Source organism: Sciurus vulgaris (assembly GCF_902686455.1).
Source record: "Sciurus vulgaris genome assembly, chromosome: 19".
Taxonomy (NCBI): domain Eukaryota; kingdom Metazoa; phylum Chordata; class Mammalia; order Rodentia; family Sciuridae; genus Sciurus; species Sciurus vulgaris.
In genome coordinates, this window is record NC_136480.1 from 5,209,814 (window position 1) to 5,344,843 (window position 135,030).

Here is a 135,030-nt window from a genome sequence, read left to right on the forward strand (position 1 = left end):
GGATTCAGCAAAGTAACAGGATACAAAGTTAATACCCCTAAATCAATTGGTTTCTATATTGATGAATCAACTGAAAGAGAAATTAGGAAAACTACTCCATTTACGATAGCCTCAAAAAAAAAAAAAGAATAAAATTTTGGGAATCAATCTATCAGCAAGAGGCAAAAGAAGCAAAAGAGGCAAGAGACAAATGAAAACTACAGAACACTAAAAAAAAATGAAGAACTTAGAAGATGGAAAGATCTGGATAGGCAGAATGACCTTGGCCAAAATGACCATACTACTAAAAGTGCTATGCAGATTTAAAGCAATTTCTAATAAAATCCCAAAGACATTCTTCATCAAAATAGAAAAAGCCATCATGAAATTCATTTGGAAAAATAAGAGACCCAGAATAGTCAAAGTAATACTTAGCAAGAAAAGTAAAGCGAGATCCAAGATGGCGGACTAGAGGGAGGCTGCGTTCCTTGTCGCTCCACAACGCCAGATTCAAGCAGAGGATATCTGTTTCTCGGTGAGGCAGTTTTTGCTGCTTATCGATCCCCTGCTCTTTACCCCATTTGTCTGCTGTGATCACCTGCAATTTGCCAGCATATCGAAGCCTTTTTTGAGAGCAGATTGCTCACTGTCAGGCATCTATCATCCGCCATTTGCCTGCCTCTCGCCTGTCCATCGCCTGCCTTACACCTATCCATCACCCAACACTCAAGGATCACCTCTCAATCGTCCGACAGCTGCCAGCAGACTGACGTCAGACCGCCAGTGGAGAACCAGCTGCTTGCTGCTGCCTCGAAGTTCATTGTTACAGTACCTGCAGGTTTGATTACATGTGGCTGCCACCATTTTGAGACAACAGCCAGGCCCTGTAGGACCCCTGGCCAGACTGACTGAGTCCCGTCTCCAGGATCCCTCAGCCCGACCGACCACTCCCTGCCTCTGGGACCCTCACATCAACTGACTGCTCCCTGCCACCAGGACCCCCAGACCAATTGATTGCGCCCTATCACAGGGCACCCAGACCGACTGATTGCACCCGGCCTCCTGGATCCCACAACCACACCAAACACACCCGACCTCCAGGACCCCTGCCAGACCAACTGCATCCCACCTCCAGGACCTCCAGCTGACCACATCCACCCCTGAGCTGCAGCTCCCCATTTGCCAAAACACTTGGAAGCCAGAGCAGACATCTTGGATAATCCTGGAAGCAGTAGCTCCAAATTCAGGTGGGGCAAATCCCATCCTGAGACACCTGCTGGAGGTTGAAGCTCATTGTCAGGTACCTCTCATGCATCAGGCTACTGAACACCGGGAGGTTTCATTAGTATATGACAGTAGATTTTCTTTTTTAGTATATACATTAGTATATTTAGGATATACATTAGTATATACAGTAGATTTTCTTTTTTCTCCTTTTTAAAAAAAATTCTGTTTTTATTTCTTTATGTTTCTTGCTTTCTTTTCCTTTTGTTTACCTGATCCCTCAGATTCGCTTTCTCCCTTATTTACATGCTAACATCCTATTTCTTTTGATTACACTCTCACACTTTCTATTTTCTAGAACTTCTGTATATTCTTTCATTTTCCCATTAACAGCCATATTCTTCATCCCTCTGCATCCTCTTTGTCCTCCATTAGAAACTGCAGACATTATTGCAAATCTGTTTGTTTTACCAAAGATAACATTTGAACTCATTTTGTTTATTATGACAATTTGTTATTGTCCCCATAGGGGCTATTTGGTCTAGGATTGCATAGTGGCTGATTTGGGCACTGCTAATATAGAACTCCCCTTAAAGAAAGGGTTTTGGAAACCTATAGGGCCACTATAAGCCTATAGGGGGAAATCTACAATACCCCAGATGTGCACTGCTAGAGGGGAAGATACATGAACAACATGAAAAAACAAGGGAAGAAAATGATCCAAACAAATCTGGATTCTATAGTAATAGAATCCAGTGACAGTATGTTAGAAGAAATGTCAGAAAGGACTTCAGATTATACATGATTAAGATGATTTGTGAAGCAAAGGATGAGATAAGAGAGCAAATGCAGGCAATGAATGATAATACCAATAAGCTGAAAGAGCACCTGCAGGAAGCAAAAGATCATTTCAACAAAGAGATAGAGATTCTCAAAAAAAAAAAAAAAAAAAAAAAAAAAAAAAACCAAACGGAAATCCTTGAAATGAAGGAGACAATAAACCAAATAAAAAACTCAATGGAAAGCATCACCAACAGACTAGACCACTTGGAAGACAGAACCTCAGACAATGAAGACAAAATATTTAATCTTGAAAATAAAGTCACCCAAACAGAGAAGATAGTAAGAAATCATGAACAGAATCTCCAAGAACTATGGGACATCATGAAAACATCAAATTTAAGAATTATTGGGATTGAGGAAGGCACAGAGATAGAAACCAAAGGAATGAACAACCTATTCAATAAAATAGCAGAAAATTTCCCAAACGTGAAGAACGAAATGGAAAATCAAATACAAGAGGCTTACAGAACACCAAATGCACAGAATCACAACAGACCCTCACCAAGGCACATTATAATGACAATGCCTAACATTCAAAATAAAGATAGGATTTTGAAGGCCATGAGAGAAAAGCATCAGATTACATATAGGGGGAGACCAATACAGATAGCAGCCAACTTCTCAACCCAGACTCTAAAAGCTAGAAGGGCCTGGAACAACATATTTCAAGCTCTGAAAGAACATGGTTGCCAACCAAGAATCCTATACCCAGCAAAACTAACCTTCAGATTTGAAGATGAAATAAAATCCTTCCTTGATAAACAAAAGTTAAAAGAATTTACAATTAGAAAGCCTGCACTACAGAATGTTCTCAACAAAATATTCCATGAGGAGGAAATGAAAAACAACAATGGAGGTCAGCAAAGGGAGGAACTACCTTAGAGAAAAACCACTCAAAGGAGAAACCAAGCCAACTTAAAAACCAAAAGTAAGCCAAATGACTGGGAATACAAATCATTTCTCAATAATAACCCTGAACGTTAATGGCCTAAACTCATCAATCAAAAGACATAGACTGGCAGAATGGATTTAAAAAAAGACCCAACAATATGCTGCCTGCAAGAGACTCATCTCATAGAAAAAGACATCCACAGACTAAAGGTGAAAGGATGGGAAAAAACCTACCACGCACATGGACTCAGTAAAAAAGCGGGGGTTTCCATCCTTATATCAGATAAAGTGGACTTCAAGCCAAAGTTAGTCAGAAGGGATAAAGAAGGGCATTTCATACTGCTTAAGGGAACCATAAATCAGGAAGACATAACGATAGTAAATATTTATGCCCCAAACAATGGTGCATCCCTGTGCATCAAATAAATCCTTCTCAATTTCAAGAATCACATAGACCACAACACAATAATTCTGGGCAACTTTAACGCACCACTGTCACCACTGGATAGATCTTCCAAACAAAATCCAACCAAGGAAACCATAGAACTCAATAACACAATCAATAACCTAGACTTAATAGACATATATAGAATATTCCATCCATCAATGAGTGGATACACTTTCTTCTCAGCAGCACATGGAATCTTCATGAAAATAGACCATATGTTATGCCACAAAGCAGCCCTTAGGAAATGCAAAAAAATACAGATACTGCCTTGTGTTCTATCAGATCATAATGGACTGAGAGTAGAAATCAATGACAAAGTAAAAAACAGAAATTACTCCAACACCTGGAAACTAAATAATATGCTATTGATTGATACATGAATAACAGAAAGTATCAGGGAGGAGATTAAAAAATTCTTAGAGATCAATGAGAACGACGATACAACATATCAAAATCTCTGGGACACTATGAAAGCGGTACTAAGAGGAAAATTCATTGCATGGAGCGCATTCCAGAAAAGAATGAAAAGTCAACAATTAAATGACCTAACATTACAGCTCAAAGCCCTAGAAAAAGAAGAACAGAATAACAGCAAAAGTAGTAGAAGACAGGAAATAATTAAAATCAGAGCTGAAATCAATGAAATTGAAACAAAAGAAACTATTCAAAAAATTGACATAACAAAAAGTTGGTTCTTTGAGAAAGTAAACAAAATAGATAAACCCTTAGCCACACTAACAAAGAGAAAGAGAGAGAAGACTCAAATTACTAAAATACATGATGCAAAAGGAAATATCATGACAGACACCACTGAGATACAGAACAGAATGAGAAGCTACTTTGAAAATCCGTATTCCAACAAAATAGAAAGTACCTAAGACATTGACAAATTTCTAGAGACATATGCTCCTTCCAAACTGAACCAGGAGGACATACACGATTTAAACAGATCAATATCAAGCAATGAAATAGAAGAAGCCATTAAAAAATCTACCATCCAAGAAAAGCCCAGGACCAGACGGATTCTCAGCTGAGTCTACAAGACCTTCAAAGAAGAACTCATTCCAATACTTCTCAAAGTATTCCAGGAAATAGAAAAGGAGGGTACCCTACCAAACTCATTCTATGAAGCTAATATCACCCTCATACCCAAACCAGGAAAAGACACATCAAGGAAAGAAAATTTTAGACCAATATCCTTGATGAATATAGATGCAAAGGTCCTTAACAAAATATTGGCAAACCATATCCAAAAACATATTAAGAAAATTGTGCACCACAATCAAATGGGGTTCATTCCTGGAATGCAAGGATGGTTCAACATTCGTAAATCAATAAACGTAATCCATCATGTCAATAGACTTAAGGATAAGAATCATATGGTTATTTCAATTGATGCAGAAAAAGCATTTGACAATATACAACACCTCTTCATGCTCAAAACACTAGAAAAAATAGGGATAGTAGGAACATACCTGAACATTGTAAAGGCTATTTATGCTAAGCCCATGGCCAACATCATTCTTAATGAAGAAAAACTGAAACCATTCCCTTTAAAAACGGGAACAAGACAGAGATGTCCTCTTTCATCACTTCTATTCAACATTGTACTCGAAACTCTAGCCAGAGCAATTAGGCAGACTAAAGAAATTAAATGGACACGAATAGGAAAAGAGGAACTTAACCTGTCACTATTTGTGGATGACATGATTCTATATTTAGAGGATCCAAAAACCTCCTCCAGAAAACTTCTAGACCTCATCAATGAATTCAGCAAAATAGCAGGCTATAAAATCAACACGCATAAATCTACAGCATTTTTACACGCAAGCGATGAAACAGCTGAAAGGGAAATGAGGAAAACAACTCCATTTGCAATAGCTTCAAAAAAAAAAATAAAATACTTGGGTATCAATCTAACCAAAGAGGTAAAAGATCTCTACAATCAAAACTACAAAACACTGAAGAAAGAAATTAAGGAAGACCTTAGAAGATGGAAAGATCTCCCATGTTCTTGGATAGGCAGAATTAATATTGTCAAAAAGGCCATACTACCAAAAGTGCTATACAGATTCAATGTAATTCCAATTAAAATTCCAATGACGTACCTCACATAAATAGAGCAAGCAATCATGAAATTCATCTCGAAGAATAAGAAACCCAGAATAGCTAAAGCAATCCTTAGCAGGAAGAATGAAACAGGGGGTATTGCAATACCAGAACTTCAACTATACTACGAAGCAATACTAACAAAAACAGCATGGTATTGGCACCAATAGATCAATGGTACAGAATATAGGGCAAGGACACAAACCCAAATAAATATAATTTTCTAATACTAGACAAAGGTGCCAAAAATATGCAATGGAGAAAAGATAGCCTCTTCAACAAATGGTGCTAGGAAAACTGGAAATCCATATGCAACAGAATGAAACTAAACCCCTATCTCTCACCCTGCACAAAACTCAACTCCCAATGGATCAAGGACCTTGAAATCAGACCAGAGACCCTGCATCTTATAGAAGAAAAAGTAGGTCCAGATCTTCACCTTGTTGGCTTAGGATCAGACTTCCTTAACAGGACTCCCATAGCACAAGAAATAAAAGCAAGAATCAACAACTGGGATAGATTCAAACTAAAAGGCTTTCTCTCAGCAAAGGAAACTATCAGTAATGTGATGAAAGAGCCTACAGAGTGGGAGAATATCTTTGCCACTCATACTTCAGATAGAGCACTAATTTCCAGAATCTATAAAGAACTCAAAAAACTCTACACCAAGAATACAAATAACCCAATTGACAAATGGGCTAAGGAAATGAACAAACACCTCACAGAAGGAGATCTACAAAAAGTCAACAGACATATGAAAAAATGTTCAACATCTCTAGTAATAAGAGAAATGCAAATCAAAACCACCCTAAGATTCCATCTCACCCCAATTAGAATGGCGATTATCAAGAATACAAGCAACAATAGGTGTTGGAGAGGATGTGGGGAAAAAGGTACATTCATACATTGCTGGTGGGGTTGCAAATTAGTGCAGCCACTCTGGAAAGCAGTGTGGAGATTCCTTAGAAAACTTGGAATGGAACCACCATTTGACCCAGCTATCCCACTCCTTGACCTATACCCAAAGGACTTAAAATCAGCACACTACAGAGATACAGCCACATCAATGTTCATAGTGGCTCAATTCACAATAGCCAGAGTATGGAACCAACATAGATGCCTTTCAATTGATGAATGGATAAAGAAACTGTGGTATATATGTACAATGGAATATTACTCAGCTATAAAGAATGATAAAATTATGGCATTTGCAGGCAAATGGATGAAATTGGAGAATATCATACTAAGTGAGATAAGCCAATCTCAAAAACCCAAAAGAGGAATGATCTCACTGATAAGCGGATGATGACACTTAATGGGGGGTGAGAGGGGGGCAAGAATGGAGGAAGCAGGGACTGTATAGAGGGAAAAGAGAGGTGGGAGGGGTGGGGGGGAAGGAAAAAGATAACAGAATGAATCAAACATCATTACTCTATGTAAATATATGAATATGCAAATGGTATGCTGTTACTCCATGTACAAACAGAAACAACATGTCATGTATCCCATTTATTTTAATTTACAATAAAATTAATTTTAATTTACAATAAAAATATTTTAATTTACAATAAAAATAAATTATGAAAAAGAAAAGTAAAGCAAGGGGCATCATAATACAGAGGTAAGTATATTATACTACAGAGCTAAAGTAACAAAAATGGCAAGGTATTGGCACCAAAATAGACACGTAGACCAGTGGTACAGAATAGAAGACAAAGACAAACCCACATAAATACAGTTCTCTCATACTAGACAAAGGCACCAAAAACATGCATTGGTAAAAAGATAGCCTATTCAATAAATGGTGCTGGGAAAACTGTAAATCCATATGTAGCAAAATGAAATTAAACCTCTATCTCTCACCGTGCACAAAACTCAACCTTGGCTAGGCCCAAATATTCACCATGTTGGCTTAGGAAATGACTTCCTTATCAAGACCTCTAAAGCACAAGAAGTAAAGTCTAGAATCGGTAAATGGGATGGAAACAAACTAAAATGCTTCTTCACATATATTCAATAATATAAAGAGAACCTCAAGAATGGGAGAAAATCTTTACCACATGCATCTCTAATAGAGCACTAATCTCCAGGATATATAAAGAACTCAGAAAATTTAACACCAAAAAAAGAAAGGACCCAGTCAATAAATGGGCTAAGGAACTGAATACTTAACAGAAAAAGAAACAAAATTGATCAGAAAATATACAAAATGTGTTTAATATCTCCAGCAATCACAGAAACGCAAATCACAACCTCACTGAGGGGCTGGGGCTGTAGCTCAGCGGCAGAGACTTGCCAAGCATGTGTGAGGCACTGGGTTTGATTCTTAGCATCACATAAAAATAAATACATAAAATAAGGGCATTCAGTCCATCTACAAGTACAAAACAATTATTTTAAATGTTATTTTAAAAAGTAAACTGAGATTTCATCTCACTCCGGTCAGATTGGTCATTATCAAGAATACAAGCAACCATAAATGTTGGTGGGCTGCGAACTGGTACAACCACTATGGAAAGCACTACAGCGATTCCCAAGAAAACTTGGAAGGGAACCAGCATTTGACCCAGCCATCCCACTCCTCAGTTTATACCCAAAGGACTTAAAATCAGCAAACTACAGTGACGCAGCCACATCCATGTTTACAGCAGCTCAATTCACAATAACTAAACTATGGAACCAACCAAGGTGCCCTTCAACAGATGAATGGATAAAGAAAATGTGGTATGTATACACAATGGATGTTACTCAGCCTTGAAGAAGAATGAAATAATGGCATTCGCCAGAACCTAGAACTCTGTAACAATAAATAACCTGAATAAAAATGAGTAAAGGAACCAGGCCCAGTGGCGCATGCCTGGAATCCCAGTGGCGCATGCCTAGAATCCCACTGGCGCATGCCTGGAATCCCACTGGTGCATGCCTGGAATCCCAGTGTTTGGGGAGGCTGAGGTAAGCGGGTCACAAGTTCAAGGCCAGCCTCAGAAAGTTATCAAGGCCCTAAGTAACTCAGCAAGATTCTGTCTCTAAATTTAAAAAAAAAAAAAAAAAAATAGCTGGGAATGTAACTCAGAGGTTAAGTACCCTGGGTACAATCACTAGCACCCAAAAAATAAAAACAAACAAACAAAGAAAACATGAAAACAGAGAGTAGCATGTTGCCTGCCAAGGAATGGGGTTAGAAGTGGGGTGCTGCTCTTAGATAGATATAAAATTTCAATTGTAAAAGGTAAATAACTTCTGGATATTTGCAGGATAATTCTTGGTTACAGTTTACAATACTGTCATGTGCCCTTATAAATGTTTTCACAGTATAGATATCCTACTTAGTGTTCCTACTATTATGAGAGGGAGGGAGGGAGGGAAGGAGGATGGAGAGAGAGAGACAGAGGAAGAAGGAGGAGGAGGAGGAGGAGGAACAACAGCAGCAGGAGGAGCAGGAGGAGGAGGAGGAGCAGGAAGGCAGGCAAAGGAGGACTAGCCCCACGGTGCTCCTCCTACACAGTCAGGATCCCTGATCAAGGTGGCCCTGTCCTTACAAGGTACTTGAGTACCTTGCTGTTGCTCTCATGAATTTTTATTGATTTTATGTCAGTAATTATGTTTCATAAGTGAATTCCAAGAAGACAGTGGACCACAGGTATCAACACGGCACACACATGACCTGCATGTACGCTGCATCTGGCCGCCTCGTGCACGTTGAGGACTTATGATTCCCATCAGCACAGATGTCCAGTGGGCCAAGGAAATACAGAGTCAAGAGAGTCAGGTGCAAAGTGACTGTGTCCCATCTACAGATAAACACACAGAGGGAGGGCGCTGAAGCCCAGGGAGGCCACACTCTGGGTTCCAATGACAACTCGATTCCAAGGCAGAAAGAAGGCAGTGAATTCTTCACCAAGACCAAGGACCCCTGTCTAGTCCTTTGTCACTCATGGTACTTCACTGTGTTATCCCACCTCCCCAGCTGAGGATGTGAAGGGAAAGGGAAACCAGGGCCATCTACGGCCTCTTTCCTTCCAGTTCTTTCTAAGTCACAAACAAACCAATGCAAGAATCAGTTAACAGTTATCAAGTTGCGGTTACAAACACTGCCTGGGGGATGTGTAAGATTTTCACTGCTCTGATATGAATGGACTCACCATGGGTGTGCAAGCTATAAAATGTGACTTGCTTGTAAGTTTGCATTTAGAATAGACATTGCATCATTAAAGATGAATATTAAAAGTGATCATTTAAATGCTGGTTTCCTGTAATAAATAGGATACTAGAGTACAAATAAAATGCACATGACAGGTGAAGAGAGCACAGAAGAAAGAAATCGATTTCTGTTGCAGGACGTGAATGGCACAGGGGACCGGCTTTTTGAACAAGGACTCTGTTCTCACTTCGTACTGGGCCTGACACATTACACAGCTGGCCCTCACAAATACAAGTAAATAGGAGTCTGTTTCCCTGGAGAAAAGGCTGATTCTAGGGTCTGGTCAGGTAAATACAAAATGAACCCGTACTTAGAAGGTAGAAGAGCAGGAACAGGAGGAGGAGGAGGAAGAGGACAGTGTATCAACGTGTCCCAAACGTGGATACCTGACAAGTGACATGGAAATTAAGGTATAAGATCTTCAAAGAGCCAAAGCTGAAAGAATATGGGGAGTCAAATAAATAGCTTTAAAAATGAAATACAAATGAAAGCAACAAATGCGTATATATTTACTGACATAAATAAATAAATGACTACACAGATAATACGTGATGGGACCAGACAAATCTTTCATACCGAAATCTTCAGAAAATGAAGAAGGTGGGGAACAGCCCCTCCTGCAGGGGGAATTTACTACCCTTCTCCTTTTCAGGTGGGCAGATTAAGTGACTTGATTGCGATGATTAGTGTAGCAAAATGGGTAAAGAAGGAACTTCCCGAAGGAAGAACCTGGCACAAACTACCTTGACCATGAACTCAAGGTAGCGCCTCAAGGATTTCAGTGAGCCTCAGGTATAACCCCGTCATGTGAGAAGAAGGCACTTCATCTCTGTTCTATTCCTCTCCAAAATCATTTAACCACCACAGTCTGAAAACACACACACACACCCCACAATACCCCAGGTAAGGTGCATGCTACAGAATGCACGGCCATACTTGCCACTCTTGTGAATATCAGAAGAAGAAAAGACTGGGATACAGTTCTCTTGATATGTGATTGAGAAGGACAATTTACACAAGCCGGAAGTAAAGCATAAGATGAGGATATAAACTTCCTCCCCAGGTATTGAGGGCCTACTTCTCAGTGTTAGAAGAGAATGGTTAGGTCCATGTGTTTTTTAAACTCACACCTATAACTGCTCATGGTGATAGGATTGAGTGTGCTATTGCCCAGTGCGTGGTGCCCAGTGATCACATCTAATTACCCATCTTCCACTTTCGCCCCATGTCCTGCCCCAACGCTCTTCTGAGTCCCCAGTAATCACTATTTTTTTTTTTTAAAAATGAACTCTAGTGTACATCTGGAAAATATAGTAACAGAAGAGAGATTTCTGCAGCCACAAACAAGAGCCAAGTGCACTTTCTGGAAAGACCTTCCCACATCTGGGAGATCACCAAGGGTCTCCCTTCAGCTCATCATTGGCAATCAGAAAAATGATCTCCAGCTGCTGCGTTCACCGTGCAGCTTCTGTTCCTCCATAAACCATCCAAGTGGCTTCAGTCTAAACCACCCCAGGGCAGGGGTTCCATTGAGAGCATCGGAAAGCTCTATGGCACCAAATCTAAGGGCCCCTCCTTGGTCACCCTCTCGTTCACTTCTGAGTGGTCTTCAGGACCAGAGGTCCTGCCTTTCTTTTGAAAATCATCTCTTCCCAGAAACCCATGTCATTACATCCCTGGTTTTCCATCTCCCTTACTGGATGTCCTCACTCTCTGTCTCCTTCAGAGACTCATCTTCTCCATCGCTAAATATAGGCATGTCCCCAGCTCAGAGCAAGGTTCCTGTGCTTCTCTGTCTTCACCTCACCCTAGGTCACCTGAGTCTCATGGCAGGAAGCATTCTCCACCTGCCCTGCCTCCCACGTGTCCGTCTCCTTCCCAGCCCTCTGCTCTCGCCTGCACACCTGTCCACATGGATACCTAGGAGGCATCGCAAACACCAACGCCAAGGCCTTCCTCAAAACCAGCGCTCTTTCCCTGCCTCATGTGGTCTTTCTGCCCATCCAGTACTGGGTGTCAGTCAAGTCCCTAGGTTGCTCAAAATAAAAATTCAAGAACTGTCACTAGTTTTGGGTCCTTACCCCTGCCCCAATCCATCACCAATCCCTGCTTATTCTAGAGACAAAATTATAAATATAAACATGTGTGTATATATTCACAAAATTACAAATATATAATCATATGTATGTAAAATATACATATAATTATAAATAAATAAATCAGGTTCAACCACTTTTGCTGCCTTGTTACCTAGTCACGCCGTCATGTTATTTAATATATATTCTCATGCCCAGGGCGGCAAGTTCTGTTCAACAGCCACGAATTCTCCTCCTATCACTTAAAGGCTGCTTTTGCTAAAAAGCACTGATTCTTCACTAAGTCCTACAGATGCCTAGTGGTTAGTTACAAGCAAAAACACGAACTTCCTCCAACATTAGCAAATATTCCCGGAAGCGTCCCAGAACAACAGCTGAAGGAAGAGATCAGTACTCTTTTTCATAGATGAATGATTAATTCCATACATAAAATTCATTAAGAGTTGTACAAGGTGGGGGAACAAGCTGCTTGTAAAACAAGTACTGAGGGGCTTTCGAAAACGTCCAGTAACCAGACAATAAGTAGGCAGATGCTCTGGTGGACTCTAGAAAGTCTTAAGTGCAGTTCTGGCGCCATCTAGTGTCTACTTAGGAGCCAGCACCTCTAACAAGGGAAAACCCCACAGCAAGCAGACAGGTATTTTCTGGTACGGAGGACACAGGTGTTCTTGAAATGACCGGGTAGGATGGAGAAGTGAGCCGGGAACAGATCCTTAAGGAGGCCTTTATCTCACAGGTAGGAAGGATTGGGGGCAGTTAAGTGGCACGATGAGGAGTGTGTTTTAAAGGAATTGAAGCATTGCTTGTGGATGGTAACACTAGACCAACGGAACAGCAGCCCCTGCCAGAAGGGAAGCAGGGATTCCTGGCTGATTTGTTTTGATCTATATCCTGACTATCTGGAACAGAACCTGCGACATAACAGTTTTTATTTTTTTTAAATAAAACAATATCTTGCACATGTAAGTCTTCATGATAACACTGTCAAAACCCTAGGTTCCCCACCCCATCCCTTGCTAAGCTGACTTTTAGAGAATCATGAAGCTGGGACTTGCCCTGAGACACCTGAGAGGCAGGTGTCGCTCTTCATCCTACTTCACAGATGCAGTGAGTCCCCCAAGGTGTCCCCTGGCAGGGTCAAGGCGACTTCCCTATGCTTCTTTCAGGGCCCGGGTGTCAGGAAGCCCCTGCCCTGGGTGAGTGAGGTGGACTAGGGGATGTGACCAGGCTCCAGGGAGTGAAGCCAGGCTGCAGGTTCACGCTCTCTGGTGACACTGTCTACACAGCTGGCACCAGGCGAAGTCTCTGTGACCACGCCCAGACAATGGTCGCTCCCAAAAAAACGAAGTCTCTAAGAAAATACTCCCCAGGACCCTCCCTGAAACCCCACGGACCTCAACCCACCTGCAAGCATGAAAAATTCACAGCATCTGAGAGGGAGGGACTAAGGCTCTGCCCAGACACCTTCAGCCTCCCTCCACCGCCTCGCTGTGTGAGTAGGAAAACCGAGCCCCGCCCCGCCCCCCCGGCAGACTCTGAGGTCACACTTTGGGCCGAGGGACCCCAAGGGCCTGCTTCCCCCGGAGTCCACACTGACCTCTGGCAGGATTTCCGGATCACACTTGACTCCCCGGGCTCCATTCGCCCCATGCACTGCCCACCACGTCCTGGGCGCACCTGCTGGGCTCCTGGCTCTGCGGCTGCGCTCACCTGAGGCGCCCTGGGCGCGGCAGCGCCTCCCCGTGCTTCCCTGGCCCCACCCCGCCCGCTGCTCCTACTGCTCCACCTGGCTTCTCCCTGCCAGTTCCGCCCATTCGCGGGCCTCACTGGGCTCCAGGGACTCGCTCCACCCCTCGCCTCCTCTCCACTGGGTCCCACCCAACAGCTGGCCTCCACTCTGCCTGCTCCACCCACTTGCTCCGCCATATTCGGCCCACTTGGCTGCTCCATCGTCTGCTGGACCATTTAACATGCTAGGTTGCACGTGCTCCCCTCTAACCCTTGGAAGTGTTTGTGGTCCGGCTTGGCCCAAATCCACCAGGGTCGAACAGCATCCCAGATGGCTCTGATCTTCTCCATCAGTCGTGCTCTTCAATCAAAGTCGCTCCTGCACCTGAAACCACTCACCCACCTGGCCCCTCCATCCGATCCTTGAGAACTGATGATTAAAAGGGGTTTCGCAGAGTTGGCCATGGTCGGGGCAGCTGCTCAGGCTGAGAGACGACTGGACTTGGGGTCTGGTTGTGTTGGTACCACGTGGCCAGTGGAGGACCTTGGGCCACTGTGCTCACCTCTGAGTCACTGTCTCTCTGTACACAGTGCAGCTGAAGATGACACCTTAGTAGCAAGTGAGTGAGCACATTTTGGACACCTCTGTGTGTCACTTAGCAAATGAATTCAGGGGGCCAGAAAGGGCAGTATCCGTGAGCCACAGAAGCAGTGAAGGATAAGCTCCCTCATCCCAAACTTTTCTACTCACTTGTCTCTTCTTCTTTCCTCTTAATAACTTTATCCTTAACACCTCTTGTTTTATATAATGCCAGTTCCCACCGTGAATGCTCTGGCAGTAATTAATATGGGGTAACTCAAAGAAAATACCTTTGTTTGATTTAATCCATGATTATTTACTGTTTTAATTGATGGAAATTGCGGATCTTACCATTTCCACTTATACTGCAGACATTACAATAGGAATTAGACACCAGCTGTTGCTATTGTTTGCACACATTGTTGAAGTTATTGGGCTTCCCTCTAATCTGTAAGGTACTAGGCCTAAAGGGAAACTATAAGCACATAGGGCAGAAACCCTGCTGCTTCAGATCCATGTGTACAGATAGGTAGACACACAAACAATATGAAAAAGCAAGGGGAACAGTCATCCCAAAGGACAGAGAATACCTCAACAATAGACTCCATTGACACCACAGTGGAGGAAATGTCAGACATGGAATTTCCCAAGATCATAGTTAAACTGATCCCTGAGGTCAAAATGACATAAGAAGTGACATCTCAGAGATAATACAAGAAGTTACAATCACTTCAATGAGGAGATAGGCATTCTGAAGAAGAATCAGTTGGAAATCCTCAAAGTGAGGAATCAATAGACCAAATTAAAAATTCAACGGAATGCATCACTAACAGACCACACCACATGGAAGAGAGAGTTTCCGGCAACAAGGACAAAATGTATAATCTTGAAAATAAAGTGGACCTTGGGGAAAAGATGTTAAGAGATCACAAACACAATTTTCAAGAAATATGGTCTAAAACAAACAGGCCAAATTTAAGATGCATCAAGATAGGTGAAGACTCTGAAATATAAACTAAAGGAATGCACGATATTTCAAAGGAAAAAATACCAGAAACTTTTCCAAATTTAAAAGAATAAAATGAAAAATCAAATACAAGAGGCACAGAAGACTCTGATCGTAAAAATTCACGACACACCCACCCCAGGACACATTATTATCTAAAGGCCCAACGTGCAGAGAAAGAATAGAATTTTTGAAGTGGCTAGAGAAAAATACCTGGTCACACCGAGACGTGAACTCATCCAGATCGCAGCTCATTTTTCAGCTGAAACCCTAAAAGCCAGGAGGTTGCTGGATAATATAGAGTAAGCTCTGAAAGAAAAGAGATGCCGACCAAGAAACTATATCCAAGAATATCAAGCATCAGATCTGAAGATGAAGTAGCAAACTCCCACCATAAACAAAGGTTCAAAGAATTCACAGTTAGAAATCCAGCACTACAAACATACATGATAAAATATTTCATGAAGAACAAATGGAGAATAAAGATAAAAATCAGGAGAACGTGAAGCTACACTATAAGAATAGTCAAAGGAGAGATAAATGGAATTAAAAACCAGAAATAAACCAAAATGACAGGGAATAAAAGCCATAACATTGCATGCAAATGGCTAACTTGTCAATCAAAGGACATAGATCAGCAGATTAGATTAAAAGACAAGAACTAAAAACATGCTGTCTCCAAGAAACTCACCCATAGACAGAGATTCATAGGCTGAAGGTGAAAGGATGGGAAAAAATGTATTATTCACATGGATCTCATAAACAAGCAGGTGTTTCTATTCTCATATCAGAGAAAGTGGAATCAAGCCAATGTTAATCAGCAGGGACCAAGAAGGTGATTTCATACTGCTTCAGGGAATTATGCATCAACAAGACATGATAATCATACTTAGACAGACGTCATTACCCTGTGTATGTGTATTATTACACGAATGGCATGAATCTACATCATGCACAACCATACAAATGAAAAGATGTACCCCATTTGTGTACAATGAATCAAAATGCAGTCTGAAATTAAAAATAAATAAATAAATAAATAAATAGAACAGTGGAGCATCTACATACATCAAACAAACCCTTCTAAATTTCAAGAATCGAACAAACCACAACATAATAATCCTGGGTAAATATAAAACATCTCTATCATCACTGGCTAGATCTTCCAAACAAAAACTAAATAAATAAGCTAGAGAACTAAAAAATACAACTAATAATTTAGACTTAAGAGACATATGTAGAATATTGCATCCAGCAATGACTGAATACACTTTCTTCTCAGCAGCACATGGATCCTCCTTCAAAACAGACCATACTGTAGGCCACAAAGCAACTTTTAGCAAATACAAAAAAAAAAAAAATAGAGATAATACCTTGCATTCTATCACATCATAATGGAATGAAATTAGAAATCAACAATAAAATAAAAAATATATACTACTCTTGCACCTCAAGGCTAAGTAATACACCATTGAATGACCACTGGATGGTAGAAGAAATCACAAATGAAATAAAAAAAATAGAAGTAAATGCGAATAGTGGTACAACATGTCAAAGTCTATGGGACACTAGGAAGGCAGTTCTTTTTTAAAAAAAACTTCTCTTATTTATTCACAACTAATTAGAATGCAAAACAAATCACAAAAATTTTACAAAGTCTTATATATAATGAAATCAATAATCAATAACCCAATGGGGAATTATCCTTCTGGCTTTCGGATTGTGAAATGTGGCACACTTCTAGAACTTGCTATACATTGATAGGAAGTCCTATGAGGAACTCTTTAAAAATAGCATACAATGGTGTCCATCATTTTGTCGTTCCATTAGGTGGAAGCTGTAGGTACCCCTGGGACTTCTGTAAGTTTGTGTCATGGGGAGTCAAAATTGGAGAGGGGAAAGAGCACAGAGATGATCCACAGAGCTAGGACTTTGTGGATCATCCCTAGAGAGGGGTAGGTGTGAGGACCCTCAGGTGGAAGAAGCCTAGTACTCCCCCAACTCAGCTGAAGTGTCCCCTCTGTCACGTGCCCCTCTCCAGTCACACGAGTGCACCTACTGTGCTGAGTCTGGGATGGCCAGGTCTGAGAGAAGCAGAGCTTTACTCCCTGACCTCACACTTGAATTAAGACCCAGCATGTCCTTGGTCCACATTGGCCTTCATAAGGCATCCAGGGCTTCCCAAGTTGGAAGAGATGTCCCATCAAGATCCCCGGGTGGAGTACAGGCAATAACAAATTCCCAGGGCCAAAAGAGTCCCTCTGGAGCCTCGAGATATCCAGAGACTATGACCCTGGTACAGGAGAGGCCATAATGCCTAATGCAATGCTATGAGCAAACACGCATCAGGCTTTAAAAGAAAAGTAGCCTCCAAAATGTTTGTTGGCTCTATCTGTGCTGCTGATAATGAGAACTAAGGACACTCAGGCCACCCAAGACAGCTGACCGTTAACCCACACCAACCAAAACACAAGTGGGAACTGTCTGTAATTAAACTCATCGCTTTAGCCTTTGGGTGAGGACTGAAATGAGTGGAAAATGACATTTTATAAAATCATAAAAATTATTCAGGACGGAAGTACGATCCTCCAGTGACTGGTGCAAGAACCCCAGAGATCACCAAACACAGCTCCTTGGGGACAGAAGGTTTTTTTATCACTTCATCTTCCCCCCCCCATGGCAATGTCTAGTATGTATAGTAAGTGCTCAATACTGGAAAGTAAAAGAATGAATCAACTGATTAGCTGAAGTACTGAGAAGGGATCTGGAACTTGAGAGACTGTGTCTCTCTCTCTCCATTGTCTGCCCACGGGTTTGGGTTTGAGGTATCTAAACGTGACTAATGAAGCTTCCAGGTGTTGAAGATTGCTTTGGCTGCTTGCAGGCAGACAGAGGTCAGGATCAAGAAGAGCCATCCTAGGAAGCATGAGATATAATATTGTGAAACCAGATTATCTGAGTGTTGGCTAGTTTCTTCGTTCATCTCTCTTTTGTTACCCATCAACCTTTATTGTGATATTCCAGTGTTTTTGTAACAGTGTCATAGGGAAGAAATGAAAGGAGATTATCTCCACATTTGGGCCAGTGCTTTGAAAAACAACTGATCTGCCCTAATCTGAGGAAAGTTCATTGCATTGAGCTCATTCATTAAAAGGATAGAAAGTCCACATAGAAATAACCTGACATTAAACCTCAAAGTTCTAGGAAAAGAAGAAATCAAGAACAACAACAACAACAACAACAAAAAAAAAAAAAAAACAGAAGACTGGAAATAATTAAAATCAGAGCAAAAAAAATCAATGAAATTGAAACAAAAAAATTCATAGAATCAACAAAAAAGTTGATTTTTGAAAAAATAAAATTGATAAACACTTAGCCAAGCTAACGTTGATAAAGAGAGAACTCAAATTACTAAAATTTGAGATGAAAAAACTATATCATGACATTCAATCTTGAAATACCAATAATTAGAAACTATTTTAAAAATTTATACTCCAATAAAATAGAAAATCCTGAAGACATCTGTAAATATCTAGAGAGATATGACCTACCCAAATTGAATCAGGAGGTTATAGAAATGTAAAGGAATAAATATGAAGCAATGACATTGAAGACACCATCAAAGTCTACCTACAGGAACAGGTGGACTTTCAACCAATTTCTATAAGACTTTCAAAGAAGAACAACAAGCCTCCTCAATTATTCCATGAAACAGGAAATGAGGGAACCCTCCAAACTCACTCTATGAAGCTAATATCAGCCTGATACTGAAACCGGATAAAGACCCATCAAGGAAAGAAAATTTCAGACCAATAACCCTGATGAATAAAGGCACAAATTTTTAATACTGGCCTATTGCATACAAAAGCATATTTTAAAGATAGTGAACCAAGTGGGATTCATTCCAGGGAGACCAGGTGGGTTTATCACATAGAAATCGATAAGCACAATTTATCACATCAATAGAATTAAAGTCAGGAATCACAAGATTATCTTAATTGATGCACAACAATAATTTGACAAAATTCATCAACCATTCATGCCCCCAAAACAAGAAAATTAGGCTAGTGGGAACATACCTCAACATTGTGAAAGCTACGCATGCTGAACTCAAGGTCAACATCATTCTAAATGGAGAAAAATTTAAAGCATTCCCTCTAAAAATAGGAGCAAGGCAGGGATGCCCTTTTTCACCACTTCTATACAGCACAGTCTGATTGCCAGAGTAATCAGACAAAAGAAATCAACTAAAGGCATATGAATAGGAAAAGAGCTCAAACTATCCCTATTTGCCTATAACATGATTCTGTATTTAAAAGACCCCCCCCAAAAAAAAAAAAAAAAAACTCCACTAGAAAGTTTCTAGATCTCATAAACAAATTCAGCAAAGTAGCAGGATATAAAATCAACACCCATAAATCAATTGCATTCCTATGCACCAATGATGAATTAGCTGAAATAGAACTTAAGAAAACTATCCCATTTACCATTACCCTAAAAAATAAAATAAAATACTTGGGAATCGAACTGACAAAACACCTCTTCAGTGAAAAGACAGAAAACTTAAGAAAGAAATTGAAGGAGACCTTAGAAGATGGAAAAATCTGCCATGATCTTGGATAGGCAAAACTAAAATCATCCCAATGGCCATATTACTACCATAAGTGCTATACAGATTTAATGCATTTCCCATTAAAATCCCTATGATGTGCTTCATAGAAATAGGAAAAGTTGTCATGAAATTCATTTGGAAAAATAAGAGGCCCAGAATAGCCAAAGCAATCCTTAGTGAGAACAGTGATACAGGAGGCAGACCTTAAATCATACTACAGAGCTACAGGATCAATAACGGCACAAAACAGACATGAAGACCAAAGAAATAGGAGGCAGAGACAAAAAAGCACATAAATACAGTTATCTCAGAGTAGGCAAGGATGCTAAAAACATACACTGGAAGAAAGATAGCCTCTTCAACAAATGGTGCTGGGAAAACTGGAAATCCATATGTAAGAGAAAGAAATTGAACCCCTATCTCTCACCCTGCACAAAAATCGACTCAAAGTGGATCAGAGACCTAGGAATTAGATCCAAAACACTGTCCATACAAGAAGAAAATCTAAGTCCAACACTTCAGCAGGAACTGGAGTCCTTAATAAGACTCCTGAAGTACAAGAATTAAATTAAATTAAATTAAATTAAATCAATAAATGGGATGGCAATAAACTTAAAGCTTCTTCACAGCAAGAGAAACAATCAAGAGCATGGAGAGAGCCAGCCAAATGGAAAATGGAGAAAATCTTTTCCACTGGCACCCCAGGGCATCAATTTTCAGGATATTCCAAGATCTCAAGAAACTTAACACTACAAAACCAAATAACCCAATTAAAAAACACAAAGGGTCAAAAATATATGAAAAAAATATTCAACATCTCTAGCAATTAGAAAAATGCAAATTAAAAGTACACTGAGATTTTTATCTCACTCCAGTCAGAATGGCAACTAGTTAGAATAAAAGTAAGAAGGGCTGGGGATACACCTCAGTTGGTAGACTGCTTGTCTTGCAAGCACAAGGCCCTGGGTTCAATCCCCAGCACTGCAAAAAAAAAAAAAAAAAAAAAAAGAATAAAAGTAAGAATAAATGTTGGCAAAGATGTGGGGAAAAGGGTACACACATACATGGTAGAAGGGCTGCAAATAGATGCAACCACTCTGGAGAGCAGTATGTTTTCTCCAAAAACTTGGAAGGGAACCACCATTTGACCCAGTTACCCCTCAGCATATATCAAAAGGACACAAAATGAGCATTCTGTGGTGATACGGCCACATGAGTGTTTATAGCAGCACAGTGAACAATACCCAAGCTATGAAGCCAACCTAGGTACCTGCCCTTCAAGAGATGAATGGATAAAGAAATTGTTGTATCTGTACACAATGGAATATTACTCAGCCATAAAGAAGAATGACTTTATGACATTTGCAGGTAAATGGATGGATCTGCAGACTGTCATGCTAAGTGAAATCAGTCAATCCCAAAAAAGCAAACGTCAAATGTTTTCACCAATGTATTGACACTAAACCACAACCAAGGGGGTGGAGGGAGAGAACAGAAGTTCTGTAGATTTGACAGAAAAAAAAAAAATGGAGGAAAGGGATTGGGGATAGGAATAGGAAACACAGTGAAAAGAATCTGACAATTTTCCTATATATCCCAACATCAAGTACTTCCACCAGACATTAATTGTAAAATAAACAACTATATATAAATTGCAGAGGAATCAATAAAGTACACACACAGCAAGGAAAGGCAGTTTTGCTGGGGACAGAATTAGAGAAAATTATAGTTCACGTTTTTGAGATTATGTCAAAAAGTACCTTAATGATAGAACTAAAAAGAATCAATAAAAATGGTTTAAAAAAAAGTAACAAGAGGTGTAATTTAACAGCTTGTGTTACCAATTAAAATATTTCACAATTTAAAAAAATATCCTAGGGCTGCATGGAGCTAGAGAAATAATAGAATAAACTTGAATAGAAAATGTTTTTATGACTGACATTATGCTAGTGATATGAGTATAGACAGCTCAGGGACATTTGCCTGGTGACAGTTCATCTCTTCTCATGTTGGGAAACACTGTTCCTTGACACCTGTCACATTTCCGGAATCATCTGCTTCACCTATTCATCTCTTAGCTTTGAGTTCTTCTTTATGAATGCATATCATTGAGAAAGAACATAGAATTTTTTTCTTTAGACTCAGAGGTTTCCAACACATTTTATTTTGCAGGACACAGGCGTGCAGTTTTTAAGGACCGACATCTGTATAAATTCCTATAAGATGTCCAGTGCCAGTCTGTGGCAGCCTCCTCTGCACTGCCCGCACTGAGGACCTCAGTCCCAGGTGCTCTCGTGAGGGTGGCCTGGGCCCTGGCTCCCAGGGAGCTTCCTGTCGGGCGGAGGTTCCTTTGGCGAGGATCGATGGCTTCTAGTGCGGTTGCTTTTGAAGACACGGGAAGATGCTGCGCCTTTATGCTTAACGACCAGAATCCTCCTCACTACTTAGTAGGTTAAAATATTGTACAGCCAGAGAAACAACAGTTTTCCCCCATTTGTGTACAATGAATCAAAATAAATAAAGAAAATATATATAAGGCAGCCTCTGCTTTCAAGTGACCCAGGTAACGCCTCTTGAGATTGCCTATTTGTTCTAGAACTACCACATTTAATTCAAGAAAACATAGGTCCCGCGAAAGACTTAAAAGCCTTATAAAACTAAAATCTAGTTTCCCCTGATAAATTGTACTTTAGGCCAAACCTTCCCAATGCTTCTAAAATAATACTAAAAGGGGCATCTGATTCTACAAGAGCAATTTAAAACATTAAATATTTATTTGAAGAACAAGTTTTAAGTTCGAGCTGCAATGTTGGCAATGCAGGATTTTAACAGATCACAAAAAGCGTGCACAAAAAGTATTAGGTGCAAAGGACCAAATAATGCTAGGAATTAGGCTAAAGAGCTGCTGATTTTGAGAAATAATAATAATAAAAAAAAATTCTCCAATAGTGCATTCAGTTCCACAAGGCAAGTGCTTCAGTCTGCATGGAAAGCACTTTGAAGACAAAAAAGAAATGTTATTTCTTTTTTTTTTTTTTCTAGTCTTCCTGATATTTACAGTAATATCATTAACTGAGAACAAAAAAGAAGACTTTTTGCAATGTAATTAGATGTTCTATAGTGCAACCAGGAATTGTCTTCCAATAGGGGGTTCATGTATCATATTCATTTACAATTCAATATATATTTAACCACACAAATAATTGTTAAATACAATCAATAATAAAGACTGTTGTGTGGATGATAGTGTTTAATGCATTTTATATTTTGTATAGTGATACCAGAACATAGAATTTAACACCAAAATTTTTCCAAATTAGTCATTCTTTGATGTAGATTAACTGAATTCTCTGTTTTAAAAAAAATCCCAGAGATGCAAGGAGATAGGAAACAGAAGAATTTTAAATTTGTAAATTTAAAAATTCATGGCTTGGCAGAGTAATGTTATTGTAGACAACCACAGGCCTGTTGACCTGGCCCTAGTTTATATCCCCTCTGTTAAGAGACATTGCTACTTGAGTCCTGAAAATTTCTAGAATTGTCACTTTCTCTCAGCGGATCTGTTAGCTTTATTCTTTACTAATGCACAATCACTGAGAAAGCACATAAATTTTAAAACAAAAATTTTTGCAGAAGTAGTGACTGTTGAGAGTAAGCTATATTTTGGTTATATTAACTTTACTGATGCCCCAGAAATAAAAACAAAGTCCTTTGTTGTATTTTCACTGAAATTTCTGTAGCAAAGAAGGGCAGTTTACAATAACTCAGAGGAAAAAATGTCTTCTTACCATGAAAAATATTTTATTTTCTAAAGCTTTTTTTTTTTTGCTGCTCCTGTCACCCAAATTTTAAGAATGTTCAGAATTGGAAATTATCTTCATAAACATATTTTCCAGTTACACTTTCTATCCAGTGACAATCGCAGAATCTATGTTGGCATGTTCATTAAGGTAAATTAAGTATATAACCTTCAGGAATTTGTATGATTTTAAAGGAAAACAAATGGTAACTAGAGCATAATAGTGGAGATGTTTCTCATCGATGGTTCCCAAATTTCTGAATCCAGACATTGGAAGCAGGATGACAGAAACTTGGAAAACGTGAGCGGATTTCCTGAAGGAGACTCGACGGCTTGAGCATCTCTTTCTCAGCTCTCAGGTGTCTTTCAGGGTCTGAGTGAACATTCCAGAATCTTCCAAACAGTATCAGTTCAAACTGAAGACTGCCAGTTGTACGGAAACGAGCTCATGGCAGACATTCCTTTCCCCTCCTGGGTGACAGGTGGAATCTGATTGGTCCTATTACCAGTGCCTGGACTTCAGGTTTGAAATACTTGATTTCCCATGAAATTGGAAGTTTATTTGCATTTACAAAGTGTGTGTGTGTGTGTGTGTGTGTGTGTGTGTGTGCGTGTGTGTGACCTCTTCCTTTCTTTTATCTGCTGAGAGGCAAGAAAACAGATTGGATGAGTGAAGTCCCACCTTGGCTGGGCAACTGTTCCAGGGACTTGGGAGTCTGAGGTAGGAGGATGCCAAGTTCCAGACCAGTCTCGACAACACAGCGATGTCCTAAGACACACAGTGAGGAACTGTCCCAAAATTTAAAACAACAAGGGCTGGGGACTGAGGATATAGCAGTAAAACACCCCTGGGTTCAAGCACCAATCCCCACACCAAAAAAAAAAAAAAAAAAAAAAAAAAAAAAAAAAAGTCCACCTTGTTGCTTTCTACAAATCATCCCTAGGCTGGATTTCCAGCTAATTCCAGCAAGTAGCTTATGGCAACACCCCTCCTGGTTTGTTTCATCTCCTGAAGCTGTAATGCTGCCTTCTGATCTCCTACTTCACAAAACACACACACACAGATTGGGGTACGTATTATCCCAACACCAAAACAGGCATGCAAGCGCTACCTGCCATGGAATTCAGCTTTTCACTCCAAAAATACTTCTTGTGATTCACCCTGATCACCTGGCATCTGTGTTCTCTGGGGTTTCCCTGGGCTGAGCCTCTGTGCTTCTCTGTATTTATTTCTATGCTCACCTTCATTTCATGAGCATTATGTCAAGGTTATGGACTCTCAATAAATCTGCCTTTTAGGTATTTTTGATAAAACTGGAGCATATAAAACATGTATAAATCGAACAATAAAAAAAAACATGTATTCCATGAGTCCTTCTCTTCATTTGAACATCCAGAATTATGTTACTACCACTTTCTCAGTGTTTGATAGATCAAGAACTTTAAGACCTGGGTTAAAGAGATTGAGGGAAATTCCTGCATTAGAGTCTTGGTCCTGCTGTCCAGTGGGATGCTGACCACGTACCCACAGGACTCTGCACCATCTGAGAGACGAACTGAAGGAGACTTGACACCTGTTCCTGCTGCTGAGCATCTAAACATCTTTCAGGACTTAACTGAAAAACTTCTGTGGGACATTTTATGTAAAGGGTGACCCAGCACCACCGACGTGGTAAGAGTCTTTTCTCTAACACACAGGTCTGAGGAAATGAAGACATCCCCTGGCATTTCTGACTACACACATTCATGAGACCTGACCAGCTCTCTCCCTGCTTCCCTGAAGGGTTTATCAATATGGAAACCTTTAAATTTGTTGCATAGAGAACTTAGAAAATGAGAAGAGGGGAAAAAAAAAAGCTATAATACCACCAATATGCAAGGATCAAAGTTTGAAGACAGGGGCCAGTTTTATAGTAGAATTTGTACTCCCAAGTTATGGAATTTTTTATACACTACATTAACTCTCCCAAGCCAAGGTTAGATGGTGATAAACAATACACCAACAATTAAAATGTATATGGGGCTTCAAATATCTCAACCATTATTTAGTTACTCACAACAACAATGCTAGTAGGAAAGTGCCATCTTGGTCCCTGTTTTACTCAGGATGTAAACTGAGATGAAATTACTTATATGAGGTGACATTGTTCACCCTGATGGTAAGCGGTGGGGCCCGGATTAAATGAAGCCATGTGGATGCAGATGACACTCTACAATCCGGCCCATTTCAGGACTTCTATAAAGAAACTATGAGAACGAGCATGTTGAGATTAATTCCCTGCAAAATTCCAGTTTTCACTAGTCCAACCTTCACACCAACAATCTTTTGTGGGGCAATGTCTACGTAGAGACTGTGGTTCCAAATAAGACAACATCTCCACTTTCCAGAAGTCTGGAGGAAATAATTAAAGTAAATGATTAGAGCAGGATGGAATTCATAACCTAAAGGAAAATATAGTATGTCCTCCAGGCTGAGAGGGTAAAACATTAGCATCTCCATGTGGTGAGTGGGAGATCTGCAAAATCATTGATCTGGAGAACCAGTGGTGCATAAGATCAAATTAATTACTTTATATTTTATTATTTTTCTTTTTTGAGGCTTGGGGTGGGACCAAGGTTTCCTGAGGGCTAAGCCAGCACTCTGCCCACTGAGCCACACACCAATTTAAATTGACAATGGAAAAAAGGACTCTATCTTATTTATAAGGAACTTTTTTTTAGTAACTAATGCTTCTAGATAAAATAAAAGGTGATCAAATGACGGAAATATACCAATGAAAATTTGCTGCTGTCAAACGCTGGTGATTTTCTTTCTAGAAACACGTCACTCGCTTCAATTTCCTCACGTAGATGAACAGACATTCCAGACTCAGTGCCTGGAGAGGCCTTCTACCAGGCTGGCCTCGGGTCCTGGCAACACCTCTCTGCTTTGCCTCCACATTGCCACCATCCCCGAGGCCGTGAGCCCAGGCTCAGCGACCTCGCCTTCACCCGCTTGGCTCCGACACGCACCCTCAAGCTGCTCAGCACAGGACTTCTGGTGTCTACAGGCATTTGGGACACAGGACATTCCAGGTAACTTCAGACGCAAAGTGCTGGTCTTCCCGCATGAGGTCCTGAGGGGACCCTCCCTCTGCACCACCTGGGTCCTGAGTGGGCCTCAGTGGCTCCTGGCTGGCCAACTTCACATTCGAATCCGCAGATCCCACCCTGGGTTTTTTCTTTTCTTATGGGTACTTGTCACGTCCACCTGCTTTTCTACCCTGTGGCCACGCCCAATAGATCCACCTGATCTTCTGTTTGTCACTGACCATGGTTCCTTTCTGTGGCCATGCCCAATAGGTCCACCTGGTCTTCTGTTTGTCACCAACCGCGGTTCCTTTCTGTCCACAGGGAAATCCTCCTCACCCCGGTGGCCTGCAGGGCTGTCTTCTTCATGGGGCCTGTGGCTCTGTCCAGTGGATACACGGTCGTCCTCCTGTGTGGACACACGCAGGGGTCCCAACATCCTCACAGTTCCAAGGTCTCTCCAAAAACCTCCCCAGAACAAAGGGCCCTCACACCGTCCTGCGGCTGATCTGCTGCTTTGACGCCCTGTACTGCGTGGACTCCATCATTTCATTGGCCAAGGGCTTGACAAGGACCAGTGACCCCATCCTGCTGTGTCCAGACGCTTGTAGCCAGTGGCTATGGCATGGTCAGCCCTTTGGTGCTGATCAGTGCTGACTCACAAATAATAAAAGTGACTCAACTTACCTGGGGGAAGAAAGGTCAGCGTTTCCACTCTCGTGAGAACAATTTTATCTATTTTACAAACTTTTATCTCTGAAAAATAGTGACCAAGTTAGGATTCCAAACTTTCTGGTCATACCAAAATAACATATCTGGCTAGCAAGAACCCTGTGAATAATTGTGCTCTATATTTGTATCGCTGTCTTCATCTGCATGTTTATGAATTTCTACCATTGATTCCGTTTATTTTTTTGTCTCAGACCTTCGTTCTGGGAATATTTTCTTTCCTCCTGCATTATATTTCTGAAAAATTCATTAAATGATGGTCTATTAGAGGTACATTCTTCCTCTCTTTGTTTAAAAATATCTTACGTTGCACTCATTCTTAAGAATTATATTGAGGATGCATGGTGGTGTACACCTGTCATCCCACAAACGTGGGAAACAGAGGCAGGAGGATCACAGGTTAGAGGCCAGCCTCAGCAACTTAGTGAAACCTGTTTCAAATTAAAAAATAAAAAGGTCTGTGGATGCAGCTCAGTGGTAGAACACCCTCCGTTTTAATCCCCAGTACTGAAATAAATAAATAAATAAATAAACAAACAAATAAATGATTTGACTCATTTTACCAGACTATAATAATAATCTTAGATCAAAACTGTTAAATTAGAGTTCAATAAGAGAAAATTAGACAGCAATTGTATTGTGGACACTGATGGATATTTCCTAAATAAATGTCAGAAAATAAAATTCAGCAAATACTACATGACAAAGCAAATATTGCCCCCAAAAATGCAAGACAAGTTCACCATCACAAAATCCACATAAATGGCCACATTACAAAATCTGATCCTAGCAACACATGCAGAACGATGTAATCTAGAACATTTAGTATTCATTTACAACAGAATAATAATCCAGATGAGGAGACAACTTCTATAAGCTACAAACATGAGCCACTGAGCCACATCCCCAGCCCTTTTTTTATATTTTATTTAGAGACAGGGTCTCTCTAAGTTGCTTAGGGCCTCACTAAGTTGCTGAGGATGGCTTTGAACTTTTGATCCTCCTGCCTTAGCAGCCTCCTGAACTGCTGAAATTTCAGGTATGTACTACCATGCCTGACCAAATACATCACTTTTAAGGATAAAGTAGGAGGGTCATTCTTTTTAAAGTCATCAGTACCAGGTGTGGTAGCACAGGCCCATAATTCCAATTATTCACAGGCTAAGGCAGGAGGATCGCAAGTTTAAGGTCAGCCTCAACAATTTAGTGAGACCCTCAGCAGCTAAGCAAGACCCTGTTTCAAAATAAAGAACAGAAAGGACTGGGGATGTAGTTCAGTGGTAGAGCATCCCTGGTTTCAATCCCCAATACTGCAAAAATAAATAAAGTCATTAGCAAGATTAGGGTGCTAATATGAAATTCTTTTATTCAGTATTGTAAGGGAGTTCATAAACAGACTAGAACAAAGAAAAACTAAATCTATTAGAATGGAAAATTTTTCATTTTTTTCACATCCTAAGATTCTTTTAACAGTACAGATAGAAAACTTGTAGAAATAACAAATTAATTCATCAAGACAGCTATATATAGGAAAAATAATCAGCAATGATTTTTTTTTATTTTCACAGACTGCATTTTCAGTCATTGTACACAAATGGGGTACATCATTTTGTTTCTATGGTTGTGCACGATGTAGATTCACACCATCCATGTGATCATACATGTGTACATAGGATAATGATGTCTGTCTCATTCCACCATTTTTCATACCCCATCCTTCTCATTTCCCTCTGTATAATCTAAAGTTCCTCCGTTCTTCTCTCACCCCCCACCTACCACCCCCATTAAATATCATCATCCACTTATCAGGGAAAACATTTGGCCTTTGGTTTTGGGGGATTGGCTTCAGTCATATCAATGTTTATAGCAATAATCTTATCTTCCATCACATATGTGATGGTAAATGTAATTTTTAAAAAATAATACCATTCATACTGGTAGAAAAATTTACAAGGAACCTAACACAGATATTTACAAAACTAAGTAGAAAACTTAATAAAAGCATAAATGAAGGCCCAAATAAACTGAGGTATACTATCTTCATGGATAGGAAGGGAAAAAAATTCTCTCCTAAATTAATAAACAACCAAAATTCAACGTGTCGCTAGAAATTTACAGTATGATCCAAAACAAATATCAAATAACAATGAGTCAAAGTACCAAGGGAAATTGGAGAGAGAAGAAAAATGAGAAAGAAGTAGGGAAAGGAGAAGATAAAAAGAAGAAAAGTAAGATGAGAGAGCTTAAGTATCAAGTATAATTTCAAGTTATAGTAAATAAAACCACGTGACATTTGTATAGGTTTCTACAATTAAACCAATGACCAATGAGAGCCCAGAAACAGGTTCACCCATACATGTAACTGGTGTGTTATAGAGAGCACTTAAAACTGTAGCCGACATGGTGGGAAACTGGCTATCCACATGGAAAAACAGAAGCTGTACCCATATCTTACAAATGTTCCCAAATAAATTCCAAGGGATCTCTGAGTTTTTTTTATTTTCTGAAAACCTTTTTATTTGAGAAATGGATATAAAGAATAATAATTATTTTGATATTAAATAGTATTAATCCTACTAAAATTACCACTCAGCTTATAAAAGGTGGGAACTTCATATATTTGAAGCCCCTGAAGGCATTGAACCAAAAAAAAAAAAAAAAAACTGCAAAAATGGTCACATCTTACAGCGATTATTTTCCTTGTTTTCATCTTAATGTTGTTGATATACATTACAAATATATTATATATTGTTGATTTCACAGTTTATGTATAATCGCTCTAGATTCACTCCCAGTACCCTTCTTTGTAAGCTGTTTTCCCTTTTGATAAAAATCCTGGGGACGTGGAAAGTTGAAGTTCACTGACATTTCTAGGGACTGACGCTGCGTAGACACAGTGACGCGCTTCCATCCAGTCCTCTGACCACCTACGTGGAAGCGAGGCTCCTCTGAACACCGGACGTCCAGCTCCTGTGCGGTCTTTTCTCTAGAGGGCCTGGCACTGAGAGAATGTGCTTGTTCCTTAATTATACCTGTGTTTATTTACATTAGTTTCTGCTAAACTTCTTTTTCCAAATGATTCCAAAAATCCACCTCCTAAACTGGCAGCGTGTGTTTTCATTTCCATCAATATTGTGATGGAAAAGGTTCCCCACTCTTGTGAGTTTGAAGTTGTATCTCACATTTGTATTTCCTTCATTCGTCATGAACATAAATATTATACAGTACATAAAAAGCGCTCGTTTTCTCTGAAAAGCCTTTTGTCTTTTCTCATTTTCCAATTCGTTTCTTTGTAGTTTTGTTACTAGGGGTCCATTAGATATTCTGCATATTAATCGTTTGCAAACTATATGTGCTATAAATGTCTTCTCCCAGTTTGAAATTAGCTTTTTTTATTTTTTACTCATTTATGGATCTCTTACCAAATGCATAAACTTTTTATTATAGAGAATTTTGAAATACAAACAAAAACAGAAAGGATAGTGTAGTACCAGATACATGCTCATTACCCTACTTCAGATATCATCGATTTGCTCCCCCTCTAGCCACTGCTCCTCCACCTTATGTTGAAACAGATCCCACTAATATCATTCATCAGTAAAATATCACTCTGTTCCCATCACCTGTAGGGACCTCCCTGGTAGTGCAGTTTGCGATCCTGGCTACTCGACTCGGGCAGGATGATCACAAGTTCAAGCCAATTTCAAAATTAACAAAAAAAATTAAGGCCTGGGGATATAGCTCCATGGTAAAGCAGTGACCTAGCATGGGTTCAATGCCTAGTAGTGAAAAAAGACACACACACACACACACACACACACACACGCACAATTTCATCACATCTAAAAATCTAACAGTATTAGTATCAAATGTTCCTATTCACATTTCCCATTGACTACATATATATACATATATATATATATGTATATATAAATACACACACACACTATACATATTGGAATTTATTGGAACACATCAAATATGTTTAAACTGAGGAATTAAAAATGATACAAAAAAGCTCAGAGGTCAGTCTGAAAACAGAGATATGTGATATATGATATATACATATTTATATATGAATTTATGTTATATCTATAATATAAATATATTTATATAAATATAGATTTATTATATATAAATATGTATGCATCATATTTACATATATTAATATATTATATATCTGTATGTATATATATATATATTTGTCTGAATCTGGTTCAAATAAAAAACACTCATATAACCAAAGTCAGGGGTAGTTCTGGTTTTCACATATCACTTTGTTTCCAAACTAACCTCTGAGCTACTTTTTGGATCATTATGAACTCACAGGTTTAAACATATTTTGTGGTTTCTAATAAATTCCAATATATTGTAGTTATTCACACTAAAGATCAAACTGTCCAGTCTTTGGCAAATGGGAGTCTCTTCATCCTGAATCCTGTCTTTGGACACAACCCTCCTAGTGCTTAACAGCACAGTAGGTACACTTCCTAGTTTAAGGGGTTCCAAGTCCCAGATTTGAAGTCAGCCATGTCTCCAAGAAGTCTTGGGACCATTTTACAAAACAATCTGTAGAGATCACAGACAGTGCTTGTGAAATTCATTACTGCTGTAGTAGAGATCTCCAATGTCCCACAAAGGCCCATATGCTGAGGGCTTGGTCCCCAGTGTGGCCCCATCTCTGATAAGGCCTTGCAGGAAGCCTCTGGGTCACTTGAGGGCATGCCCTCAAAGGGGTTAGCAGGACCCCAGTCTTTCTCTCTTTTGCTTCCAGGCTGTGAGATGAGCAGTTGTCCTCTGACACACTCTTGTCATGATACACTGCCCTGTCACAGGCCCAAAAGCAATATGGGCAACTGATCCTGGATGGAAATCTCCATAGCTGAGCCAAAATAAACCTTTTCTCTTGATAAATCAATTACCTCAGCTATCTGTTATGGTGACAGAGAACGGACAAACACAATTACCATTAGGTTTAGACTTATTTCTAGGCTTTTTCTATAGGAAAGTTTATAAAAGAGAAGTACACTGAGTTGACAAGATAATTGGAATTCAGGCTTAGACATAGGGGTTTTAATGCACTTGGTCAATTTTTCATCTTTCTTTATCCCACAAAATTCTGTTTCAAAGACACTAACATTCTCATTTGAATTATCCCACATAAGTTTTTTTTTTTTTTTTTTCTGGTACCAGAGCTTGAACCCAGAGGTACCCTACCACTGAGTCCCAGCCCCAGCCCTTTTTATTTCTTGAGACAGGGTCTTACTAAGTTGCTTAGGGTCTTTCTCAGTTGCTGAAGCTGACCTTAAGCTTGTGATCCTCCTGCCTCAGCCTCCAAAGTCGCTGGGATCACAGGCGTGTGCAACAATTTGATAACAACGTGACCTTGTACTAGTTACTTCATGAAGTCACAAAGCAAGGAAGAACTCCCTGCTTTTCCAACTCCACTATGAGAATCTACGCCCAAATCTGAGCTGTAGCCTGCCCATTTGTGCTCAAGAAGCTCTAAGTCACATCACCCTGCTCTGGATTCTCTCTGGGTCACATGTTTTGATCTGTGTTTCTGTAGTTTACAAAACTTGATGACTCATCTATCTATTCCCAGTATATCTTCCTTACATGAAGCCAACATGTTGTTCTTTCATATTTTTATTTATGTACGTACTTATCCAAAGAAACATTCTTGAGCCCTGAATATGCACCAACTCCTGAGTAGGGAGTTCAAGAATAAATCTGGAGCACGCAGACTCAAGTCACTGCCCTGGTAAAGCCTGGAGATTAAAAGGGGGCTCAGACACTAGTAAAGCATTCACAGAAATAAATATAAAAGATGAATATGGTGGTTAGGGAGGTAGCTCGTTGGCACAGGACTTAAGGGACACTCTAGGTCATAGGTCGCAGGAGGCCATCTATGAGTCAGGTGTGAAGTGAGCGATGCTCCAGTCATTAGACAGGGAAGCCCTGTTTTGGGAGAACCCCTGGTGGAAGAAGGCCCAACTCACGTTGGCACCCTGATCTAGCTCACAGCTCAAGTTCAAACAGCCGCGGAGATGGGAGTAACCCACCAAGAACCAAAAAGCCAAATAACCTGTTTACTGCACGACCCTTTCCACACCGAGAAGCAAGCACAGAAGAGACTCCCCCACACTGAAACCTTACACCTACCGATCCCGACTGATCTGTACCAAGCGTGGGCTTGTTCTTTGTGAGAGCCAAAACCCTCTGGTCAGCTCGACTGGTCACACACTGCTTTGGAGATTTGGAGTGCTGGCCTGTGAAGATTTGCAGATGCACATGGAAGTACAGAGCTCATCTTTGCACATCCAGATGGTGTGGACCTCACACAGACAAAGGGACCAGAAAGAGATGGTTTTCAAAAGGAACCACAGGCAATGCCATTTTCTGGAAATTAAAAGTGACTGAGGGAGTAGCTACCTGTAGGTAAAAGATACCTGAGTTTCCCACTGAAAAGCCTTCCTTCCCCAATTCTCATTCCCACCCCCAAGTGGCAGCCCTAAAGAAGACCTAGTAGGCCAGGTGTGGTGGAACCCACAGTCATAATGCCAGCAGCTCAGGAGGTTGAGGAAAGAGGATCATGAGTTCAAAGCCAGCCTCAGCAATTTAGCAAGACTCTAGCAACTCAGTGGAACCCTCTCTCTAAGTTAAAAAAATACAAAAGTGGGCTGGGGATGCAGTTTACTGGTTAAGCACCCCTGAGTTTGATCCCAGGAGCCCCCCCCCCAAAAAAAACAAAACTTGTAACTGAGAGGATATCTGTTTCTCAGTGAGGCAATTTTTGCTGCTTATCAATCCCCTAATCTTTACCCCATTTGTGTACTGGGATCAACTGCAGTCTGCCAGCAATTTGACTACTTTTCGAGTGCAGATTGCTTACTGACTGGCACCTATCATCCACCATTTGCCTGCCACTTGCCTGTCCATCACCTGCCTTTCACCTACCCATCACCCACCACCCGAGGTTCACCTGCCAATCATCCAACAGCAGGCAGCAGACTGACCGCAGACCGCCAGTACAGTGCCAGCTGCCTGTTGTTTCCTGGAAGTCCACTGTCACAGTACCTGCATCTTTGGTTACACATGGCTGCTGCGATTTTGAGACAATAGCCAGGACCTGCAGGATTCCTGGCCAGACTGAGCCAGCCCTGTCTCCAAAACCCCTCAGCCCAACTGACCACTCCCTGGTTCTGGGACTCCCAGACTGACTGACTGCACCCCACCTCCACTACCTCCAGTCAAACATGCCCACACCCCGAGCTGCAGCTCCCCATTTGCCAACATATTTGGAAGCCAGAGTGGCCATCTTTGATTATCCTAGAAGCAGAAGCTGCCATCTTTAGGTAGGGCAAATCCCATACTGAGACGCCCGCTGGAGACTGGAAGCTCATTATCAGGTACCTCTCATGCATCAGGCAACTGAATACTGTGAGGTTTGAATACTATATGACTGTTATAGGGTAGATTTTTTTTCTTTTTCTTTTTGAAAATTTTTAAGTTTTTATTTCATTTCTTTTCTCACTCTCTTTCCCTTTTATTTACCTGTTTCCTCAGAGTTTCTTTCTCCTTTTTCTCATGCCAGCAACCAACTTCTTTTGATTACACTTTCATTCTTTCTACCATCTAGAATTTCTACATACTCTTTTCTTATCCCATTAACAGTGACATCCTACACCCCTCCCCATCCTTTTTCTCCTCCATTAGAAATTGCAGACCTTACTGCACATCTATTTGTTATACTGTAGATAATCACTGAACTCCTTCTGTCTATTATGACAATATTGTAACATCCTCTTAGGGGATATTTGGTTTAGGGTTGCATATTGTCTGTACTGGGCACTGCTAGTATTGATCTCCCCCTTAAAGAAATGGTTTTGAAAACCTATAGGGTCACTATAAGCCTATAGGGGGAAACTGCAATACCCCAGATCTGCACTGCTAGAGGGGAAGGGAAGATACCTGAACAACATGAAAAAACAAGGGAAGAAAATGAACCAAACAAACCTAGATTCTATATAAATAGAATCCAGTGACAGCATGGTAGGAGAAATGTCAGAAAAGGAGTTCAGAATATACATAATTATAATGATTAGTGAAACAAAGGATGAGATAAGACAGCAAACGCAGGCAATGAATGATCACTCCAATAAGCAGCTGAAAGAGCAAATGCAGGAAGCAAAAGATCATTTCAACAAAGAGATAGAGATTCATACTACAGAGATACAGCCACATCAATGTTCATAGCTGCTCAATTCACAATAGCCAGACTGTGGAACCAACCTAGATGCCCTTCAATTGATGAGTGGATAAAGAAACTGTGGTATATATTTACAATGGAATATTACTCAGCCATAAAGAATGATAAAATTATGACATTTGCAGGAAAATGAAAATTCTTGAACTGAAGAAAACAATAAACCAAATTAAAAAAAATCTCAATGGAAATCATCACCAACAAAATAGATCACTTAAAAGACAGAACCTCAGACAACAAAGACAAAATATTTAATCTTGAAAATAAAGTTGAACAAACAGAGAAGATGGTAAGAAATCATGAACAGAATCTCCAAGAACTATGGGATATCATGAAAAGACCAAATTTAAGAATTATTGGGATTGAGGAAGGCACAGAGATACAAACCAAAGGAATGAATAACCTATTCAATGAAATAATATCAGAAAATTTCCCAAACCTGAAGAATAAAGTGGAAAATCAAATACAAGAGGCTTACAGAACACCAAATGCACAGAATCACAACAGATCCAAGGCACATTATAATGAAAATGCCTAACATACAAAATAAAGGTAGGATTTTAAAGACTGTGAGAGAAAAGCATCAGATTACATATAGGGGGAAACCAAAATGGATATCAGCAGATTTCTCAGCCCAGACTCTAAAAACTAAGCCTGGAACAGGATTTTTCAAGCTCTGAAAGAAAATGGATTTCAATCAAGAATAATATACCCAGCAAAACTAACCTTCAGATTTGAAGATGAAATGAAATCCTTCCATGATAAACAAATGTTAAAAGAATTTACAAATAGAAAGCCTACACTACAGAAGGTTCTCAACAAAATATTCCATGAGGAGGAAATGAAAAACAACAATGCAGGTCAGCAAAGGGAGGAACTACCTTAGAGAAAAACCACTCAAAGGAGAAACCAAGTCAAGTTAAAAACCAACAATAAGCTCAAATGACTGGGAATACAAATCATATCTCAATAATAACCCTGAACATTAATGGCCTAAACTCATCAATCAAAAGACATAGACTGGAAGATTGGATTAAAAAGAAAGATCCAACAATATGCTGCCTGCAAGAGACTCATCAGAGATACCCACAGACTAAAGGTGAAAGGATGGGAAAAAACCTACCACACACATGGACTCAGCAAAAAAGCAGGGGTTTCCATCCTTATTTTAGATTCAGTGGACTTCAAACCAAAGTTAGTCAGAAGGGATAAAGAAGGACATTTCATACGGCTTAAGGGAACCATAAATCAGGAAGACATAACAATCATAAATATTTATACCCCAAACAATGGTGCATCCCTGTACATCAAACAAATCCTTCTCAATTCCAGGAATCACATAGACCACAACACAATAATTCTGGGTGACTTTAACGCACCACTGTCACCACTGAATAGATCTTTCAGATAAAAACTAAGCAAAGAAAACATAGAACTCAATAACACAAACAATAACTTAGACTTAACAAACATATATATAATATTCCATCCATCAACAAGCGAATACAATTTCTTCCCAGCAGCACATGGAACCTTCTCAAAAATAGACCATATGTTATGCCACAAAGCAGCCCTGAGGAAATGCAAAAAAAAATAGAGATACTGCCTTGTGTTCTATCAGATCATAATGGACTGAGAGTAGAAATCAATGACAAAATAAAAAACAGAAATTACTCCAACACCTGGAGACTAAATAATATGCTATTGAATGAAACATGGATAACAGAAAACATCAGGGAGAAGATGAAAAAAAAACTCTTACAGGTAAGTGAGAACAACGATACAACATCTCAAAATCTCTGGGACACCATGGAAGTGGTACTAAGAGGAAAATTCATTGCATGGAGCAATGAATTCTTCAAGAAAAGAATAAAAAGTCAACAACTAAAGAAGAACTCATTCCAATACTTCTCAAAGTATTCAAGGAAATAGAAAAGGAGGGTACCCTACCAAACTCATTCTATGAAGCTAATATCACCCGCATACCCAAACCAGATAAAGACATGTCATGGAAAGAAAATTTGATACCCATATCTCTGATGAATATAGATGCAAAAATCCTTAACAAAATCCTGGCAAACTGTATCCAAAAACATATTAAGAAGATAGTGCACCATGATCAAGTGAGGTTCATCCTTGGAATGCAAGGTTGGTTCAACATCCGGAAATCAATAAATGTAATTCATCGCATCAATAGACTTAAGATTAAGAATCATATGGTTATTTCAATTGATGCAGAGAAAGTGTTCAACAAAATACAACACCTGTTCATGCTCAAAACACTAGAAAAAATAGGGGAGAGATCCAAGATGGTGGACTAGAGGGAGGTTGCGTTCCTTGTCCCTCTGTAACTCCGGTTTCAAGCAGAGGATATCTGTTTCTCGGTGAGGCAGTTTTTGCTGCTTATCGATCCCCTGCTCTTTACCCCATTTGTCTGCTGTGACCACCTGCAGTCTGCCAGCATATCGACACCTTTTTTGAGTGCAGATTGCTTACTGTCAGCTGCCTATCATCCGCCATTTGCCTGCCTCTCCCTTGTCCATCACCTGCCTTACACCTATCCATCACCCAACGCACAAGGTTAACCTCCCGATCGTCTGACAACAGTCAGCAAACTGATCACCGACCGCCAGTGGAGCACCAGCTGCCTGCTGTTGCCTGGAAGTTCACTGTTACAGTATCTGCAGGTCTGATTACACGTGGCTGCTGCCATTTTGAGACAACAGCCAGGCCCTGTAGGACCCCTGGCCAGACTGATTGAGCCCTGATCCCTCAGCTCAACCGATCACTCCCTGCCTCTGGGGCCCTCACATCAACTGACTGCTCCCTGCTGCCAGGACCCCCGACCAACTGACTGCGCCCTATCACCGGGACTCCAGACCGATTGCACCTCGCTTCCAGGATCCCGCAACCACACCAAACACACCCGACCTCCAGGACCCCTGCCTGACCAACCGCATCCCACCTCCAGGACCTCCAGCTGACCACGTCCACCCCTGAGCTGCAGCTCCCCATTTGCCAACACATTTGGAAGCCAGAGCAGCCATCTTGGATAATCCTGGAAGCCGGAGCTCCGATCTTTAGGTGGGGCAAATCCCATCCTGAGATGCCTGTTGGAGGCTTGAAGCTCATTGTCAGGTACCTCTCATGCATCTGGCTACTGAAGACTGGGAGGTTTCATTACTATATGACTGTTATAATGTAGATTTTCTTTTTTCTCCTTAGAAAAAACAGGGATAGTTAGGAACATACCTCAACATTGTAAAGCCTATTTATGCTAAGCCCACGGCCAACATCATTCTTAATGGACAAAAACTGAAAGAATTCCCTTTAAAAACTGGAACAAGACAGGGATGCCCTCTTTCATCACTTCTATTCAACATCATCCTTAAAATACTAGCCAGAGCAATTAGATAGACTGAGAAATTAAAAGGATACAAATAGGAAAAGAAGAACTCAAGCTGTCACTATTTGCTGATGACATGATTCTATATTTAGAGGATACAAAAAACTCCACCAGAAAACTTCTAGACCTCATCAGTGAATTCAGCAAAATAGCAGGCTATAAAATCAACACACATAAATCTAAAGCATTTTTATACATAAGCAATGAAACATCTGAAAGGGAAATGAGGAAAGCAACTCCATTCACAATAGCCTCAAAAATAAAATAAAATAAAATACTTGGGACTCAATCTAACCAAAGAGATGAAAGATCTCTACAACGAAAACTAAAGAACATTAGAAAAACAAATTGAAGAAGACCTTAGAAGATGGAAAGATCTCCCATGTTCTTGGATAGAACAAGAACAAATATTATCAAGAATAAATATTATCAAAATGGTCATATTTCCAAAGGTGCTATACAAATTTAATGCATCCAATTAAAATCCCTATGACATTTCTCATAGAAACAGAAAAAGCAATCATGAAATTCATCTGGAAGAACAAAAGACCCAGAATAGCCAAAGCAATCCTGGGCAGGAAGAGTGATGCAGGAGGTATCACAATACCAGACCTTCAACTCTACTATAGAGCAATAGTAACAAAAACAGCATGGTACTGGCACCAAAATAGACAGGTAAATCAATGGTACAGGATAGAAGACACAGAGACATACCCACATAAGTACATATGTGGGTACATAGTAGACAAGGATGCCAAAAAATTACAATGGAGAAAAGATAGCCTCTTCAACAAATGGTGCTGGGAAAACTGGAAATCCATATGCAGTAAAATGAAATTAAACCCCTATTTCTCACCCTGCACAAAACTCAACTCAAAATAGATCAAGGATCTAGGAATTAGGCCCGAGACCCTTCACCAAATAGAAGAAAAAGAAGGCCTGAATCTCCATCCACGCTGGCTTAGGACCAGACTTCCTTAACAAAACCCCCATAGTGCAAGAAATAAAAGAAAGAATCAATAAATGGGATAGATTCAAACTAAAAAGTTTTTTCTCAGCACAGGAAACAATCAATAATGTGAAAAGAGAGTCTACAGAGTGGGAGAAAATCTTTTCCAAACACACTTCAGACAGAGCACTCACCTCCAAAGTTTATAAAGAACTTAAAAAATTTTATAACCAAAATACAAAGAACCCAATCAATAAATGGGCTAAGGAACTGGGCAGATACTTCATAGAAGAAAATATACAGGTGATCAACAAATACATAAAAAAGTGCTCATCATCCCTAGTAATTAGAGAAATGCAAATTAAAACCACTCTAAGATTTCATCTAGCTCCAATTAGAATGGCTATTATCAAGAACACAAGCAATAATAAGTGTTGGTGAGGATGTGGGAAAAAAGGCACACTCATGCATTGCTGGTGGGATTGCAAATTGGTGCAGCCACTCTGGAAAGCAGTGTGGAGATTCCTCGGAAAACTTGGAATGGACCCACCATTTGACCCAGCTATCCCACTCCTCAGTTTATACCCGGAGGACTTAAAATCAGCGTACCACAGTGATGCAGCCACATCAGTGTTCATAGCAGCTCAATTCACAATAGCTAGATTGTGGACCCAACCTAGATGCCCTTCAATTGATGAATGGATAAAGAAACTGTAGTATGTATACACAATGGAATATTACTCAGCCATAAAGAAGAATAAAATTATGGCATTTGCTGTTAAATGGATGAAGTTGGAAAATATCATGCTAAGTGAAATAGGCCAAGCCCAAAAAAACTAAAGGCCGAATGCTTCCTCTGATAAGTGCATGACAATAACGGGGGGGGGGGGGGGGGGGGGGGGGCGGGGTGGCAGGAGGAAGATAAGAATGAAGGAACTTTGGATGGTGTAGAGGAAAATGGGGTGGGAGCGGGTGAGGGAAAGATAGTAGAATGAAACAGACAGCACTACCCTCTGTATATGTATGATTACATGAATGGTGTGAATCTGCATTGTGAACAACCAGAGAAATGAAAGTTGTACCCCATTTGTGTAGAATGAATCAAAATGCAGTCTGTAAAAATTAAAAATTTTTAATAAATGTCACCCTACTAACCAATCAGCACTGCATGTCCTAAAATGGAGTATACTGCCCCACAAATCTCGAAAGGCCCGCCAAGACTGACAATACCCCTAAACTTTTACATGATGTGTATCAAGATATTGGACACGCTATCTCACTGAAGCATCTACGGCACTTCTGACACGCTGTGCTCACCAAAACCCATTAGCACGGTGTCATCCAGGGTCATATATTAATTCCAGGGAATGTCAGTGTTTATGAGACTTTATCATTACAGAGAGGAAGAGAGTGGACCGAGCACTCTGGCAAGATGGTCAAAGCGATGACAGCCCCTGTCACATAACGCAGACTGGTTCTGTCTGATCACCGAGGGGAACGGAAAAGTGTTGGAGAGATCACCAAGTCACACGCCAGGGGCACGAAGCTGTTGCTAGGAACCCCAGCACCCCACGATTACACTCACAGTTACCTGCCATTGTCCATTAGCTGCTGCCAAGCAGTCCCCATGCTGCCATGCGGTGGCTGCTAGGACCACCAAGATCACAGCTGCAGCTGCCCCACCACCGTGGAGGACACGACCCGCCCGAATGGACGGAAGCAGTTTCTTACCAACACAAGCAGCAAGGGAGGCACGACGTCCCCCCGCCACATAGCCAGTCCCACAGGGTGGCATCACCTCGTGGCCAGGGGAGGTGGCTTGCTCTGCCACCGAGAGGCCAACTCTACAGTACGGCCAAGTCGTTTCACTGACGAGACAGTGAAAATATGTTTGTGATTGAACTTTTCTCTTTGTTGCAAAAAGAGATTGCTTTAGAATTTATTTCTTAGTGTTCAGTGTGGCGCTGTAGGTGGCAGGGTGTCATCTTTGTGTGTTTGCCAAGTCTCCACTCCACTCTCCCACGGTGCTGCTGCATAGCACTCCAGTGGGACCATAAAACACTCTACTACGGCGGACGGGTGTCACTGGGCTTATCTCCTGGAAAGCCTTGACCTGCGGCAGAGCCCTCTGTGGCCGCCCTGCAGACCCTCTATGGCCAGCCTGCAGAGCCCTCTATGGCCACCCTGCAGACCCTCTATGGCCAGCCTGCAGACCCTCTATAGCCACCCTGCAGAGCCCTCTATGGCCACCCTGCACAGCCCTCTATGGCCGCCCTGCAGAGCCCTCTGTGGCCACCCTGCAGAGCCCTCTATGGCCGCCCTGCAGACCCTCTATGGCCACCCTGCAGAGCCCTCTATGGCCACCCTGCACAGCCCTCTATGGCCGCCCTGCAGAGCCCTCTATGGCCACCCTGCACAGCCCTCTATGGCCGCCCTGCAGAGCCCTCTGTGGCCACCCTGCAGAGCCCTCTATGGCCGCCCTGCAGAGCGCTCTATGGCCGCCCTGCACAGCCCTCTATGGCCGCCCTGCAGAGCCCTCTATGGCCGCCCTGCAGAGCCCTCTACGGCCACCCTGCACAGCCCTCTATGGCCGCCCTGCAGAGCCCTCTATGGCCGCCCTGCAGAGCCCTCTGTGGCCACCCTGCAGAGCCCTCTGTGGCCACTCTGCAGACCCTCTATGGCCACCCTGCAGACCCTCTACGGCCACCCTGCAGAGCCCTCCGTGGTCACCCTGCAGAGCCCTCTATGGCCACCCTGCAGAGCCCTCCGTGGCCACCCTGCAGAGCCCTCTATGGCCACCCTGCAGAGCCCTCCGTGGCCACTCTGCAGACCCTCTATGGCCACCCTCAGACCCTCTACGGCCACCCTGCAGAGCCCTCCGTGGTCACCCTGCAGAGCCCTCTATGGCCATCCTGCAGAGCCCTCCGTGGCCACCCTGCAGAGCCCTCTGTGGCCACCCTGCAGAGCCCTCCGTGGCCACCCTGCAGAACCCTCTATGGCCGCCCTGCAGAGCCCTCCGTGGCCACCCTGCAGAGCCCTCTATGGCCACCCTGCAGAGCCCTCTGTGGCCGCCCTGCAGAGCCCTCTATGGCCACCCTGCAGAGCCCTCTGTGGCCGCCCTGCAGAGCCCTCCGCGGCCACCCTGCAGAGCCCTCTATGGCCGCCCTGCAGAGCACTCTATGGCCACCCTGCAGAGCCCTCTATGGCCGCCCTGCAGAGCCCTCTGTGGCCACCCTGCAGAGCCCTCTGTGGCCGCCATGCAGAGCCCTCCATGGCCGCCCTGCAGAGCCCTCCGTGGCAACTCTGCAGACCCTCTATGGCCACCCTGCAGACCCTCTACGGCCACCCTGCAGAGCCCTCCGTGGTCACCCTGCAGAGCCCTCTATGGCCATCCTGCAGAGCCCTCTGTGGCCACCCTGCAGAGCCCTCTGTGGCCACCCTGCAGAGCCCTCCGTGGCCACCCTGCAGAGCCCTCCGTGGCCGCCCTGCAGAGCCCTCCGTGGCCACCCTGCAGAGCCCTCCATGGCCGCCCTGCAGAGCCCTCCGTGGCCACCCTGCAGAGCCCTCCATGGCCGCCCTGCAGAGCCCTCTATGGCCACCCTGCAGAGCCCTCTATGGCCACCCTGCAGACCCTCTATGGCCACCCTGCAGAGCCCTCCGTGGCCACCCTGCAGAGCCCTTCATGGCCACCCTGCAGAGCCCTCCGTGGCTGCCCTGCAGAGCCCTCCGTGGATGCCCTGCTGAGCCCTCCGTGACTGCCCTGCAGAGCCCTCTATGGCCACCCTGCAGACCCTCTATGGCCACCCTGCAGAGCCCTCTATGGCCACCCTGCAGAGCCCTCTATGGCCACCCAGCAGAGCCCTCTATGGCCACCCAGCAGAGCCCTCTATGGCCAGCCTGCAGACCCTCTATAGCCACCCTGCAGAGCCCTCTATGGCCACCCTGCACAGCCCTCTATGGCCACCCTGCACAGCCCTCTATGGCCGCCCTGCAGAGCCCTCTGTGGCCACCCTGCAGAGCCCTCTGTGGCCGCCATGCAGAGCCCTCCATGGCCGCCCTGCAGAGCCCTCTGTGGCCGCCTTGCAGAGCCCTCCATGGCCGCCCTGCAGAGCCCTCTGTGGCCACCCTGCAGAGCCCTCCATGGCCACCCTGCAGAGCCCTCCATGGCCACCCTGCAGAGCCCTCCGTGGCCGCCCTGCAGAGCCCTCCATGGCCGCCCTGCAGAGCCCTCCGTGGCCGCCCTGCAGAGCCCTCCATGGCCGCCCTGCAGAGCCCTCCGTGGCCACCCTGCAGAGCCCTCCGTGGCCGCCCTGCAGAGCCCTCCGTGGCCACCCTGCAGAGCCCTCCGTGGCCGCCCTGCAGAGCCCTCCGTGGCCACCCTGCAGAGCCCTCTATGGCCACCCTGCAGAGCCCTCCATGGCCACCCTGCAGAGCCCTCCGTGGCCACCCTGCAGAGCCCTCCATGGCCACCCAGCAGAGCCCTCTATGGCCAGCCTGCAGACCCTCTATGGCCGCCCTGCAGAGCACTCTATGGCCACCCTGCAGAGCCCTCCATGGCCACCCTGCAGAGCCCTCCATGGCCACCCAGCAGAGCCCTCTATGGCCAGCCTGCAGACCCTCTATGGCCGCCCTGCAGAGCACTCTATGGCCACCCTGCAGAGCCCTCTATGGCCGCCCTGCAGAGCCCTCTGTGGCCACCCCGCAGAGCCCTCTGTGGCCGCCATGCAGAGCCCTCCGTGGCCGCCCTGCAGAGCCCTCTGTGGCCACCCTGCAGAGCCCTCCGTGGCCGCCCTGCAGAGCCCTCTGGGGCCACCCTGCAGAGCCCTCCATGGCCGCCCTGCAGAGCCCTCCGTGGCCACCCTGCAGAGCCCTCCATGGCCACCCTGCAGAGCCCTCCGTGGCCGCCCTGCAGAGCCCTCCGTGGCCACCCTGCAGAGCCCTCCGTGGCCGCCCTGCAGAGCCCTCCATGGCCACCCTGCAGAGCCCTCCATGGCCGCCCTGCAGAGCCCTCTGTGGCCACCCTGCAGAGCCCTCCGTGGCCACCCTGCAGAGCCCTCCGTGGCCACCCTGCTGAGCCCTCCGTGGCCACCCTGCAGAGCCCTCCGTGGCCACCCTGCAGAGCCCTCCGTGGCCGCCCTGCAGAGCCCTCTATGGCCGCCCTGCAGAGCCCTCTATGGCCACCCTGCAGACCCTCTATGGCCACCCTGCAGACCCTCTATGGCCACCCTGCAGAGCCCTCCGTGGCCACCCTGCAGAGCCCTCCGTGGCTGCCCTGCAGAGCCCTCCGTGGATGCCCTGCTGAGCCCTCCGTGACTGCCCTGCAGAGCCCTCTATGGCCACCCTGCAGACCCTCTATGGCCACCCTGCAGAGCCCTCTATGGCCACCCTGCAGAGCCCTCTATGGCCACCCAGCAGAGCCCTCTATGGCCACCCAGCAGAGCCCTCTATGGCCAGCCTGCAGACCCTCTATAGCCACCCTGCAGAGCCCTCTATGGCCACCCTGCACAGCCCTCTATGGCCAGCCTGCAGACCCTCTATGGCCACCCTGCAGAGCCCTCTGTGGCTGCCCTGCAGAGCCCTCTCTGGCCGCCCTGCAGAGCCTCCATGGCCTCCCTTTAGAGCCCTCTGTGGCTGCCCTGCAGAGCCCTCTCTGGCCGCCCTGCAGAGCCTCCATGGCCTCCCTGCAGAGCCCTCTGTGGCCGCCCTGCAGAGCCCTCGTGGCCGCCCTGCAGAGCCCTCCCTGGCTGCCCTGCAGAGCCCTCCGTGGCCGCCCTGCAGAGCCCTCCGTGGCCGCCCTGCAGAGCCCTCCATGGCCACCCTGCAGACCCCTCAGTGCCTACCCTGTAGGTGTGGCCTGGATCTTGGGTGTTTATGTGCCCTCTTTGTTGTCCTGGGTTGAGGCCATAAAGAAGCACTTGATAGTTTGGATCCTCACCAGTCCCCAAGGTCCATGTGTGGTCAAGGCTTGGTCTCCAGGACGGAGCTATTGGGAGGCGGGGAACCTCTACGAGGTGAGACCCAGGAGCCGAGGATGTGGCCAGTGGTAGAGGCTGGCCTAGAATGTGCGAGGACCTGGGTTCCATCCCGAGTGCCACAGGGGGAGACGCAGAGAGGGGGAGAGGGAGAAAAGAGAAGAACCCAGGTCACTGGGACCACACCCTAGGGGGATCAGGGACCCCAGCCCCTGTCATTCTCTGAAACTTGTCCCACTACACACTCCCCCACGATGTGCTGCCTTTCCACAACCCCCAAAACCACACAATCCACTGTGGGACACGGTCCTTAGGCAGCAGAATCAGACTCGGCTGAGCCAAGGGACGCAGAGGCCTGGCTTCCAGGAACTGCCGGGAAGCAGTGGCGCTGCATGGGAGTGGTTTTCTGTCTCCTTCTGGAACTTTCCCCCAAGAGTGTGGCTCCCCTAACTCCACCCTGTCCTGCCCATCACAGAAGCAGCTCCTCCCGGTCCTGGCCCCCTTTACCTGCATGTTATAAATAAAAAGTTGGGCGGGTTGTCGTAAGAGGCCTGAGCTGGTACAGCCAGACCCGTCACACCCTGTCATAAAAAGAGTATTGGCTCTCTGTGTTTATTGAGTAGCTAAGCATTTTGGGGTAATAGATAGAAAGACCACCAACATCCTCCTCCAGCAGTTAACCCTCTCCTCCTCCACACAGGACATGGCAGAGAGGACCCCCACAATCAACCAGTCATGAACTGAAACCTCCAAGCTTGTGAACCCAAAGAATCCTTGCATCTCCATATTTGCATTATCTCATTATTTGTTACAATGACCCAAAATTGACTAAGAGGACTTATTTAATCTGGCCTCACTTGTTAGATCTACCTTTGGTTAGGCAGGCATGAAGCACATGCCTATAGCCCCGGTTTCTCAGAAGACAGCTGGGGGAATCACTCGAGCCAAAAAAAAATTTACCAAAACCCTATCTGAAACACACACACACACACACACACACACACCCTACTTTGATTTAAAATCTTGGTTTATATTTAATAAAAAAATTTTTTCATTCAAGTTAAGCTAAAATGACCCCTGATCCCCGTCTGCTTCCTTTCTTGGTGACATCACTTGCTAAGGATAATGTAAAATTCTCAAGCTCTTGAGGTCAATGAAGGAAAAATAACTCAGAGCTGGGGTTCCATCCTGAGTCCCACATGGGGAGAGGGGAGAGGGGGACTTCTGGCTGCCACAGGAAGAGACCGAAAGGAAACTTCTAGCAACCCTGGACACCCTGGAGGGACACAGGAAGGCACCACTCCCCCACTTTGGGGGATCCTCGGTGGGTTCCCCTCAGGTCTGAAGCACTACTCTTTTGCTCTGAGCTCCCTGATCGCGTTGGCTTTTGAGGTACCACGGGTTACTTTGTGCTATGAGGAGACGCTTCACCTCTGGACTTGTTGAGGGTGTCCAGTCACTAGCCAAACCAGCAATTTTTAAAGTAACTAAAGGGAATCAGACAGAAGCCCACTGGATCAGACAAAGGGAAATGAAGGGAAGCAGGGGGATGGGAATAGGAAAGACAGTGGAACGAATGGGACGTCACTTTCCTATGTTCATTATCAAATACATGACCAGGGAAACTCCGCAAGACTGGGAAGTCAGACTCCATGCATATGCATATGTCAAAATACACTCTACCGTCATGTACATCTCAAAAGAACTAAAAAATGAAAGAGAAATGTATCTCACAGTAGTTATAATAAATGGGCATTACCGTAGGAGGCAAACTCTTGACTTCCTATCCCGTTTCTTTGCGTGCGTAGTTGTTAAGAAAAATCTCAAATATCTGCTCAGATCAAACGGGAAAGAAATAGCAATTTGTGGGCAAAAAAAAAAAAAAAGTTGGCTAGGTTGCTCAGGAGGATCCAGGATGCGGGCCACGTCTGGTGGTCTGGGGACTAGGAAGCTATTGGAGCTCTAGTCACTCAGGATGGAGATCATATGGTGGGTAGGTGGGTACCAGAGCGGGCTGGTTGGTGAAGAGATGCCCACCCATGTCGGGTGGCCATTAGATACCCTCACAGTGAGGTGCTCCATGGGAATATGGGGCAGCCCATTACCATGGCATCCCCCTTTGGGGCTTCTGCCTCGGTTCTGGGGCAAGAGGGGCAGGATTCAGCACAGGAATAGGATGCTTGATTGACGTATGGGGCTCAAGTGCTCCAAGCCGAACCTGCCTTTTACATTCATAAGCACAAGTCCCCAGAAGCTGCAGATACTTCGTTAGCCCTCTTCATTAATGGACTCCACCCTGAACTTAGTGACCCATGCGAGAAACAGAAGCTATGCTGAAGAGATCTCTGAATGTCCTCCTGGGCTCGTCCGCAGACTTCCTTACCAAATCCCATAATGGATTCCTAAGATGTGGTGCTACCTCGGCTTCCATCCCAGGTCTTCCTCTGCATTCCACCTGCCTAACATGCCCCAAACCACCTCTTGGAAGACCCCGCGCTTTCTCTGTGCCTCTGAAACATAAAATTTCCTACCTGGTCTTCTTTAGCCATGGAAAAGATTAACTGGTTCCATTTTCAGAAACACTATTTGGACCCCACTGTGCTTTAACTGGTGAGTTTTTGTAGCTGTCTTAGGGCTAAACATTTAATGAAAGCAGTAAGTTTTTATTTTTTCTTTTGGTACTGAGGATTGAACCTGACGTTCCTGTATTTTTATGTACACGAGTACACGTGGGTGGAGTTAAGTATACAATTTTACGTCTTTTACATGTATGTGGCACCAAACTGATTTGGAAATAAACGAACCCTCATGAATTAAATAACTAACCCAAACACTTTTCAAGTTCATGTGACTTGGGTGAACCTTTAACAAGTAAGACTAACATTACTGCTTTAGTGAAAACCAAAGTTATCAGCAAAATATCTGTCTATTTAACTTCAGGGTGATTTTTGGTGGTTATTGCCTAATACGCACTTGCAATAAGAATAATGGAAAACTGAGAAGATAGCTGAGCTGTGTCTATTGCCTGGTGAATATTTTCCAAGCATAATAGCTAAAAACAAGTAAACTAAATAGAGGTAAAGTGGGCTAAAAGTTTATAAATAATCTTCTTAACAGTAATTTCCTTCCTGTAATATGGATTGAGTATCCCTAAGAAAATCCAAAGATCAAAATGTTCCAAAATCAGACACTTTAAGCAGTGAAATTGTAGTGTCACCCCCCTCCTCCATCAAAGAGTCACAATTAAGCTTCTCCAGAGACCTTCACCATAATTGTTCTTATCAACAGCAGATCAGCAAAAATTTCTGCAAAATGCTCAATGTGATTTGAGCGTCCTAATTTCTGTAAGGGCTAAGTTGCTCTTTCTTGCACAAGTTAAAATTTGCCCGCAAACTTGATGATGTACAAAAATTACTACTTGTGCTTTCTGTGGTTAAAAACCTGTGAAACCTCTGTCTAGTCTAAAAAATGGAACAAAAAGCACTTGATACCCTCTCCCACTGGGTATCAAGGTCAAAGAATTTCTAGACTCAAGGTCCAGAGATTTGTAGGCGCTAATCACTCTGGACTGAAGACTGCAGCTAAATAAACCTGCTTCCTGCTAATTCCTCTGGTGTCCAGCCTCCCAGGACACGATGTCAACATGCAACCGTAAGTGGAAAATTCCACAACCAACCTCTTGAACCCAAATTTTGTTTCATGCACAAAATTATTTCAAATGTTATATAATGCGGAATGGGGAATATTGGCCAAATTATATTGCTATATACAAATATGTAGCAAGAAATTCCACCATTACGTACAACTAGGATACACCAATAAACGAAATATAGAAAAAAATGTTGTATAAAATTACCATTGGCCTATGTCTGTCTATAAGGTGCAAGTAAGACAAACGCATTTCAGGTTCAGACTTCAGTCCATACAGAAGACATCTCATCATGGCTATGCACACATTCTAAATTCCGGAAAAAAATCCAAAATCAAAAACATGTCTGGTCCTAAGCATTTCAGACAAGGGACACCCCACCTGCTTGTTTAAAAAGGTTTACAAAATCTTTTTAGTAATTCTACCCTTGTGAAGTTTTCTAAGTAAAATTAGATACTCACTCATTGGATATCTAGGTCATTTCTAAATACAGCAACATTATTACTCCTAAACATAGGTTTATTTACTTTTGGTTTCTTAAATTTTATGTAAAGACAAAATATATTTGGATCATTAGTAAGTATGTGCTAAGCATCACTGAAAAACTCTTGTGTGAGTAAATATTCAGTTTTAGAAATTATGAAATGTGTCTTCATAAATTGTATTGGTATGTGACAGTTCAAAGTTGCTGACTTCCTAGGTTTTAACTAGAAATTTCAGCCCTAAAGCTAGAAATCCTACTTAATACATATAATTAAAACTGCTAGAAATAAGAGGAATAATTCTGTATGCAAAGTGTACAAAGAAAGCAACAAGAATTTTTGATGAGAAAAGGCATAAAGAAAAACTTCAGAATGAAAAAAGAATGAGACAAGGCTAATGGGTCTTTAAAAGGCTTCTAAAAGGTTTGTAAATATCTTTTCTGTGTGGTTAAAGCTAAGATTGATGGATTCATTTATAAAGTTTTATTAAAATTAGCTTGTGTGCTTGGGACCATGGCCCATGCCTTTAATCCCAGTGGCTTGGGAAGCTAAGGCAGGAGGATCCCAAGTTCAAGGCCAGCCTCGGCAACTTCCCATGGCCCTGAACAACTCAGCAGGACCCTGTCTCAAAATTAATAAAAGGACTGGGGATGTGGCTCAGTGGTTAAGCACCTCCTGGGTTCAATCCCCAATTTAAAAAAAAAAAAAAATTAGCTTTTGTATCAACTATACACTGATACCTGTGATTCTATTTGAATAAAGCATTTTAAGTCTTTTTTGACCCAAACTAACTTTTGAACACTTCAGAAAGGCTTACTCGATATGCTAAAATTATGTGGGAAACATCATCCAATAAGAAATAATATTCAAATTTGAGTTACATTTGTAATTAATATCTATTCTAAAACTGTATGAGATACCTAGAAATCTGACGTGTTGAGATGTTATCCGTTGATTCTTATATCAAATTGTTGTTGTGACAGGAATAACCAAATTTTCTTGTCATCATTATCATACAAACTCTCAGACCTTTGGATCGCAGCTCTTTGCAGCTTTTTTCTTGTTTTGCTGAGACAGTCTCACTGCTGCCCAAGCTGGCCTCAAGGGGTCCTCTGCCTCAGCCTCCTGAGCAGCAAGGACCACCATGCCCAGCACTGAAGTCCTGCTGCTTTTACTAAAAGCTCTTTGCAAACATAACCCTCAGGGGTGACATTTCTAAGGTTCGTGGAAAAGCTGGAAACGACTCTCACCCAACAGGCTTCTGATAACGGGAGACCACACAAATGGAATGGACAGAAATTTCCAGAACTTCAATGGAAGGAAAAACGGGACTCATCAAACTGCTAAATTGGCATCAGGCGAAACAAGAATCAGTGACGTAGGACTCGGTCGATGAAGAATCATGGTTTTTTGACTTTGTCTTTGAAGCACTGCTGATTCTTGTTTTATTTCGCAGGTGGAAGAACTCTCCTTGTCTGAGGCAAAATGAGCAGGGACATTTGACTGCCAGCTGTTCCAGCCGCACATTAGCGCTCGAATACACGCTAATGAGCAGAGCCAACGAAGGGACACGTCAAGCCTGCAGTCCTGGACGCGTTCCCAGACACCGACACCTTCCTGTTATCTGCTGATCAGATAATGGAAAAGACATCGACCTAAGGACCCAAGAATTGCCATCTGCCGTGAACGGTCCTGTGATGCCAGACTGATGTCATCCCCACGTGCCTTCCCATGCGAGCACCCAAGACCCCAAAAGCTTCTCTCTCCAGACGGCCCACTGTCTCCCTTCAGTGCGAGCCCCTTCCGTTCCTGTGCCTCAATATCTGACGCGTCTGTCTCTTCTACACCTTTTGTCAAGTATCCTGTCATCCCGAGTGAGGTGGCCCTCTTGGAGACCTCCTCAGACCACCTATGACCACAAGGTCAGCTAAGAGGCCCGTGTGACAAGGGACGGAGGTCTCCGCCAACAGCAGTGAGGAGCTAAGCCCTCGATCCAACGGCCCACCAGATCCTCCCCCGAGGCACCTGGAGGGTTCTCAAAGGCCTGCGGGGCCAGGAGAAGCCTGAGAGGACGACTTCTCGAGCCCAAGCCAGAGACGCCAGGGAAGCCATGCTCAGACCCCGAGCAACGAAAGTCGTGAAGTGATGTTTACTGTTTCAAGATGCGACATTTTAAGGTGATTTTTTACATCACAACTAACACTCTTGGGACACAGATCTTCCTATACCACGGAGCCTGAGGACTACCCAGCAGTGACCTTCAGCAAATCCATCTGCAGGGAAACTGGGAATGGAACCCAGGAGGTGCTTAACCACTGAGCCACATCCCCAGTCCTTTTATTAATTTTGAGACAGGGTCCTGCTGAGTTGTTCAGGGCCATGGGAAGTTGCCAAGGCTGGCCTTGAACTTGGGATCCTCTTTCCTTTTTTCCCAATGAGAGGGAGCATTCCCGCCTCACAGGTTAGCTGCAATGTCTGCGTGAAGGCATCTGTTCACGAAGAAAAACCAGCTGGCTTTGAACGCAATATAGAAAATTTTAAGACTCAAAATCGGTTTATTGGTATCTTTAAAAGAAGAATTTTAATAGCATATTTCAGAATTTGTATTTTCTTACCTCAAAAGTAACTTGTGAAAATAAAAAAACACGCTCAAAATCAGGTAGAAATCACACTTCCTTTTAATTGAGTACTTCATTCACACTGTTTCCTCTCTTGGCAACAATTAGGTCCCAAGCTCTCAAGAAGACTGCACCGGACCAGAGTGAGGGCCAACGTGACCACAGGCCCCAAACCAGGGCTGTGGGAACAGCAAAAGCCAACCTCTCCTTTCACCTGGGAAAAAGCTGGAACCAAACCATCCAAATCCCCACCTTCTAAGTGGAGAAAACCTGAGCTCAATGCAAAGACCAGACTTTCTCAGGAATGAAGTACAGCACTTGTTCACATCTTCAAAGGCAAGATGGTCTGTGAGCAACCTGGCCTGACCATCTGGCCTCTTCTCTTAGGAAGGGCCCCACGCCAGCATGTTTAAAGAAAGGTTTGTTTGTTTCTACTTCATTTCCCAAACAGGAATCAAACCTACTAAAAGGGCTAGAACGGATCAGATGAAATCAGCTCGCTCACAAGAACCATTCCCGGATAGTGATTTTTGGCTGCTGAGAACGTTCAGCAAGTTAGGTGGCAGAACTCGGGGCAAACTGAGAAGAGACGACAAAGGTGGCGGCTACACTCACTGACGGGTGGGCAGGACACAAACGACACCCCCTTTGTTTTTTTCAGTGTATGTGTCAAGGGGCCAGGACACCCTGGTCATCAAAATAAGTTATTGTGTACATTACAGTGCACAGAACAACAGAGAGAAAGACACTTTCTCGGAAGGTGGGGGACTCAAAGGCTTTTTGCAAAACGTCCATATCACGCAGCAGGACAGGAACACAGTGCCTCGTGGCCTTCATTAGCTGGACCCCTCCGCAACTTTGGCTGCAGTGGCCTCGGTGGGCGTGGCTTCCTCCGCACGCTCTGCCGCCTTCTTCTCCTCCTCCTCCTCCTCATCCTCCTGGGGATAGAGGTCCGGGTATTTCTGCATGCACTCCTGCATGGCCCGGAACTGGTCCACACAGTCTGACCCCTTGATGTCCTCTGTGCTATAGTGGAAGCAGGAAAAGGCCGATTTGAACTGTTCCCCACAGGGGCCGCTGGCCATTCCCCCAAGGCACGGGCAGTTCCAGTTAATGTCTCCATTTGGCAGTATCAATCCTGGAACAGGAAGACAGGCAGGGAAAGTGTGAGATGTTCTCTACAGTCTCGGAAAATGCAAAATCAGCCCAGTTGCCGTAGTCCTGACAGGCACTCCCCTGCGCACCTATGCAAGCCTAGCACAACTCCAGCATTCCTCGGCTCAGCTGGACAGAAGTGGCCACTGGATCCTTCTCCGTGGCAACACTCATCTCTGTCCTAAGACACCCCCCAGTGCTGCGAGGCTATGATCCAAGAACTAAATACTGGGAACCATTTAACCCAAAGTGGCAGTCACTCAGATGGTTAATGAGGTCACTGGAAGGGTGTGGTGGTACACACCTGTCATCCCAGCAACTTCAGAGGCTGAGGCAGGAGGATCCCAGGTTTGAGGCCAGCCTCAGCAATTTAGTGAGGCCCTAAACAATTTAGCAAATTGTCTCAAGATAAAAAGAGCTGGAGATGTGGCTCAGTGGTAGAGCGTCCTCAGTGAAGACTCTTTTTTTGTTTTGGTACTGGGGACTGAACTCAGGGACGCTCTACCACTGAGCTACATCCCCAGCCCTTTTCAAATTTTGAGACACTAAGTTGCCGAGGCCAGCTTCACACTTGGGATCTCCTTGCCTCAGGCTCCTGAGTGGCTGGGATGACAGGCATGCGCCACCGTGCCCCACTCAGGCCTCTTCCTTGTGACATCTTATCTTTGAACTTTGTTCACATCTACATAGTACTCCCTGGTTTAACGAAACACTTAAAGATGATGGCTTCATTATGAGCTTTGTGATGGACAGAGAAGTGTCATTCACACAGAAGTCTCTTCAAGAGAGTCTCTAAAATGCCACTGAAATGACGTGATCCTTTACTCCAGGACATATCCAGGTGCCGCACTCTGCCCTGGTGCCCAGAGTCCTGGGCTGAACCCCACCCCTTAATTCCAACGTGGGAAGCCTCACTGATGAACAGATCTGTTGTCACTGTTCCTCGTTTGTGACATGGGGTAACGATGGGGAGTCAAGTGGATCAAGGCGCTCACCACCAACACCATCAACCAAAGCAAAGCAAGCTCCTGTGCGCTGAGCGACGCCTAGTCTTCAAGGAACCCTGACATCCTTCTGCGGCAGGCACTACGCCCAGTGTGCACGATTTCCGGTTTTCATGGGATCAAAGTCGGGCTGCAGCCAGGGCCTCCAGGATTCCCAGAGCCCAAGTGTGTCCCCCAAATCTCACCACTTCCCCCCACTTCTCAGGGATCTAGGTGCTCAAAATTTGTGCAGATGCTGCCCCCGGAGGCTCAAGTCCCCTAAAAAACCTGCAACCCGTTCCCGAAAGGAAGAACACCGACGTTTAAAAATCACACCCCAGGTCTGCCAGAGCTTTGTTTCACTGCTTCTCAGAGGAGCGTGACTTGGAATAAGACAGTTCCGACAGTGGCCGCAGGGATGTACACTTCAGTGACACAACAGAAATCCACACAGCAGGGAGCTTCGGCAGTTAATTAAACCCAGCGGTACACTTTTCAAACCCCAAGAGGCAAGCAAAGCAAAGCCTGGCTTGTAGGCCCCCAGAGTCTTCCTCAATCACAAAATATGCTGAACTAATTTGGAACTAAAGCTAGACAGAGTCCTGGAACTGATGAATGATTTGTTTTCTTTATAAAAGAGCTCTAACTAGCCGGGCACAGTGGCACACATCTGTCATCCTAGCAGCTCGGGAGGCTGAGGCAGGAGGATCACAAGTTCAAAGCCAGCCTCAGCAACAGCGAGGCACTAAGCAACTCAGCAAGACCCTGTGTCTAAATAAAACACAAAATAGGGCTGGGGATGTGACTCAGTGGTCAAGTGCCCATGAGTTCAATCCTGGCACCCCCTCCAAAGAAAAACAAAACAAAGAAAAAGAGCTCTAACTCAAGGTTATTGCTATGGCTGTCCTTCACAGGATACTGACACTTCGTGTCATGGCTGTACCTTCCACTGTCCCCAACAGGGTGCCACATAATGCATCCTTAGCTTTACCGAGGAGCAGTTTCCCACCTAGGAACATCTACACTTTAGAGAGCTGTTTTTAGAAGTGGGTTTTGACTGGTGGGTGAACTGTGAACTACTGACTGGTGAACTGGCTAAGTCCTGGTGAGTCCAGTAGCCCGAAGCCTTACGAGTGACGTCCTAGGCCATAGTCACCGCTGTACTTGGCCGTGGACTGAGGGGCACTCAACAGTTCTGACCAGGCGGGCTGCATCCTGCTGCTGGAAAGCGGCCCCTCTACGTTGAGTGACCTTTCCACGCCAAGTGCTTGCTGGAGCACTTTGAAGGGGGACAGCAGGGACTAAGCAGTCTCACAGACGATCGTGTAACCACTTGCTAGCAAGGCTGGCAGACGTGGCAGAACTCAACCTGGTGGCCTGACAAAGCAGACAGGTCCCTGTCACCCATCCCTCCCTGCAACTGCTGGAATCCAGGACACCCTCCCCTAAAACTTCACCCCTGCGAGGCACTCACTCAGCCTCGGGGCCCAGCCAGAGCTCCCGGGGAGGAGGCACAGGTACTTCAGGAAGTTGGCACGGCCGCAGCCCGGAGGGGGACAAGACGCTGCCTGCAAAGCCGACCCGGGGCTGAGATGGCACCCCAGACCCAGCGTGGCTTGGACCCAACGGGGAAGGAATTCTCAGCATCGAGCCTTCACCCCAGGAGGCCCCGCATCGCTCACCGTGCTCCTCGTACGGATCATTGGGGTCATCAGCCACCAGCTCTGCACTGCTGGGAGTTTCGTGGTCTTCTTTGGTCACAAATATGATGCGATCTTTCCCTAGTGTTTGGAGACAAGAGGAGGGAAACATTTCACTCGAGAGCAGTGAATCCACTGTGTCCCCCTCACACCCGGTCTGCAGACTGTCACCTTCATCCTGGACTGCAAGACTCACCCTGGGGGTGACCTGGCAGCCACTTAACACCAAGGACCTGGAGCTGCAGCGACAATCCCATGGAGATGGGCATGAGGAGGAAGCTCAGACCCGCTTCCAAGGTCCCTCCCAGCGCACCCTCCAGACTGCAGGCCTCAGCCAGGCACATGTGACTGCGCTTAGTCCCCAGGTGTGCGAGCAGTCAATCAAGAAAGCAACGTGCCCCATACCACCAAACTCCCAGGGCACGAGCGCAACGCCCCAACCCTGCACACCCCCACCTGCCCAGCCCCCTCCTCCCACCCCGCGGACCCGCCAGCAGACCCCTTCAGACAACCCCCCCGCGCAGTGAAGCGCCAGGGATGCTCAGCTGTCCCCATGGTCCCCAGTCCCCGCCTGCGCCCAGGTTCTGCGAGTTGCTCCTGCCAGCTGGGGCGAGGGCGGGAGGCAGGCCCCGAAGGAGGAGGATGCTCTCCAGCGTCCTCCTGGTCCCCCTCGGTTCAGAAGTGGGAAGACGAGGCGGCCTGAGAGGCGGGGCACAGCCAGGGCTGCTGTGCACACCCAGCCTGCAGCCAGAGTCTGATGGGAAAGGCCCTGCGGCTGGCTCCGCAGGCTGACACCCAGGTGGCCCGAGGACACCCAGTGCCAGGACTCCTCCAAGGCGCCTGGCCTCTCATTACGGCCAGGAGATGGAAGGGTCATGGCGGTCGGTGGGGAATCACACAGCCACTCCCCACAGCCCGGGGTCCAGGGATTATTTCCCAAACGCTAGGTGCTGGGCCGGGGGAGCGCTTCACGGACAGGTGGGTGTGTTCCACGTCCTGGCTCTGACGGCCAGGACCACTGCATACCGGGGGCTTGTCCCAACGGGGCTGGGGAGCACAGGGACGGGAGTAAGGCCCACCAGACAGGGACGGAGCTATCTAGCCTCACGGTGGCCCTCAGAGCACAGGGTTATTAGCACCCACCCGGGAGGACAGCAGAAACCACGGCCCAAGTGACTGCTCAAGGCGACCAGGGGAATGGCGAGGCCAGGCCCTCACCTCCCCAGCTCCTTGCTGCTCCTCCTGGACACCGGCCTGCTGCAGACAGCCACTGACCAGCCCCAGCAGGAATGCCACCCTGTCCTCAGCCCTGCCAGTGGGCCATCCGTTTCCCGGGCAGTTCCTGGAGGGCAGACCAGGCTGGTCCATTTCTGGGTCCTGTGTGGCATCCCCACCCTGAGAGGGGGACAGCAGGACCCTGCCCTGGTCGTGCACCGTCTGGCTGGCCTAGCCGAGTCTGCCCTGCCCTTGCTTGTCGTGGAGGACAGCAGGCCCCAGGCCAGGGCTCCCTCTGCAGGCGGGCTGGCTGAACCCGGCCAGGTCTAGGACGGCCGCCAGAGCGAGGCAGTCAACCTCCAGCCTCAGCAGAATCGAAGACAAGCAGCCCCTGGTGAACAGGGCCGCCCCCTCATTCTTCTGCCCTGTCTGCCCTCCTCCTAAGGGGTGCCCAGGACACTGGGGATCCACTTCCCGCTTCTACTTCACCAAGGAGGAAATCTCTGCGCCTCAGCTGCAGTTCAGTCGTCCTCAGTTCTGGAAGGGAGAAAGGACCCAGCCTTCAGGGTCAAAGGCTGAGGCCGTGGGAGGACTTGCCCAGGCTCCCACAGCCTAGAAGCTCCAAAGTCCACACCCGTCCTCGCCAGGTGCCCACAGTCCCCTCCCCCAGTGCCAGAACAGCCCTGACTGGGCGCCACCCAGGCCCGACCCCTGCCCACTGAGAATCCAGCGAAAAATCTGCTGAGTGAATAAAGAGGATCTTTCTAGAAACTTCCAGAAAAAGTATAAGGACACATTTTGCTGCCCTCCTGACTGGCCACTCAGATCACAGGAGAGCTGGGACCCTCCGCTGCGGGGACAGGAGATACCCAGCATCTCAAAACCCTTCTTCAGAGCTGGGCACGGTGGTGCCCACCCGTCAACCCAGCTCCTCAGTAGGCTGGCTTGAGGCTGCCTGAGCAACCCAGACCCCGCCCCGAAACAAATCTGAACAAAACAGGGTCAGCAGCCTTCTTCGGCCAGGCGTGGTGACAGGCCTGCAAGCCCAGGGACTCAGGAGCCTAAGGAACGACAATCACAATTTGAGGCCAGTTTGGGCCATTTAGCAAGACCCTGTCTCAGAATAAAAAGGGCTGAGGACGTAGCTCAGTGGCAGAGCAGCCCTGAGCTCAATCCCCAGCACAAGAAAAAAAAAAAGACTCTTGTCTTCAGGTTATGTCCCAAAGGGCCCTGGGCCTGGGCTGGGTAAGCCAGCTGGTGTGGGAACCCAGGCCTACACGGCCTGCAGAACATGGCTCACCGGAGGGTAACAAAGTCTGAGTGACACCTCTATGAGGACACTTCGGGGACACAAGGACAGTCGCTGGTGCTCTACTGGCCACTCACACCTGCACAGGGTCTCCCGGATCAGGTGAGCAATGATGGTTAGCCCTCCCTGCGCCCTGGCTGGGACCTCCGCCCACCTAAGGCTCTGCTCGCAGACCACCTCTCCCACGGGCCCGGGAAGCTTCGGAATCAGGCAGCCAGGACGCTCACAATACCTAGTGACCCTGACAATGGCAATCACAGAAAGGCTGCCTGCCAAGCAGAACGGCTGATGCAAATTTCTCGGCTGGGCCCTGACAACTCTGTTGACTGAGATCTGAGCGTGGCACAGCCCCGCGCTGAGGCCCAACATCCAAACTTGGTCAAGCTCTGGGGGCATCTGTGGAGTCTGTGATGCACAGAGGCCAGGCCTCACCCGACAAAAGCGGAGCCCAGCTCTCTGGCAGGTCCCTACAGCCAGGTGAGGGCTCGCCAGCCCAGCAGCATCCATGGAGGGCGCCCCAGCCCCCAGAGGGCCAAGTCCTCCTACACTCCTGGCACCTCCCTCAGCTCTAGTCACGCGGGTCAGGTAGAACAGTAACAGCTGACTCCTCCACAGGCCTGCGCCTCGAGGTGCGCTTCACACCCTGAGTTCCTTTGTCCTCACAGTGATGATGGGGAGATGGTAGCTTAGCCCAGGGAGCTGAGAAGCAGGCCCAAAGGCGCACAGCGTGTGAGGGCAGAGCAGGAACAGGAACTCTGGTCTCAAGGATCCCGAGTGTCACCTTGCACTGTGCACCACACTCCTGTCTCACCAGGCCTTTGCTTTGGGGATGTTTAAAGCAGGTGGAAGGGGCTGCGTGTGTACCCAGTGGGACAGCACCTGCCTAGCATGTGCTAACCCAGCGGACCAGCCAAAAAAAATAAGTATATATAATGCTGATGCAAAGTCAGTGCTTGTTTACTCTTTAATAAACCTGACTGGGAAAGAAAGAACTAGTCACAAGACGGTCAACTAGGCAGGCCATCGGCTAGACTAGCAGTTCTCAGGAAATCGCTCAGGCATTTCCCCAGAGAGATAAAATAAGAAAAAGCTTGTTTTCATTTTCAACATGAACCAAACCAAACCAAAGGAGGACTACGTGTCTTCGGAAGGATGTGGATAAGCCCCTTCTACCCTCCGGCTCACGGGGGCTCCAGTGCCCCAGAGCGCCCGGGCACTGCAGCTCCAGCCCACTCGGGCCCTTCCCAGCTTGTCTCAGAGAACAGGTGCCACCAGCGATTTTGCCTCCCTCCCTCCGAAGCTCAGGGGGAATCAGCCAAAGGGATAAGCCAAGGAGTGAAGTGCAACTCCGCGCTCACCTGAAACGCCACTCAGAGGACAGTGGCGCCAACGGACAAGGACATAGGGACGGGAAGCGTCCCGTGCAAGCTAGAGGCATCAGTGAAGGTCCGGAAGCGGGACAGGTGGTGAGGAGCACTTTCCGACCTCACCTGTCTGGACAAGGAGGAAGCCAGCTGGAAGCTGGGCGGGCCTCAGCCCAGAAACCTGGGAAGGGTCGGGAAGTGGAGGGAGCCACCAAAAGGAAGCCCACAGGAGGTGACCACAGGAGGCCTGGGCCTCCTGCCTCCTCAGGAAATCCAGGGGGTCTACCTACCAAGACTTCCAGAAGGACCCACCACCTGCCAGCTCCTGCCTGGCTCGGCGCCTGAGTTCTGCCTCCCTCAGGCCGATGCACTCAGTGCTGCGAGCCCCACTACTTCCTGTGGCCAATCACCCTGAGAACAAGACCGCTAAAGCCACAAGGAAAGCGGGGTCAGCTGGCCTCATCCTGCACCTGCGATGTGCTCAGACTGCCCAGGACCTTCCATGTCAAGACTGCAACTCCCTCGAGAGACCAGGCTCCCACTGTTTAGAGAAGAAGGTGACCTCGAACACTGACTGAGCTCCAAGCCTGTGCCAGGGACTTTCGAGGGTTTTCCGTTCGCCCTTTAGGACCCTAAACCTGAAGAGGATGGTGTGCACAGGGACGCGGACTATACGCACACCTAAGTGGCTTTCAGGGAGCATGTGTGAAGAACCTCAGTGTCAATCCACCTTCACTGGCACTGCTGTGGGGTCAGAGCGGAAGACGACATGGGCAAAGAAGGCTGCCATCTCGAACGGAGGCCCAGGGGTGGCTTCTCACCAGGCCACGGTCCCTGAGGAAGAGCTTGGGGGCAGGGGGAGGGAGGGTGTGGTCAGCCGTTCCAGAAGGCAGCCCAGCCTTCCACTACACCGTCACAGCACTGTCCTCCTATCACCTGTCCGGGTTTGGAATCACCCATCACCTGGTAAAGTCCATGCCCACCTTTGCCACAGAGCCACGAAGGCACAGTGAGAGTGACCATCCTCACAACTTATGCCCAGGGGCTGGCACTCCGCACATGCTCAGTAAGTATCTGTCAACTAGACAGAAGGCAGGTTCTGCCTGGAAGGAGTGAGGCCATGACAGAGAAGGGTGGGCAGCCCAAGGCCGGGGAGTGCGGCTGAGCCCGCGCCAGACCACCTTCAGTGCCAATCTAGGCCTTCACCCTGCAGGCGGGGGACAGGGGGACCGTGAAGGGCACAAGCAAGGATCCACTCCCAACAGAGGGCGGGCACGTGCTGCGGCTCATTCCATCCAGATCTGAGCACCTACTATAAACCCACCCTGAGCCGGCTCCCAGGCTGGTGGGAGAAAACACGCATGGAATCGGAGGACAAAAAATACACCAGGTCATTTCAGAGACAAAGGGCCAGGGAAGGCGGGAGAGGAAGGGACATTTGAGCTGCTCTTACAGGATAAGGGGTCAGCAATGGGAAGACCTGGAGGAAGGATGCAGTTGGCTAAGGCAATAAGCCCAGAGGCCAGAGAGGCTGGGCAGGGGGTGGATGGGAATGATGAGGCCGGACAGACACAGGGGGGGCTAAGTCCTTAGACAGGAAAGAGCTTGAGATCATTTTCCGAAAACCCACGGAAAACATGGAATGTATGCACAGAAAACTAAAAAGTTGGGATTTTTTAAGGGACAGGGCTGTGGCAAAGACAAAAACGAAGGAAGATCTAAAAGGAGTGTTTTCAATGGTCCTCCCTGAACTAGGAAAGGGCACCATCCTTGAACCAGGAAAGAATCCATGCTATAGTGACAGCTCTGCCTACCCCGCTTCCCAGAGAACCTGGGACTCCTGTAAACCGCACAGGAGCAGTGACCTCATTATGCCAAAGGTAATTTCTAGCTGCGCCGTGATTCTTTCCATACTGTTGCGTTCTCAGGTGCCCGCCATCCCCCTTCTCCAGCCCTGAGAACGTGCTTCATTATATTGCAGAATGCTCCAAGCCAGCCTCCCCACCTCCCAGGCTGGAGTCTGAGGACTGCAGGGTTAGGTGGCAGCTCAAGAAGCACGATGGTGAGGAGAGGCCTTCCCACTTCTGAGCCCCTGAGGACAGGTGAAAACAGAGAGGAAGTGGGAGGGCCACATCCCACCCTGAGGAGGGAAACGGGATAGACAGTCCCTCCCAGCAGAGATGTCCCAACGGGGGCCGATGGAAGACTGCAGTTCTGGAATCAGACTGACAGGTCTCCAACTCTGGCTGGGTGGTTTTGGTCAAGCCACCTGTTTTAGTTTACTGCTCCATAGAATATGGACAGTAAGAGAGCCTGAATACTAAAGGTCGCTGCGAGGTCAATGAGATCAGCCATATAAAGTTTAACTGGTGCCTGGCACACAGCTAGAGCTCAATAAGTGCTCCCACTGGTGGTACTTCCTCTACAGCACACTCTGGCCCGCGCGGCGACTTTCCCAGACAGTTAAAAGAGCGCGTGTGGCCCGGCGCGGTGGCGCACGCCTATCATCCCAGCGGCTGGGGAGGCTGAGGCAGGAGGACCGAGAGTTCAAGGCCAGCCTCAATAATTTAGGAAGGCCCTAAGAAACCTAGGGAGACCCTGACCTGTCTCAAAATAAAATATAGAAGGGGCTGGGGATGTGGCTCAGGGATGAAGAGCCCCTGGGTTCAAGCCCTGGTACAAAAAAAAAAAAAAAACCCGCGTACAAATGGGAGCACGTGGGTGCCAGGCGGGGACGACGGTGATAATTCCCAACAAATTCCCAAACACCGGCCTGATGCAACGTGCCGCGCAGCTCCGCGGTCCCCGCCGGGCCGGTTTAGGAATCTCCCACGTGCAGGCCCCTCTGCGGTCCGGGTTCGAGCCTCACCGTGACCTTGGACCCGCCCCACTTCCTCCTAGAGGCTCGATTCCGTCCACTTTCAAACGGGGTTTGGCGACCCCACCGCCCAGTCCGCCCCCGGGGGTCCCAAGAAGGGCACACGGGCGGCGCCTCGGTGCCCGCGCCGCCTGCGGGGTCGCGGGGCGGCGGGGCCTACGGGGACCGAGTGGCCCGCGCGTCTCCCACAGGCCCTCACGGGCCGGTCTCCATGGCAGCCCGCCCTCCCTACCTTCCTGCCGGCAGTAGGCCATGGCTGCGGGCCTGGCGCTTCGGCCCCTCAGAAGCGGCGGCCGTAGCGGCTACACCTTCGCGCTGTGACCTCCCTCTCCTCAGGCTGGGCGGGCGGCTCTCAGGCCCGCGCGGACCCGCCCCCTCCAGGCCTGCCCGCCGCGCGCCGGCCTCCGCGCCTTCCCAGCCGCAGCCCGGCCCCTCCGCCCGACACTACACTTCCCAGCAGGCCGCGCGCCCTCGGCAGCAAAAACTACATTTCCCAGAAGTCCTGCAGCGCGCAGGCGCACCGATGGGCTACCAGGCGGGTGGAAATTTTGCGGCGAAAGCGCCTGACCCTGGACTACAGTTTCCAGAAGGCTTTGCGGCGCGCAAGCGCAGCAAAGTTAGGTCCCCACGGGGCGGTAACTCTGTAGCAAGTCCAGCCTGCTCTTGGACTCCACGCGGATTTTTGCAGCTCTGGGACGCGCAAGAGGCCACTTGATTCCGCGCTCCGGTTGTCCGCGCAGCTGAGCAGAGCGAGGCGGCGGCGGAGAGCCGGGTCCCACCATGGCCGCGAATGTGAGTGTCCCCTGGTCTGCCGGCCACACCCTAGCTTCCCCATCGCCCGGGGCCTCCTCTCGCCCGGGGACCGCCGTAGGTCCACACTGCTGTCTGACCTCGTGCGTGCGGCGGGTGCTGTGCCTTCCCGCAGCTCCTCCGTCCCTCTGCCCAGGCTCCCTTTGTCCGTGTTCTTTGGCCGACCTCGTCCTCGCTGCGGGCGCGCGTTTCGGGAAGGGACACTCGGAGGCCTGGCTCCTCCCGGGGGATGCGCTCGCGCGCGGCGCCCCTCGGCAGCCGCCCCTTGCACTCGCTCTTCCCGCCCGGGCCCTGGGGTTCCGACTCTCGTGGAATCTCCAGAGAAGGAGCCAGTTGGTCGGGAGGGTGCGGAGGCCGATCCCGCCCAGCTGGAGCTGTCCAGCGCGGACCCACGGGGCTGTCCGGGCCGGCAGTCAAGTCCCGCCCCGAGGGGGTCTGCGGACCGAGGCTGTGAGGCTGCAGACGGGCTCGTCCCGGGCGGGGAGCGGAGGCGTTAGCATCGCCGAGAGAGGGAGCTCTTCCCGCTGCCCGGCCTCGTCCTGGCGCGGCGTTGGTTAGGAGCCTGGGTGGACGCGGCTCCTTCCAGGCTGCTGTCCTCTTCTCACGCTAACCGGCCTTCCCTGGGAAATGTTCTGTTTGAGCCCAACATCCATTCAACCACCGGAGCAGCAGCACCTACCAGGGTACTGGGTGTGGGAGAAGCCGGTGACTCACCCCTCGGCCTCCTCTGTGAAAGTGCTTCTGGAGCCAGATCGGGAGCACCGCCAGCCCCAGACACGCCCTCTCCAGGCCCCTCCTCTGTCCCCGAGCCTCCCTGCCGCCTCCCACGCCTCCTAAAAGGCCAGAGTTTGTCACCCACTGCCCTAGCAAGCTCTGCCGGACCTGTGGGGAGAGGGGTCTAGAAGCCTTGAAAGTCCTCAAAGGTGGTCCCCGAGATTCGGGGTCTGCCAGGGGAGAAGGTCGGCAGTAGAGTAGCCTGTCCCCAGCAGGGGGGCTCCAGGCCACCCCCATCATCACAATCTTACAGATGGGCAATTTCCCTGGCAGAAGGGTCTCTCAGCCAGCGGGGTGTGCTACATACAGCACGGGAAGGTGTCCAAAGGGACAGGCTTTGGAGTCTACAGACCTGCGGGGAAATCCAGACCTTCCACTCAGCTGTGTGGCCTTAATGTCTCTGGGTTTGTTTTCTCCTGGGGTCAGTTACTGCAAAGTGCACAGAACCTGGTACTTAATGTACAAAAAAGACCCCTCCTCACAGTCTGGCACAGATGGCCCTGGTGGGCAGAGACCGCTTGGGTATGTTGGGATCTGACCCCTCACTAAAGACCATGAGCACAACTGAGCACCCTCTGCTGCCAAGATTAGTCAGTTCATCCAGTAGCTGGGGACACTTTTATGGGAGCCACCGGGCCTCACCAGGTGAGGAAGAAAGACCTGAAGGTGGAGCAGGCAAGCAACTGAATTCAGTATAACAACTGTCCTGTGATGAGTGTATTTTTGCCATCGATCAACAGGATCAGAGAGGCAGAGCAACTTACCCAGGGTTATACAGCAATTGATTGGCGAAGCTGGGATTCTAACCGAGTTCCTAAGAGTGGGTTCCTGGATCATAGGGAAGATATGTGTTTAACTTCCAAGCTATTTTACAAAGAGATGTTTAGAAATGTATTTCTTTTGGTACCAGAGATCAACCCAGAGGTGCCTAACCACTGAGCCCTTTTGATTTTTTAATTTTGGGGCAGGGTCTTGCTAAGTTGCTGAGGCTGGCCTCCAACTTGCAATCCCCCTGTGTCAGCCTCCTGAGTCGCTGGGATGACAGGTGTGTGCTACCATGTGAGGTTAGAAATGTATTTTTAATTCAATTCAGTAAGGACTAGCTGAGCTTCCGGAGGGGCATGCTGGTTCCTCTGAGGTCCAGAGAGAGGTTGATGACCTGTTGGTGGCAGTCAGGTTATAACCAGTGACAATACCAGGAGGTCAAGCTGAGTGTCCAGTGAGAGCGGTGAGCCTGGGGCTGGGCTGCACCCTCCAGCTGGGGTATCGAGGCAGGCCCTGGGGATCTGGGGGAGCTGCAGCAATATGTGGGAGTTGGGAGTGACTCTGGGGCGCAGCTCCCTCTGCTCGACCAGGTTGTGGAGCCGGCGGGGAGAGGAGGCGACGGGCATGCCTGGGCAGGACCCGGGTAGGCCTCAAACTCCAGGGTCCATGGATCAGGCGCTGCCCAGCCAAGAGCCAGGCACGGTCCAGAGCCACTGCCAATCCAGAGCAGCGTCACTGAGGCAGAGGGGCTGGGCTGGGGTCCCACTGGTCACACTGAGTCATGGATCCTGGCAAACTGTTCAGATCCTCCACGTCCTCCATTCCTTCTTTGGTTAAACGGGGGTGAGAATCCAAGGCGCAGGGTGGGACGCAATGACCAGGCGGGCGTCACTGGCAGGAGTGTCAGCAGGCTCCCCCACAATGAGACAGGGCCAGTCCTGGGGCTGTAGGGGAGCTGACCGAAGTCACAGACGCGTCCTCCGGGCGAGCCGGGCCCCTTGCTGGCACTGGGGGCTCAGAGCAGAGACGGGAGTCCGTGTCCCTGAACGGAGGCCATCCTGTGTTCTGACGGTCCCCACACTCCAGGCCTGCGGGGGACCCCGTGCTCACTGCGCCCAGAAATGGCCTGAATCTGTGCTGCCCCTTGGAACATTGTGGAGTGAGGACAGCAGGCGGGTTGGCGGCCGTGACCCATCCCATGGTGACAGCAGCATGCTGGCCCCTCACAGGGGAGCCCCAGGAGGCCAGCAACAGCCCATTTCACAGATGAGAAAACCGAGGCTCGGTGATTAAGGACCCACCCAGTCACACAGCCTTTACCAAGGGGTAGGGCCAGCGTTCAGACGTGGGCGGACCAGCGGCCCCCCGTCCACCCCTCTGCCCGAGGCTGTCTTCCTCGTGTCCTGGGCTCTGCTGGGATCCGGATGCAGCAGGTAAAGGGGACATGCCTCCTCCTGGTGCCCCCAGCCCACATCAGGATGGAGACGTGAAGGACGGCCTCAAACGGAAGGAGGGAGGCCCAGGAGGAAGGCCACCCCTTACGCCAGGCGAGGGTGTCCTCCAGGACCTGCAGGGAGGTGGATCTGGGACCCCCTCAGGTACCAACACCTCTTGCCAAAACCCATCTGGTTGCATGTTTAACCGCTGTACTTACTATATAAACTATAGGTCCACGATTAAGTTTATGCTCAATAAAAACATCATAAATAGCAAAATCCAATATATTTTTAAAAGCTGATTTTCATTCCGATTTTTTTCTCCATTTTTTTTTCTCCAGTATTCAAATACAGGCAGCAGAAGAGAACATGTCAAAATTACATCTGACCCCCAGCCAGGCTTCCTGGAGCGGCTGAGCGAGACTTCCGGCGGAATGTTTGTGGGGCTCATGACCTTCCTCATCTCCTTCTACTTAATTTTCACCAACGAGGTAAAAGGTCTGGGGTCACCACTTGCAGAGCCTATTAGGGAGCCAAGGCTATGAATCCAGAGGCTGGATTTGGCAATAAAGGACCCAGATTTCTATAAAAGAGAAAGAATAATACTAAATGAATCAGATTCATTCTGTTGTGATCCACCGCAGCCTGATATAAACACAGCACACCTGAAAATGCTGCTTCAGGCATGGCTGGATCCAGGTGTTCGTTGGGTCACCAGGACTCTCCATTCCTTCAGCCCTTCCCTGTTTTTCTCTGTTGTGGCATCTCCCTTGGGCAGGGCCTCCTTTGGCTGGCAGAGGTGGATTTGGCAATTCCAGTTTCACATCCAAATAGCTTACAGATCCTAGAGGAAAAAACAGGAACCATCTCTTTCTAAACCAATTTAGCAGAAGCTGCAGAATGATGTCTAGGAGTCCTGGTGGGGTCTCAGGCCTTTGAACCAATCCCTGGGGCCAGGAGACACACCCTGTGATTGGCAAGGCCTGTGTCAACCACAGGGACTCCAGGGCAGAGGAGAGGAGAAGGCGGAGAAAAGGGGAGGGAGGAATGGAGGGCAGAGAGACTCCGCGGTTCCCACCAGGAGGGCTGGGCGTCGCGGGGGCTCATGGGAGCCAGGGGGGTCGTGGGAAGAGGTGTGTGGAGGAAGCTGGGCCCCTGGCGCCCCATCCTGAGTCTGGCTCCACCTCAGCGTTCCCTCGGGGAGATGCGGGGAGGGGTCTGAAGGCAGCAGCGTCGGGTGGAGCCGAGCTGAAGCCCCTCCCCTCACTCCCAGGGCCGGGCCTTGAAGACCGCCACCTCGCTGGCCGAGGGGCTCTCCCTCGTGGTGTCCCCCGACAGCATCCACGTGGTGGCTCCTGAGAACGAAGGGAAGCTGGTGCACATCGTCGGGGCCCTGCGGACATCCAAGGTAGGCTTGACCGGCCCGGGTGGCCGCCCTGCCTCGGGCTGGGGACCAGCCCTGGAGACCATCGCCCGGGTGATTCCAGACGCCTCTGCTGGGCTGCAGCCTGGGCTCGTCACTTTTCAGTCTTAGCATCTTCATCTGTAGCATGAGGACAGGGGATGCCAACTGCATACAGCTGGCTGAAGATTGGGTGGGATCAGGCTGCTAACTCGTTGCACAGTGCCTGGCACGTGGTATGAACTTCAGGAGCAGGTGCTGTCCTGATTATGACCAGCATGGAACTAATGACTGACAGTAGCTACTCTAGCTGTCAGAGCTGTGCTGTCACATATATATATATATATTTAACTTACGTATTATACACTTGAATTTTTTTGAAATTATATATATATATATATATATACATAATTTTTTTTTTATCCTGGGGCTGGAACCCAGGGGCACTTAACCACTGAGCCACATCCCCAGCCCTTTCTTTTTATTTTGAGACAGGGTCTCACTAAGTTTCTAGGCTAAGTTGCTGAGGCTGGCCTCAACCTTGTGATCCTCCTCCCTCAGCCTCCGAAGTCACTGGGATTATAGATGTGCACCACCCACACCCCGCTACACTGTTACTTGAATGTCCGCGTGCTGCTATGGGCCATGCAGCCTAATCTTAAACACTCTGAGAGTCAGGATCATGGGTTTTAAGGGTTAAGAACTTGGGATGCCAAGGTGTGGTGGCACATGCCTGTTATCCCAGCAGCTTGGGAGGCTGAGGCAGGAGGAACACAAGTTCAAGGCTGGCCTCAGCAACGTAGTGGTGCCCCAAGCAACTCAGTAAGAAATTAAAAAATACAGAATAGGCTGGGACTGTGGCTCCGTGGCTGAGCGCCCCTGAGTTCAATCCCTGGTACCCTCCCCCACCCCCCCCCAAAAAAAAAGAGTTAAGAGCTTGGGACAGGCAGCTTTACTTGATTCTCCCTTGATTCTCCCACCTGTCCCTGTTTTCCACATCCTCTTCCAGTCCAGCTTCCCCCCTGAGCCAGGGATTCCTGGCGGAAGCAAAGCTTATCTTTATTTTTTGGTTCCTTTGATTCTTTTTGGAAGCTCTTGTCCGATCCAAACTACGGAGTCCATCTTCCGGCCGTGAAGCTGCGCAGGCACGTGGAGATGTACCAGTGGGTGGAAAGTGAGGAGTCGAGGTGAGCTGGCGGGAGGTGACACTTCAGCTGCAGGTAGAGGCCGCGCTTGCGTCGGGAGAAAACCCAGCTGCTCTCATTTTGAAGCCTCTGAAATTCAGAGTACAGACTCTTCCTATCAGAACAATATCAAATCATCCCAAAGTCAACAGCCAGTGATCTTTCATTTGGAGGAGGCAAAGATCCAGTGCAGAGAGGGTCCAGAAAGACAGGGGGACCATCAGGGGCGTTCCAGGGATGCACACCTTGGGGACGTATGGGGATCCAGGCCTCAGGTGACACCGGCACCATGCGGCCCTCGGTGGCCAGCCTCTGTGCCCACCTTTCCCTCCCTTTGGTCCCATCTTCGCTCCCATGGTGGGCAGAGGTGGCCTCCCTGCTGACGGCCTGGCAGGCGTCCAGGCGGGATCTCACCAGCCAGTGGGGTGGGAATGGCCAGGGTCCCTCTGCAGGGCAGTCCTAGAGCAGAAGGCACAGCCAGATCTCTGAGGCCAGAGGGCAGGGAGGGCCTGTGGTGTGGGCCCGGTAGCGGCAGAGGTCAGCCCGGCAGTCGGGCCTCCAAGGGAGGGAGCTGGCTCTGGGCCCACCACGGCCCTGGCTCTGGGCTGGGCAGACCAGCCTCCTCTTTCCTGGGGACTGTGGTAGGGTGGCACTGCGGGTGATCAGGCTGGGCTGACGCCCTGCGCCTGTGCTTCCCCTGCAGGGAGTACACGGAGGATGGGCAGACCAGGACCGAGACGCGGTACTCCTACAGTGAGTACCGCCCGGCAGATGCTGCGGCCTCCTCTGTGGACAGCTGTGGGCGGGGTGTGGGCTGTGGACGGAGCTGTGGGCGGGGCGAGGGCTGTGGGCGGAGCCGTGGGCGAGGTGCGGGCTGTGGGCTGTGAGCGGAGCTGTGGGCAGGGCGAGGGCTGTGAGCGGAGCCGTGGGCGAGGTGCGGGCTGTGGGCTGTGAGCGGAGCTGTGGGCAGGGCGAGGGCTGTGGGCGGAGCCATGGGCGGGGTGTGGGCTGTGAGCGGAGCTGTGGGCGGGGCGAGGGCTGTGGGCGGAGCCATGGGCGGAGCACCCAGCCCCGGAGTCCTCCCATCTGGGGCTCCAGCAGCTGCCCCTGGCCCTCTAGGGCACCAGACTCGGGGTCAGGGGGCCTCGGCCATGAGTCTCTCCCCACGGTTTCTGAGTCGTCCCCTCCCCGAGCAGACACCGAATGGAGGTCAGAAATCGTCAGCAGCAAGAACTTCGACCGGGAGCTCGGCCACAAGAACCCCAGGTGGGCACCCTTCCTGAGCTGAGCAGGCCTGGGCCTCTCCAGCGGAGCCAGGGGCTCGCGTTTTCTGCCTCATGGGTCCCTGGAAATGGGGGACATGGTTCGAGGCCGGGTCCCACGTGAGGGACCAGGAACACATAAGACCCGAGTCCTCCGCCCCCAGACGAGTCTCCGCAGGAGGCCAGAAGGAAGCGTGGACAGAGCCGGGGAGGGTCCCACTGACGGGCTTCCAGGGGCGGTGGCCTTTGACCTGGGCCTTCTTGGGGTGTCAGTGGGGGGATTAAGCTCAGCAGCACCAGGTGGAGGAGGGGGCGTGTCCCCCCATCACCACTGGGACCTGAGCCACAGGTCACCATGGTCAGGCCTGGACCAGGACGGTGGCCAGGTCTGGATGCTGCGTGGGGGGGAAGGGGCCAGTGAGGGGTCCGAGTCCAGGGAAGGGCGTCTGTGGCTGACTGGGCTAGATGAGCTCTGGGCACTGGAGCCCCTGTGGGTGGTCAAGACAAGACATTCGCTCTGCTGGCCTTCTCGGGACTCACAGGCCCCCTGGACCCTGCCAACCCAATCGACCTGCAGGGCCCACACAGCTCCTGGGCTGGTGCTGGGCTGGTGCTGCCCCTGACGGCCCCTCTCTGCCCACAGTGCGATGGCAGTGGAGTCCTTCACGGCCACAGCCCCTTTTGTGCAGATCGGCAGGTTCTTCCTCTCAGCAGGTAAGTCTCGGGTGGCTGCTGAGGAGCCAGTGCCAACCCAGAGGCCCTGTCCCTCCCGCCTGGCCCCTCCCAGGGACAGGGGTCCTAGCACCCAGCCCTCAGGCTGCGGAGGGCAGGGCTCAGCCCGAGTCATACTTCAGGCTGGGGGCCGGGGCGGAGGTGAATCCCAGGAGGTGAGGACTCCGTGTGGCCCCCACCGCCACCAGGCTCCCGTGAAACCCAGTTGAGGTGGAGAGCAGCCCAAGCCCCTGCCCCTGCCCCTCGGCCGCTGTGCCGTCTGCTGTGGCCAGCTGCCCTCCCTCCCCAAGACTCCCTGGGGCTTCACCTGTGGGCCAAGAAGAGGCACAGGCTCCCCCAGTGACTCCAAGAGAAGCTGTCCAGGCTGAGGCAGCATCATGAGCCACAGTGACCTGGGACTCCTGCCATGGGCCTAACCCCGGAGGGCCAGAGAGAAGACATTTGGGGTCCAGATCCAAGCGAGAGAGGAGAAGCCCAGTGACCAGGGCTTGGCCTGGCCGCCCAGGCCGCCTTGTTGCTCAGCCGCTGCTCTCTGGCCCACAGTAGCTCTCAGTGCAGGAGGATAGCCAGCTAGGACATGGGGACCACGATGGGAGATGGACTGGGCTAAGGGCTGAGGCCACTCTCAGAGCAGGGGGCACTGGCCTGGCAGGGAGAGGGCCAGAGTGGCTCCCCTGGAGGAGGTAGTGACCAAGAAGCAGCTGACACAGGACGTGGGAGAGTCACCCATGAGGCCGTGAGCCTGTGGGTGGCGGGGGGCAGCCTGGCAGGAAGGATGTGGGGCTGCAGTGGGCAGCGCAGGTCCCTGTGGATACCAGGGCTCCTGAGCCCTCTGCTTCTGCCAGGCCTGATCGACAAAATCGACAACTTCAAGCCACTGAGCCTGTCCAAGCTGGAGGACCCCCACGTGGACATTATTCGCCGGGGAGACTTTTTCTACCATAGCGAAAACCCCAAGTACCCGGAGGTAGGAGAAGCAGGGGATGCTCAGGTGGCAGAGCCCGGGTCTCAGATAGTGTCCCCTCGGGCTATAAAATTGGAGACGGGGGAGGTGACCGGAGAGCCTGGGCAAAGCCGCAGAGGTGGAAGAAGGACCTTGGGGTCAATGGTGTCGGGGACCCAGCCCAGGCGGCCACGCGCGACTCTCCCTGTCCCCTTCCGCCCCAGGTTGGAGACCTGCGCGTCTACTTTTCCTACGCGGGACTGAGCAGCGATGACCCAGACCTGGGCCCAGCTCACGTGGTAACCTGGCAATGACCCCGGGAGGATATGGTGACGGCTGGGGCCCCTCCCGCTGGAACTCAGGGAAGGCGGCAGGGAAGACATGGGGGCCCCCCCCCCCCCGCCAGCCAAGGAGAGGTCACGTGACCGGAGACTCGGCCTGCCCGCCATCTGCACTGTGGCTCCGCTGGCGCCACGTGGCAGCCAGGTCCTGCCTTCCAGAAGCTGTCAATCCAGCAGCGCCCAGCCCTGGCCTCGCGCCCTAGGTCCTCCTTGGACCTTTGACTGACGCCCCAGGGTCTCCTCGCTCACTTTCCCGGTTGGCGTGGCGTCCCAGAGAGAAGCGCAGCAGGGCGGAGGAGGTCCTCGCCTTGAGCCAGGGGCCGCTGATGGCCCCCCTCGGTACCGACCATGATTTCTCCGATTAGGTCACTGTGATCGCGCGGCAGCGGGGTGACCAGCTGGTCCCCTACTCTACCAAGTCTGGGGACACCTTGCTGCTCCTGCATCATGGGGACTTCTCCGCAGAGGTGAGTCGCCGCGGCCCGTGTGGTGGGGAAGGGGTGCGTCGGCCCCTCTTTCCTGCCCGGGGCTGATTAAGAAGCTCGCGCTGCTAGAGATCCTAGCCACTGCGATGCAGCAAGAAAAAGGAGGCGGCGGCCTCAGTGAGGCAGGTCGCGAGGATCGCAGAGGGCCGCAGGGGCCCAGCCCCCTGACCTGGTGGGCTTCCCGTCTGGCCGGCAGGGCTCTCTGGGGAGGCCCACACACAGGGAGGGGATCAGCCCTGGGAGAACCGGGTCAGCCCAGGATGAGAGAGGAGGGCCGCCTCCCGGACACAGCAGGAGCGCAGGGCAGGCAGGCCATGAGGGCAGAGGCCACCAGGCGGGAGGCACAGGGGTCTGAGCTGGAATGTCCCGGCCGGTGGGGCCTGGGCCTGGCCCGCTCCTCGCACCTGGCCAGGACAGGGCACAATCAGGCCAGAGCACAAGAGCCGCTGACCAGCTTCAGGGTGGGGCTGCCCCCTCCCAGCCTGGTGTGCATGAGTCACCCTGGGGAGTTTCTAAAATTAAGAGGCCCTGCCTCGCCTTGTTCCCGCTCCCGGGCTCTGGCCCAGCCCCAGGCTCCGTGGGCACAGTCCCAGGTCTCTGCGCTGCCCGTGGAGAGGAGTAGGTGGGGCTGGTGGTTTGCCATAACTCCCAGAAGGGAAGCTCTGACCCCGCAGAGGGCCTGCAGTGGCCTCCTCACCCTGGGCCTCCTGCTGCATCAACATCCCCGCCACTCAAGGTCCCGGCCAAGTGGGAGAAAAGACCCCGAGCCAAAGGCACACCCCAGGCACTACGAGAGCCACGGCCCAAAGTCAAGATGCCAGGCCCACAACCCCCCGGGGACAGCACAGGGGGACCAGCCATCAGTGGCCCGAGAGGCCCCGCCCCCACTCTGCTTCTCGGCTGGGCTTTCTCCTCGAGCCTGTTGCCTCCTCTGCGAGATGAAGATCTTTAAAGAGAACCACCTTCCCCATCATCTCTGACCCTCACTTGTTTGCTGTCAGCCTCGCTCATTCAGCAAGGTTCTGAGGAGCATGGGGGTCACGGACACGGTCCTGCTCTCAGAGGCAGCCTGTCTTCAGCTGCCCGCAGTCAGAGCCTAGGCCTGTCCACGGCAGACCCTCCTACAGTCCGTTTCCTCTGTAAAACGGGGACAAGCGTTCCTGCCTCCCTGGGTTATCCTGAGGACCGGATAAGTGTACTTGTAAGACATTTGAGACAGCGACAGATTATCATTATGGGGGGGATACCTGGGATTGAACCCAGGGGCGCTCGACCACTGAGCCACATCCCCAGCCCTTTTTATATTTTATTTAGAGACTGGGTCTCGCTGAGTTGCTGAGGGCCACGCTAAGTGGCTGAGGCTGGCCTCCACCTTGTGATCCTCCTGCCTTGGCCTCCGGAACACTGGGATGACAGGCATGTGCCACTGTGCCCAGTGCGACTGATAATTATCATGCAAGGAATACTGTCTATTGTGCTAGATGAAGACAGGGGCCTGGTTTAGAGCAGGGACCCTGAGAAGGCCCTAAGAACAGCACTTCAGCCAGCACTAGCGGGATGTGGAGCTGGCTGGGCAGCTGTAGCAGAGCCACCCACACATGCAAAGGCTGGAGGTGAGGGCACCTGACCTGGTCCTGGTGGGACCTTGGCAGGTGAAGGACAAGGCCCCATGTGGTGGTCCTAGGTGGAGCTGAGGGACATGCCAGTGGACCCGACGGGGTGGCCAGGGCAGGAGCAGGCCGCGTGTGCCCACCAGCTTTCAGCTTAATGGGGGTGGTCCCATCTGCTGAGATGCAGAAGACAGAGCCGGGGTGGGGGCCCCAAGGTCTGAGCCGGATGTGCCAGCTGGTCAGGTGGCAATGTCCCGGAGGCGGTGGCAGCCGCAGGCCCAGCAGAGGTGCTGGGGTCACGATGGGAGGTCCCGGGCAGAGCACGCCGTGGAGGCGGCCCTGGGAGGCCCGGCGGAGGGGCGGAGGCCAAGGAGGTGCAGCCTGAGCAGCAGGGAGGCAACAGGAAGGCCACGGGGCATGCAGCCCAGCACCCAGTGCCCAGCACACGCCATCCGACATCACGACGCGTGCCCAGGGTGGAAAGGGGCTCCAGAAAGATCGGCGGCCGTGGGAACGAGGGTGGCGTCCCTGCAGGGGAGACGGTGCCCAAGGCCCTGCCCCCAGGAGGCCTTGCCCCTTCCTAAGTCCTCTTAGGCCGTGCCGGGTAGACAGAGGGACTCGGACGCGGAGCAGAGGTCTGCGCCAACGCTCCCGAGTCCTCAGGCCCAGCGGGCAGGCCGCTGACCCCTCGGCCCCAACGTCCACCCTGCCTTGTCCCACAGGAGGCGTTTCGTCGGGAGCAGAAGAGCAACTCCATGAAGACGTGGGGCCTGCGGGCGGCGGGCTGGATGGCCATGTTCATGGGCCTCAACCTCATGACGCGCATCCTCTACACGCTGGGTAGGTGTGCAGGGCGCCGGGCTGGGGGACAGCCGCCTCCCGCAGCCCCTCAGGTCACTGCTTGTGGCTCCCTGGGGCAGAGGCCGGGCATGTGGCCCATGTCTGTGCCCCACCGCGTAGCTCTGGAATTCGTGCGCGAGAGGGCACTTCCAGAGGGTGGGGACAGTGGGACCCCCCCCCCCAGGAGGCTGGCCTGGACTTTGTGATCCGAAGGTTGGCCGCACAGTGTTCATCTGTCCACCATTCCTGCACCTCACCCCAGGGCAGCCCTAGAGAGGAGGCTGGCCAGCCCCTGGAGCGAGCTGGCCCTGCGTCTGAACCCGTTCGGCCAGGGCTCTGGAGACCCGGGTTGCCCGTCTCCCACCTCAGTGTCCCCTGTGCCCTGCCCGCCCCGCACTCGCGTGCAGCAACTGGGCATGCAGACGCTGGAAGCCTGCGCATCCTTCCCGTCCCAAACCTGGCCAGGCGGGGGTCTGCTCACGGGGCTGGGTGGGCGCACGTGACCCGGCTGTCTGGGGACCAGGGTGCTGGGGTGTGACTGTGTTCTGGGCGTGGACTGTCAGTTTGGGAAACAGGGTTCCTTGGGGGACCTGCCATCCAAGCCTTGACCCTGGCGCGGCCCTGTCCAGACTGTCTGGCACCTGCAGAAGCCCTTTCCCCACTGGCTGCAGGGCATCCCAGACCGTGGGGGCTGGGGACACCTTCCCACACGACAGCCGAAGCCCCTGCTTTGGACCGCGGGGTCATGTGCAGGAATCCTGGCTGTACCTTGGGCACGTTCAGGCACATCCAGACTCTAAGCCAGAGCTGCCCTCTTGGCCGCTGTGGACAGGCCACGTCCTCCTGGACCCCCAGTGCCCCTTGGTCTGTCTGATGCCATCCTCCGGATCTAGCTGTGATGCCGACTCACCCTCCGTGGAGTGCTGACACTCAGGACAGCCGCAGGGAGTGCAGGGACCCTGGGAGCAGGCAGTGCACTCGCCTCCCTGTGTTGGTATGCTCACCAGAGGCTGCTGCAGGCCTGGGCACTGGGCAGCAGGCAGCCCAGGCAAGGTCGCGCCCTCTCCAGGGTTCAGGCCGAGGGCCGGCAGCCTGCAGTGCACACCCCGGTTTTGAGTCTGCCGGCGGCAGGGTGTGTGTCCCTTGGCCTCAGACGGTCACCTTAGTCACTTCCTGGTACTGGCAGAGCAGGTGGCTCCGGGGGCTCCTCCTGCCCCCAGGTCTCCCGGGTCTCAGGGCGGCTGCTGCCCTTGCCCCGCGGACTGTCGCGGCTCCCATGGCGGCCAGGTCCCTCCTCGGAGCCTCACTCTCCTTCCTGCCCCGCAGTGGACTGGTTTCCTGTCTTCCGGGACCTGGTCAACATCGGCCTGAAAGCCTTCGCCTTCTGCATGGCCACCTCGCTGACCCTGCTGACCGTGGCCGCCGGCTGGCTCTTCTACCGGCCCCTCTGGGCCCTTCTCATCAGCGGCCTGGCCCTGGTGCCCATCCTCATTGCCCGGACCCGTGTGCCCGCCAAAAAGCTGGAGTGACCCCACGTGAGCCTCAGTATCCGCTGGCCCCTCGCCTCTTCCAACTCCGTGCCAGGAGCAGGTCTGGGGGCGGCTGTGGGTGCTGCACCCCCCACTCCGCAAAAGGGTCCCCGTGTGGCTGCCTGTGCGTCGGACCTGGTGCCCATCTGTTCACACTTCCCCCTCTTCGCTTGCCAGCATGTGGCTTTGCTGGGCAGGAGCAGCTCAAGGACAGCGACCAGCAGGCACCACCGCTTCTTGTCCCTCCCTTCTCCTGGGCCGAAGCGTGTGTCCAGGGGCGAGCTGCACTTCACCCGGCAGATCTGTCACCACGTGCAGCTCCGGGGGCAGCGGCGAAGGGCTGGGCCCTGTCGCTTCCCAGTCCTCGCCACCCAGCGCAAGCGCCACACCCGCACCCCAGAGGGTCCCCTTCCTACTCGGCTGCCCTGGGCCACCCAGACAGGAAGCAGGTGTGCCCTAGCGAGCCTGCAGGCGGAACTCAATCCGGAACTTAAAAAAACAAACCGAAAACGTCATGAGAAAAATGGACACTTGCTGAGTTTTGCACTTCTCTCGTGGTTTGGGAGAATCTTCTTAGTGCCTAAGACCCGCGAAGGTCCCACTTCAGTTTTCTTCCCTCCGTCGTGTGTACTTTCCTATCCCGAGGAGTTGGCTAAGATTTAAAAAAAAAAAAAAAACTGAACAGTTAACATTTCAGACTGTTACAAAAAAATACCCTGTACTCTGTCCATGGAGATTAATTCAGAGTAGGGAAAGGTGTTAAATTGGTGAGGGGAGGAAGATTTCAGGTGTTTTTGAAATCAGTGTTTTTAAGCCAGCTCCCGAGCTCCCCGGGATTCAGGAGTCTGAGGTAGGAGGATCGCAAGTTGGAGGCCAGCCTCAGCAAAAGCGAGGCTCTTAAGCAACTCAGCGAGACCGTCTCTAAATAAAATACAAAATAGGGCTGGGGATGTGGCTCAGTGGTTAAATGCCCCTGGGTTCATTCCCCAGTACCAAAAAAAAAAAAAAAGAAAGAAAAAGAAATGAGTGTTTTCAGCAAAAGAATTTGTTCTCACTCTGCGAGGACAAGGGAAGCTCAGCGGGTGGGTGGTGGGTTAGGGTGCTTCTTTTCCCCAATCTTCTGGCCTCACAAACTACCTGATCACTTGAACGTGGTTTTTAAAATTTCAGTCAATCTTGAAAACGTTGGAAGCTTTATACTAACAGGGCTCCTTCATGGGGACCCCCAGTCAACCAATACCAAGCATCAGACAGGACTAGCTGGCCAGAGGCTGCCCACACGTGGCCTCGGTTCCTTTCACTGTGGGGACACTTCTGAGCAGTCCTGTGTCTGGTGTCCCTAGCTTGACTTGCCCGACTCACCCACACTTACTTCACGTGATTTCTTTCCGACTTACTCTTTCGCCCCTTTAAAACGTGGTGTGTGTTGTAACCTTCGCGTCTTAACAGGTTCTTCGCACATCCTCTATCTTGTTTTTACTTACAAATGTTTTTCCTTGCTGGGAGTGGTTGTCGGGCAACAGAGTATCTGGTGGCTGAAGAAACCAGAACTACTGAAACCAGTGACATAATCTCTGGTTGCTCCGAGATATCTGGGCTGCAAATGGGGATTCATGTTAGAACAAAGTCGGCACCAGAGGTGACTCACCTAGATTTAGAATTGAAACCGTACTCACTACTGCTTACTAAGTGGGCAAAGTCGCAGTCTAAACTTGAGGATACTTTTTGAAAACGAGACCTGGTATAATTAGATGACAGCTAATATAAAACCCTTGGGATTTGGTTTGTCTTTTTTTTTCTTATAAGGGTTTTAAACTGCCCACTTTTAAAATTGTTCAATAACAAAAATGTTAAAGATCATTTGAAGGCTTTGAAAAAACACCATGGAGTTTGTATTATCTTTGTATTTTTTTTTTTTTTTGATGAAAATTGGAAATAAACTGCTAAATCTTTTAGAGGAGGACCTTGCTGTCCCCGTTCTGGGTTTTGAAGTTGGTGCGTCTTTTTAGAGGTTGTTGTTTTTGCATTCCTTCAAACAATTCAACCAGCAAATTCACTGAGAACTGTGAATTTTATAAATCAGTTCTACGTTGCTTTGAGTGGTTAGAATAGGTTGCAGTTCTTTTTAAAAGGGCAACTCGATATTCCTAGCCCTATAATAAAGCCTACTTTGTTTTGACTGTAAAGTGAATGACTCATGCTTCGCCTGTCTGCAGAATGTGCTAGAAGAGGTGGCAGTACCAAACGGTGCAAAAGGTGCTGGTTTTGAGTCCAGCGCACGGACCTGGGTTTGGACTCACAAATCTGCCACTGATGGGCTCATGACGTTAGGTGACTCAAAAGATCGCTGGGTCTGTTTTCTCATCTGCAAAACAGGAACAATGCCTTTTTTTTTTTTTTTTTTTGGTGCCGGGTATTGAACCCAGGGGTGCTTTACCGTGAGCCACATCCCCAGCCTTTTTTTTTTTTTTTTTTTTTTTTGAGACAGGTTCTCACTGAGTTGCTGAGGCTGGCCTCCAACTTGTGATCCTCCTGCCTCACCCTCCCAAGTCACTGGGATTATAGGCATGTGCCCAGCAGGACAAGAGTTTTCTGCCTCACAGAATTGTGAGGACTAAGAGCCCATGAAATGCCTGGCACATGGGGCACCTCATTTTTCATTCTGCTTCCTGTTCTGAAGTGACAGACTGCTGCCAATCCATGCAGGAGCTAGCAGCTTAAGTACCTTGAGTGATAACTTTCCCAAACCTATTCCTATATATATATTTTTTTTTGTTATTATTTTTGGTCCCAGGGATTGAACCCGGGACACTTAACCACTGAGCCACATCCCCAGGCCTCTTTTCTATTTTATTTAGAGACAAGGTCTCACTGAGTTGCTTACCACCTCAGTAAGTTGCTGGGGCTGGCCTCCAACTTGCGATCCTCCTGCCTCAGCCTCCCGAGCCACTGGGATGACAGGCATGTGCCACCATGCCTAGCATATTCTGAAATTTCTCAAAACCGATTGTTCCTTGTATTCCCATGCCTCCTAGTGGCTGACATCTGCCTGACTAGGTTATTTCTCCAGAAGATGCAAAGAGCTTGTCATAAAACCTCAGAAAACAAGTGGCTTAACTCCCAGAGGCTCAGCAGACTCTTGCAGGGTGAGAATGCGGTTTCCATAGCAACTCTGGTCTGTTTCTCTAGGAGAGTCAAGCCAGGCTCCAGGCTCCTGCTGCCTGAGTCACCCCAGATATTTAGTTTGTTTTTCTTGGATAAAAGTGACTCAACATTTCAGTGACTCCTCTGAGATGAAGTAATATCTCCTCTCTTAAACACAACAAAGAAAACAAACAGAACCTGACCTTCCGGAGAGTCAACGTACATACCAATCACTGTTTTCTGGGTGTTCTTTTTTTTTGTGTGTTTTTAAATATTTTTTTAGTTGTCGATAGGCCTTCATTTTGTTCATTTATTTCTACGTGGTGCTGAGGATGGAACCCAGGGCCTCACACATGCCAGGCAAGCGCTCTGCCCCTGAGCCACCACCCAGCCATCTGGGTGTTCTTAGCTGCTGGGAAATTTGACAGAAAACGCCGAGCCAGGTCTTTTTAGATAAATGCTTTATTTTTTTCTCACGATTTTATAAAAGTTATTGCTGCTGAATATCTATCGCGCATGGAGCTTTATCCAGCCACGAGAAACAGTCGAGTTCAGCGCTGGTCCCTTGACCGACGTTTCCTTAATCGTCACCTGTTTTCCTTTCCTGATCTGAGCTCTGTCCTAGTCTTCTCTCACCACAAAACGCGACTTCTAACGCAGACCCCAAGGCCCCGATCCAGGGCCCCCGGCCCCGCTGCTCTAGGGCAGAGGCTGCGTAGAGTATTAGTGGACCTGAGGGGGAGGAAGCGCCGCGGAGAAAAGCCCCTAGGCCTGCGAAGGGAAGCGGGCATCTGAGCCACGAAGACGAACCGGGAGGAAGGAGGGACGAGCGCACTCCTGAGCGCACATCGTCCAAAATCTCCAGTCGTTTCTGTACTTTAAAAAAAAAAAAAAAAGGCCACATTGGCAAAGATGGAAAGACCCAGGTCTGGGTTCAGGAGAGGGTCTCCCGGGAAAGCGCTCCACGCCCGAGGCTCGGGCAGCACGAAGCTCCGAAGCCCACCGGGCTGTGACTGCACGTGGCCAGGCCCAGTCTGCGGGCACACTGCTTCTGTCCCCTTGTCCGCACAAAGGACGCCCCACTGGGCCCAGCGCTGGGCTGGCAGCAGCTCGCCGCAGAGCAGGTGGCCGTCACATCTTCTCAAACGGGAACAGGTGGGAGGCGGCCCCCCTCTTGGCCCTTGCGGTCCTCCCGGGGCACCTGGGCTTCTGTTCCTCCGCAGCCTCTCGGTTCTGGGGCCAGGAGGCAGCCAGGATCCTGGCGGCTTCTGCTTGGGAACTGGTCCCCTCCTCCTCGTCAGAAGAGAGCCCGCCGCCTGCGTCTGCCTGGGGAGCTACTGCCTCGTTCTGCAGGGGGACAGTGGAGGGCAGCCCAGGCCAGTCAGCGACACCCCGAGGACGTGCCCTCGGGCGGCACTGCGCCAGCCACTGTCCCAGCGCCACCTGCCTGGAGGACGCGACAGAGCAGGCAGGGCCTTGAGAACGTGCTGTGACACAGTTCTGGGGACACAAGGATGTCCGCCACAGCAGAGCCAGGCCACCTGCTGCTGTCACCTCGCTTCTGGACAAACGTGCACCGTGTCTTGAACTGCACAGGCGCACGGTGGCCTGAGGTGGCACCCCAGGAAGGCTGGGAGGCTCTGGATAGAGAGGGTGACCGATATGGGCAGAACAAAAAGCCAGATGCAGGAGGCCCTGACAGGATGTGGGTGCCGGACGTGACAAAAGTGTTTTCTAAGGACAAACAGGGTGGGCGTGGGGTGGGCAGTGGAGCCACGGAACACCCGGGATTCCAGGGCGCCTTCCTGCCGGGTCTCACAGGACCCGTCACGCCCCAGGGCCACCCCAGGGCCTGCTGTCAAAGTCCCACCTGCTCCCAAGCCTGGCCCGGCACACGGCAGGCGCTGTGGTGTTTGTACTGAGAGGTGTGGAGGAAGACCAGTAACAGCCCAGGCAGTATCAGCCCGCAGCAGCTGGTCACCAAGACAGGGACACCCAGCAGGGCTGAGCACCAGCGGGGGCCTCCCTCCAAGAACACCCTCCCCACAGGTAAGGACACGAGGCCCCAGAGACACGGGACTGGGGTCCTAAGAGTCCAGGCCTTGATGCGAGCAGAACCTGGCCAGTTCTAGAAACCCACCCCAGGCTTGCTTGGCAGTCAAGGCCCCACACTGACCTTGGCCCCGTATCTGAGCTTCAGCCTCTCCCGGATGAGCAGGCCTTTGACCAGCAGCTTCCAGTTCCCGAGAGCCCGCTTCTCCCTCCTCTGCAGGTGGGAACACAGTGCAAGGGCACGTTAGCCCTGACAGCATCAGACACGTTCTGTCTGCGACAGACGTGCGAAGACACACCTGTGCAACTGCAGGTCAGAGGACAGTCCTCGATCATACCAAGCCTCGTCCAAACACTGGACTGGCCACACACGGTGGCGACACCTGTCATCCCAACAGCTCAGGAGGCTGAGGCAGGAGGATCGCGAGTTCAAAGCCAGCCTCGGCAATTTACTGAGGCCCTAAGCAGCTCGGCGAAACCTTGTCGCTAAGTAAAATACAGAACAGGGTGGGATGTGGCTCAGGGGTCCAGAGCCGTGGGTTCAATCCCCGGGACCCCCCCAAAAAAAAACTGGTCTGATCCTAGAAAGTGAGACTGCAAAGCCACCAAGAACCCCTTTTTAATTGTCACTGTCACGGACATTCTCCATGAATGAGGTCACCAGAACCTGGACCTAGGGCCACTCCTTTCACTGCAGGGAGTGGTGGACAGCAGGCCTGCAGTCCCTGGAGCCTGGGCAGCTGGCAGGGGACAGTGACGTGGCTGTGGGGGGTGGCAGGAGCCTGTTCTCCCAGAGCTCACTTCCTAGGCTTCCAGGGAGCCAAAGGGACAGCAGCGCCTCGGAGCCCCCGTCCCCACGCCGCCGCCCTGCCCGCCCACTCACCTCCTTCTCCCGCTTCTCCGCCAGCGCCTGCTCGCTCTCCCAGGCCGTCAGGAGCACATCTCTGAACTCCTCGCACACGATGTACCCCTCAGTTCTGTGGGGACACGACACGGGTGAACGTCCCCGCGTCTGCTGCCCGTCCCCCACCACCAGCTCCCCTCTGCAGAGGACAGAGGGGCCTTCTGAACACTCAGGGCACCGACGTGCTGGGCAAGGCAGTGACAGACACCACCACACAGCACGCAGCTCGGGACCCCAAGGTCACTGACCCTGCTTTGACCACCAGCTGTGACAACCCCTGGGAACGGTGCTGTGACCGGCGCTATCAGGACGCTAATTTCGGTGGCTCTGCTGCCTCGGGACGATGCCAGGACTGGTCAGGAACCAAGACCCACCATGAGTCCAGGTCGGTCCCAGCAACGGGCTACCGGGCCTCTGCCTCCCGCCAGCCTCCCAGCCTCCTCAGGAGCCCCTGCCCACCCCCGGGGCCCCTCACGCACACGGGATGCGAGTAGCCACCGTGGAAGTCGAAGCCCGTGACAGCCTGGACGCAGTCGATGTCCAGCTTGCGGGCCACGCGGTGCAGGTTGGGCAGATTCAGCTGGACGCAGCCGATGGGCATCATGCTGGGCAGGAAGAGGTACACGTTCCCAAATTCATTCCGGGGCACCTGCAGAGGGCGGGCACGCCAGCTGTGGCCAGCTGCAGGACGAGGCAGCTGGTCCTGACCCCGGGGCCGCACTCACCTTCCCGTCCACCGCCACCGGGGGCTGGTACTCCTCCGTCTGCCAGTGGCCAAACAGGCCCAGGTCATTCTGGTCCTGCAGCTGGGGCTCCGCGAGCCGGGCTTTCCGGGCCCGGTTGGAATAGCCTTTCACCATCTGCCCCAGGAGACAGCGCAGGTCACAACCAAGGCCGCACCCCAGCCTCGCAACGCCTGTGACCACGTGTGCCAGCCGCTGCCTGGGCGCTGCTCGCGTGCTTCAGAGGTTAGTACACTATTCATCAAACCCACCAGGCAAGTCCCATTACTGTCCCCATGTCACAGCCGAGCGGCCCAGGAGGGGTACATGGTGTGCCCGAAGCCACACAGCAGGCAGAGGCCAGGCCTGTGCTTTCAGCCACAAGCCCCTGCTCAGCTGTCATCAGACAGAGAAATCTGGACTCGGGTAAAAAGTCGCCTGTTTAAGGTACTGTGACCATGACAAGAGCCAGAATCTACAGCCAGACAGCAACCGTCTCTCTGTAAAGCACGTCAGCCACTGTGTGACCTTGTGTCCCCTCTAGGAAGTACTGACAGTGCAGGACCGCCATCCACTCCTTCCAATGCCTGGTGGCCAATGCCCCGATGGGCCCTGGGTGCCCCGATGGGCCCTGGGGCTTAAAGGGGTGAAAGGCCCTGGGGGCCGGCAAGGAGGGACGGGGCCTAACTCAGCAGGAGGCTGGCGCAGGGCTAAGGGCTGGCTCCCGGGCCTGGGCATAAGAGCTGCCCGCAGTGCGGGGGCCAGTAGGCTCCCTCAGAAAGGGTCCCCTGTGGCCTCTTGTCTTATTCCCTATCCTTTTCCTTTTTATGACCCTTCACAATCCTGAAAAGCGTTCTGAGGTCAAGAGCCCTACCAAAAGGGCCAGGCGGTGAGACCCTGAGCTGTGTCCGTCCTGCCCTCCTCCCAGGCACCCGGTGGGGCCCAGGGACCTCCAGAAGCCATTCACCCAGCAGTGCTGGGGGGACCCACGGAGCATCTCACACACCATGCTGAGCCACCAGTCACGAGGGACGGACAGGGAAGGGACGTCACTGCCCTGATGGAACTCAGGATGCTACAGGGAAAGAGGCGTGAAACTCGCAGGGAGAACAGTTCAGGGGTGGACCACTCCCCAGCCCTGAGAACGGAGGAGGGAGACAAAAGCTGCTTAGAACAAGTCACATATAAACTGAGGCTTAAAGGGCGCGTGGCAGGGTTGCTCAGGAGAACAGGGCATAAGGGGAGAAGGGCATCTGACACCACCCAAAGGGCACAGAGGTGTATCTGGAATTCTGGACACAGGCAGGTGCCACAGCAGCCCTCATGCACCATGGGGAAGGCATGGGCCTCTATTCCAAAGGCAAGGGGTGGCCAGGTGGGCTAAGGGCACTGTGCCGGGTGGAGGGGAGCACAGCGTTGTGTTTCAGGAAGTGCCGCACAACTGCAACACAGTAACCGGATTCAGGCTGGGAATGGGAAGGATTATGGCCGCCACGCCTGAGGGAGCTCCAAGGCAGGATCTGGACGGTAGGGATCAGAACAAAGCACGGACCTGAGAGCTGCGTCTTTCTAGAGCTGTGCCCGCACAGCGGAATGCAGCACCTGTGACTGAACCAGGGGTGAGATACTGGACGAACCAGGACACACGTGAACATGTCAAGTACCGCCTGTTTCGTGGGTTTCAGCACATTTCTAAAACTGCTAAGAAGAGGCAGCTTGGGGGCTGCATCTTGTGCCTACTGGGCAGCACGATTCTAGAAAGAAGACACCGAGCGTCCGACACGGAACACGCAAGAAAGGTGGCCCAGGAAGCAGCCCAGCAGCGCCAACCTGCTGCTGGCGGAGCCCCGCCCCAGCCCGAGCCCCGCCCCCACAGGCCCCGCCCTCTCCCCAGCTCCCCAGCCCACACACCGGGGGGGTCTGGCCAAGAGAGGGGAGCTCCTCTGCGGCCCGCTGCCCAGCGCCGTCCTGAGCAGTCTGCCTGGCACCTCGCTGAGCTCGTTTCTCAGGGCAGCTGACCTAAGGGAGGAGGCTGGGCAGGCAGGGCCTGGGTTCTCGCTGGGCTCGGCCAGCTTACGAAGCTGAGGCCTTGGGCCAGTCATTTCCCCCGCGTGAGCTGCGGTCTGCTCATCTGTAAAACGGGCACCGTGGTGCCAACTGCCATGGCTGAGCCTGGACAGAGGGCATGTGGGCTGCAAGACAGGCAACCGGATGGCGCGCGGGTCTGTGCAGCAGGGCTTTGGGCCCTCGGCGCCCAACTGCCCCGATGTGCAGGGCCTCTGGGTTCCTCTCTGGCGACATGACGCCCGGGTTTTGGAAGATGCGCTCCTTACCGATTCCTCCCTGGTGAGAGATGACTCAGACACCTGCCTGCTCGAATCCCGCTCAGGCCCAAGCAGGGAGACGCTCCTGGCGCGATGGATCACAGGCCGGGCAGCTGCTCCCCTCCCTCCACAAGCTCCCGCCAGCCCTGGCCTAACTCCCGCCCCGACCCGTTCAGTCCAGTCCCGTCGCGGGCTGCGCGCCGCTCACCTTGTAGGGCACTTCTCCGAGCCGCACCACCCTGGCCTGCTTCAGCCACGTGTCCCTGGAGTGCAGCGTGTGCACGCAGTCCCTAGAGGGCGAAGGGAGTGACAGACAGTCGTCCACACCCACCCCAGCAGCCCAGAACCTCAGCGCCTCCTGGGCCTCGCAGCAGAGGCAGCCTCGCTCCCGACCGCAGCGCCCACGGTGAGGGCGCCTTCTGCGGCCCCCGGGGCCAGGTAAGGGTCACTACATGCAGGTAGGACCACCCCCGCCAGGCGGCCCCTGCAGAGGGTCTGATCTGCACCTGCACCCCACTGGGCGGGTGCGTAGTGCCCAGAAAAGCAGGCGGTGAACCCCAAAGATGGCGTGGAAACTATCATAAAGGAAGAAACCGTGGTGGAGCTGGATGGCAGGCGGGGAGCAGTCGAATGAAGGACAGAGTCCTGGGGCCTGGGCCTGACCCTCCTCCCTGAGCCAAGATCCACGCCAGGGCCTCGCGCTCCCCAAGAGGGCCGGAGCCTTCCCTTGCCAAGCCTCCTTAAAGGACATGGCAACCTCTTCCTGAGACTGCACCCTAGACTCCACCTGAGGAGATAGCCCCAAAAGCAAGGACGCCAAGTGCCTCCTGGCGCAGACCTCGGGCAGCGTCTGTGCCACCTCCTGGCTGGGGACCGGACTGCCCCTTGAGTGTCGCAGGCCTCAGTCGCCTCGTGATCAAGGGGGTAACGCACTCTGTCCGTCCCTACCTCGGTGGTCACTAAGGACATGGGGGCTGGGCTGGGGCTCAGTGGGGCAGCGCCTGCCTCGCATGTGTGAGGCCCTGGGTTCCACCCTCAGCACCGCATGGAAATAAACACACACAATCAAGGTCCACCAACAGCTAAAAACGTATGTAAAAAAAGAAGGAAAAGCTTTCCAAGCTGCTGTCAGTAAGGGCCCCGTGCTGGCGCCACCCAGCTCGGCCCTACACCCCCACCACAGGACGGGCATCTGACTGCCCGCGGTCACGGTCTTCAGAGAGGAACAGGAGGCAGGGTCAGAGGGCTGGCAGGTGGGTCCTACCTGCACGTTCCCAAGGAGAAGAGCAGGGAAGTGGACACGGGCCCTCAGGACTGTCCACTTCTAACCTCTTCACACCCACCAGCATGGCCCCAGGTGAAGCCCAGAGGAGGGGCCCGGCGGGACCCGCTGACCCAGGCTGACAGGCAGGAAGTCATGTCAGCCAGAAACCTCAAAGCACTACTCCCTGCAGGTTTCCAGCAGTTTCTTCTTTCTTTCTGTACCTTCTTCTGTTTTCCCACTTATTAAAGGCAAGCCTGGCTGGGCGCACTAGTGCACGCCTGTCATCCCAGCAGCTCAGGAGGCTGAGGCAGGAGGACCTCAAGTTGGAGGCCAGCCTCAGCAACTCAGCGAGACCCTAAGCAAGACCCTGTCTTTAAATAAAATATAAAAAGGACTGGGGACGTAGCTCAGATGTAGAGCACCCCTGGGGTTTAATCCCTGGTACCAAAAGAATAAAAATTGTAAATATATATATAAAGGCAACTCTATTTTCTTGGTCTTTCATTTGCTATTACTATTGCTCAAAATTCTTGCTTCCATTTTTATTTTTTGTCACTTCCAAGTTAAATTAACATTTATTCACTTTTAATTTTGTACATACATCTTACTATTTTTTTACTTTTAATGTACCCTTTGTTTTCTTTTTACTGCAATATACAACATATCACAAAATATACCATTTTAACTGAGTTTTTGTTTTATTTCATTTTGTAGTTTTGTTTTTGGCAGTTCTGGGGAATGAATCCAAGTGTGCGCTACCGCTAAACTACATCCCCAGCTCTTTTTACTTTGTATTTTGAGACGGGGTCCTTCTAGGTTGCTGAGGCTGGCCTCGAACTTATGATCCTCGTGCCTCAGACTCCCAAGTAGCTGGGATTACGGACATGCACCATCATGCCTGGCTCTCACTACGTTTTATTGTCCAACTTTTTTGTCCCTGGCCTTTCAAGGCTTCTGGGCTTTTTACCAAGCTCTAATCTTTCCTTCACAGCAGAAGGACGCACTATAGCTCACTGCCTGGAGTGCTGTAAGAGAATGAGATGAGCGAACAGGAAGAAGCCCCGCCCCAGAAGACAGTGGCTGACCCCAGACCATCAGGGAACCCAGGAAGCCGAGCAGGCTGCCCCACGCACCTGGAGTAGACAGCCTCCCCGCGACAGTACCCGAGGATGGCCGCTGTCTCGGGATAGATGGCCTCGTACTTCAGGAGGTGTCGCTTGAGGGCGTACAGAGGGTGGTTCTTGTACGTGCCAATGGCCGTAGGCAAGGGCTGGTCCAGGTGCTTTGCCTGAAACTGCAGAGGCCAGACAGACAACTGTGAGGCCACTATGAGGGGTAAGCGAGGTCTGCGGGGGACAGTCCTTACACCACCGCCCTGACGGCAGAGGGCAGAGTTCCAAGAACAGGGCAGGGGACGGGAAGGACAGAGCTTCCTCGTGTTCACACGTGGACACACAACCAGGGAAGCTCCAGGTCCTGTCCCACCACAGGGAAGGGGACTCACACCCACGTGTGTGACGGGTCAGAGTGCACTCTGCTGTCAGGGGCAGCCGAGGAGAAACAGAACACGAGTGGCCTTCTACTGCCTCACGTAGCTCTGGGCGGGAAGGAGGTTGTGGGTTCATCAAAAGCTAGGAAGAATCAAATCCCTCCGTGGTTTGGGGCGCTTCAGAAAGTCACCCGACCTTTTCCCAACCCTCAGGCACCTTGACCACCCTGGGCAGAACGGTGCCTGCTTCACTGAACAGCTTCAAGGAAGAAAAGGACTTTCTTCAGTAAGAAGGCCAGATCTCTAGGTGACGCTGCTGTCCGAGGAACGCGGGCCCACTTGATGCTGCTCTCACAGGAAACTGGATGACTGTCTGCATCTTGCACCTTTTTTTTTGGGTACCAGGACTGAACCCAGGGGTGCTAACCACTGAGCCACATCCCAACCCTTTTTATATTTTATTTAGAGACAGGGTCTTGCAGAGTTGCTCAGGGCCTCACTAAGTGGCTGAGGCTGGCCTCCAACTTGCGATCCTCCTGCCTCAGCCTCCCGAGCCACTGGGATGACAGGCGTGCGGCACTGTGTCTGGCTCCTGCAGCTTTTCTCTTCCCACCACAATTAACCCGGGTTTCCCACACTTCTCTGAGGGCTCTGTGCTCTCAGGGGGCAACCTCACTGCTGTGAGCTGCGTCCTGTTCACCAAGTTCTCAAGCTTTCCCACGGCGTCCCTTCACAAACGCCAACAGATCAGGACACTTGGCCACATGTACTAAATAAGAGGAACCAGAGCAGCCCAGCGTGGACGCTCAGCACGGAGAGACGTGCCCCCTGCAGACGACGCTGCCCACCCCAGGCCCCGCTACCCTCAGTCCACTCCACCCAGCACGGCCTCACTCTGCCTGGGCGCCAGGGCCTCTTCCTGGGGTCAGAGTCATTTCCAGAACCAGTGACACAGCTGTGCTCTGCCCGGGACGTCCCTGCCTCCCAACAGGCCTCCTCAAGAAACAAGGGACTTCCTCCTTCCGTCCCTCCCTCTCCAGGAGGTATGTGTTTGGCTGCCTGTGAGCAGAGCTTGTATCTGTGTCTGTGCGTGCGCCGTGGAAAAGGAGCCACCGCGCCAGGTGCCGCCACGCACACCGTACTCTCAGGGACTCGGGAGGATCGCAATTGCGTTCAAGGCCAGCCTGGGCAACTTAGGAGACCCTGTCTCAAGATGGAAAAAAAAAGGGGCAGGGGGCGAGCACTGGGAATGGAGGTCAATGGTAAAGTGCCCCAAGATCAATACTGAGCACCCCAAAAAAAGAAGAAAGAAGAAAGAGATAACCATGTATGGATGAGTTGTTCCTTCTTTCACTTGGCCCTGTTTCGTGACTTGCCTGCATTACTTTAAAGCTTCATATACATAATGGGGCAATAACTTCAAAGTATGCAGGCTCCAGAGAGAAAATGTGGCATATATACACAGTGGAATATTACTCAGCCACGAAGAAGAATGAAATCATGGCACTTGCTGGTAAATGCACAGAACTTGAGATTATCAGGCTAAGCGAAATGAGCCAATCTTCAAAAACCAAAGTCCAAATGTGCTCTCTGATATGTGGATGCTGACTCACAATAAGGGAGGAAGGAAAGAATAGAAGTTCACTGGATTAGACAAAGGGAAATGAAGGGAAGGGAGCGGGATGGGCATGGGAAAGACAGTGGAATGAACCAGATGTCCCTCTCCTCTGCTCACATATGAATACACGGCCAGTGTAAATGCATGTCATGTCCAACCACAAGGATGGGATCCTGATTACAATGAGCCATACTTAACTTACTGTATAATCTGTCAGAATACACTCTATCGTCATGCATACCTGAAAAGAATGAGTGAATAAACAAAGAAAGAAAGAAGTAAAAAAATAAAAGTATCTAGACTCCAAAGCCACACAAACCTGAGCTCAAAGACCTATTAAGTTAATCACTCAGTTCATAACATTTTACCAGTAAAATTTAAGGCAGTAATAAAACCCCAGCTTTCCAGTATTATGATCAAGTGAAATGTGCTACCACACTAAAAATACCCAACCTAGTGCTGGGCATATCAATCTTTAAAATGGAATTAGCTGGGCACAGTGGTGCATGCCTTCAGGAGGCTGAGGCAGGAGGACTGCAAGTTCAAGGCCAGCCTCAGCAACTCAGTGAGACCCTTTCTCCAAATAAAAACTAAAACGGCTGGGGGATGGGGCTCAGGGGTTCAGCACCAGAAAGGAGGAGGAAGGAGTTCCTGCGAGCCATGGGGTCTGCAGGCTGGGCCAGCCTTACCTCCTGATCCTCTTTCTTCTCCCTTTCCACACACGGGCTCCGGTAGGGCCTCAGGGTCTCGGCCCACCACTCAGGATCCACCCGGCACTTGCGCGTCGCGGTCATCCAGGCCGGGTCGTACCTCTGAGTGACGTCGCGCACCCAGCCGTCGCCGTCGATGCCCACGACGTAGGTCAGGGGCCTGGAGGCGAACCTGTAGCAGGCCGGGGGCTGGCCCACCACGCCGTGCACGCAGTCCACGCTCACCCAGGCGGCCCGGCGCTCGCAGAACACCTCCAGCCACTGGTCCACCCCGGCCGCCTCCGTAGCGCCCCCGGGCGCCTTGTGGCCCCTCCTGCTGCCCGGGGACCTCGAGGCCGCCACAGGGCCCTGCGAGTGGCCTTCACGTGGGGCGCTGGCGTCGCTCTTGGACCCGGGCTTTGTCCTGGGGGGCGCCGGGGCCCGCCTCCGCTTTGGAGGGCCCGGTTCGGAGTCCTCCGCGGAGGATCGCTGGGCCTCCCCGCTGGAAAGTTCAAAGTCGGAGCCGCTGCCGGCCTGCTCACTCCCGCTGTCCTCCTTGTACGAGACCCTGGAGGCCACCCGTCGCCCGTGGCCCCGAGGCCGCGTCCCCCGGCTGCCTGCCTCCTCCTCCCCACTGGAGGACGCTCCCCGCGGCCCGCCGTCCACTGCCCTCCGGCTCCTCCGCCCTCGGGCGCGGGGCCGGTTGCGGCCCTGGGCAGGCGCCTCCCCTCCGGCTGCTGGGCTGGACTTTGGGGTGCCTGCGGTTCCGGGGACCTGGCTGGAGGCTTCTGAGGCGCCCCCAGTGCGCTCCGCGGGTCTCTCCTTGGAGAGCTTCCTTCCCTGGAATCAAAGAAGACATTGGGATTCCTCGTTTCCCGTTTTGCCAGCGATCGATAGAAACCCCGTCACTGAACAGGGTCCAGGTGCGGGCTGGCGAGTCCCCAGCTCTGACGGGCCGAGCCCTGCGGGCGGCAGGTGAGCCCCGGCTCGCCGACCTGCAGCCCTAAGAGCGTGGGAGGCGGAAGCAGACCCGGCTCTGAACTCCAGGTCCCGGCTCCACGACGTGACCGAGGCCGAGCGCTTCGCCTGAGTCTGTTCCCTCAGCGCTGAGGACAGCCGCCTCGCACACAGCAGCCTGCGAGCATCGCGGTAGGCACCAGAACGACGGCCCTTTTAAGAATTCACAAACTGGGCTCAGTCGGCAGAGTGCCTGCCTTGCAAGCACAAGGCCCTGGGTTCAATCCCCAGCACAGAACTCACAAATCACTTCATTTATTTCCTTATTTTAGTGCTGAAGATGGAACTCAGGGGCGTTTCACCCCTGAGCCACATCCATTTTTTTCTTTTCTTTTTTTTTTTTCAGACTGGGCCTTGCTCAAGGCTGGTCTTGAACTTGTGATCCTCCTGCCTCAGCCTCCTGAGCCGCAGGGATCACTAGCATGTGCCCCCACGCCCAGGAAGAATTCAGAGATTATTAAAACCAACTCCTGGACTGTCAGGCTCCAGACCACACCCAGTGAAATGCTCCCAGCCTCCTCCCGGAGGTACTGGGCCGCAGAGTCCCTGGGCTGCGGTGGGCTCAGTGGAGGACCCACCCACAGGGGCGAGGCCCTGGGTTGGAGCCCTACCACCACCACCCTGCCAAGAAGAAAAAGATCAGTCCTTCACCTACAGCACCACGCTGCTCATGAGGGCGGAGGCCGCTCTACCCCGTTCACAGAGCAGAAGCTATGGCACCACGGGGACCAGACCTCTTACCGGGTACTCTAAGCGAACCAAGCACACAGTCCTAGATACCCACTCACTATCCAGTCTCCCTCTGAACACAGGCTTTTTTTGGGGGGGAATGAGGGGTTACCTGGGATTAAACCCAGGGGTGCTCAACAACTGAACCACATCCCCAGCCCTTTTTATATTTTATTTAGAGACAGGGACTCGCTGAGTGGCTTAGGGCCTCGCTAAGTTGCTGAGGCTGGCCTTCAACTTGCGATCCTCCTGTCTCAGCCTCCTGAGCCGCTGGGATGACAGGCATGCGCCATGCCTCTTAAAGACATACTATTCATGCTGGGTGTAGAGTGCACACCTGTCCTCTCAGTAGCTCAGGAGGCTGAGCAGGAGGATGGCAAGTTCAAAGCCAGCCTTGGTCACTTAGTGAGGCCCTGTCACAAAATGAAAGATGAAAAAAGACTGGGGCTGTGACTTAGGTGTCAATGGCTTTAACCCCTAGTACCCAAAATATACAAAAATGAATGAATAACTATCACACACACACACACACACACACACACACACACACAGAGAACTGAACGTTTAACAATTTCTCACCCCTCCCTAACTGACTGCCCCCTTTCCCTGGACGCCGAGACCCTTACCTTCGCCACAGGTGACTTCAGAGGGATTGGCTGTAGAGAGAGCACCAGCCGGGTCAGAAGCTGCAGAGCCCGGAGAATCAACAGAAAAATCTACGATGCAGAGAGACAACACACTCATCCTCAGACAGTGATTAAGGACTTAATTCTCTGTTCTCTGAGGCCTGTTTACAACAGGGAAAGCTGTTCTTGTCAGACATTTTAGTCACACTGACAGAAAAGCTGACACACTGAGGCTCCTAAACTGAAGTACGTGGACTAATAGGCACCTGCCAAGGACAAAAACCACCTTTTATTTTTTTGAGGCTGAGGACTGAACTCAGGGGTGGCTGACCACTGAGCCACATCCCAAGCCCTTTATATACTTTATTTACAGACAGGGTCTTGCTGAGTTACTGAGGGCCTCACTAAGTTGCTGAGGTTGGCCTCCAACTTGCCATCCTCCGGCCTCAGCCTCCCAGTCGCCAGGTGACAAGTGTGCCCCACGGCGCCTGCAGCACTTTCAGGAACACTGTTGGCAGCAGCGACAGAACAGTGCGGCCGGAGAAGGGACTCACATGGACCAGCTCCTCGTTGTCGCGCGCGGAGTAGATGGCGAACCTCCGTTCCAGGGTCGTCTGCAGTCCCTCTTGCTCGTTGGTGGAGAGGTCTGGGTTAACTGTGAACGTTCCGATGAACCTGGAGAGAAACCAGCGCCCATTTGCGGCCAAGGTGAAGGGGAGACCCCTTTCTTCTCCAGACAAGAAGACTAGAAGGGGCAGTGCACTGGGAGAGCCCCTGCACGGCTCCGCTCTTCCCGGCCTGGCCAGCCAATGCCACAGGGCCGAGGACCCAACTCTGACAGCGCTTCCTGGGGTAGACGCCCTGTTCCCCGTCCCAGCCCTTCTCTCCCAGAGCATCCTCACATGCTACCCTAACGACCTGGCGAGTGTTCCTCTGCCCCAGCCTGCGCGCCCCTCCAGAACGGGGATCGCGCAGGGCGCCTCCCCGTCCAGCGCCCAGGATGGGCGGAAGGCCTCACCACTTCACCAGGTTTGAGAGGAAGCAGAGGTCCACGTCTTGGGGCGGCACTTTGGTAAAGCGAGTGGGGATGATGGAGAGGCCGATGGCAAGCAGGTCTGGCTGCCTGCAGACACTATTTCGATAGAAGCCATTTGCCAGCAGACACAGCAGGTGAACCTGCAAAGGGGGAGAAAGCAGGAGGGGTGGGCGTGAAAGAAAGGCCGGAAACTAGTAGAGATCACCTCTACCCAGTTCAGATTTTTTTTTTTTTTTTTTTTTGGTACCAGGGATCAAACCCAGGGGTGCTTAACCACTGAGCCACATCCCCAGCCTTTTTTATGTTTTATTTAGAGACAGGGTCTCACTGAATTGCTGAGGGCCTTACTAAGTTGCTGAGGCTGGCCTCCAACTCTGAATCCTCCTGCCTCAGCCTCCCAACCTGCTGGGATGATGGGCAAGTTCAGACATATTGAGGGCAGGATATATTTGCAGCCAAAAGTGCTTGAAAGAAGTAGAAATAGCAGCAGTAACCATTTCCCAACACTCAGTCTTCTGCACCCTCTTCTCCTCTGCAGGTATTCATTCTCTCAATATATATTTCTCCCTTAAGTGTTTTGGAGACTTTTTGTTGTTGTTATTTTTTGTTTTAATTATCAAATCTTTTTTTTGTTTGTTTGTTTGTTTAGTACCAGGGATTGAACTCAGGGGCACTCCACTGAGCCACATCCCAGCCCTATGTTGTATTTTACTTAGAGACAGGGTCTCGCTGAGTTGCTCAGGGCCTTGCTACGTTTCTGACGCTGGCTTTGAACTCGCCATCCTCCTGCCGCTGGGTGACAGGCGTGCGCCACCGCACCTAGCTTTAATCATCAAATCTTAAAGCTCATACTACATACGTTTTGTCCCAAGAGGTTGTGCCTTTTAAAGATAGATACACTGAAGGATTTCTAAATGAAATGTGGTCACATCTGAGATTTGCTCCTCCAATGTTAGGAGGAACTCGAGCCGGGAAGGAATGAGAACCGGCAGGAGAGACTGGATGGAGAAGCTGGGCGGTGGGCAGGGGCTCTTGGCTGCTTTCCCAGCTCCGTGTGGCTGCACCCACCTCCCTGGGCTGCTGCCCACACTCCACCCCTCCCTGAGCCCCAACCCGCCCTCACCCCCAACTGAAGCAGGCTGGCTTCCCCTTCCCTCACAGATGGCTGGACACCTTCTTTCCCCAATGGCCACCAACCATGATTAACAGCATCGCCTTTCCCCTCACGTAACACCAACGAGCCACAGTCCCAGCCCCCAAGATGAGTTTTAAAGAGGCTGAGTATTCTTTATCTAACATGCTTAGGACCAGGAGTGTTTCAGATTTGTGATTTTTTATTTTTTTGTACTTGGGAATACTGGCATAGACCTTTACTCATAAGGCTTCTATTATCTAAAAATAAGAACTCTGGAATACTCTGAAATCCCAATCTAAAAAGTGCTGACATGATGCTCAGTCAAAAAGTTTCCGATTCCAAAGCACTTCAGATACAACATTTTTTGGATTAGGAATGGCTTAACCTATACAAGTCTCTGTCCATAATGCCATATAATGACTTGGTCAGGTCTAAATACATGTTCCAGTAACCACCAGCTAAAGTCCAAAGCTGCTGTATTATAACCAAGACCAGAATTAAGGTTAAGAAATGGTTGAAGCCAGGCATAGTGGTGCACATCTGTAATTCCAGCAGCTCAGGAGGCTGAGGCAGGAGGATCACAAGTTGGAGGCCAGCCTCAGTAACTTAGCAAGACCCTAAGCAACTCAGCGAGACCCTGTGTCTAAATAAAATACAGAAAGGGCTGGGGATGTAGCTCAGTGGTTAAGAGTCCCTGAGTTCAATCCCTGGTACCAAAAAGGAAAAAAAAAGAAAGGTTTAAAGAAGAGATGGGAAGCAAGAACCTGGTACTCAGCCCCTGCTACACGTCCCAAATACTTTTACATATAATATTTGCCTAATCCCCATAACCACCCCTGAAATTAGACACTACTCCCCAGCCTCTGACACACACACACACACACACACACACACACACACACACTCTCTCTCTCTCTCTCTCTCTTCACAGATGAGGACATAGAAGCTCAGCTAGAATAAGAACCTCGCCAGGGCCGCCTGTGCGTACAGCGCAGCGAGCTCTCTCCAGGTGGGAGAGATGCCCAGTCCCCTCCGTTCCCAGGAACACCGTACCTTGTGCGTGTTCTCGTGAACTTCTTTATTAAAGCGCTTCATCATCCTCCGAAGATATGTCTCGAACTCCAGTTTTATCTTTTCACTGCAATGCAGAGTGGGAAGTCTGAGAAGGAAGCTGCCAGCGGCCCCCACGCCATCACTCACGGGATGTGCGCTCGCTCGCCCTGCGGGCCAGCTGTGCTAGGCAAGCGCAGGCCAGCTGTTCTCCGCTGCTTCCCGCACGTTCTCGCCTACACACTGAGCTCAGGACGATCTCTCTACCCCAGAGCCACCCGCCGGCCTGCCTGCCAGCACAGGCCTCCAGACAGCTCCCCAACCTCCAACCCCCAAGTCAGTGCGTGCTCGTCTGTGGGGCCGAGAGTGACCTCTGGGCCTGTCTGAGCCAAGGGCGGGGGTGAGGCTCTTCCCAGACCTCTCAGGGAAACCCCGGGGACTGGGGGCAGCTCGTGTGTGAGGACACCCTGCCCACTGCCTCTGATCGCCCCAGGTTCCTACACGGCAGCCTGGAAGTAGAGGAGGTGGCGTCACCTGCTCAGCCCCAACCCCGCGGTCTCTGCCACCTTCCCCCTGGGGTCCTCAGTAAGTCCCTTCCTCTGAATCCCACGGTCTTCCTGCCCACTTAAATGAAGCTTCCTTAGTGGTCAGGTCCAGGCCCCAGCCAGCTGGACTGGCCACCATGCCCCGCTCTTCTCCGGGCTGCATGTCGCTTCATTTCTTGAATGTCTCCTACTTGGATACTTGGCTCTGACTTGCCGCCCGCTCAGGGAAACTGAGCAAACGTCACACGGTCGTGACAGTCGTTCAGACGACACTGGTCAGGCCAGATCTCTCTCAGGGACCCTCAAGAACCTTCCTGACTCTTTGCTCCTCGACAGGGGGACAGCCAACCAAGGAACCAGTTCTGTCTTCCCAAGTCATCAGAGGCTGCGGGATCCCGGGGATCCTGGGGCACAGGATGAGTCCTGCCGCAGGGCGTGGTGGAAACGGGGGCAGGGGTTTAGATCCTGGCCCCCTGCTTACTGGCCGAGTGGCTCCTGACATGTCACTCAGCCTCCTGGAGCCTCTGGCCCCACAGTAACGGGAGATGCACCTGCTCGGCCTGTGGCACTCAGGAGTCTCGCATCAGCTGCCCCCACGGTCACCACGGGTCCTCATTCCAGTCCTGCAGGTGAACCCAGGGTTCGCTCGCCTAGGTCCCTGACCTCCTCCAGACTCAGCCCTGCTCCCGAGGAACCTGTCAGAAGGCCTCCCTCACGGCACGTGTCCCCCACCTCGCTCTCACCTTCTCTGTCTGGTTTTGGCCTGCTCCGGCGTTTCGATCTCTATCTCCACTGGCTTCGCAGGCAGAACCGACGCAGAGAAGGCCGAACTCTCTCCCATGTCACCCGGCACAGGCTCACCAAGTTCTGGCGACAATGATTTTTTAAATCAATAATAATCACAGCTACTGTACCAAACAACATCAAGGTTCTGGGAGGGAGAAGTGGAGAGTGGACGTGGAGCCCCATACCTGTCACGCCTGGAGTTCCTAAAACACACCTGTCACTGGGCTGGGTCTTTGACATCTATTAATCTCATCTATTAATTTCTCTATTAATTTAACCCACGCAACAACGCGTCTCTCACCTTCAGATGAGAAAACTAAACACACACAGCACAGAGACAGCGAGCTGAATTAAGAACACACCCTGGGCACAGTGTCACATGCCTGGAATCCCAGCGGCTCTGAAGGATGAGGCAGGAGGATCGTGAGTTGGAGGCCACTCTCAACAACTGAGTGAGGCCTTAAGCAACTCGGGGAGACCCTGTCTCTAAATAAAATATAAAAAAGGGCCGGGGATATGGCTCAGTGGTTAAGCACCCCTGGGTTCAGTCCCTAATAACAAAAAAACAAAACAAAACAAAACAAAAACCTCCTTTTAAGAGCTCATGTATGTCTTAGTAAATACTTATTCTTTGAGAAAGGGGGTTGTGTTTTAGTTGTTTTTCTGGTTTGCTTTTTGGTTTGTTTATTGTACCCCCTTTTGATGCTAAGGATGGAACCCAGGGCCTACCACAGGCTGGGCAAGTACTCTACCACTGAGACACATCCCGGCCTAGTACTTATTCTTTAAAAGAAGGAAAAAGACCTCATTTTATGAGTACTATGAGATGGATCACAATTTGCTCTGTATCCAGTCATTACTTAGGTATCCATCTTCCACTCTCACTTGGAAACTGCTAAGCGACAGCTCCTAACCCACCACGTAGCTTATACACCCTGACTGACATGAACCGGATCTGCTGGGCTGGATCTCACTGCGACCTTCATAAGGAAAAGCACCTTTAAAGAAGCTCTGAACCTAGAAGCCAGGACATCCAACTGGCAATGAATACACTGAATTACAAGACCTGCGTTTCTCTGTACCCGACTCTACGCAGGGTCACTGGGACTACTTGGAGGGAAAAGCTGGTTTTAGGTCTGGAGCAAGAAAGGAAAGGTGAGGCTGGAACAGAACCTTGTGCCACATACAAAAACGGTCCCACAAACCACTGAGCCTCATCAAGAGGACATGACAGTGTAGCTAGCTTGAATTCAGCAGCACAAGCAGAGGGAGGACCTGACAGGTGCCTCTTAAAGGACGCAATTTGAGGTATGCAGCTTAACCTGTAAGTACTCTTTTTTTTTTTAGTTGTAGATGGACACAATACCCTTGTTTCATTTATTTATTTACTTCTACGTGGGGCCAAGGATCAATCCCAGTGCCTCACACAGGCTGCACCACGGAGTCCCAGCCCTGTGTAAGTATTCTTGCAAAAAACTAAAAATGGTAATTTAAACTCAATCAATCAAGTCTTGGGACTTAATGACATTTACATAGTGACACGGTTTAACAATACCCCAAGATACTGTGCATCAGACAAAACCACAACTCTCTAAAACAAGAGACTGGGACCCTTCAAAAAAGGCAGTGGGAGGCCCTGAGCAACTCAGTGAGACCCTCTCTCTAAATAAATACAAAGTAGGGCTGGGATGTGGCTCAGTGGTTAAGCACCCCTGGGTGGTTTAACCCCTAGTTAAAAAAAAAAAAAAGGCAGCAACTTACTAACTGCAACCTTGTCTTTGGTTTGATTGGATTTAAAAGAAAACAACAGGATTGCAAAGTGACGAGTGTCCAAGAGAACCAGGCGGCTCTGAAGACAAGGAAAGACGTTACCTTCCACCTCTTCCCAGTCCTCCTCGCTCTCCTCCTCATCTTCTCCTTCACTGCTGCTTCCCTTCACGGTAGCCTCTTTCTTTGGATGGGCCTTCTTGAAGTCCCTTGAAAAGTCCCTGTGTAAGGACCACAAGAAGGAAGGCGGCGGCTCAGACACTAGAGGGTTACGTTCAGGCTAAATAGATTTTAAAAGACAACTCCTGCCAGGCACGGTGGAGCACGCCTGTCATCCAGCATCTTGGGAGACTACGGCAGGAGGATCACAGGTTGGAGGCCAGCCTCAGCAAAAGCAAGGCCCTGAGCAACTCTCTAAATAAAATACAAAAAAGAGCTAGGGATGTGGCTCGGTGCTTAAGCACCCTGGGTTCAATTCCCAGTACAAAAACAAAACAAAACAAAAGACAGCTCCTTCCATTGTTGCAGCTGTGCATGTAAAGATGACTACTGAGTGCTGAGTCTCATGTCCTCCGTCAGCGTGGGTCTCAAACTCTCAAGATGCACTCTGGTGGGCTCATTAACCCTGATGTGCTGTCAACGCAGAAAGAACCTATTCACCTACAACCTGTGTGCAGGAAAACCCAGAGCTCTGAAGGAAAGTGCAGCTGTGCCTTGGAATGGTGGGGGAGGCTGAAAGAAGTCAGCACAGTAACACGAGTTCCAGGAGGAAAACTTGCAATATCTGTGTGTATACACGGGGCAGAGGAAAGAGGGAATTCCCACTTGTTCATGCTCCTGGAAAGCAACTCAGAAGTGGTTTCCCTCCACTTTTAAGAAATAAGATGTAAGGGGCCAGGCGCAGTGGTGCACGCCTGTCATTCCAGCAATCCAAAGGCTGAGGCAGGAGGATGGCAAGTTGGAGGCCAGCCTCAGCAACTTAGTGAGGCCCTAAGCAACTCAGCAAGACCTTCTCTCTAAATAAAATATAAGAAACGCTGAGGACATGGTTCAGTGGTTAAGCACCCCTAAGTTCAATCCTTGGTACAAAAAAAAAAGATGTAAGTAAATTAAAGTTGGCAGAACTCTAATTTCACCATAAATGAGAACATGAGTACATACTTTTGCTAATTCTGGATTGTTACAACATTCCTGTATGTAATTAGCAAAACAATCATTCAAGACTAAATGCTTGCAAACATGTAATTATATATGCAAATTCATATAGAAATGTGCTCATTCATATAGAAATGTGCTCAGATACTGAGTTACTTTTAGTTTGTGCAAACTATGAAACTTGGTATCAAGTGAGAATAAGATTTTGGCACAGACATTTAAGATCACCATTTCTCAGTCTTCAGTTCTAATAAGACACACACACCATTCTGCCTATGGTCTTTTCAAACACCACACTGACATAAATTTCCTTACAATAAACATGGTGGAAATGTCTGTCTACCGTGGGTTTGAACACGGTCGACTCTCAGGTGAGACCCAGAGCTTTTCTTGGCAGCCTCCTGGCCTCCTGGTCCATGCAGGTATCTCTGGAAATGGGATCCACCTAGCAAAGGGAGCCACCTAGGAAGCAGTAGCTCAAGTTTTTTTTTGTTTGTTTTGTTTTGTTTTTGTTTTTGTTTTGATACTGGTGCTTAATCCCTGAGCCATTCTCAGCCATTTTTTATATTTTATTTAGAGACAGAGCCTCACTGAGTTGCTTAGGGCCTCACTTAGTTGCTGAGGCTGGCCTCCAACTTGAGATCCTCTTGCCTCAGCCTCCTGAGCTGCAGGGATTACAGCATGTGCCACCATAGCTGGCTCAGAGGCATTCTTCACAAAGGGAACAGAAAAAATAAACTATGGTGCCAGTCTGCAAGCTTTCCCCTGTCCCTGAAACTGCTGCCCTTTGCTGGACTACCCTCCATGCCCAGATTAGACTCTGGAAAAGTCAACACCACAACTAAAGTCTTGAAGCAAAGATGAAACTCTACCCTGGGTTCAATCCCCAGCACCCAAAAAAAACAGATGAAACTCTTACACCTCTGTTCTTCCTCTAACCATCCACCAACTTCCTCAGGAGGCAGACAGTCAACCAGGCTCACGTCCCCTGTTTACCACGTGTTCAGAGGAGCGCTCACCATGCAAAAACCTCGATGTCTGCCAGACCAGAGCCAGTCCTGGATTCCAGAGCCGGTGAAAATGACTCACAGATGATCCCAGCCCTCTAAGAGCTCGGGGGCGGTAAGCCTGAGCATGTGGCCCGGTCACAAGTAACGGTAACACCAGGCAGATATGCACTGCTCTTCAGAAGCATGACAGGAGACAGGCGGAGGAAAGGGGCAGGAATCACTGGGAACCCTGGAGCAGGTGGCCGCAGACCTGACCTCCAGAGAGTATTCCACGTGGAAGGAAAAGGCAGGCCCGTCGCCCGCAGCAGCACAAGACTGTGCTGCACAGACGCGGACAAGTCCAGCTGGGCAGGGGCAGCACGGACCCCAACAGATGGCTCCAGAGAACGCCCCGGGGCAGGCCCCTCACAGCTCCATGCAGCCCAAAGAGCGCCGGACAGGAGTCAGGAGACCCGGCCCTGTGGCTGGGCCGCCACTGCGTGGCTGCCTCGCTGGGATCTCAGTCTCAAGCTGCCGCCTGCTCCAAGATGCCCCCAGCTATTCCTGGTCCACCAGACTCTAAAGAGTCCTTTTCCCTGGATCCTGGCGACAAGAGCAGAGTGGTTTTCATCGTCCCCGCTTCTCTGAGGGGAACCTTGGACACTGGGTCTGGCTTCCCGTCACCTCACCTGGAATCTTCCCCGTCGCTGACGGCCTCCTCCTTCACCATGAGGTCTGCAGATCCGACAGGCGCCTTGGCCACTTTCTTCCTTGCGGGACCATCTGCCACGGCCCCCCGGGGACTGCGGCCTCTCTTCTTCCTTCCTTGTGAAACTTTTGAGACAAGGCTCTTCTTGGGGGCTTCCGGTTTCTCATCTTCAGAGACACCTAGGTGACCAGGCAGAACGAGAGGTGAGGGACAACGGGACAGGCGGACACAGTGCGGCTTATGGACAGGGTCTGAAGCTCTCCCCCGACCGCAGCTCCACCAGGGTTCACCCACCCGGGCCTGGGCGACAGGCAGCTCCCAGCCCATGTCCACCTGGGCCCAGTCCCTGTTTCTGTCCCGTGTTGCAGCAGCAGACATGGAAGCCAAGGGTCGGTCTGACCTGAGCTGCCTCCTTTGGATTTTTTGAGACAGGGCCTGGCTAAGTTGACCTGAGAGCTGCCCTCCAGACTTGCTGGGGTGACAGGTGAACCACTGCCCTGGCTAAGCCCCACCCCTCACCCAGACGTTTACTCTGTTTCTCAGGAGACGGCAGAAACCATCGAAGGGCTCGAATGACGTCTAAACGCCCGAGCTTACAGTTGGGCTGACCTCCAGCAAGGAAAACACCCAAGTCCACTCATGGACACCTTGCTTATTCATGCCCTGCCAAGACTCATGGTCTGTGTGGAGGGGAATCCACAGGAGTGGCGCGGTTCAGGTTCACACGCACGGTTCAGGTTCACACGCACGGTTCAGGTTCACACGCACGGTTCAGGTTCACACGCACGGTTCAAGTTCACACACACAGTTCAGGTTCACACACACGTCCAAGTCTTTCCACCGCCTGGTCTGTCAGCCTGTGTTCCTGCTGCATAACTAGCCCAAACTCTGCTCAAAACACATCCTGCAATAAAACCTTTCCAACCAAATGTAGACGGCACTCTCGAACCAACCACCTCGCCAAACTTAGGGCTGGACTGAGACAGTGCAGCGCGTGTCTCCCTCCCGCTGGAAGTGGTCAGACACCACGTTTTTTTCGGATTCTGAAATACTTCCATAGACTTCACTGGTTAGGCATTCCTAACCCAAAAAGAAGGCTTTTCAGAATTGGGAATACCATTATCTTCTTAAAATAATTATTGTTGATATTCTGTTAAAGGGAAATATTAAAAATTCATAAGTTGTCGATTTCAGTTGGACAGGTTATCTAAACATATTACCTGTTTACATGTGATATTATTAATTTTAATACTCTGATAAATAAAGTGGCCCAGGAAAACTATTTTTCTACTTTGCAAGTATATTCACATAAATAAATCTTCCTCCACCTAGGACTCTGCTTCATTTAATTTTGTAAAATTAAAAAAGGACAAAAAAAAACTGTAGCTTTTACTAAGGTCCTAAAAGGGAATGCAATATTAACCTCAAATATAAAATGAATGCACCCCTTTCACTCATAGTTTGTCCGACTCTTCAGACAGGTATTTATATTCTCCAAGAATGTATTTTTGCATGGGGTTTAAGGGACTCTCCCTTTTGATGTAAATAAAACATAATTCAAATAAAGTCCACATTAGAGAGAGAGATGTTTGAATGCTACATGAATCATTGATTCGATTGTCTTTCTTTCCTTTTTTTTTTTTTTCTTTCTTTTTCTTTTTCCTTTTTGTTCTTTTCAGTGTGGATGGGACCCAGGGCCTCACGCACGCACGGTAAGTGCTCATCCACTGAACTACACCCCAGTTCTCAGTTCTGTCTTTACACTGTTTTATGAAAGGGATCTGCACATTCCCCGAGTTTTAAACATTGGAATAGAGTCATGATCAAAAACACTTAGCAAACGCTTTAAAAAAGAAATATTTCAAAATCAATGACTCAAATCTGAGAATAGATGTCTTATTCTAAGACCAGAGGATACATAAAGGTTTATTTTTTATTTTTAGCTGTAGGTGGACACAATACCTTTATTTTTATTTATTTATTTCTATGTGGTGCTGAGGATCAAACCCAGGGCCCCACACGTGCCAGGCAAACGCTCCACCACTGAGCCCCAACCCCAGCCCATAAAGGTTTATGGTCTGACGGTTTGAGTAGCCTGCCCTCAAAATCTAGATTTCTGCATCTTATGTTATGTGGTCTTTAGCCCTCTATGAATAAAAATATACAAAATATTTCATATCAACTAACCTAAAAACACAGAGGTGTCACCAAACTTATTTGGTAGCTAAGAAGGCACAGCTGCTATTTCTGTATTTGGGGAAGGCAGAAAGAATTAAGAGAAAAAGAAACATAAAACCCAATTAAAAAGATGTTCACTGTATCATGACTCATAGTATCCATAAACATTTTTCAAAATCTGAGTATCCAATCATAGGAGAATCATTAAGTAAATTCAGTCACACAAAGAAATATTATTTGGTCATCTATTAAGATAAAAAAAATGACATGAAATGACATAATATTAAGCATTCAAAGTTGTTTTTACAGTATGCTTTCTCGTATGTGTGAAAAAAGAACAGACTAGAAGGAAATGGTCCATTATTTAGTGGTAGTTTCTGAATGACAGAAATATAAATGAGGTTTTCTTTTTTTTTCCTTTATTCTTTGCTGTGATTATTTGGTTGGTTGGTTAGTTAGTTTTTTGGTCCCCACACATCAGGAGGCTATTTTTCATCACTTTCCATGCTCAAGAGCTGTCTGCCAGGCATGGCAGTGCACACCTGTAATCCCAGCAGCTCAGGAGGCTAAGGCAGGAGGATCATGAGTTCGAAGCCAGCCTCAGCAACTCAGCAAGGCCCTAAGCAACTCAGCAACACCCTATTATTTTTTTATATAATCAAAATAAAAACTGCCAACACTTACTGAAAAAAAATCTGTCTGTAAATAAAATATAAAAAGGGCCAGGGATGTGGCTCAGTGGCTGAGCACCCTTGGGTCAATCCTGGGTACAAAAACCTGCCTAACCAGCCTCCGTGAGCTCAGTGCTGTTCTTTCAGTAGTACAGAAATCACCACGGTCGTTTGCCTGGTCAACTGCTGAGATTTGCTACGAACACCCTGAGTCTAATGCAGGAAAAGGAAGCATCTGCCGTGGAGGGTTCAAAGAAAATTCATGTTGAAGAGAGATTTACAAAATTTTTTTTAAAAAAAGAACTCTGTGCATAAACCTCCTAGCTTACGAATCACAGCTCATATACACGCTCAGAACAGAATTCAAACTCCTCGGCTTGATTTCCAAGCTGAGGACGCTGTCACTTCTCCCACCTCGATATGCCCCACTCGCCCCTTCAATGCTGTGTCTAGCCAACTGGCCAGGCGCCCTCCCTCCTCGATTATCAGCTTACCCTTCCTTCCACCTAGAACACTCTCCCCAGTGGCTCATAATCAGGTTCAGTAATTGGCTCAAAACGTCACCTCCTCAGAAGCCTTCCCTGACCACGGATTCTGATGTAGCTGCCTCCTACACACACACGTGTGCGCATACACACACACACACACACACACCCAGGACAGGTTATTAACGTAATGACTTGCCTCGATTTCGTCATAGCTCCACCACCATGTGAACTGGAGAATGGGTGATTCCAATCTTGTTCCTGTCCACCTCACCCTCCCCACATTTTCAGCACCATAACAACACAGATTTTGTCTGCCTTGTTCACTGCTATAATCCCAGCACGGAAAACAGGGTCTGCAGGTAGTAGGTGCTCAATAAAGAGTTGTCAGAGGAATGAATGAGTTAGATCAATAAAGGCATCAAAATAGAGCACTATGAAGGAAGCACAGGGGGCTTCAGAGCGACAAGAAAGCAATGTGGAAGACCACCTTGTTCCTAACTGTCCAAAGCAACTGAGCATCACCTGCATCTGCGTGCACAGAAGCGCCAAAAAACTTTGGTATCTCAGCAGAACATATTTCAATTTTAATTGTGCACACTGAAGAAGAAAAACAAGTAAATCAAAAATACGTAACAGCTCAAGCAGAAGGTCACCAGATTTCTCTGAAACATCTTCCTGAAATAACGAATATTTCTGAAGTCAAAAAGATATATAAAGGGCTACAATTGTAGATCAGTGGTAGAGTGCTTGCCTAGCATGTGTGAGGCACTGAGTTCAATTCTCAGCACCACACAGGAATAAATAAAACAAAGATCTTTCAACAACTAATAAAAATATTTTTTAAAAAAAGATTATTATAAGGTGTCTTCACAGGGAGAAAAGATTGGGACATTATTGGATGGTATCATTAGTAAAATGTCAACAAAAGAAGTTTTAAAAATGTTAGAAATATTAATAGAATTTTTTTAATTATTTGTAAGTTACTTTTTTTTTTTTTTTTTTTTTTGGTGGTGCTGGGGATTGAACCCAGGGTCTTGTGCATACAAGGCGAGCACTCTCCAAACTGAGCTATATCCCCAGCCCAACAGAAGTTTTCAACTCTAAAGAAAGCATTGATTTTTTTTTTTCTTTCCTGACTATAAAATTACTACATGTTCATTATAGAAAAAACTTTTTTTTTTTTTAATGAGACTGGAGATTGAACCCAGGGCCTTGTGCAAGCTAGGCAAGTCTTCACCACTAAGCTATACTTCCAACCCTATTTTTAAAAAAAATTAAATCACAGAATGAGATTTTAAAAAATCTACACTGGTATAGTGTTAGAAATGACACTGAACAGCCCCCAAATTTTTGTCACCTGCATCTAAACCACGACTACAAAGTCTGTGCTCCACAACCCAACCACAACCCTGCAGGTTGCCTTGGAAACATACTGCTAAGCCTCTGGGTGTCACGGTTTATGAGTTAAACTGGAGTGCATCCCTCCCAGCCTTCGCCTAGATGCTGAGCTAGTCCAACTGATACCCCACGTGGGAACAGACCAAAGGCTACCTCGCTGAGCTCACAGGCACCCTGCAGGGGAGTTTTGTTTCACAAAGGAGGTCCCCAAGGGCTAAATCATTTGTCCCCAATAACTCCCCCAAGTGCACACAACTACTAAGCGCTGGACCTACCCAACACTGGTGCCCAGGTGAAGTACTGAGCTGGGAGAAACGCTACACAGGTGGGAAGCATTTTCATCAGATTAAAACTTCAACTTTCTGAACTGCTACATGCCCAGCACACAGTCTGAGGGCAACACCCACTCTCTTTCACGGCCCCTGGCTGAAAGAGAAACCAGCCTGAGAGGGGCACACCAGACAACTCCAACCCTTCACAGAGTATCTCCCAGTCTAGGGTCAAACTTGATTACTCCTTTGGAAGTGAAAAAGGCTTGCACCTTCTCTCATGATATTTAAGATGCTATTCCTTGAATATTTTATAGGCATGTTATGTCAACAGTATTCTAAGTTCCTCCAAGACATCTCTATCTTCTGTGTCACCCAGATGATGTACAGCATATGCCAGATACTTAAAAAAAAAAGTTACCTGCATGAATATTTGCATGAACAATATGAAACCCGTATTATTAAATATGGAGTAAATCACCTCCTAAGTTTAGGACTTCCTACCATTTGATTAACCTAATGGACTGCCAACATTCTAACAGTTGATGAATTCGGAATGTGTTCAGAATTACATAATCTCATTTCACAGAAGCAGGAAAGCGTTACTTAGTCTAATCTTCTACCCAGTTATTCCAGAAGGTTCAGACCCTGTCTATGACACACATTTTGCACAGATTTATAGAATTTATTGAGTATATGTTGGGGGGGCTGCTGGGGAGAACATTAGGATGGGGGGTGTAGGGGGAGGCACGCTTTCATGAACCTTAACTTCTAGATAGGTAATCAAAAATTAACAAGATCATGACAGACTGAGGAGGAGGGTGGGAGAGCAACCAACTGGGGTGCGATGGTAGAAAGCGCCCCGGAAAGATCACCTTTGGTGGGACGCTCATGGGGGGTCTGAGACCTGAAAGACCAAGAGTTTCAGCAAGAGCCCCGGGAGAATATTCTAGGCAAAAGGAACATCAACAGCAAAGGTTTCAAACATCAAAGGGCAAATACCTTGGCATATGTGGGCAACAGAACGAGCGCCAACGAGGAGGATACCTGGCAAGGGAGAGTGGTAGGAGACAAGGGGGAACGGCATCCAGATCAGGTAGGGGCACGCAGGCCTCATCAGGGAGGTGGAGACCAGGGTTGGGCGGCAGCGAGCCTCACTTCTCTTGTTAACGTCTTTGGGGCGGCCAGGTGGGGCACCCCGGTGCCGAGGGATGAGGGGAGGCCAGAAAAGAGGCGGCCGCACTCACTCGGCGGGACAGCGGCGCGGGGTCGCGGACACGGAAATGAGGGGCGCGGGTGGAGGGAGCTCCCCGGCGGCGCGGAGGCGGCGGGAGGGCGCCGTAACAAGGGGGTGAAGGGCTCGTTTATTCAGATGGGAAAAAAACGAAGAGCACATGTTTGAACAGGAAAAACCGAGAGCTGCGCTTTGCCCGCGAGTCAGGGGCCCGTCCGGCCGGCAGGCGGGGCCGTGGGGTCGGATCGCACTCGGGAGGTCCGGTCGGGGCCGCGATCCCGGGAGTCCGCACCAACCACCGCACTGCGCTCCACGCCCTGGCCCGCCTGTCCCCGTCCGGCCTCAGCAAATGCCCGGAGGCTCGACCTCATCCTCTGGGTCACGGGACCCGGGCGGGGGCTTCGCGGGGGCGCCCGGGGCCGGCATGTGGCCGGGGACCCGGGCAGCGGCACCAGGGCCCGCCCGGCTTAGTCACGCAACTGCGTCTCCCGAGCGCAGGACGGGCTCGGCGGCTTCCGCCCCGCACCTCCGCCGCCCGCGCCCGCGCTTCCTCCGCCCTCCGGCCGCATCTCCCTGCTGGGCCCGGCTCCGCCTCGCTCTCACCCGCCTCCTCCTCACGCGGGGCCGCGGTCTTGCCCTTGGCACTCCGGCCGCGCGGTTCGCGTCCCCGCGGCTCCCCTCTCGCCCTGCGCTTGCGAGCCATGCTGCCCGGGCAAAACTCCCTTCGCGCGTGACGCAGTGGCGCTCCAAAAACAGCCGAGCGCGGAGCCCGCCCGCCCCCGGGCGGGGCGACGCCAGGCCGCACCCCATCGTCGCGGGCCAAGCTCCCCCTCAGAAGGAAGCTCCGCCCCAGCTCCAAACGGCCAATACAAACTCTCGGAGGCTGGACGGGACGAAACATAATCATCACTACTTCCGGCGCATTGCGTCATCGCGCTTCCGGTTCTCCTGACCCGCAGACGCTCGCGTCTTCTCGCGAGAGGCGGAAAGGGCGCAGGGTTTGAAACATGGCGGACGACGTGGACCAGGTAAGTGATTTCTAAGGACCTGACTCCAAAACGACTTCCCCACTTCCAGCCCCGGCCCTGCTCGGCCTCGCGTGTCAGGGCTGCCTTCTCCAAGCTCGCGGGAAAGTGGCCTGCCGTGCTTCCTCTTTCGGGGTCACCACTGCCTAATCTGTTCCTTCAGGTATCGCGCCCCTTCCTGATTGTGCCGCAGACCCCCGACAAGCCCGCCCCACAGGTTACTCGTCACGCTGGCCACCTCCTCCCTCTCCACCCGTCAGTAGAGCGGGAACGGTCGTCCCTGCCTGGCTGAGGGAACCGTCGGGATGCCGACGGGAAGCGTGACCACAAAGGCAGGCGTCACTGCCAGTACCGAGCGCGGGAACCCCGCACGCCCTCGGCGTGGACGGAGGGCTCGACCCTGCTCTCGGCGCCGGGTACCCTTCCAGGGACCTGCGTGATCCCCTTCCCCACCTGGGGCTTGTGTCCTGGAGGAGGGCAGGTAAAAGCAGAGAAGAACTGTGACGTGGTGTGGAGACAAGAAACGCCTACCGAAGAGCGGATGGTCGGACGGGCTTTCCACCTACTTGCTCGGGTGTCCCTGTGCATCAGGCCACCCCTGCTTCAGCTGTCCACCGAGTTCGCAGCCTCATGAAACAGGATTTCCTGGCCATCTTGGCACCTTTTCTTTGGAGCATGTGTTGCATGTTAAATGTGAGCGTCTTCGTTTAGTGTGTATCCCCCATCACTAGAGCGCAAGCCCGTAAGACGGGATCTCTTTTGATCCCTCTCCTTTCCTGAACAGTGCTGGAAGCCTCAACAGATATTGAGCGAATGAACCAAATGGTCAGGGAGGCCACTGAAAAGGCGACACTTGGAGACTCAGGGTGGACAGTGGGCATCCTAGACTGAGGTAGCAGGATTGTCATATGCATATTTTTATGGTTTCTTCATTATTTATTTATGTGCATCTCTCCACACTAGAATAAGCTCCTTCAGGGCGGGACTGGATTCTGCATCACTGTGATCCACAGCTGGTTAACTAGCCCTTAACTGTTGAACTGAGGTGGGGGGGGGGGGCACAGCAGTTGATGTCAGGATTTTTCTTCCCTCTCTCATCTAGCCTTTTGACGATGTAGTAGGGCCTGTAACCTTCAGTCACCTTTGTCCACCAGCTTCATGTACTTGCTGAGGCTGCTCTTCTAGAATACTCTTACCCTCTTAGTGGCTGCAGCCATCCCTTCCATGAGGATGACCTGAAGTCACGCGAGCCCTCACCTCTGAAACTTCGTTGAATAGTTCTTTAACAGTAATCATGGAAAAACATTTATTTTCCGTTTACCAGGTATTGGGTCATTTAGTCCTCATAAGAACCCTGAAGGAAGGTTATGGCTTCCTCATTTTTCAACTGAGGAATCTGAGAGTCGTGGTGGCAGGATTTGTAATCCAAGTTCACAAGTCTCAGATGAGAGTCAGGAGTTGGACCCAGACTGCCTGACTCCAAAGCTGGTGCTTTCAGTCAATGACTTTCTATACTGGCCACTAAGTCCATGCAACCTGCTGGCCAGTTGGCATCACAAATTCAACCTGCCCTGTGCGCACTTCATGATCTTCCCTTAAATCGTCACCTCTGCTTAGCATTCTGAGTGGAATCCACATAGACATCACATGAGTGTTTTAAATGCTATCTAAGAGAAGAATAAAGCCCCTGGATACCAGGGAAACAAGATCAGGCTCGTTTTGCGGAACGTGTGTGGCTTAACTCTCATTTATGTACCAGCTATCATACAAGAGCACCATGCTGAACCTTCATGTGTACCATTTGAGCTCACAACAGCAGTACAGGTAGACACTGTTGTTTTCCTATTTTACACATTAGAAGACTGAGGCACAGAGGGGTCAAGTCACTTGCCCACCGTGTCACAGCAGAGCACAGTGATTGAAAGGCTGTATCACCTCTCCTATCACATGACTAAGCCTGTTTTTTTTAATCAGCAACAGACTACCAATACTGTCGAGGAGCCCCTGGATCTCATCAGGCTCAGCCTGGATGAGCGCATTTACGTGAAGATGAGAAATGACCGGGAGCTTCGCGGCAGATTACACGTAAGAAACATCAGGTCACCTTGCAGTCAGGTTGCTTCCTTGCCACTCTGTCCTGCCCTCACTCCTGTCCGATGTGAGAGAGTATTTTGAAATGCAGAAGAAAAAGGGGGTAGAAAGTCGCTCCTGTTTCTATAAACCCAATTCAACTATGCTTTACTCATAAATTTAGCATTTTTTTTCTCAACAGGACTGTTTGTTATAGTTCATTCTCATCCCCCTCATTTTTCACTTTATTTGTAAATAAATTTATCCTCCATATTTACTTGAACATAGGCATATATATATATATATACTCATTCAGGCCTTTTGAGTATTTTCTGTCACACACACATTTGTGTCTATATGCATATATTTGCACCACCTCTAAAAACATGGAATCCTGCTATCCATATTTTTCAGCACCTTTTTGATTTCAGCTTTCTTGGAAACCATTGATTATGAATGCATATAAATCTCCTTTTAAAATATTTTTTTAGTTGCAGTTTTTTTTAGTTTTTTATGTGGTGCTGAGGATCCAACCCAGTGCCTCACCCATGCTAGGCAAGTGCTCTATCACTGAGCCACAACCCAGCCCCATCCTCTGTTTACATTACGGAGGACCTACTAGTCCTGTATAAATGAGGGCTAGTACCTATAATGGTGATTTTACATATATAATAGTGACATCTAGATTATCTTCTGTTTCTTGGTACTATAAATAATGCACATTTCTTTGAGCATATGTGCAATTATTCCTGTAGAATTGGCCCCTTGAAGTAATCCTACTTGTTCATAGAGTGCACTGAGATTTTCCTTCTCCTTGATGACTTGTTACTTTTCTAACCGTGCTGTTCTCATCCCTGTTGCTCTACCCTAAACTGATTAAAAAGTGCTAACATTTACTGAGCATTAACCATGCGTCAGGTATGTGATATCTCATTTAGTCACAACCCTGTGAAACCACTAACAGATACCACTAATTATGCCTGCCTTGTACTTGAGGAAGTTCAGACTCAGAAAGATGAAGGTGCTTGAGGTGACACAGCCAATAAGACAGCCAGAATATGAATCCAGGCAGTGCCACCTCAGCCCCACTCTTGAGCACTGTGACCATACCTTCCTATGGGGCTGGAAGGGAGACAGGGACCTAGGGACAGAGTAGTTTTAACCCACAGCTAGCCTGAGGGGAGAGGAACTCTGAGAAATGAAAGGTTGTCAATTTGGGGGAGAAAAATAGAGTGGAGTTTAATGACATGGGTCTGTCCCTGGAGAGACACCCCACGACAGAAACGTGACTTAGCCCTCAGGGATTCCTCAGTTCCCTGCAGTCTCGATGGCCCCTCGCTGGGGCCCCAGCTTGGTTTTCCACTCCTCCACTATATATTTTGCTCGTTCGTGTTCCCTGCCCAGCAGTTCCCCACTGGGCGTGTGACCTGTGTTCGTTTTGATGTGAGCTCAGTTAGTAGATTCTGAACAAGGGCCAGGAGCTTCACCGTTTGGCAGAAGGCGTGCACTCTGCAGGTTGCGCTGAGTGTCTCAGTGACAGTATTTACTCAGCCCACAGGTGCCGCCCACGTTCCAGGACTGGAGAGGTTGCCGTACCTACTTCACCCTTGTGTCTGTTCTGTCCCAGGACAGGAGGGTCTCCTGACAGTGTCCTGCGCCTTTAGAAAACCGAGTGCCATCATCTTAGCACTGGAAGAATCTCATTTACTATTTCTTTCTTGTCACTGTGTTACAAGCAGAATTGAAACAAGTGTCCAGACAAGTGATAAATGTGCTATTTTTCATAATCACATGATATGAGTGCTGTGGCTAAACAGAGAGGATACTTAAAAATCATTTCAAGTAATTTTTAGTAAATGCATTTTTACTAAATGCTACAAACAGTGTTGTTTTATTAGGTCGATTAAGTTGTCACTGTAGGTGATTTGTGAAGACCAGTATTCCAGCACAGCACGGTTATTTGTTACCTGCAGGTGCAAGATCATGGTACACGCGTTAAACGCATGCCGTGAGCCCTCTGGTTGTTTAACTGGATCGGTGCGTTTTTGTGACTGTGCCCTCCCACTTCAGGCTTATGATCAACACTTGAACATGATCCTGGGCGATGTGGAAGAAACCGTGACGACTATAGAAATCGATGAAGAGACTTACGAAGAGATATATAAAGTAAGGCGTCCAATTCTGTTCCTTGCCTTGAATGTGTCGCTTGTTCTCAATAAGCGAGAGCTTAATGTGTTTATGGGAAGCCTGTCATGTTTTGATACCTACTTATGGACTTGATAGAGTGTAGCAATTAAAAGCAAGTGCTTTGAGGTCAGGCATATCTGGTTTCCGCTATGGACTTGGCCACTTCCTATCTGGACTCCCTTGGGCAAGAGCAGTAACCAGGCAGGCTTCTCGCAGGAATGCTACCCTTTACCTAGCAGGACTGCCGGAGTTGTGGCCACACGGCAGGGTGCTGCCTGAGGGCTGCGTAGAGCTGGCATGCAGAATGCTGTTCCTCCCTGTCCTGTGGATTTGACCTAGCAATACCTAACACACCAGAAACTGAAAATGAGAACGTCGAAACGTGATCATTCGTTTAGAAATGGACACCTGCCACACTGTTAGCATGCGTGACAAGGTTGTGAACAGTGACTGCTTTCTAAAACAGTTTTTAGTGATGTGCGTTTGCTTTGCAATTTTGCAAATCTCTTTCAGGCCTGACTTGAGGGATGACAGATCTGCATGCCTTTTTTCCTGCATTTCACCTTCTATGATCTATGTAGTTAAGGAAGATCTGGCCACACAGACAGGCAGTTGGAACGGGAAGTGTGTGTTTTCACATATACCTGCTATTGGTGCTGTACCCAAACTCAAGGTTAACTGCAGTGTGGCATCTGAAACCATGTCCATCAGCTTTTTTATATTCTTATAGCATGAAAATGTGTTGATCTGCCTTGCACTTTAAATAAGTCTTTGGTAAGATGCAGGATTTGGTAACATTAAATATTGTCACTTATTAATTACCAGTTCAGCAAGTTATGCACATCTTCCAAAAAATGGCACATTTTGTTCGTCAATATTTTACCAATCACATTTGTTAATATCTCCTCAAAAAAAAGTCTTTAAATATTACATAGCCAGTCTCTGGCCCTGCTAGACCATCATAGTTAAAAGTAGTGGGCTTAGATTTCAGAACAGCCTGGGTTCAAGTCTTGACTCCCCCATTTAGCAATTATATAACTGAGCCAAAGTGCCTAACGTAACTGTTACCCCTGTTAGGCAGGGGTAACAGTGGTGCCTGCTTCATAGGGCTGTGGAGGATTTGTTGACGGTCACACAAAAAGCCTTCAGGTTAGTGGCGGGCGACTACTGGCTGTTCAAGCGTTTGCCTTTGTGGGTCTTCATAGTTCTGCTTATCCTAGCTTTCCTCCTCTCCAATCACTCCTGACTCTTGTCACTGTTCATTCTTTCTGTGTCTAAGTGCATCTATGTTTTTTCTACCAAAGGTATCATTTAGTAACTATTATCTTTGTGGATTTTTTTACATTTTTTCATCCGTTTTTATCACGGGTACAATTATAGTGTTCCAATTTTACAGTACACTTTCTTTTTCTTAGACTTCAGCATTTCTAAAATCTGGTTGCTTCTTATAACTGAGATGATAAGAAAAAATACTATCAGTTTAATTGGCAGCATTTTTCCTTCTTTAGTTCATCCAAAATTTACAGATTGTTTCTCAAATGTGATAAAATATGGAATCTATCGTTTCACATTCTGCTTTTCTTGTGTAACATTATTAACATAAGAATTTCACCACAGCAGCGGACTCTTGGCAAACACTCTATTGCTCTTGTTGACTTCTGCTTGTGACAGAGGTGACTCTTGGACGGTGTGCATTCTGAGGGCACCTCCCCCCTCGCTCCAGGTTTGCAGTGACAGTGGGACACCTCTGTCATTCCTACTAACCTGCTCAGCACAGCGCTGCTCCTGAAGCTGCGGGAGCTGTTGCGCACGGGTGCACACGTGTGCCTCTCTGGACGGAGTGCCAATCACCATCTGTGTCACCAGCCTCCATGAAGGTGTGCCACTGCTGCCTTCAGAGGCCGGCTGCTCCTGCTTCCAGGCGCAGCTGCAGAGTCAGCAGAGCCTGCTCCGCCAAGGAGCTGCTCCCTGGTTGTCAGGATTTACTGGGGAAAGTGTTAAAGGGCAGTCAGTGGGTGAGAGAAGATGCTTTGCTCTCTGTTCAAGATAGGGAACCAGACTGAACGGCCTCTCCGCTGGGCCCATGTGCATCTCGCTCTTTCCTCTGTTGAAATCCACATTCCTGAACAATGGGGGCCGTGGGTATTTTGTGGGGTTTTTCCCACAACGTATATGAACTCCTGGGTGATCGAGCTACTCCTGCTTTGCTAACAGGAAGGCCGAAGGCAGTCGGCCTTGCTCTGCTGTTGCTCCCCATCTAGAAGGCCTCACGTGCAGACTGCTGACTGTGGCTCAGACTCTTGGCCCCGGTCCATTTTCCCGGCCGTCCAGCACGTTGACCGTGGACCTGATGAGTGGGCTCTCCACGGGGTTGCTCTTAGGATGCTGCCCCCTCTGCTAGCAGCTCCCTCCCTTACCGGAGAGCCAGAGGCCCAGAGGCCAGGTAGCCGTGGGGGTCAGGTGTCCCCTGCACCTCCCACGTGACTTGCTCACTGGCCTCAGTGAGTTCGGTGGAAAGACAACACCCTTAATCTGTTCTTTGCCTGGGGCTGAGCTTAACCGAGCCTCTCCTAGGCCTGTTCATCAGAGCTTTACTTTCCTGTCTGTTGTTCAGCTTTTCTAACCCTGTGAATTCTGTTCCTTCTCATCTCTGCTTCAAAACCAGCCAGGTTCCTTCTGGGTGGGTCTCCTTGGCCTGCCTGCTGGATGCCTGCTGTGGCAGCAATCCCTACACGCCCTTGGCCTTTTCTACCCTCGTCCCCAGAGCCTGAAGGCATGCGAGGCCTCCAGGCTGCCTTCCAACTTTCACCTGACATTTGGCCAAGGCACGATAAAGATTCCAGACATTCTGTGTCTCCTGCCCGCCGGAGGCCTGAGCAGTAAGCTGAGGCCTTAAGGCGTCCATTGTGTACCTGTGCCCCACCATAGCTTAGCCCACCTCCCACCCTGCGACAGCCCCAAGTGGGCTTTCGCATGCAGCCTTCTTTCAGATGGTAACTCAGGGACTCGGTGCTTGGTGCGGTGCTTGGTGCTTCAGCATCGCCCAGTCCACCTAGCAGGAGGGGAACAGCCACAGACGGGCCTTGTGAGAGGGTTGCAGGTCCGTCTGGATGAGCCCTGTTCACTTCCCAGTGGCTGAAACTCCAGCACTAGGTCTGCTTGCGAGGGGGCAGGAGGAGTCTCAGTCTAGCTGTGCCCAGGAGGAGAGTGGGCGCAGGAGCTGGCACCAGCCTGCCACAAGTGGTGACACCCAAGGAAAGTGAGTAGATGGGTTCTTTGTGCTAAAAAGATGGTTGTTCTTTGCTCCAATGTTTTTACATTGTGAAGAATCCTTTTTCATTTTTCCTCAAAACAATGCTTGTATTATTCAATATTAATATTTAATGTTTTTAAATATAGCATAAATGATACATTTATGTCACTGCAATGATATTACTAAGCGTGGTTTGGTTCGGTCTGGTTTCGCTCTCTTCCAGTCAACCAAGCGGAATATTCCGATGCTCTTCGTCCGGGGAGATGGGGTCGTGCTCGTGGCCCCTCCACTGCGAGTCGGCTGAAATCAAGAATCGATCCCGCGTAGAAAATAGGAGGCTTTATTCAGCTGCCCTTTAAAATGCACCAGACCTTCAGAAGCGGAGCCTGTGCGCCTGACGCTGAGGAATGGCCGAGGATCCCCCGCCCGGAGGAGTGGGTCTGTACATAACTCACGATTCGGCCTCCAGTCCTTCCCAGACGCCCCTTCTTTCTCAAGTTAGTTTCGTCCATTGTTCTTGCAGACAAGTCGTGATGTTTTTTCTCTTTAAATTAAATGTGATGTTTGCTTTTGGGTTTCTTTTCCCACGCGGCCTCCTGTCTGGTGAGTTCTTTTAAGTGGTGTCCTGGTTCACGGCGGGCGCGTCTGCTGTGTCGAGGCCCGACCTGAGCAGCAGGAGCTGCAGCTGTCAGCGTGGCCTGCCTTCGTCTTGCCGACCGCGGCAGGACGGCGGGTACCCAGATCATACGCTTGTGGCTCTGTCAGATGCCAGTGGGGCTCCTGGGCATGTCAGTAAGTGCTGACATGCCCACAGGACAGCGTGGCATCTGCTGCCAGCACTACACTGGGGCGGACCATTTTCCACTCCTGGATCGTCAGCGACACAGTAAGGCAGAGGCTGAGAGCACGGCTAGGTTGATTTCTAGCACTTCATGCACAGAGGTTCAAGAGCGAGCGTGTGCTTGCTACGATCTCTACAACTACCCGTCAGGGCACTGACACCCGACGTGCTGCAAGACAGTGGTTCTATTCCGAAAGTCAGAAAACCGCATCTGTGGGTGACCTGTCAGGAAACGTGCGGAACGTGCGTTTGCTAGTCCATTATCACACACCCTGGTCGGGAGGCTCGGTTTCAGCCATGGCAAGAGAGGCTTTCAGTAGGTGCCTGTCAAAAAGGTTTCGTTTCCATGATTCACTGCACCTGTCCCTGCAAGTGGGTGAGAAGAGCTGAGCAGGCAGGAGACACCTCCTGCACGTCAGCACCCCTCACTCTGTCCTGCGGCCTTACTGGTCCCAGGAGGTGACCTTTCACTGTGGGAAAGTGGAACCTGCAATTCTGGGAATAGTAAGTGGCCGTTCTGGATCCGTTCTGAGCGGAACTGCATGACACTGACACACGAGTGGCCACTTCTGTTGAACCACAGGCACTTTGTGTGCATATTCATCTGATCGTCACAGAATCTCCCCTGCAGCCTTAAAAAGAAACAAACTCAAAAGAGCTTAAGTGGGCTGGGGAGATAGCTCAGTTGGTAGAGTGCTTTCCTCACAAGCACAAGGCCCTGGGTTCAAATCCCCAGCACCACAAAAAAAAAAAAAAGAAAAAGAAAGAAACAAAAGAGCTTAAGTCACCACTGGTACTAATGAGCGGCAGCAGGCAGTTGGCTGCTGACACCGGGCCCTGGCTGGCCGTCAGCCCCACCCTCACCTCCGCCAGGCTGCCGAGCCCCGGCCCTGCGCTCGGCCCTGTTCTGCCCTCTCCAGCTGTGCGCCTGCTGCTGTTCCTGGTATCCTGCTTAGTTTCTGGACACTCACTCCATTCTTGGTCGTCTTTCTGGAACTGACCGCATACAGACTTGCTCACACTTGTCTTTAAGATGCAGAACCTGGAAATCTGACGTGGAGACCTTTCTACACACAACACCACAACACAAATGCCCACTCGTCTAACTGCTAGGACTCGGGGACAGGGACGAGAAAAGATGAACTGCAGAACAGACACCGTTAACTAGGAAGGGGAGGCAGCGTGAGCTTTGGAGCCTCGTGGAGCTGGGGGGTCCTCCACAGGATCCATACAGCTCAAGCAGGGCCTGCCACGGTCCCCGGATGGAGGTCAGCTATCCACGCCTGCAGCGGTGCTGGCCCCTAGCGGCCATGCCTTGGGCTCCTGCAGCTGCACCGCACTCTGAGCCCCAGCCATCAGCTGGGTGGCCATGTCACTGGAGCTGGTGACTGGTGGTTTCTACATGTTATCACATACCTTGAGGGGAGTCTTCTGGCGACGTCGTGTACCTTTGGAAGTCTCACCAGCAGATGCCACATCTGGATCACTGTCTTGGTGGTTCTGTGAAAGATACTTACGGGCAGGTGGTTGGCACAGGGGTGCCCGTGGCAGCGTCAATGCCCCACCCACCTCCTGTGCGCTGCAGCCCAGAGTAGAGGATTCAGGGCACCAGGGAAATTCAGAATGTGAGAAACAAACACACAAGAAGCCCACATGATCACAGTCATGTTAGAACTGCAAAACACTGAAAAGGGTGTCAGGGTCAGCTGACAGGAGGCAGAGCTGTCCCCACTGAACACACGTCCACTTCCCAACACGCGTCGCACTTCAGACTCATGGTGTGGCAGCAAGAGTCCAAAGCCATTGTCACAGTAAACAGAACTGTGGAGAGAAGGGGTGAGACGTGCACAGCAGTGATCAACAGATGGCAGAGCTGCTATTTGAAGGACAGGATTCAGTGTGAGCTTGGTCTACAGACAGGAGGTCGCGTTGTGCGTACGTCTACGACAACTAGGAAATCCCAACAGCGCTGAGACCAGAACAACCTCTCACTTTCGTGACACAACCTGGGGATCACCAGTGAGAGAGTCTGACCCTGACCGCGGGCCTGCGGCCATCGATTCCAGTGCCGACGCTGGCCGCCCTGGCTCCTTCTCCCAGTGGACACCTGTCTTCTTCAAATGCAAAAAGAAGATATCCAAATTAAACAAGTATACTTAGTAAACATGAGAAAACACTGCCCAGGTCTTATTCAGACATCAGATCAACTCAGATTCTCCCATGGCCGTGATAAAAAGAGCAAAGAGTATGAAGACTTCAATATACAGACATGGTAAAAAGAACTTTCTTTTTTATTTACTTTTATGGGTGCATTACGGTTGTATGTGATGGTGGGATTTCCTGTTACATGTTCGTACATGCACACGATGTGACACTATCATCTGGCCAATGTCACTCCCCCCTCCCTTTGCTCTACTGATCTTTGATTTTCACTAGATTCCCACACACACTTCTTTTCCTGTAAGAAGAACTTCCTAAGGAAGACTATCTCCCGCTTTTGATCATTCCTCAAGCAAAATAATGACGGGAAAGGAAAATGGGCACAGAATAGGTCCCAAAGAAGAGGTGTCACTGACATATCGGGACTTTTGTCTAAGACACAAGATGCTGTGGAGAACAGCAGTGGTGTTGACAGGGCAGAAGAGCAAACAGGCTGAATGAGACCAGAAGGGAAAAGGAGAAGGTGGTTATGTGGGCAGCCTGCTCTGAGGTGGGGTTTACATCAGTCATTTCGGTTCGCTGGATACTCTTTTTTTTCAGCAAGATATCATAAATTAAGTACTTTGCCCAGCAAGCTTGTGCAATAGTAGCTGACATTGCTGTGTTCATCAGAAGGGTCTGTCTGTCTGCAGCAAAGACTTTAAACCCTGAAACGGTGCAGCAGAATAGATATCAGCCAGACGAGCAATACACAGTCACGAACCCAGCATCTCAGGACTCTTCGATGCAGGTTCCTCTGAAACCCAAACTGTAAACAGCTATCTAAAATATGTTACAATGGAATATTACACAACCATAAAGAAGAATGAAATTATAGCATTTGCAGGTAAATGGATGGAACTAGAGACTATGTTGCTAAGCAAAAATAAGCCAATTCCAAAAAACCAAAGGCTGAATGTTTTCTCTGACATGCAGATGCTAACACACAATTGGGGGGCAGTGGGGAGGGAGGAATGGAGTTTCAGCGAATTGGACAGTGAAATGGGGGGAAAGGAATGGGAAAGACAGTAGAATGAATGGGACAGAACTTTCCTATGTTCATACATGAATACACGACCTGTGAAACTCCACAACGTGTCCCACCACCAGAATGGGAAGTTGTACTCCACATACGTATGATATGTCAGAGTACATTCTGCTGGCATGTGTAACTAAAAGGAACAAACAAAAAATTATTTTAAAAAGACACTCATGTGTCAGTACATTCACATGTATCACAAAACATTTCACCTGACCACACTGAGAAATCCTTTAGCACAAGGATACTGAAGGTTATCGGGAAATTTTTTTTTTTTTTTTTTTTTTGGCAGTGCTGGGGATTGAACCCAGGGCCTTGTGCTTGTAAGGCAAGCACTCTGCCAACTAAGCTACATCCCCAGCTTGGTTAGCTGGATTTTTAACCTGCACTTCATATAAGTAATAAATATTGTGATTTTTTTTCTACATTAAGAGAAACCAAATGGCTTTTAAATAATGTGTGAGGTGTAATGTACAATGGTACATTACCCCAACACTTAGTATCCCTAACCATTGCAGGGTAAATATTTTCATAAGTACTTATTTAATCTTACTATTAGAGTTAAATGTACTTTTTAAAAGCTCAATTTGAAAATGTTACCATAAAAAAATTGTAGGACCATTAACAAAAAAAAACAAAACAAAACAAAACGGTATTGCCTAGCACACGTGAGGCACTGGGTTCAGTACTCAGCCCCACATAAAAAATTAAACGAATAAAATCTAAAAAAATTGAATGTTAATTGAATTGTGAGAAAAGGAAGCATAAAATTATGGCATTTGCAGGTGATGGATAGAGTTGGAGAATATCTAAGTGAGATAAGCCACCCCAAAAGACCAAAGGCTGAATGTTTTCTCTGATAAGTGGATGATGATACGTAATGGGGCGGGCGCGGCAGGGCGGTAAGAGGGGAATGGAGGAAATTTGGATTGTGTAGAGGCAAGTGGGGCAGGAGCGGGTGGGGGAAGGAAAGACAGTGGGCTGAGACAGACATCATTACCCTACGTACATGTATGATTACGCGAATGGTGTGAATCTACATCTTGCACAACCACAGAAACGAAAAGTCATACCCCATTTGTGTACAATGAATCAAAATGCAGTCTGTAAAAAATTTTTAAAAAAGAAGAAAGAAAAGAGCAAAATGAACTACCTCTGCCTCCCACCAGGCTGGACAGGGCTACCAGAGGTGAAGTACACCGAGTACCTTCTGAGCATCCCAAGCTGAACTAAAATCACTGGCTACAAATGGACACATTTTAAATCTTGATTTGTGAAAATCTACCCAAATTAGAGGTATCATCCCTCTGGACACTAAGAGGCAGAAATCTCCCTTTTATTTATTCTTATAATAGTACTTAGCCACTGCCCACGCTGCTTCCAGCTGCTGCGGGAGAGGAACATTCCACTGGTTTCCACTGTGTAACTGTGGCCAGCTGTGACAGCACTCAGCTGTGCTGAATGTGGAAAACACCTCAAAGTCGCGGGGTCACCCCCTGGCCAGACAAGGGACACACCTGCTGTTTCTGGCTCTCTGCTTTCCCTCCCCAGGGCCTGACTGCTTCCTCCGCCACGATGCTCTGCCTCACCTCGGGCTCAAGAGCAATGGAGTCGGCCTCTGTGCACTGAGACCTCTGAAATCACGAGTCCCAAATAAACTTCCTCCTCTAAAAAAAACGATGAATCTGCTGCTCAGCTCTGCTGGACTCTGGATTTCATTCTTGGACAAGCCCTTCCTGTAGCAGATCCAGACCTGCCACCCGCCCGCCTGCTGCCAACCACAGTGGTCTCATCTCCTTGATTGGCTCACGTGCCCATCCATGGCTGCTCCTTCCGGTGGAGAGAGTGAGGGAGATCGAGGGCTCTGTCACCTGCCCGTGCCTGGAACCGAGTGCAGGATCATCCCGCCTCTGCTGGTCGCTCTGGAGAGAGGGGGATGGGTATGGGCTGTGATGTACCACTGACTCTCAGCCTCCGATTTCTCAGAACGCACTTGTCAGTGTGATTTAAGTCACTGCTCTGGAGCCCCATTGGAGGATCTGGAGCCTCTAAGGGGGCATCAGGGTGGGTGGAACTCAGGCTTGTCCTATGGGGCCCGATGGTAGCCGGAGTCACCTCGCTGTGGTCCCGCTGGGTATCCGCAACACGGAGGGGTGTCAGCTTGAGGGTTAAGCACTGGGGTCCCCAGAGCTCCTAGGAAGGGCAGATACCTGAAGAGCGTGAACACCAGAGGGGCTGCTTACTGCAGAGACCGTACCCGCAAACCCTGGCGGAAGGCCTGTCCAGGACTGTGCTCGGTCGACGCCGAGTGGATGAATAGGTAGACGACCCTACTTCACAGTCAGCAGTTGTGGGGTGAAGAGAAAACGGTCCTTTCCCAGGTGAACTCTGCACATCGTTCCCCAGACACTGGTGTCCTCCCCACGTCTGGGCGAGCTTCCCACTCGTCCCGGAGCCCTCCGGTTACCGCTACCCGACCCCATCCGCCAGGACGTGCAGCTGCGAACGCCTAAGTAGTCGACTCACGTGGAAAACCGACGCCAGGAAGAAGAGGCCGCGAGTCTGCGACCCTCCAAACCTCTGCTCAGTCTTAGGAAACCAGAGCGAGTACATTCTTATTTTCTTGGCTGCTTCTAGAAGTTTCCTGGGTGTGGAAGCAACATGCCCCGCTGGAGTTCTTCAGATCGATGGCTGCAGAGGGATTTCTTCTTGGTGAGCCTCCTCCCCACCCGCTGCGCTGTGGGAATCTGGGCCGGGGAGTGGACAGGGGCAGAGTCGCCCCCGTTAGCTGGGAAGGTCTCTTGGTGCGTTGGCGTCAGAGAAACCCGGCTCCCAGCCCAGCTGGGCCACGTGCCAGCTGGGGAAATGAGGTGCCCTCAGGTCACGGGTAAGGACTGGCAGGCACCTAAAGGAGCGGCCCGGGTTGCTGCTGGGCTGTTCCCGACTCACTGACCAGCGGCACCGGGGCAGAAGGTGAGAGGCGAAAGCAGCGCCGGAAGCGTCGCCATTCGTCAAGTCCACTCTCACCTCTCGTATTTCAAATGCTCCCCTCCTCTCCCCGGAGTCTTCAAGAGCATCATGGCTGTGAACTTATTTGATTGATTCGATCACACGTCGTATCACATGTCGACCATGCCCCGTGCGACAGCTACTCAGGAGGCTGAGGCAGGAGGATCGCAAGTCCGAGGCCAGCCTCAGCCACTCAACCAGACCCCGTCTCAGAGTAAGAAGGCAGAAGGAGGGGAAGGCTGGGACGCAGCTCAGTGGCAGAGCACTTGTCTCATAGGTCCCGGGCCCTCAGTTCCAGAACTGAAAAATAACAGGAAAAAAGAGAGAGAGAACATTCTTGCTGGATCACAGATCAGCAAGGAGTCAACGGGCCTGAAAGAGTGAGCCCCGGTGGATGAGGGGACAGAGGGACAGGATCAATGAGACCTCAGAGGACCCGACACCTTCATTTTACAGGCAGGGACGAAAAATCAAAGAAGGTGAAAGAAATCTGCCTGAGGCCACAGCAAGAGGTCGATCCCATTCTGAAACGTCAACCGGGGCCACTCTGGCTCAGCTCCAGCGAGGGCTGTCCCCAGAGCCATGCCTTGTGCAGTGTGGGTCGACGTCCTGTGCGTTCTGATCACATGCTCCCATTTGGCCATTCTTCCTCTCCATCTCCCTCTGAGCCTCCAGCAGCCAGCTGGGCGAAAGGCAAGCTGGCCCCGTGTTCCTGGTGGCACAAATGGCTGCCTCCCTCCCTCGGCTGGGCACTGCGAAGAGCCAGACAGCTCTGCCACCCACCAGCTTTGTGGCTTCAACAACCCTCTCACCTTTTCTGGGTCTTGACAGCTCGCCTGCCTGAAGGAAGATGCAGGGAGATGGTTTTACCCCTAAGGGACTCAGATGGGCTGGGGCGGAGGCTCAGTGCTGGGGGGCTTGCCTAGCCCGTGTGAGGCACTGGGTTCCACCCTCCGCACCATGCAGAAATAAATAAAGGTACCAGGACCATCTACAACTAAAAATATTTTTAAAAAATAATAGTACTCTAAGGAGCCCAGAGAATGTGCCTAAAGTACATGTCTTATTTGCCCCCAATTGAATGTCGGTTTTTTGTTTTGTTTTGGTACTAAGGATAGAACCCAAGGGTGCTTAGCCCCTAAGCCACACCCCTGGTCCTTTATTTTATTTTATATTTTGAGACAGCGTCTCACAAACTTGCTTAGGGCCTCACTAACTTGCTGAGGTTGGCCTCCAACTTGCGATCCTGCCTCAGCCTCCCGAGTAGCTGGGATGAAGCATGTGTCACCACGTCCAGCTCAACTAAGTAGTTTTAAACTGGTACCTGGAAACAAAAACCATACATATTAATGGGGTGACATGATGTTTCAATATGTGTACATTGTATAATCTTAAAATCAGGTTAAACACAGTCACCTCCTCAAATATGTATCATTGGTAAAAATTTTCTACGTCTTTCCTTGTCGCTTTCCGAAGTGAACAGCACATAACTGCTGTCTCCGGTCTTGTGCAAGAGCACACCAGAACTTCTTGCTCATCGGACGAAGGATCCAGTGAGCAGCAAAACTTCCACATCTCCGCCGTGGACGCCAGGTGGTGCTCTTCCACTTCCCCACAGAGCTTCTCTTGGTGCAGCCAAGGCGTCTGACTGCTGGCCCGCAAGCTCTGTCTCCTGATTTCCTCAAATCCAAATGGTTTGTGCAACTCCAATCTTACGCTCCCTACTGCTGCCAAGAGCAAAGTACAGAAAACACTTCATGTTCCCCGAGCCCCGGGAGGAAGCAGTAAGGAAAAATGGCCTTTCCGTGGTGCCCACCTCCGAAGACGTCGAAGAGGAGATTCTTGACCAGAGCGTCTTTGAGGCAAGATGGGTTTTGCCAGCATGCAGGGTCCTGTCCCAGTAGCCGGTTGATGGCCAGACAGGACTTTTGCCAGGGTTCAAGTTCAGGTTTTGCCACTGCTGCGAGCAGATTCTGGTCCGGTTCACAGCCGTAGTGCCCTCGTCTGTCTGATGTCCTTCCCACCTAACCCAGGTATGTCTCAGAGAAAGGCCTAGAATCACTGCTGCTGATTGAAAGAGTCAAGTTTGGAGTTCTTGGGAAACCTGGTCTCCCTCTGACAGCTGACATCTGTCTGTTAAGATTTGGATCCACGTCCTGTATACAAAGCCCAGCACCATTACTCGCAGGCTGTGAACCAGACTCCGCTTCTCTCTTCCTCAGTTTCCCCCTCCATGAAAGGGGCCCAAGAGCAGTGCTCACCTCCGGAAGGAGGGCTGAGGAATCCCCGATGTCTGCGAGGGTCTGCGAGGATCTGCTCGGAGGCTGGCCGAGGGGCTCAGGTATCTCTGCGTCCCTCCCTCAGGCCAGCTTCCGGTCTGTGGTGCTCCCTGTCTCCTGACTACCTTCCCGCTCTCTCTGGATGTCCCTAGTGTGAATGTTTATTAGTGTCTTTGTAAGAAGGAGCAAAGGCGACCGTTAGGACGGCATGACTTCTGCCTGCTGAGTCTCCTGCAGCACTATAAAAAAAAAAAAGAACAACTTGTTGACATCTTGCTGTAGTTTGTTCCTCCCTCGTGACTTCTCCAGGCAGGGAACGGCTGGAACCGAGGTGGGACCAAAGCCACAGGGTGAGGATCTGGAACTGGACGAGGGCCCGAGCGACGTCCCCTCTGCAGTCTCCCGCCCTCCCCCACCTCAGTCCTCAGCCATGTTTTGCTCTGTTTGGCTTTAAGGGTGCAAGAGAAGTAGGTGGAACCAGCCCGGCGAGCAAGGTCACCCAGCAACATCACGAGCCGGTGACATCATTGTCAGCTTCTGCCCAGGAAAAACCCAGGGCTCAAATAACCAAGGCAAAGGGCAGGTCATCTTCATGGCAGGCCTGCGTCCGACGCCAGGGTCGAGGAGAAGGGCTGAGAGGTAGCGGGACCCACACCTGTCTGCGCAGTTTGCCCTGAACAGAGACACGCTCGGAACGGCAGAATCTCACCAACGGGGCTCCCGCCCTTTCCTAGAACTAGGAAACTAGCAACTGCCAGAATCAAAATAGAATGTGATTCGTGTCACAGGAACCCTGTCCAATCCAAGCACACTCACGCTGTGCAGTGCCCTTCGGGGACAGAGCAGATAAGCCAGACCTCCACGTTACTATCACTCGGTTGGAAGTGATATCCCACAAGGACGGCAGCCAGCCCCCGCTCTCTGGGGAGCTGTTTCCACGACGCTTCATGTCAAGCGAGTCGTGTCCTTGGTGCCCTGGAGGGACCCTCTTTGGGAGGCGAATCGGATGCAAAGAGTCACTTCGTTTGAGAGGTGGGCCGTCTTCTACTCCAGCCCCTGTCCCAGCTGCGGAGGGTCAGAGGACATTATCTGATTTGTCTCATACCTGGCTTCAGTTCTTCACGGTGTGACACCATCTTCCACAGGGGAGTGGAAAGCTCCTGGTGCCTTTCCTGAAGTCTGAGTAAAAAGGAAAACACATGGAGAGTGCAAAGCTCGGCTGGTGTGTCTTTCGCCTGTTCGGTGAATATTATCTTTTGCTCTGAAGCTTTAATTCTATCTAGGTGGACGTGACTCATCTCTTCCTGTCCTTTGACATCTTTGAGAACTGTCCAAAATGTGAGGAATGTGCAGAATTTGGTCAACCTACATTTAACTTCTTTGTACTAACAGTTTATTTTTGCACCCTAGACAGAATAAGTATTTGACAAATGTTTGTGAATGATTTCCCTGATTACTATTATTATTATTGTTATTACTATTGGTACTGGGGATGGAGCCCAGGGGTGCTTGACCACTGAGCCACATCTTCAGCCCTTTTCCATTTTATTTAGAGACAGGGTCTCACTGAGTTACTTAGGGCCTTGCTAAGTTGCTGAGGCTGGCCTCCAACTCACAAGCCTCCTGCCTCAGCCTCCCCAGCCACTGGGATTAGAGGTGTGCCTCATTGCGCCAGGCTTATTTTTTATTGTGGTCAAAGAATTGCAAAAACGTACCATTGTGATCAAGTTTAAGGGTCTAGCTCACTAATGGTACGTTTATTCACAATGATGTGCAATATACAGAACTTTTCTTAAAGCAACACTCTCCTGGATGTCTATTAAAGTTGTCCCCTATCCACCAAGTCCCTCTCCTATGACACAGTGCTTTAATACTGCGCCTAATCCTAATTTCAAAGGTTTCAAAGCTTTGAAAAGCGACCCTGAACAAAATCCACCGGCACCATTTAAAATATGAGGGTCACTGAGAGGAGACTGGGAGGATATTCCACCTTCACTCATCCCGACCCAAAGGCCTTTGGGCAGTCAGTGCCTGGACTAGCCATGGGGGCCAGGGCCGTGGTTCAATTCTGAGATCACACCGCTCCTGTGCAGGGCCTTCAATGGCCTCCATCTCCCAGAAGAGCAGGGCCTCACCTCCTTCTGCCCAAACACACCGGCCTCCTTGGACACAGGGCACTTTACCCTGAGCTACGTCCCCAGCCCATTTTATTTTGTATTGTGAAACAGGGTCTGGCTAAATTGCCCAGGCTAACCTTGAACTTCCAATTGTCCTGCCTCGGCTTCCCTAGTCTCTGAGACGATGGTCTCCTTGTTATTTCTCAAAAATGTCAAGTCCATTCCCGCTCAAAGTCCTTTCCATTAGCTGCTACCTCTGCCTAGAACAATCCTCTCTTAATTGTGCTAAGCAATAGAACCGCTTACGGAGCTCAGGAAACACACAGCTAAGCCCATGTCCCATACCGATTAAATCATAATTTCCGGGGCCTTAAGGATCAGTATTTAAAAACCAAAGACCTCCCTGCCACCAGCAATTCCAATGTGGGGCCACTTTTGAGAACCCATACCCTTCACCAGTGATTCTCAAAGTGGGGTCCCAGACCAGCAGCAGCAGCAGCATCACCAGGATCTGACAGAAATGCAGGTTCTTATCAGGTGCCGTCGTTCACACCTATAATCCCAACAACTCAGGAGGCTGAGGCAGGAGGATTGCAAATCGGAGGCCAGCCTCAGCAACTCAGCAAGACCCTGTCTCAAAATAAAAAGGGGCTGGGGATATAGCTCAGTGGTAGTGTCCCTGGTAGTTCAATCTTCAGTATCAAAGAAAGAAAAACAGAAATGTAGACTTTCAGTCCCCCTCCCAAGGTTTGCTGAATCACAAACTTTAGAGTAGGGCCCAGAAATCCATGCTTTAAAAGCTGTCCAGCTGACTCTGCTGCCACGAGATTTTGAGAACCACTGTATTCTGTGTGCCTCATAGACCAGTAGCATCTGCACGCCCAGGAAGCTGGTCAGATGTGCAGAATCTCTGACGCAACCCCAGCTGGCATGTCTGACGTACCGATTCAGAACCTGCACTTTAACAAGATCCTCAGTGACTCAAGCACATTATGTATCAAGAAGCTTCCTGGAGGGCTGGGCTGTGGCTCAGTGGAAGAGTGATTGCCTATCACGTGTGAGGCACTGGGTTCCATCCTCAGCACCACCTAGAAATAAATAAACAAGATAAGGATACTGCATCCACCTACAACTAAAAATAATAAAAAAGAAGCTTCCCAGCACTGTGGCCTGAGAGAGCCTGGAAGCAATGACATATTGGCAGCAGGAGCCCACCCCACAGCAGATCATAGATCCTAAATATCTTTTTCACACCAAAAGGACCAGCCTCGTTGGAGAAAAGGCTGATCCCAAGGCTGAAGCAGGGAAGAGGAGGTGAAACATCTTATTCTGCCGGAAAGTGAGGAAATGCTTCCAGAATGATGGAGTCATGTCAGAGACAGAAGCGAGTTTAAAGGTTCTCATGGGCCTAATCTAAGACAAATCTGATAGCAGATTACAACCAATTGAGCAAAGCACGAATCCATGAATTCATAGTTATAAAACAGATGACTGCGTAAATAAACGTGGAAGGAGGAAAATCCCTTTCCTACAGTGGACCTTGAGGTGACAGTTTTCCTCAGCCACATGCTTCTGTCATGATGTTCTGCTTCACCACAGACCCAAAGGCTACGGGGCCAAGAAAGTGTGGACAGAAACTTCTGAGCCTGTGAGCCAAAACAAACCTTTCTTCCGTGCAAGTTGATTATCTCAGGCATCTTGTCACAGTGACAGAAAGCTGTCTGACACACCAACTAATAAGTAGAAGCAAAGATGGAGAAAGAAAATTGCCCAGGAATGCTGAGACTAATGACAAGTGAAATGTTCGTATTGTAAAAGTACCTCCCCACAAAGGAGTTATTAATAAAAGGGAAAAGCAGTGGCTTCAGTGGGGGAGACCACCCTGACCACACAACCAAAGTCACCCTCACCAATACTGGAATAAGCCAACACTTTGTGCCTACTGATATCATGTACTGATAAGGACATGCTGTTACTTCTGTGGCCTTCCTGACCATGCGCGAGGCACTGGGTTTGATTCTCAGCACCGCGTATAATAAATAAAATAAAGGTCCATTGTCAACTAAAAAAATATTAAAAAAAAAAAAGAAAGACAAAGAATGGCTAAGGATCTGTTCCAAATTAAAGCAGACCAAAGAGACAGGACAGATAAATATAACATGTGATCTTGGACCTAGAGAAAAATGTGATTTTAAAAGATTATTGTTGGCACAGTTGACAAAATTTAAACATAGACCGATTAGCTATGGACTGTAGTTATGTAAGAGAAAGTTTGTGTTCTTTGGAAATACTGAAGTATATGGTCTGAAAGGGAAATACGGACGCATGACTCACTCACACAATGCGTGTGTAGGACTGTGTGTGTGTGATAAGTATGATGTATATTGACAGAGAGACACAGAGGAACAAAACATAAGCAATAGGTGACTCTAGAAGATAAGACTTGCTTGTACTATTCTTGGAACTTTTCTAGAAGTTTACAATTATTGCAAAGTATATTTGTTCTTTCTTGCCAAAAAGGACTGATGAGAACAAACACCAAAGTAAACCCAGTGAGACACAGTCCTCTTGAGAAGTTCTGTGTGACTCTCTTTCCAGTTACTCCAGTCTCTGCTTCTATGTCACCTCCAAAGATAGGTCCCACCTGGTCACCCCATCCAATACCACCCGCTACCACCCCTCCCAGGCCCTCTGTGTCACACCACCTAGTTCCGTATTCTCACAGTACTCTGTATGTAGAACTAGTCTTTTGTACATTTGTCTCATTTACTATGTCCTCCAGCCAGGCCCCGTGGCGCATGTCTGTAATCCCAGCAGCTCAGGAGGCTCAGGTAGAAGGATCTCAAGTTGGGAGGCCAGCCTCAGCAACTTAACGAGGCCCTAAGCAACTCAGCAAGATCCTGTCTCTAAATAATAAAAGAGCTGGGGATGTGGCCCCAGTGGTGAAGCACCTCTGGATTCAATCCCCAGTACAAAGAAAAAGAAGAAAAAACTCTCTCCTCCCAGTAGAACATAAACGTCACGGGGCTGGAGTCTGTCTCTGTCCTGATCTCTGCCCAAGGACAGTGTGGAACAAACGGCAGGCTCCTCCTGTGGAGAGGTGGACGACGGCAGGCCGTGTTGCTGAGGTGCAGTTTTCTCGGCTGCAGAACACACAACTGATACAACATCCAGAATCCTTCCTGGGTCTGACCTGGAAGAGCTGGGACCACAGGTGTGGGCCCCACGCCACCCCTGACCCTGAACTTCTATCCAGCCCTTACCATGATCCTCTGGTACTGCTGACGGTGTCCTTATTGAGTTCATTCATGCAGCAGATCCGTCCCGAGTGCCTGCTGCCTGCTAGGTGCAGAGAAATCACTGCCCCACCCACAGGGAGTTCACCATGTTAGCAGGAGCTGGCCGGGAAACCGAGACTCAGAAAAGTCGCCCAGCAGGCTGAAGTCACACAGCGAATACACGGCTGAGCTGGGAAGCTCCCCTGCAGGCTCCGCTCTGGTGACGAGGTTACGTAAATTAGTGACGCTGCGGGGAGCTGACACTCCGGGGTGGCTCCCCCAAAGCCATCACGCCTACCTGTGTCCCATGACCCCAGCACTAATCATCACTGTCCCCTTCTTGGCAGAAAAATAGAACGTGCTGTATCTCAGCCATTTCTGGTTATGTTTTTGATTGTCCATGTTCTTTCGGTCCAACTTCAAATAAGCGAGAGACCGTTCTGCTTTACTGGGCCAAGGCCATGTTCAACTGAATGGGAGAAGCAATCTCAGCTGAAGATGAAATCAAATAACCTTGGCAGCAAAAAGAACTGTAGGAAAAAAAAAAAAAAAAAAGGCCACAAAGAAAACAAAATAAAAACCCACATCAAAAATGTCTGACGGAGAGACGGAGCATGAAGAATTAGAACAATGTAAGAGAGCAGGAAATTTCTTTAAAAGCTGTTTTATTTCTCTTCCACTCATTGATTCTGTCCCTATTTGAAAGTTCTATGCTAATTAATCACTCAATTTATTACCGGGCCCCATTTCCTTGTTTATAATCTTCTGTCTCCAGAAGTCCTCTCTAAGGACCACTGTAAATATCTCTGGCGAGCAAGACAAATGTTTGTCTTAGGAGATCAATTACCATGCTGGGAGGTCTGAGATTCCTGGGATTTGGTGCGTGGTTTGCCTTGGATCTGCCGGGCCACTTTCTCTGCCTGGGTTTCTGAAACTTCACAACCAAAAAATGCATGTGACCCCCACCAAGTCACATCCTGAGATTACTCTCCCTCCTTGTCGGAAAGTCGAGGGGGGTATTTGGTCAAGGAGATGATTTATCTGTGCCCATTTATCTCCTCCTCCTTTTGGAAGCCAACAAGTTATGTTGAGAATTGAAAATGTATTCTCTGTGGGCACCTGCAGGCAGAACACTTGCAGGATGTGGAGTGGGTGGGTGAAGAAGAGAGACACAGTAAGAGAGTTTTGTTATTCTAGAGGAAAAAATGTCAGATCTCCATTTATTAGGGCCACCAAGCTCAGAGTTGGGAGGGGGTGGGCAAGAGAAGAGTATTGTTCTTTGGAACTACTGTTCACAGATGGCTCACTCAAGGGAGAAGCTTTTCCGTTGCTGTTTGATGTCACTTTTTTCTCCCTCAAGTGTCCCAGGCAGCTAACTGGCAAACACACAGATGATGAAAACACCCACCTTCCCCAAACCTGGAGGCCAGTCCACCTTTGGCAGAGGGCCGGGTGCAGCAAATGCAAGCAACAAAAAAAAGCTTCAACTAAGTACTGTCCATCTCCCTCCAGCCCCAAGATTCAGGAATCGCAGTCCATTCTGGCGTCTCCTAGTCTTCTGAAGAGAGAACCAGTTTTACAGCCGTGCACGGGGCAGAGGACTCATAGCGGGTAATGCACAAAGTGCAAGATTCAAATCACACAAAGAAAGGACGGCTTTGGTTTACACCAAACATGGCTACAACACACAATCCAGAATGAGGATCACAGGGGAACACAGTGAGTATGTGTATTAGTCTGTTTTCTGCTGCTATTACAGAATACCAGAGCCTGGGGAATTTGTGAACCACGAAGGTTATTTGGCTCATGATTCTGGAAGGCAGGAAGTCCAGCAGCATGGAGCATGCATCTGGTGAAGGCCTTCCTGTCTCATTATAACAGGGTGGAAGGGCAAGTGAGCATGTGTAAGGCAGAAAGTGTGTGCAAGGAGGCCAAATTTAGAACAAAGCCACTCTTGTCATCATTAATCCATGCTCATACTCTGGTTTCTCTTGGGAGTGTACACGTCTTTTGCTTTTACTAATCCCTGTCCACAGGAACGGTGTTAACTCTTCATATGGCTGGAGTCCTCCTGACCTTATCACCTCTTAGAGGTCCCACCTCAACACTTACAATGGCGATTGAACTTTGACATGTGCTTTGGAGGGAAGTTCAGACCACGGCAGCGGGGCCTTATGTATCTGAGGACACAACAGACAGATTCGAGAAAACGTCTCTAACCAGGAAGGGCTGCGTGGGCCGTGCACTGTGCAGCCTGAAGGAATTTGGACAGCCCCTGAGATCCCTCTGGATGCAGCTTTGGGCCACAGGAAGCCCCATTATGATGAGGTGAGAGGAACCCCAGCACCAGAAGCCCGGAAAAGGTGAGC

At 49.6% G+C, this 135,030-nt stretch overlaps 4 protein-coding genes across 4 annotated transcripts; 2 read left to right on the forward strand and 2 right to left on the reverse strand.

The window, feature by feature from the left end:
* Positions 1-52,696: 52,696 nt before the first annotated feature.
* CHCHD4 (coiled-coil-helix-coiled-coil-helix domain containing 4) lies at positions 52,697-63,714 on the reverse strand. Its single transcript, XM_079122559.1, has 3 exons — positions 63,496-63,714; positions 56,480-56,578; positions 52,697-53,797 (listed from the first exon to the last, which is right to left on the reverse strand). Exons 1-3 carry the CDS (start codon positions 63,515-63,517, stop codon positions 53,496-53,498), a joined length of 423 nt encoding a protein of 140 aa, XP_078978685.1. The 5' UTR covers positions 63,518-63,714; the 3' UTR covers positions 52,697-53,495.
* A 151-nt stretch (positions 63,715-63,865) lies between these two features.
* TMEM43 (transmembrane protein 43) lies at positions 63,866-78,120 on the forward strand. The gene is made up of 12 exons (XM_079122554.1): positions 63,866-64,055; positions 67,390-67,539; positions 68,322-68,456; positions 69,543-69,637; positions 70,338-70,387; positions 70,831-70,900; positions 71,540-71,610; positions 72,474-72,595; positions 72,796-72,870; positions 73,278-73,379; positions 75,730-75,847; positions 77,174-78,120. The coding sequence occupies exons 1-12, from the start codon at positions 64,044-64,046 to the stop codon at positions 77,374-77,376; spliced, it is 1,203 nt and encodes a 400-aa protein (XP_078978680.1). The 5' UTR covers positions 63,866-64,043; the 3' UTR covers positions 77,377-78,120.
* Positions 78,121-81,253: 3,133 nt separating this feature from the next.
* On the reverse strand, positions 81,254-110,161 carry XPC (XPC complex subunit, DNA damage recognition and repair factor). Its single transcript, XM_079122528.1, has 16 exons — positions 109,968-110,161; positions 103,107-103,305; positions 100,379-100,494; positions 98,464-98,587; positions 97,179-97,263; positions 94,973-95,130; positions 94,509-94,629; positions 93,955-94,044; positions 91,583-92,422; positions 88,920-89,080; positions 86,731-86,812; positions 84,202-84,336; positions 83,956-84,125; positions 83,456-83,549; positions 82,697-82,786; positions 81,254-81,867 (listed from the first exon to the last, which is right to left on the reverse strand). The coding sequence occupies exons 1-16, from the start codon at positions 110,065-110,067 to the stop codon at positions 81,652-81,654; spliced, it is 2,781 nt and encodes a 926-aa protein (XP_078978654.1). The 5' UTR covers positions 110,068-110,161; the 3' UTR covers positions 81,254-81,651.
* A 111-nt stretch (positions 110,162-110,272) lies between these two features.
* LSM3 (LSM3 homolog, U6 small nuclear RNA and mRNA degradation associated) lies at positions 110,273-118,324 on the forward strand. The gene is made up of 4 exons (XM_079122560.1): positions 110,273-110,392; positions 112,364-112,474; positions 114,530-114,625; positions 118,123-118,324. Exons 1-4 carry the CDS (start codon positions 110,372-110,374, stop codon positions 118,201-118,203), a joined length of 309 nt encoding a protein of 102 aa, XP_078978686.1. The 5' UTR covers positions 110,273-110,371; the 3' UTR covers positions 118,204-118,324.
* Positions 118,325-135,030: the final 16,706 nt, after the last annotated feature.

Bases quoted from the DNA above. Each gene is read 5' to 3' on its own strand.
- CHCHD4 (XM_079122559.1), bottom strand. From the start codon at position 63,517: ATGGCCTACTGCCGGCAGGAAG. The intron at 56,579-63,495 runs GTAGGGAGGGCG...TCCAAACACTAG, and splicing joins GGCCTACTGCCGGCAGGAAG to GGAAAGATCGCATCATATTT. The intron at 53,798-56,479 runs GTGAGCGATGCG...TTCCTGTTCCAG, and splicing joins TGATCCGTACGAGGAGCACG to GATTGATACTGCCAAATGGA.
- TMEM43 (XM_079122554.1), top strand. The intron at 73,380-75,729 runs GTGAGTCGCCGC...CTTGTCCCACAG, and splicing joins ATGGGGACTTCTCCGCAGAG to GAGGCGTTTCGTCGGGAGCA. The intron at 75,848-77,173 runs GTAGGTGTGCAG...CCTGCCCCGCAG, and splicing joins GCGCATCCTCTACACGCTGG to TGGACTGGTTTCCTGTCTTC.
- XPC (XM_079122528.1), bottom strand. From the start codon at position 110,067: ATGGCTCGCAAGCGCAGGGCGAGAGGGGAGCCGCGGGGACGCGAACCG. The intron at 100,495-103,106 runs GTGAGGTGACGG...GTCCTTACACAG, and splicing joins AGCGACGGGGAAGATTCCAG to GGACTTTTCAAGGGACTTCA. The intron at 82,787-83,455 runs GTGAGTGGGCGG...TCCCACCTGCAG, and splicing joins CGGAGAAGCGGGAGAAGGAG to AGGAGGGAGAAGCGGGCTCT.
- LSM3 (XM_079122560.1), top strand. From the start codon at position 110,372: ATGGCGGACGACGTGGACCAG. The intron at 112,475-114,529 runs GTAAGAAACATC...CTCCCACTTCAG, and splicing joins AGCTTCGCGGCAGATTACAC to GCTTATGATCAACACTTGAA. The intron at 114,626-118,122 runs GTAAGGCGTCCA...GCTCTCTTCCAG, and splicing joins CTTACGAAGAGATATATAAA to TCAACCAAGCGGAATATTCC.